Consider the following 118,804-nt stretch of genomic DNA (forward strand, 5'->3'; position numbering starts at 1 on the left):
TAGATGATCACGAAAGAGTCTGTAAAGGGAAGCCTAGTCACGTGACTGACTACCGGCTTGTCTCAAAACTAATTTTCATCTTGTCTATTACATTTTATTTTCAACACAAAATATTTATTCCCCAAAACTGTTCATGTGAGCGCTTTCTCCCCATAATTTTATTTGGCAAAGCAACTATTCTGGTTGTTCAATAACAAGTTTCAGAAATATACATTTGTAAAATAAAAATATTAAGTAGACGAATTGGAGCCACTATAAGCAAAAATGCATCTGGTTATGAAAGCTTACAACCCACAGGAGCAAGTAATATTTTTAATTTTGGCTGCAGGAGCCAGGATGGAAATAAGACTACTGCATAGCAGAGTCACACATTCCAGGTTTTAATACAAGCTTGACAGCCACAGTGTGTATAGGCAACAAGCTCAGGTGTGTATTATTAATTAAACTCACAGTAAAACCAGGACTGGATCCAACTGCTATGCAATAGGAGTCTTATTTCCATCCCTGGCAGGAGCCAATGAAAGTGTTACTCAGCTGAATCCCAGCACCAATCCTTCATGTTCTTCCACTGAAAGATCAATCTTTGACTTGGCTCAAATGAAAGTGGTTCACAAAGGCCTCGACTAACGTGTGGCTGGTCATGTACAAAATGAACACTGCCTTATTTCTGTGTTCAGACACATAAGAATACACCATTTTGTTTGCCTAAGTGGCCCTTCCCCTACATATAATTTGCCTACTTCAGATATTCAATTGCCTACCTTTTCTGTGAACACTATGTCCACAACTGACTGAACCATATTCAGCTAAAAAAAATAATAATAATAATCAATTTGAGTTGGAAAACTAAGATTGAGCAACCACTTTTAATGGCATTAATCGACAATTCATTTCAATTTGGTTCTTCATTATTTTACTAGAATAATAACCCATTAAAGTGTTTCTCAGAGGGAAACGTTTAACGGTAGTACACCAAAAATATGTGCAGTTCAGAATAAAAGCAAAAATTTTAAAGCAGACTTTTGGTTAGAGGGCTTATTTCTTATTTAAATGTTGGTTTTGGCACACAGGCTAGCTTGTGTGGTGATGTCAGGCCAGGAAGTAGACAGGCACAGCTTGTAAGAGAATGTCCCATTGCGCCGGTTTGTAAATAAAAGATGTAAACACAAACCGACACGTTGGCCAAAATAAACTGACAGACAAAAAACACTGAATTAACCCCACAACAAGTATTGTGCTGGTCCTCCAGGACGAATACCAATTGTTATTTTCAGTTTCTGACCCTCTCCTGTTCTTTCTCCCTGAACACACCACCCTGTGTGTGTGAAACACTCACTTTTATGCAGCTGTACCGAGGCTCGATTGCTAATCAATCATTCTATTGAATCTTGGCACGATCTGCAAGTGACTAATTGTGCAATCCCCGTGCCCCCATACAAATACCCACTTTAATCTGCACACAAAGTGATTGTGCAATCCCAGTGCCTAACACAAATGTACATTTTAAAACACTTGTGCTACATAACCCACATTTTGTGCAACTCTACACACATACATATAAACATCCCACATACAACACAGTACACAAAATATGCACAGGGGAGGGGGCACCCCACCACACTGCCCTTTCCAAGTATGAGGCAATGCAAAAGCTTAAAACCCTGAGCCTTTAGCCAATCAACTGTTTGAGAAAATAAGTAAATCTTACGGTTGGGTTCAACATACACACAGTATTGTATAAGAACACATGCCAAACCTCAAGGCCTGCAGCTTATTAATTAAAACTGCATTGTCAACCATCTTATAGGCCTTGAATATGTCAACATAAATGGCAGTAGTAAAGCAATTCGATCCAAGGCCAAGGGAATTAAATTTGAACCGCTAAATAATGAAACATTTTACAAACTAAAGCAATTTGTAGAGCATTTGGTATTTGTTTTCCTGTTATTTCCTAAATCTCAATCGCATATGTTAGAGCCCTTGTTTTTACCTGTAGTGTTTGAATTTGTGTTATCAATGCCATCCGTCTGGGGAATCAATGGTACTGTAGAGAATGCCGAGCCTTTCAAATTTCACAAGAGTGAAATATAAACCCACAAATCACCCGATTGAAAAGGTATATCTGACTAAACTGGATTCAACTTTGAAATACAGCCACAGGAGGGTTTTTTTGCCACAAAGTGAGGCGTTAGCTTTTCATGAACATTGCCCTGATGATGTTTAAAATATTTAAAAATCTTTATAACAAGATGGAAAACAATCATATAGTCCCATCCTTAAGGAATTATATCCATAGTCTTACCCCTCCCACCTCCTCCCTTGCAAGGGATGCGAGTCAGTAAAAAAAATGTAAAAAAAACTTAAAGGGGGAGATTTTGCGGACATTGTATTATTCGGCATTCTCTAGGGACCCCTGTACAGGCACAATCAAAAAGCACTTTTCCTGACGAGAATTGAAGAGCTCAATCACAAAGCAGCTGCAATTTACAACTGGGCTGCCAGCACGCCAGCAAGGTTACAGGGAGTAAAGGGCTGAGATATTGCGCTCATCCAACCCATCAAGATTGTTATAATAATGCCAGTGACCAGTAGGACAAAAAAAAAAGCTATTTTAAAGAATAGGCTCCTTTGCTGTGTAGCTTTTTTTTTGTATGTCCTTTAAAAGAAGTGAGAAGGAGACACATCAATATGAATAGATTTTTTATATCCTTACATAAAAACACAATAATGCCAAAAAAGGTTATTTGTGCGACTACCATAATGCAGTTCGGAAGGCTGAAAAAATAGAAACTATATTGTTCTCACCACCGGTGGTATCTTAGTAGTGCAAACTTAGATATCTGCTGTGAATGTGTCCCTACATGCACAACATATGCATGGCTGTAATACTAAGCTTGTCACTGACTGCATAAAAAAACACTTTTAAACTGTTTACACTCAGAACAAAGCAGCCAGGTGGCGTTTTTTTTTTACTGTTACAATTCATTCCAGTGTAAGAATTGCACTTTTTCAATCAATGGCATGCAGCAAAAAGCATGTGGTATGCAGTTAAAAGCTATGCTATGAAGCCACTCAACTGCCTATAATGCTTCACCATTGGTAATTTTGTACAGCTGTACAAAAAAGATGCATTCAGTATATACTATATTACCAAAAAAAAAAAAAACCTCAAAGAAATCACAGCCTACATTTTGAATCTAATTTTTATTAATTGCCATAAATATCTCTCTTGTAAGGCTGGGGCGATGCCTAATTTTTCACTATCGATACATCGTTCTTCAAAAAAGCCAATGCATCGATTCATCGATGTTATGAAAGCTTAAAATAACCCACAGTAATACATGTGGAGCGGTTGATTACTGTGTAACATTGCTAGTAACGATAAAAAAAAAAGAGTATCCATATTACACTGATTACAGTAGGTGTTTTTTTTTTTTTTTTTTTTTTAAACCTTACTCATGTTGATTTGTACCAGTTAGTGGTCAGAGCAAAATCAAAAAAAAAAAAAAAGTTTTTTAGCCAATCAAGAGAAAATTTACCCTGCATCCTCTTACAAAAAAATAAATAAATAAATAAAAGAGCCACACAGGTCTCAGTATCCCATATAACACTTGTGCATACCCCTGGTAGAGAGTCTATTCACTAATCTGTATTGGAGCATTTTACCTGTTGAAATCTCAGCCAAGTATTTGCACAAGTAAAACATCCTCACAAATCATGGTTTCAAGACCATGGATGAGGCCTGCAGGTTTTGTAATGAGAATTATTCCGACATATTTCCTGCTTTTGCAAAACAGCAATTATGATACCTGTATCTTGTGTCCCAGCAGAACAGAGTTTTAGCTGAGTGTCAGAACAGAGGGCAGACCAGCAAACACTCTCGTTTACGTGAGGATCATCGAAAACATGAAATTTTATGAATTAACAATTTTAAACTGCAAAACTGTAAATAGGTATGATGTTGACAGCTAACCGCAGAGACATTGGTACGTGTTCTAACATTGATTTTAATGATGTGAACAGGGGGATTTTCTAAAAAAAGAAAGGTTTCATGGTAAGCTAAGCTTGTCTTTGTCTATTTCTACCGTCATTATTTATACTGTGTACTGTTTTAACTGTGTTAATCTGAAATAGTTACACTGGAAAATAATATAACTATGTTGAATAATAATATAACTATGTTATATGCAATATGTAAAAACGCAGATGTTATGGTTGAAAACTCAGATTTTGAGATGGTATGCTTTTTACAAATGCATATTTTTAAAGGCTAGCACAACCTCTGCATCTCATTAAATGGTCAGGCAAATTAATATCCCAAACATTACTTTCTTAATACTCACAGGTGGTGGGGCAGGGCAGAGGGGAGAAGCTGAGCTCAATCGCATGCAGAGTCAGACCTGAAGGGAACAGAGAAGCTCTGCGCTTAATGCAAAAAATAATTGCCGATTCCAAATCCAAAAAGTAAAAGCTTTCCTTTTGCTTAAACACTTTACACAAAAAATGATACATGATACACAGGCTTGACTATTGCGATAGTTGTCAAACGATATCGCTTCAGTCTTACTCCCGTGTTGCGAACTACAATTGATCCCTAAGGCACATCAAGCTTTTTTTTGTTTTGTTTTGTTGTTTTTTTTAACAGGAAAAGGGGTCAAGTCAATGTGAATTGGGTAACCCTTTCCAGTATTTTTCCATTGTTTTTTTTTTGGGATATACACAGATTTCATATTTTTGGTATTGGGGTTGTTGTTATGATAGCACCAAATCCATGCACTGCAATCTTCTTTTCTCTTTCCACTTCATTGGAGCTGATGCTGCTCCCTGCAGCTAGAACAATATCACACTGAAAATCCACTTTGGTGCCATAAGTTACAGTGATCAAAGGGACCCTCATACTAATCCTATTACCTGACCTATGAAATTAGAAAACAGTTAATCTAGCAGAGGAGCTAGGGCAGACCCCAGTAATGCCAGGCTTGCTTCTGACAAGTGTAAGACAGGATGTAAGGCCCTTACTGATGCACCTTGGGAACTGTGAGTAAACTTAATTAAAGTGAGTGCACTGTCATGTCTAGGAGCCAGCCTGTCTCAACCGTCAGCAAAAAAATAAATACAAAATCCAGACTAATAAATAGTTGATTCGGCAGTTTAAAAACAGTACAGTCACCCACCACTGTCCAGAAAGACACAAACAAAGCCGCTACATAATAATTCTTCAAGCTGTAAATCATGTAATTTTTCATTTGGATTGGGAGATCCTGTTTTTGATCACTATCTTTGACACGTTTTTATGCATGGGTCATCTTACCAGAAGATAGGTAAATCCTAGCTTGACTTAAAATGCATATATTTATAATGGGTCAGTGGTACAATCCCATTGAAACTCCCAAACTAATCTCAGTGAGTCACTATGTTGCTGAGCAGCATGTGAATAGCGAGAGATTATTATTATTATTGAATATTTTGTTGTTGTTGCACTTGTGGGATTCGTTTTTTTTTTCTCCACTTAACTTGAAAGAGGTCATTTGTCTTTATTTTAAGATTCTTCAGCTGATGAATATTAAGGGTCGGCATGGCTATCATAATCGGCTTGAAGCTGCATTTCATTTTCATTGCTTAATAAATCTGTAATGAATCTCTCCGTTGACTGCTGCACTCATTTCATAGTACAGTGTACAACACAATTAATACCAAGAACACTCTTTTCCCTGTGGTCTGCTGTTGCTACAGGTCCTGCCAAGTTCCATTGCTCAGCTGTGATTGGTTTTCCACAATTGGACAATCACAAGATAAACTGCAGTAATAATTTGCAAAGAAGTCTTTGTTACTGAAATGGACAGCTCATCAAAACTATGCAAAGTGTGTGAAAGCAACATCATGTTTTATGTGTTTTAATCCCTTTGTTATGTGGCTTATGTCTCTTTTTACACAACTAGGTAGGTGCTTGGCAGTTTTGGCTTTTATCGGTGTCCCTGTTATTATATTGCACATGGAGGAGTTGTAAGAAGCATACTGCTTTAAGATTTTTTTTTTTTCTTCTTTTACTTTTATATCTCATTAGACTTCCAGACAGGCTAGAAGACAGGAATATAATTCAGAATGAGCCATGAAGTAGTTTTGCAATGACGAGGTTTTGATTGCTGTCGACCTTTACAGTAAAGGATTATGAGGCTGCACCCGTTAAATTTAACACTACTGGGGCGCAGCCAGAAAACAGCATCCGAGGCACACTGAGAGATAACTTTTGTGCACTTTGTGAAAAACTCCAGTCTTTCAAAACAGTGGTTGAACAAAATGTACACTTCAAAAATCGGTATGTTCTTTTGCATTTCAACCTAAATGAAATGTTCGCTCAGTTATGAGATTTGATTGGATGGTAGTGTATATGTATTAGTAAATACATATGTAAATTATATTTTCTTACACTTTTTTTATTATTTATTCTGAACATGTAGTGGAAATTATCCAACTATCAGATGTTGGGCAACTTTAACCTGGCTTCCTATGAGAATTATTACTGCTTAAAATGACCTTCATTATAGTTCTCCCCTCATTATAAAACATTAAGCGCTTGGATCTCAGGGTCAGTGTTATAATTAGGGTGGAGTGTCTGTAATTGCTTTTTCTTGCTTCACTATACTACTGCTTGCACAGCAGCTCTGAGGTTATCCCAAATACTTGATGTATCTCTGCAATGAAGTAGGATCTTCACCTGGCAGCCACAGCAAAGATTTAAATCCAGGGATTTCTGAATATGTAGAAGAGGACACGATAAACTGTTTTGCTGAGCCCCCAACTCCAGCATACCAGTAGTATACTTAATCACAAACTGCATTTGCTGGTACTATGAAAGACAAAAGGGACACGTTTTCAAAGATTTACAAACACTAAGCTTTGGCTCCCAGGTTGGTTTGCACCTCTTTTAAAATAAAAAAAATAAAAAAATTAAAGATAATTATACTACATTCTAAGGCTGTATACTTAGCTAAGGGATCTATCCACTATAGCTAAGCTAATCAAAGTGCAGTATCTCACGTCCATCTAATCTATCTATCTATCTATCTATCTATATCTATATATTTATATATATATATATATATATATATATATATATATTATTGCATATATATATATATTATTGCATGTATGCAGGGGGGTTAATAAAATGCATATTAAAAAGTTAATGTATAGTTTTCGAAACATATAACTAAGGCATTTAGTTAGTGTGTCTAATTATTCTTTTCCTCCCAGTTTTCTCAGTTTGGAATGTCCAATCGCTTTTCCTCTCACCGTCGCAATTTCCCACACGGCTCAGAAGACCCAAAGGTTCAGTGGGCATCCTCCGATCCCACGACCAAGTTAGCTTCCATTTTTCACCCAGGAACTTGAATGGATGTCAGCGAGCTACCGATCTCTGGAGGAGAAATGCCAGCCCTGCAGGAGTCCGTCCGTGAGCTCACTGGGTGTCTGGCCAGTAAGATTTTTCCACCATAACCCACAGGAGTGCCAGTGCCAATGCAACACTCCCTTCAGCGACCCCAGTGAAGACTGGCCTACTTCGCACAGCCAGGATTCAAACCTGAGCAGTATGAGTCACACTGTGCACCACACGGCTGGTTCCCAAACTTTCTTGGCTCAAAGCTCCCCATGACATCAGGCAACCTGACTGAGGACCCCCACCTGAAATTTTGATTGTGCTACCTTTAGCGAAAATAGGTTGTTCGTTTGTACTGGTAGGACTACTGCTTTCATTATGTTCTGTGTAATTCCTCAGATATTTAAAAAACTGCTTCATAAGTATTGTGCTCTGTTGGACAATCATCTCCTTTTGTTGTATAATGGTACACGAGCTGACAAAAATGTTGCATTTGAAATTACTCCAGTAACCTAACAGCAGTTGTGTAAGTTGATTCCCTGGTCTGGGGAATACTGCTTTGTCAGGGTCATTTGGGAGAGAACATTTTTACATGTGCTGTGGACCCCCCTGAAACTTTCTCATGGCCCCACACGGGGGCCTCGTACCTCAATTTGGGAACCACTGAATTTATTATTATTCTTTGTTAATAGTTGTTTTTTATAAATGGATCATTAATGTAAAGTCTGATCAATATCTATGTATAAAGCAACCCTTAAAAAGACCCAACTCACTTCAGTATAGACAGTGTTTTATTATTTTTCCCAGCTGCAAGTTATCATTATATTCCTTGCTTTAAATCAATATCTATAGGTGGTTACACAACTGGATGAAAATGTACCAGCTGCTGATGCTGTTGTTTTATTGTTTTCACTTGAAATGAATTCATACTGATTTCATTTAAGAGCAAAGTGAAAATGGTGTGATTATTGTATTGTTTTTTTTAACTTGTACTATTAACTCAGTCATACCTTATCATTACAACACACTGGAAAATGTTCCTATTTAATTTCTTAGCTGAATGTGTGACCTGTATGAATCTCTACGGTAGTTTATCTTTTGATCATTGTTTAAGACTCCTCATTATCAATGTTCTGAAACAAGATGAGGAAGCATAGCCTGTACAAGTATTCATGAACAATACATGTTATAAAGCCTTAATTTCTGTTGAAGAAGCACTATGTACTGTACATCACAATATGAGCAAGGTATAGCATACCCAGGTGCAGCTGCTGTTTTAGAAAGTATGTCATTGGTTCTTTAAAAAAAAGGATGTCAATGTACATACATATTGTGGCCACAGCTACAGTCAGAAGGTCAAGGAATCAGTAAAATGGCCTGAACTGTGGTGTATAAAGTCTATACAGGAATGCCTTGGTCAAAAGCAACCATTATTCAAACAATGAACACAGTTCTGAGAAGTAACCTTTTTATTGTGTCCATTGTAAAGAACCTTTTTTTTTTTTAAACTAACCTTAGCACAACCTTTCACGAGAAGCTGAGTGGCAGATTCAATAACAAAAGCATATCTTCTGATGTGTGTTATCATCAATACAAAATGGTTCTTAAAAAAAAAAAAAAAAAAAAAAAAAGCATATCGATGCATCCCGTTCAAAAGCAACTTGAAAGGTCAGATCACATTTACCCTTTGCAAACACTACTCCAGCCCAAATAGCATTTATACTGAATCAGAACTTTGAACTGACACATAATAAGCATCCAATGTTGCCAAACTGACAAAGCAAAACTCTGTCTTCCTATGCTGTAATAGTTGTTCAGTCCTCCCCTCTTTCCAGATATCTATTCCAATTCACATGCAAACTGGCAGTGGATATAGATTTATCAGGTCTCACGAGGCTGAATCTTAGCTGTTGTTATTAATTCTTGTTTTTTTGTTGTTGTTTTTTTTTTTTTTTTTTTCTCAGAAGCGAACTTGCATTCATAATAAATGGGCAAGAGCTCAATGGCCAGTGATTGATTGATTGGCGGTGGAAGCTGCAGGCATGCTATGTGTGTTAATCTAAGGGCTCCTCCATAGGAGTGTGCACAATTGAATAACATGAATCACTAATGTGGGGTGTCTGGTGCATAGCAAACAGCCATCAAGTGTGTTTGCTCTCCCCCTGCATGCCACAGATCCTGTCTTTAGCCAAAGGGGTTATAATTCTGTTCACAGCATCCACAGTCACTGCACAGTGCCTGAATGCTCTCCTGCAGGACACTAACTGGGATGTAATAACTCTCTTCACTCCACTTCTCTTACTCATCCTGTTGGCTCCCTTCCTTGTTTTTTTTTCTTTTGTTCAGAGCAAGCCAAATTATTAATAATTATGGCAATTTATATTTATGATTAAATATAGTAATGAGTGATAAATATACTAATTACAAACCCAACGATGCAATCTGTTCGCATTTTTTTTTTTTTTTTTACTAAAACAAAACACCCATCTCCCCCTCCCAGATTTTGCAGCCATCAACATTAACAAATGAGGATGAGGCTCTTTGGTGATGAAAGGTTACACAAACAGAGTCTGTCTGGGGAGAGATTCTTTAAGGTAATACCTGGTATTACAATGGTATCCCAGTTTTTATATATATCTATATCTATATCTATCCTCAACTTTCATAGCCACTTTCTCTGTTCACTGTAATAATTATTACATTTGAAGGTCTTTTTAAACCTGATCACATTACAAATATATATATATATATATATATATATATATATATATATATATATATATATATATATATATATATATATATATATATATATATATGTGGGTGTGTGTGTGTGTGCCAGTCTTTCAATAATTCAGTGTGTATTCTTTACAAAATAAATATAGGAAATACTGCACAGGATTTTTTTGGGACGGGATATATTGTATGTAGATGGCCCTCTTCACAAAAAAAAATATAGTAGCTGTCTTCCTTCAAAGCAGAAAACAATATTTTTAAGACTGTTGAATAAATGTAGCCAAGGCAGTGGAACAATCAGGGCACAATTCAATTTTACTGGAATGTGGCCAGGACACCCCTGCCTATCCGTGTAATAGTTCTGCCAGGTGGAGGGCAAATCCATAGCTGTGCCATGTCAATTAACTCTGACTTGCAGAAGCACATCTTGAATACCCCAGTAGAACTGTCTATAAAATGACATTATGTGCAAGATGGATTAAAAGGATAACACTACCACCCTACACCAAAGAACTCTGAAATGTATTTGACTAGTACAAAACCCTCTCTTTATCTATTTAAAAAGAAAATTGCTAAGAATGTCAACTTTACTTACCAAGGCCAAAAGGTAATTGGCACACCAATTCCACAAAGCTCACAAGAGACAGATGTTGATAATGATTTATAACTGAGCTGGGTTTGGGGGGAAAAAACCTCTTCTGCGATTTCAAGCACCTGGTAACTTCAAGTCTACAATGCAGTTTCACCTGTCACCACCACTCTGTAACAGGTAAATGAATGTACAGGGAAAGGGGTAGGCTCAGAGCCAGTGGCTAAATAATACATCTTTATCTGCTATCCTGCTGCACTTCTTACGAACCGTATTTGTGAACAATTTACGGCAGTGGATCTCCTTTAAAATATGATATAATTGAATCATTGAGGAGTAGTATTGGACCAAGACTTAAATAAATGGTGGCCTGATTCCAACACATTGTACAAATAATCGTTACTGGCTGCAACTGAAACATACTGTGTGACTTCACAGAACAGGACAACAGCAAATTATAAGAAACTAGAGAATCAAAAATTATTTCATCATGCCTCCTGGCTATCTAGTCTTGACAAGAGTATGGTTGTATGGGGATTTCATATCATGTTTTGTTAATAACAGGTGCATAACAACACAGGCAAGGCAAGTTTTAATTAAGAATGTGAATACAGACTGCTTCCTGTTGCGTCTCTCTCTTATTAGTATCTGTTTTGTGAACAGGAGGAGTGAATCATTTGGTGATAGGGACACAGTAAAAATGTTAATATTTTTGATACCCACTTACCATCTGTTAAGAAAACTCGCCCACTGTAAAACATTGACCTGCAGCAGCAGTGATTCACTTCGAAAAAAAAAAAAAAAAAAAAAAAAAAAAAAAAAAAAAAAAAAAAAAAAAAAAAACACTGACCTACACAAATGTGTTGTGCCAAGCTAGGAAAAGATTTCATTTTGACAGCAAAAAAGTCTACTTTGATATATAATATATACCAACATATATATATATATATTATATATATATATATATATATATATATATATATATATATATATATATATATTATATATATATATATCATATATATATATATATATATATATATATATATATATATATATATATATATATATATATATATATATATATAATATATATATATATATATGATTTGGAATAAGTCATTTTGTGAGTATTTTTATCCATGAAGAAAATCATTTAGAAGTGGTTCCTTGTAATCTGATTGTTTCCTGTGTTTAGTCATCCACATATTAAATGTTGATTTAGATAAAGTATTTTTTAGAAAGGTAGCAACACTGTGGTTATATCACCCCTGTATGGTTTACTAGATGTTACAAAAAAATTGTCATGGACACTTTCTGATGACACGCTACCCTTTATTTATTCACGTCTACATTACTTTTACCGAACAACTACAGAAGAAGTCTTCTTGATTCTCACATTCTCATTTCTCAGCTTGCACCAGGACCAGAAGAATGGTTAAACACAATTTGCCCTCAAACAAATAAAACAATTATACATCTCATCTATTATGCTAGGGGCAAGTACAATGAATAAGACTGAGAAGAAGCCACAATGCATTGTGTGTATTCTCTTTCTAAAAATAATTGTATTTCTCTGGGGTGAATTTCCAGATGGCCAATTGCATAACAACCCGGACACCAGTAACTAATTATTTGAAACATTTTTGTTTTCAACAAATCGTTGGTATTTGAAGGACTCATTTTAAAATCCAATTATTACTATTTTTTATTGATTAACTGCAGATCATTACATGGTATTAAGAGCATACCACTGAATATATGTCCTGTTTATATCCTGAATAATAGTATCACAAAAGAGAACCATTTTCACATGCATAGGCCTCCCTGTGTTGAGGGTTAACACAATACTTCAAGACCAAAACAAGTCTCTGGTGCTCACTGATGATTCACTGAAGATTTGAAAAATTGGCTAATAGGCTGCTCCAGGGTAGCAGATCATTAATCTAATGTGAATTTAAACTTGTATTTCTTCACTTGACATATCTTATGAATAAACAGTGCTAATCTTGTTAGTTACACAACAGTAATGCAGCAGAAGGTGAAGAGACATAAAGTGTAATGTATAATTTCAGCACATTATCTGCTATTATGCATTTGCTCTCTGCTCTTTTTTTTTTTTAATTTAGTTATTGACAATTATTTTATTATTTTCTCCCAATTTGACATATCCTATTATTTTTAGGCTCAACTCCCCGCTACCTCCGCGCTGACTCGGGACAGTCGAAGACAAACACACGCTGTTGTCCCAAGTGCGTGCCGTCAGCCGACCGCTGCTTTACACACTGCAGACTCACCATGCAGCTACCTTAGAGCTATGGAGGACAGGACAGCTCAGGACAGCTTACAGGCAAGCCCGCAGGTGTCCTGTCAAACTACAGGGGTCGCTGGTGCACGGTGAGCAGAGAACACTCTGCCCAACCCCCCCCCCCACCCCCCCGGGAGTGGAATAGCCTGGACTCGAACCGGCAACATCCAGGCTATAGGACGCATCCTGCACTCCACTTGGAGTGCCTTTACCAGATGAACCCTGCTCTCTGCTCTTTTACTACAAAACCAAACCGCCTCAAGTTCTTTGGCTGATTGATTGTTCTTTAAAGCATTGAAAGACAGTGTCCTGCAACACAGCCGTCTTCATATTAGAACACTTTTCTTTTACTTGATACGACTTTCAATGCTAATGTTTGAACAATGTGCACTCTTTGGCAGAATGTAAAATTACAGACCCCTGAATCTAGAGCTATCACATTAACTGTGACTCCAACAATAACAGCTATAATAACATGCAGGCAGGGTATCCAGTAATGACAACTTACCTGATCACTGCATCAATATTCATTGATCTTCATGTTTTTAAACGCATGTGTATTCAACCAAAACAAAAACAGATCTACTTTATAGCCTGTGTTATAAGTTAACAATGTTATATGCAATTGAAAACCAGCAAAAAAGTATCAACTTGTCTGTAAATTACTGCAGTGAAATCCCAGCAAAAATTATCTGAAGGTCATAACTTCTAAGGTACAAACAAGAAACCAAGTTAAAGTAGACCCACAAACTAAGTCAACTACTGCACATTAAGATTGTCACTTATGGAAAGAGAAACATGCAGCGCTGTATGATTTTAATTGAGAGAATTCAAAATACATACAAGTAGCACTTTAGATTAAAGGGCATACACAACCACATAATAACACAGTAATAACCATGTTCAGGGTCTTACATGGTAACTACTGTTGGAATACATGTACAATTACATGAAAATTACTTGTGCCATGGCAAGAGCAACTGTTGTAATTACATGGCTATTCATGCTATATAATCTAAAATATAACCACAATATGCTACAGTATCTGTATTGCCTGATTAACATTTCCTGTGCAGGTCATAACTGAAAATAAATAAACAAGGCCCCATTAGATTAAATGCCAATATAAACCAGTTAAATAAAGTTGCATTGTATTTGTTGATTTACTCCACCCCTGTCAGTTAAAAATTCAAAACAGCTTTTAATGTTGTAAAGTAACTAAAAGATGTTTGGCTAATAAGCATAATTCACTAGGACAAGATATCCAAGTGGAAGTCAACAAAGCTTTTGTGTATATGGGATTTGCTATATATTTTCACTTATGTATCATGTTTAGAAAGCTGTATCCTCGGAAAGAAAACAACTGTTTTAAGTTTTATTACTAAAAGCATGTATACATTTCAGTCTAAACTTTATCGAACTGTTTTATGTATAACACTTTACACCATGCAGTAAGGTTAAGGTTATGAATAGCTTAAATCTTACCTAATACACCAAGCCGGTAGTTAACAGTGATGACTATGACATTCCCATAACTCGCCAAGATGCTTCCGTCAAACATATTTCCAGTGCCTTCCATGTATGACCCTCCGTGGATAAACACCATCACTGGCTTTGGGCTGCCACCTTCACGAATGTCTAAAAGGGAAAGAAAATAATTGAAAAAGCAAATTAAATCTGACAGGCAGAATTGAACTCTGAACTGTGCGCCCTAGCACATTTGTGTAACAGTAGTTAAAGACAAATGTGACTTTAGATGTTAGCTGGTTTCTTAAGCAACATATATGTCATGTTCCTGGTTTTGGTCAGAAACTGATTTGAAGGGAAACATTTGTGTGTCAAGAAATTTGTATCATACTTTTTTATTTAGTCACTTGCAAAATGTATATACAGACAATGGTATTATAATTAACAAAAGGTTGAGAGCATTGGAATATAAGCCTAGTCTTTGATTAAGTGTCATTAATTTAGTGTAGTATTACTATAACTTCGCAGGTTATTATTTAAATACATGAGTTGTAATGGTAATCGGGAACGAAAAGCTTAAGATGTCTGAATAAAAAAAAAAAAAACTTGAATGTTGGTATTTGTACATGTAAATAATGTACGCAGTGACCGAAAAAATAAACTTGGTCATGTGTAATATACAGCAACGATAATAATAATGCTTTTTTTTTAAAAATCAAGTGGCTCATGCCTCTGTGGGGACGAAAAGACAAGCCAAACAACTAGAATGTCCCTTGCAGAAGTGACAGCCTTGCAGAGTCAGGTATTGAGAAATAAATACTGACAACACAACAGAAATCAGAACCTCCAAGATCACTGCTGTTACAGTTCAAAAAACAAGCTCTCTCTCTCTCTCTCTCTCTCTCTCTCTCTCTCTCTCTCTCTATATATATATATATATATATATATATATATATATATATATATATGAAAATAAGCTGTAGTTCGATGTCATACTTAAGCATCTTGCAAGCACTAGTGGAATAACATGGGGCAAATACATTTCCACAGTATAAAAGATCATCTAATAAACTGTGGGTACTATATAGTCTGGCCATTTTGGCTGGTAGAATAGAAGCTTAATTTTACCTTTAAATGCTCATAAAATGTGCATGTGTTTTGCACTACAGTAGGCAGTTGAATCAATAATTTTATTTTTGTTTTAATTTTTTTCTTTTAAAGAGACTTTTATGAGCCATTTTATTGTCCTACTCTGTAGCTCCTACTTCATGATAGGTGCTTTTATATCTGTGGGCTTAGAAAGCATTGCTACACAATGTTATCCTTCAATGTCTAGGGGCATTCCATGAAAACTGTAAATAAGATGCTCTTCAGCATGTACTGTATTGTGTCACACAGCTGAAGGCCCTTCTTTTCAAAATTATACTTTCTCCTTTTAAAAATGTTTTTCGTTTTCCTTCCACAATATCAGAGTGTTACACTGAGCTAGGGGAATTCAATATCCAAGTCAGGAACGTGGCTGAAATTGAAGGGCACTCACCCCTTTAATCTTTATGTCCTACCCTGCCATAAAGACATATAACTAGATTTACAGAGGCACTTTATAAGAAAGGGTATTAGCACCCTAATATACACAAATAAATGTTAAATATAAACCCTAAGCCATGCTTGGTGTCGTCATGGTTACTTTAATATGAATGTGACAACTGGTGTTAAATCATTCATTGATTGTATTTAGCCCTTGTTTGTACGCAGTGTCTTCTAAATTACTTGCTACCTTGTGTTGAGATACTGTAGCAGTAATCTATTACAAATTTAATTTGGTGTAAATGTTTTGTTTAATAATGATTGCATATACAGCAGTGCTGAAACTATTGTGCTTTAAACAAGCCTTTTTCAGATTACTTGTTAAGGGCTTTATTTATTCATGTAGTTATTTTTTTAATTATTCCTGGATAAACAACTATTCAAGACTAAATTGTAAAATCCAAATAAGGCAATTTGCAACAAAGTTCTTGGGATAATGTTGGTTATAGTTTTATTTTAGTTTCCTCTCCCGTTAGAAATAACAATAATTTTGAAATATATATATATATATATATATAATATATATATATAATATATATATATATATATATATGTCATAAGTTTAGCAATGCATAATGTTTGGATTTCTTTGTTTTTTAAGATGAAGGTGGTGGAGGGTACAGGTTTGAATCCAGCTTCTGCCACACATTTATGAACATTTAAAAAGCAAGTGAAACTAATATAAGTATTGCTTATAATCCCCAAATGAAGTGATGTCAAAGTAAGGTAAGTGTCTTTAGGACTTAGGCACCTACAGGAACATGACCATAGTACAATTACTGTTGCTTAAGAAACGTAAAAAAAAAAGGTTTGTATGCATTGTTCATTCACTATGCAAGAGATGAGCTTTATCTTAGTGAAATTTGTTGTGTACTGTGTTTATAAAAGGGGGTTGGAAAACCATGCAAAACAGTGTTAAAAGTTGGGTAGTTAGTCATTGTTATTCATCTAAAAGTTGACATTGTATGTGGAATGCAATGTTTAAAGAAAAAAAAAGTCAAGCAAAAACCTTAGAAAGAGATACGATAAAAGTATTCTATATGACGGGTAACAATAAAACATACTTTAAAAAAAGAAAAGTATAGTTTAACATCAAGCAAAAAAAGACAGAAACATCCATCAAAAATGAAGAAGAAAAAAAAATCTTCACGTTCAAAAAAAGGACAAGAATTTTGTTTTAAAAATAAAAGAAGAAAAAAATTATTTGAAGGGTTCCTTGTCATGCATATCAGTTTGGCATCAAAAAATACCTTCGTCTTCAGTCCCGTCATTATCACCTAAATCATCGTTCTGTTTCTTTGTAAGGGGACCTAGGATTAAGAATGGAGAAGATGGAGGAAACAGAGCATTCAAGAACAAACAAGACTGAAGAACAGTCAAAATAGACAGAAAAGTTTTTTTGCAAGAAAAAAAGAAGGAATTGTGAGATAGTCTTCCTAGTTTGGCTTGATTGAGACATATTTTAGGAAACAGACAATATATTTAATTAAGAGAAAACAACTACAAAAATATTGTGTGTGCTTTTCAAAAGCACACAACACAAAAAAAGATTTAAAAAAAAAACACCTCCTAGAAGAACTCCTACTACCTAATTTCATATGAATTCAACCGTTGTGAGATTTAAGAATTTAAAATGCTGTCAGCTTTTGATTGAAACAGGAAAATGAAAAGTAATGTTGAGTGGTACACCATACCATTTCTCTTTCCAGCAAAGCAATCATAATTTTCTACATTGTCACTCGTCCATTTTCAATTACACTGAGTTATAACTTCCCAATAACCTTTGACTACCTACTGCCATATTAAATCCAGAGAAGTTCAAAACAACAAAATAAGTTTTAAAACTGTACCTGGGAATAAACTACAGACGAGCATATGGATACCTGGTACGTTGTGGCTTCAGTGCATTTTCTCATTCAATTTCATTTCAACTGATTGTTAGAAAGGTAAGCTGAATGCAAATTGGAGAAATCCAGACTTTATTCTCATTGCTTTACAATTATAACAGTAAAACAAATGCACATAACCCCAACACTTTGGTTTTCAAAAGCCAGTGTAATCATCATTCTGCATGTAATTGATAGATAAAATGAATAAATTAATATATATTTTTAAAAAAAGAAAAAAGTTAGCTGTTCGCAGGCTTAGATTCCAACATGCACATGCCAATATGAAGAAAGCAGTTGCATTAGTGACCTATTAGTGGCAGGGGGTTAGGTATTTACATTTTTGTAATAATAATAATAATAATAATAATAATAATAATATAATAATAATAATAATAATAATAATATAGCAGGGAGTAAGTCAAAGGTCATGGCGAATGGTATTGCTAATGAAACAAGATTAACTCTAAAAGATGAAGCTCAACCCATATAGATTAAAGGTAAATGATCTGCATGCAAAGGCTTTGGGGTACATTCCTGGGTAAAAGACCATGAGACAACCAGACACACATATAAATATTGATATATTCGGTACCAGTGTGATACATGTGGTAGTGTAAGGGTCTAAACAGTAATAAACACTAAAAAAGAAACATGCATGCGCCAATAACGAAGCACAAACTTGAAATACTGGGCTCCATTCACAAAGCTTCAACAAAGCATATTTTATGTTATTCCTGAAGTTGTTCTTAATGTTCAAGAAGCCAATAACCTTGTAGACCAGCTTACCGAATATCAACCTGCATTTTATTCTGTAAAACAGGCTTTCAAAATGAAAAACATCCTTTAAAACAACTCAGGAGTCAAACCTTTGAGAACAGGGCCCATTTGAAACACAAAAGGGGGACCAATATGAATGACAAGAAGCTTTTAAAGCAGAAACCATCTGATTTCGTATTCAGGTTTGATTTTTAATCTGTTCCCATTGATTTAACCGCAGGCTTAACGGCCTGTAGGTTGTGCAATTACGTACAATAATTAAGTACAGACAAAACATAATTAAACTGGACATAAAGTAATACATTAGTAATGACCACAACTATAATGCACCAAGAGCAAATTGCATTTTTTTTTCAGGGTAATCAAAAAAGTACATCATTTTGGAAGCTAAAAAGTGTACTGTGCTAAGAAGTTAATTGTATCATTTCCCAAAATTTAGTGTAATTAAAGAGCTTTGAAACATTAAAATATATACAGTACCAGCATAAATTATGGAAACAACAAATGATTTACAGCAAGACTAGGAGTGGGGATTGTATTGCCCATTTTTCCTCGCTCGGGCCCCTTATTTACTAAATACCCTGGTATCTCTGAATAGATAATCGTCTCCTCTTTAAAAATAGGCTACATATTTAAATAAAATGATTTTATCTATGCAGTGATACCAAGATATATAGTGAGCAAGTAGCCTGAGTGAGTTTATCCGGCAACAAACTCCAGTTGCACTACTTTCCTAGAAAAAGATACCATTTCGGGGAACCACTCTGCTTGTCAGATATCTTGCTCATTAAAGTATTTTTCATATGTTTATCTATTCAGAAACATGATGTAATTTGTAGAAAATATATTTTTACAGTCTGTGGAAGACTTTTTAAAACACAGTAGCCCACAGAAATCCACTAGGAAAATCAAGAGCTGGTTTGAAAAACCAATATCATTCATTCAATCATTTCATTTTTTCTTACCACAAGCAATTAAAAAGGCAATCTTGTTCTGGTTCTCCCTATTGAAGAAGGCCCAAATTTAGGCATTGGACAGCCTTTATTAGTTTATTATTATTTTTTCCTCAATTGAAAGCGAGGAAAATGGCGAATTAATTTAAAATCTACAATGTATTGTATGGAAATCAACCCATAGCCTGCCTGGCAACAGATACATCAAGATTAAATCTAATTATGAGTGGTAGATGCTAGCCGCAAACTTGCATTGTGTAGCCAATACCAATACATTCAAAATTGTCAGACAGAGGGTGATTGCAGGTTGAAGACCCATAGAATCCCATCCATTTTGAGGCTACATTAGCCAATTGTAATACAGTAGACCTTGACGCAAGGTAAGCTTTTTTTACTTTTACAAATTACACACAGGCTTAGCCTCCATAGCTTTTTATGATGAGCCTCCACTGATACCAAGATATTTAATAAGTAACGGGTCTGAGAGAGGGCAATAAACTGAACACCTCCAAATTGCTCTGTAAATCATTTGTTGTTTCCAAAATTTGTGGTCGGTACTGTATATTTTACAAAATAAAATAAAGCATCTGTAGCCTGCAAATACAAAACCAGTATTGTTCACATTGGCAAACTGAGCGTCTCTGGTTTTGTATATACAGTACAGCACTACCTACTGTAGCAATGTGCTGAAAACTACAAGTCCTGTAGTATGGTGAAATAACCAAAGACTTAATAAAGAAATGCCTTACCTTCATTATAAACCTTTTTGAAGATCCTTTGCCATTCGTTTGTAATTGTTTTAATTTTCCAACTTTGTTTTCACTTTAAATCCATTGAACCTACCAACACACTGTGCACTAAATTCACTGCCTGTGCAACAGGTATTTTGACCCTACCTGGAACATAAAACTCCCTTTGCTGTGTTGTCAGGTTGGGTCCTAATACCTTCTGCACTGTATTTGAATGGTGTGCTAACAAAGGACAATCCTTGATGGGCCAAACAGCCTTTTCTTGTTCTTATGTTCTTGTGTTCTGTGTTGTGACAATAAATGGCTACACAATTCAAAGTGAAAATAAAGAAAACAGAACATTAAGGTACTGTACTAGCATGGTTCTAATGAGTGGTACAGAAATGTATTTAAAGCCTTCGATATTTCTACTTTAACATTCTATTTATAATCTAAACGGGATTTTTGAATTTTACACACTGCAATCAGGTTACTAAATGTTATATTTGCTGACAGAATCTGCAGGGAAAACATTAAATCCAACTTTTCCACAAGCCCCTACCCGTATTAATCCAATCAATGAATGCAGTAACATAAGCTTTTCAAAATAAGCTTGTACGATTAACTATGATTACAAATCATAGGAAGTAAAAATCTATTTATTTAAACCCTGGCCTTATTTAATCATAAAGTGGCGCTTATTTCACAATATATCATTAATGACAAGGCTTTCCTGCAGTATACATACAGTACAGAATAAAATGTAATCACACGGACGGACAGCTGATACGTCAAGGTGTGAGGCAATTGGGAATAATAAATTGTGAATTAATATCCTGAATTAATTCATCACAGAAAAAAATATATTTCAGAGGGTTTCTTACTATAAAAAACGGTCTAGGGAGAATTTTCTGTAACACTTCATGATTTTGTAAACACCCTTGTTCAATTGCACCAAGACAGATATTACTCTTCCTGACCACACACCGACTTCCACCCAGAGAAGGTAACATGAGCACAATGTCATGATCTGTATATCGCCAGTTACAGGTACATTACTTTTCTGAGTACATCAATCTAAGGATGGATGAGTTTAATATCAGGTAAAACTCCAACATCTCTGCCTTCTGATAAGATTATCTTTTATCATTAGACTGTCTTTATGGAAACGTCAAGCTGCAGTCCAGAGGCCTGAAAACATGTATAAAAGAAATGAAGAGAAAGACAAGGCCATGCATTTTCCACAGCTCTGCTATTATGTGAAAGGACCTGAAGGCCCAGACACGTATAATACAAACTGGGCAATAAAGTAACGTCAATCACCCTGTAATCAAACATATAGCAGTGGAGTAGCAGTTTAATATCAAAGTGTTTGAAAGTCGTTTACCCTTGGGATGTTTGTAAAGACACAGTAGCTACTATACATGTGTGCTTATAGTATAATGATTAACACTTAGCTTACTAGGCTCTTTCAAATTGACATATTAGTTTTTTTTTTCCTCTCACATACCTAAAACTGTACCTCTATGTGTGGGAGAAGGTTTTTCATGCGTGGCAGAAACATCACAACTGTGTGTCTGTCAATGCCACAGTACACAACATGGAGGTCAACACATATATCTGTACTGTGTATCAACAACAGTAGATTATACAGTATTTCCAAGCTGCACCTTTCCAATAAAATGATCTGCATATTACAAGATCAATAGAATAACAGCATAGTACCTCAAGATTAATTTCCTACCATGAAAAATAAGGACTAACTTATATAAAACCAACACATATAAAACACTATTTTGATAATTCCAGGTCTTTTTTATGTTTTATAACTACCTCCCAAAACAGAGTTTAGCTGATGATCAATCCTCAAACAAATATTTAGGTATTTAAATGCTACTCATGTGTACAGTGTACAATGTGCCCTATGGCCTGGAGATTGCAGGTTCAAATGTTATTGCCGACCATGACCGGGAGTTCCTAGGGGGTGGCGCACAAGTGGCTGAGCCCAGGTGGGAGGGATTAGGTCGGCAGGGCAATCCATGGTTCACCGCACACCAGCATCCCCTGTGGCTGACAGGGAGGCTGTGGGTCAGCCATCTGTGTTGTCCTCCGTCACTATAGGACTGGTGGCTTCGCTGTGGATCCGCAGTGCGAGAAATGACTGATTGGTAGGAACACGTTTCGGAAGACATGTTTCCTCCACTTCCTGAGTCGCCGAGGGGTTGCAGCGGTGAACTGGGATAAAAAATTGGGCATACCAAACTGGAGAGAAAACCAGGGCAAAAACCACTGGCGATGTCTAAATTAAGAAATAAATAAAACAAGGGATGAAGAAGTACATTTGGTTCATAACAGCAAGTGGTGCCTTTTCAGACAGAAATGTAACAGCTTTGGAGTATCTACAGAAAGAATAACACAGTAGGGTAACACAGTGAGCCAGAATCAAAACACGAACGCAAACTGACCAACCCCCAGCTTTCATTTTAATTTCAATCAGTACTTATTTTATATAGCGCCTTTCATAGTGGTCCACCATCACAAAACCTTTTACAATGAATACAATAAAATACAAAAATGCATTGAGCATTATAACTAGTTACAGAGTTGTATTAATACAATTTAACACCCCTGCTTTTCCCTTAGAACAAGTTTTTCCTTGGAGGCTCTTCATCCAAGTACTAAACCAACAACATATTGCTGAGATCTGGCCAGATCAATCATCATAGTATGGCTTGCTGTGTTGAGTTTATTAATGATGCTTTTTAAATGACATTGTACATTTCTACTTGATTTTACTTCACATTTCAGTACAGATAATAAAAGGTGATGGCAAAGGTCCCTGCTTGAATAATTCAGCGACATTGGACAGTTACATAAAGTACCCCAAATGGTCGCTATTAAAGGCTTTCTTTCTCATGATAAAATAGGAGTCAGACTTATAAAAAAAAAAAAATATATGTATCTGACATTTTGTAGTTGGGAATCTTGTACAAGGAGGCAGACCAGAACAGCAAGTGAATAATGCTTCAAGCTGTTATCAAATACCAATACTGAATATCATATCAGGAAGGTTACTTTCTGAAAATCCTTTAGGAAAGAAAATGTCATAGCAGCTTCTTATTTTACCTAGGTGCTCATTAGGATGAGGACTGATAGGTTTTGGACAATGTAACATTTCTGGGTCTTTAATTAGAGATTGCTTCCAATCTCATCTGGTAACATAGCTGAAGTGAGAATGTGTCATATGAACGGTTCACTTCTGCTTCAATGGTTCATAAATGATAAGTTGAAAATGTGACGAATATAAAAGTAGATTTTACTGGAACATTCGTAGTCGGCACTGACCTCTGGGGTAGTATTTTTGTTCAAAATGTTACAATGGTAGTTGTGTCTTGTGTTACCATAATACCACAAGTATAACTCTTCTCTTTATATTAAGTGAATCCTATTATTATCCAAACTAGGGAGTATTTACACATTCTGTTTAGTTCATGTTCTACAGATTGTGTATAATTCTCAATAAATTAAGATTCCTGTGGCACATGGATGATTCAACACTGGTGAGCCCACAATTCGTGTACTGTGATCAATTAATAAATCACTACAAAAAAGATATTGTGGCTTTGGAAAGAGTCCAGTGAAGAGCAACTAGACATGTGATATTCCTGGGCAAAAAAAGAGTTATAAAGTCAATCTGAGGGAAACTGAGATTTAGGGGAGACTTTACTGCCCTAGTTATGTTCCAATGCCTATATAATGCCTGTTTTCTTAATGTTAAATATATTGGACACTGGGCAGCAAAGGGTTAAAATCCTTAAAGGAACAAAGTTCAGTGATCAATCGGCTACTAGGAATCGGATGAGCATTGATGGCTCGCATTACCCCCTCTCGTTTTTAACTTTTCTTATGCTTTTACATTACAGGCTGTGGCTAGGTGAAAAGCTGCACTAAAGTTTATTAATATTACATTCTGTTAACAAATGGAAATGCATCTACTTCACTAGAGTTGTTACCGGGTTGCTTATATTGAAAAAGCTATACAGTACCATAGTTATCATTTAACATGCTTTTAGTCTCTTTGTAATGTAATGCTAGCAGATCAGACAGTAAGTTGCATTCATCCATTGCTTGTTCTCTAAAAGTCATTCTCAGCACCATTCTGACATACAACTTTTACGTGCAAGCTGGAATTGGATTATTCAGAATAACAAAACTGCATCACTGAGACAATGACCATTACCTTACCCTTGCCAAAGCATGCATTAGAGTTGCATTTCCCACACGTGGGTTGTTTTTAGAAAGTAAGCCTTTATTTCATTTTGAACAGTACCTTGAGAATTGTTTGATGGAACAGGTACATTTTTGGCCTTATAACAGAGATTTTATTTACAGTAGCAAACTTGGTGGCCAATTTGCTTAATTGAGTTAAGATTTAGATACCTCATTTAAAATGTCTTCATAATCACTATTATGGGTATAGCAAAACAAACATATTTCACGGTGGGTGACACCTTGTTAACTTTTCATTTTGAACAGCAAAATGTGTATGCTATTTCTAGGTTATGTCATGAAAAGTTAGTGACCTGATATTTTTTATTATTGCTATTGTGACATGCTGCACCACAAATACATTCTATTGCTAAGCATACTATGTATCATTTAAAACTAACACTGTTTACAAAACACTGATATTCACAAAATATGAAATATTTTAAGGTGGAAGTAAACTTTGATATACATTTTTTTACTTACATGATGATATTTTAATAAAGAAAGAATGCGTCCTTCACAAAGACAAATCTGCCCGATTCCAGCCTTGCTGAAGCACCCCCAGATGTGTGCAATTTTCAGCTTTGCCCAACACCTGGTCATCTAATGGTTATACAGAGACCTGGAGAGGCCTACAAGCTACAGTGTCTCGCACCCATTGTGAAATATGGTGGAGTATCGGTGATGATCTGGGGGTGCTTCAGCAAGGCTGGAATCGGGCAGCTTTGGCATGAATCAAGCCAAGTACAAGGTTGTCCTGGAAGAAAACTTGCTTCCCTCTGCTCTGACAATGTTCCCCAACTCTGAGGATTGGTTTTTCCAGCAGGACAATGCTCCATGCCACACAGCCAGGTCAATCAAGGTGTGGATGGAGGACCACCAGATCAAGACCCTGTCATGGCCAGCCCAATCTCCAGACCTGAACCCCATTGAAAACCTCTGGAATGTGATCAAGAGGAAGATGGATGGCCATCAAACAAAGCCGAGCTGCTTGAATTTTTGCGCCAGGAGTGGTATAAATTTACCCAACATCAATGTGAAAGACTGATGGAGAGCATGCCAAGACGCATGAAAGCTGTGCTTGAAAATCAGGGTTATTCCACCAAATATTGATTTCTGAACTCTTCCTAAGTTAAAACATTAGTATTGTGTTGTTTAAAAATGAATATTAACTTATTTTCTTTGCATTATTCGAGGTCTGACAACACTGCATCTTTTTTGTTATTTTGACCAGTTGTCATTTTCTGCAAATAAATGCTCTAAATGACAATATTTTTATTTGGAATTTGGGAGAAATGTTGTCAGTAGTTTATAGAATAAAACAAAAATGTTCATTTTACCCAAACACATACCTATAAATAGCAAAACCAGAGAAACTGATAATTTTGCAGTGGTCCCTTAATTTTTTCCAGAGCTGTATGTGTATATATATATATATATATATATATATATATATATATATATATATATATATATATACACACACACACACACACACACACACACACACACACACACACACACACACACACAGTACTGTGCAAAAGTTTTAGGCAGGTGTGAAAAAATGCTGTAAAGTAAGAATGCTTTCAAAAATAGAACAAATTGCCTTCTGCTACAGCCAAATATTTCAAATTTTGACTCATCAGTCCAGAGCACCTGCTGCCATTTTTCTGCACCCCAGTTCCTGTGTTTTTGTGCATAGTTGAGTTGCTTGGCCTTGTTTCCACGTCGGAGGTATGGCTTTTTGGCCGCAAGTCTTGCATGAAGGCCACGTCTGACCAGACTTCTCCGGAGAGTAGATGGGTGTACCAGGGTCCCACTGTTTTCTGCCAATTCTGAGCTGATGGCATTGTGGACATCTTCCGATTGCAAAGGGAAGTAAGCATGGTGTGTCTTTCATCTTCTGCAGTAAGTTTCCTTGGCCGACCACTGCGTCTACGGTCCTCAACATTGCCCGTTTCTTTGTGCTTCTTCAAAGGAGCTTGGACAGCACATCTGGAAACCCATGTCTGCCTTGAAATTTCTGCCTGGGAGAGACCTTGCTGATGCAGTATAACTACCTTGTGTCTTGTTGCTGTGCTCAGTCTTGCCATGATGTATGACTTTTGACAGTAAACTGTCTTCTACAACCTCACCTTAGCTGAGTTTGGCTGTTCCTCACCCAGTTTTATTCCTCCTACAGCTGTTTCTGTTTCAGTTAATGATTGTGTTTCAACCTACATATTGAATTGATGATCATTAGCACCTTGTTTAATCATACACCTGACTATATGCCTACAAAATCCCTGACTTTGTGCAAGTGTACCAAGAAGAATTTATGCTGTTTTGAAGGCAAAGGGTGGTCACACCAAATATGGATTTGATTTAGATTTTTCTTCTGTTCACTCACTTTGCATTTTGTTAATTGATAAATATAATCTATTAACATGTCTATTTTTGAAAGCATTCTTACTTTACGTAAAAAAGTATATACTGCCTATTTTTTGAAACGTAACTGACACACACATATATATAATATATATATATATATAATATATATAATATATATATATATATATATATATATATATATATAGTGCAATTCTAACCATTGTTAGGTTTAACAAACTGCTTTCTCTCGTCTTGAATATATACGGCATAATGTGAAGGCCAAATTTGCCTGCCTTCTTCTACTGTAATATAAAGGAGGTCAGAGGCAGAACAGAACACAAAGGAAAGCTTTAATTCACAAAGGCATAAAGAAAATCTACAGTTTCAAACATCAGCAGAAGTGAAATCTTGGCAACATAAGCACTCTCTTTTATGAAACATGTACACCGGGATGTCGTAACTGGAATTACAATGCGAAGAAAACACACTGCATGCCTGATAAGGACATACAGTAATATGTCAAGAAATGATTGAGTATCGTATTTCATTATCATTTGGAAATATCAAATTTAGTGCTACCATAGAGTGAAACTTGAATTAATTGGTTACCAAAGAACTACAACGAGTGGTTGCTTATTCAAGATGACATATATTGAAAAAATACAATTCTAGTCTGGGATTAACTGGCTGGTAACGGTAGGATACTACTTAGCTCAAGTGGCTGAAAATACAGTTTACTGTATATTTAAGATCAATAACATACTGCTCTTCACTATACGCACAGGTCTGCAATATACTTATCACCATGTTTATGCATTATTATTTATTCCTATTTAACCCTGATGAAATTAGAGCAGAATGCAGCAGCTTAATGCCTTTTGCCGTAACAGGTTTTAATTATATTTGAAATGGATTTGGTGGGCTCACCTTCTCCTCCTCACACAATTTATCACACAAGGCGCTGGCCACCTCAGCAAACAAAAAATGAGGCAAGGGGACTTGGAAAATGAACTCCTCCTTCTAGGTATGCTTAACAATGAAAGAACTTGATTTATGTCTTGAGTACAGTGCATTTTTTCATTTGTTTTTGAAAACACGATCTGTTTATATATTTTTAGTCACGTTAATGATACAGAAGTCACTTCAGTGTAAACACAATGGAATTTTCTCTTTTATAAAAGGTGATCTTATTTTAAACGGAGACATTCAGAAGATTTAAAACAAGGTGTTTTCCAGGTACAGTACATGACTTGAGAAACTAGTTTAATTTTTTTTTTTTAATTTGTTACGTTTCTAAATTTAGCACTACTGAATATTTTCTCATTTTGAATGTACAATATGGGAAACAAAATGTAGCATTCTCCTATCTGATTGGCCAAAGCCATGGGCATAATCAAAACAATCGTGCTGCAATACATAGTAAACAAGAGGCAGGCAATGAGAATATGAGTCAAGGAATGTTCACTCAATATATTTAAATATATGGGAAAGCTCACATTGGTCTGTTCTTAAATTTCAGTGTTATCTTTTGCAAGCTCCTTAGTCCATATTTTATTTTTTTTAATTGCATCTTACAACTTTAATGAATCACAAAGATAAAAATTAATTCCTTTAGCTAACTTAAAAGTTATTTGCCTTAAGCCAAAGAAACCTTAGGGCAACTGAGTACATAAATGAAGCGGGTTAAACTGTAATTTTGTATTCAAAGAAAAAAAATCTAAATAATAGAAAACACTTATAACAATCTGTACTCCTCACAAAATCTCACAGTGTCAGGCAGATCCGGTGATCAAGCAAAAATACAGGGCTGTAAAAACGAATTCTTGGTTTTGGATGCTGTCCAACACACCGCCAGCCTCCTTATCAGAACTAAGAAATGTTTTATGGAATAATTTAACTTCAAAACCTTCCTGATAGGGGAAGCAAGGAGCTGCTTTTTTTATTATGGATTGGATGCCACATGAGTTATGATCGCATACCATCGAATGATTTAGAAAGCGACAGGGAAAAGATTACGTTCTGATTCTTTGGGAGGGGGGATTATATTAAACAAGACGCGCATTCTCAAGACACCGCAGTGATTCTAACAAGCTCTAAGGTACTGTATATTACAGTTATGTGCCCCAGCTTGAAATTCAGGCAAGGCTGGATGAAGTGAAAATCAATCTAAGGCAAAAGGCTTGTAATTGTCACTAATGTCCTGAGTTCTGGAGGTCTCTGCCCAGCTGTTTCTATACAACACAAAGCTACTATGTAAAGGTAATCAATTCTTTATCAGGCCATTCAATTACATTGTCAGCCAAGCCAGGATAATAATTGATTGTCGTCGATGTGAAAGTTAATGAGCATATCTCTACATTTTAAGGTTCGGGTGATTTTTATTTTTAAAAAGCAATTGTTTTTCTTTAACATAGTCATCTCCTAGGGGGCGGCTCACAATTGGCCAAGCACCGCCCGGGTAGGGAGGTCTTAGGTTGGCAGGGGAATCCACAGTTCACCGCGCACCAGTGACACCTGTGGCCAATAGGGCACCTGCACTTCAGCAGTGGAGCCACCAGATCTGTGATGTCCTCCGAGTCGGCAGAGGGTTGCAAGCAGCAAACCAGGATACAAATAATAATTGGGCACTGCAAAATTGGGGAGAAAAACCGGATTAAAAAATCGGCAACGACTAAATTTATAAAATTAAAAAATTTAAAAAAAAAACATTTAAATCCATACCACTTTGTAGTTTTCAATAAACTTAACAAAAAAGCTGAAAAAAATTGAAAGAAGATGACATTTCGAAATCTAACATCAAATATTATACTACTATTATGGCTTTTGCAATATAATTTTGCAGTTTCATGATGTTAAATAAAATATCTAAATTATGTTCATATGTTTTCTGTCTTTTAATTAGGGTATGTCTCAATCTTAAAATTCCAGGTGATGCAAAACTTTTGGCCAGTGCTGTATTATTCTGTTTTATTATGCAAAGATAAGTCACTATGAAAAATGATTCACCCTGTTGAAAGTAAATAATACAATAGTGATGGTAACTGATTTTACTATGTTCTCCAAAAAAATATGTTATTCTGAGAATAATATGCCAACAGAGTACTGGGTATTAGTTCAATCTTTTGTTTAACTTAAAAGAAAGTCGTGACATGTTCAAATATATGGTGGTCTGATCTAAATTCACAGGGCATTTCTCAGTGTAAATTTATAAGCAGACGTGCATTCATATGCATTTAAATGATTTTTTTTTTTTTTTGTGGCACGATTGTGTCGTTTATTTTTGTATGTCGAGATATAGGACATTTTTCTTCTGTGAGGAGGCTCCATTTGAGCAACAAAGATGTGTCAGCTCTGACAAGACTTTGAAACTGCAGTGCGTGTACACTTATCAGAGTTAAAAATATAACATTGCTATACCGTACCAGTGTGTTGCTAGCAGAACCATCAGCACACAATACACTGGAATGACCAGAAATGGTTTTGATAAAAAAAATACTGCAGGCATACTAATTCTGCTATTGTATTGATTCATTTGGGACATGAAAATATGAACAAAATATGAACATACACTTTTTCTCAAAAGTATTCACCCCCCTTGGACTTTTATTGTGTTACAACATGGAATCAAAATCAGGATTTAATTTTTTTTTTTTGCACTGATCAACACAAAAAAAGTCTGCAATGTCAAAGTGAAAAATAAAATCTACAAATTGTTCTAAATTAATTACAAATACAAAACAGAAAATAATTGATTGTGTAAGTATTCACCCCCTTGAGTCAATATTTGGTAGACGCACCTTTGGCAGCATTTTCAGCCGTGAGTCTATTTGGATAAGTCTCTACCAGCTTTGCACATCTGGACACTACAATTTTTGTCCATTCTTCTTTGCAAAATTGCTCAAGCTCCATCACGTTGGATGGGGACCTTTGGTGACCAGCAATTTTCAACTCTTTCCACATATTCTCAATTGGATTGAGGTCCGGGCTTTTTAAGCCACTCCTGTATGTTTGGGGTCATTGTCCTGCTGGAAGATAAATCTTCTCCCAAGTCCCAGGTCTCTTGCAGACTTCAACAGGTCTTCCTCAAGGATTTCTCTATACTTTGCTGCATCCATTTTGCCCTCTATCTTCACTAGCTTTCCAGGCCCTGATGTAGAGAAGCCACCACCATGCTTCACCGTAGGGATGGTGTTCTCGGGATGATGTGCAGTGTTAGGCTTGCACCAAACATTGAGCTTAGCGTTGAGGCCAGGAAGCACTATTTTGGTCTAATCAGACCATAGAATCTTCTTCCACTTGCTCTCAGAGTCTCCCACATGTCTTCTGGCAAACTCTAACTGAGATTTGATGTGCGTTTTTTTCAACAATGGCTTTCTTTTTGCCACTCTTCCATAAAGGCCAGTTTTGTGAAGCACCCAGGCTATTGTTACTGTTTGCACAGTATCTCCCAGCTCAGCCATGGAAGACTGTAACTCCTTTAGAGTTGCCATAGGCCTCTTGGTGGCCTCCCTGACTAGTGCCCTTCTCGCCCGGATACTCAGTTTATGAGGATGGCCTGTTCTAGACAGATTCACAGTTGTGCCATATTCTCTCCAATTCTTAATAATGGACTGTACTGTGCTTTGGGGGATATTCAATGCCTTGGAAATGTTCTTATGTCCTACACCTGATTGGTGCTTTTGAAAAACCTTATTCAGGATTTGCTTTGAATGTTCCTTCGTCTTCATGTTGCAGTTTTTGTTAGGAAATATACTAACCAACTGTGGGACCTCCCAGAGACAGGTGTATTTAACCTGAAATCATGTGAAGCAACTTAATTGCACACAGGTGGACTCCATTCAACTAATTATGTGACTTTTAAAGACAATTGGTTGCATCAGAGCTTATTTAGGTGTGTCATAGCAAAGGGGGTGAATACTTATGCAATCAATTATTTTCTGGTTTGTATTTGTAATTAATTTAGAACAATTTGTAGATTTTATTTTCTACTTTGACATTATGGACTTTTTTTGTGTGGATCAGTGGCAAAAACTCCTAATTAAATCCATTTTGATTCCATGTTGTAACACAATAGAATGTGGAAAAGTCCATGGGGGGTGAATACTTTTGAGAGCCACTGTACACAGTGCCTCATATCACTGCATATGCCTCGTGCTCCATTGCTAATTAAGATGTTTGGTAAGGTTTCATATAGACAGAATGTGCTATCTGTAATTGTTCCTGAAGAGCATTTCATAAGGCTGGACAACTGTTTTCTGCAAATGTAATTGCTGAATATATAAAAGCTGCATCCACTTGATAAGTAATTTATTTTGGCAATACTAAAGGATTAAGACTAAGCTGTATATTTAATGCTCAGACTCACTAATACAGATTATTCCATAACAACTAGCAAATAAAAGCAAAGCTGAGGAAACCCATAAAAATCAGCATACTAAATCCTGTAAACTCATGTAAAAAACTATGGCAAGCTAAATTATCATTTAGAGATATCTCAAATTAATTTATACAGTGTGAGAAAAAGTTTGTGAACCCATTAGGATTTTCAAATATTTCAAACCTAAAATGTTATTGGATCTTAATCTAAGTCCTAAGAATAGATAAATATAACCTGATTAAACAAATGACACAAAAACATGATACTTTTTCAACATTTGTTTATCAACAAATGATTCAACATTCAATATCCATGTGTGAAAAAGTATGTGAACCTTTAGATTCAGTAACTGATGGCACCCCTTGAGCAGCAATGACTTCAACTAAGCGTTTCCTGTAACTGTTGGTCAGTCTCTCACATTGGTTTTGAGGAATTTTGACCCATTCCTCCTTACAGATCTGCTTCAATTCGGTGACATTTGAGGACTTCCTTGCATGGAAGGCTCGCTTTAGGTCCTGCCATAACATTTCGATGGGGTTTAAGGTCCGGACGTTGACTAGGCCATTCTAAAACACGAAATTTCTTCTTCTGCAGCCATTCTTTTGTAGATCTGCTTGTATGTTTAGGATCATTGTCTTGCTGCATGACCCACTTTCGGTTCAACTTCAGCTCATGGACGGATGGCCTGACATTCTCCTCTAGAATCTTCTGATACAATTCAGAATTCATGGTTGTGTTAATGATGGCAAGCCGTCCAGGTCCTGAGGCAGCAAAACAGCCCCAAACCATCACACTCCCACCACCATGCTTGACGGTTGGGATGAGGTTCTTCTGTTTGAATGCAGTGTTTGGTTTTCTCACTGAATCCAAAAAGTTCAACCTTTGACTTGTCTGTCCAGAGGACATTGTTCCAGAAGTCTTATGGATCATCTATGTGCTCTTTGGCGAACTTCAGACGGGGAGCAATGTTCTTTTTAGATGTTCCTCCTGGTTATCCTTCCATCAACACCATTCTTGTTCAGTCTTTTACTGATAGTTGAGTCATGGACACTCACATTAGCCAAGGTCAGAGTGGACTGCAGATCCTTGGATGTTACTCTAGGGTTCTTTGTGACTTCCTTCATGATTTTCCGGTTTGTTCTTAGAGAGATTTTGGTAGGAGGACCGCTCCTGGGTAGAGTAACTGTGGTCTTGAACTTTCTCCATTAGTAGAGTGGATTGGTAGAGCTCCAAATCCTTTGAAATGGTTTTGTAACCCTTTCTAGAATGATGAGCAAAAATAACTGTTTTTCTGAGGTCTTCAGAGATTTCTTTTGATCATGGCATTATGTGTTTCCACACACCTGTATGGTGAAGACCAATATCTTCAAATGATTTAAACATATATTTAAATAAACAGGAAGTTATGTAGAGATCTCTTTAAATGATTTAGCAATATCTTTAAAACCCTCATTTTAAGATATCCCTAAATGACAATCCATATGGTTTGAGAAATCTGTATTTCATTTTTAGATATCTCAAACTTATTTACAGATATCTTTAATTTTAGAAATCTTAAAAAATGCACAAGTAAAGATATCTGGAATTAAAATTGAGATATCTCAAAATGTTTTACAGATATCTCTAAATATTTCAAGATATCTTAAAATACAATTTGAGATATCTCTAAGTGATAATTTGGCTTGCCATTAAAAACGAAGTGCTTCAGTAAACTCTTCCATGTACATACTGTTACAGGGGAAAGGTAATGAACTAGTATAATAGTCACAAAAGCTGTAACTGGTATCAAAGTATGGTTAACTAAAGTAAAACCATGAATCTGTTGCCTTCTGCATTTCATGACTGAAAAATCACATTTGGGCCCAATAAAAGACAAATGGAAAAAATGTTATATATATTTTTTCTTCAGTAATCAACTGAAATGACTGATTGGTTCATCGCGTGAAAATACAGAATTCTTCCTGATAAAGCATTGACCTGTCCCATTGATACATTTAAAGTGTGACATAAAATCATTTAGCTTACAGTACTGTATGTTATAGATTATAATGAAAAACGCAAGGGTGATTGATCATCAATACAGAGAACATGTATACAAAATGATTGCAACTGCAGGCTAACATAAGTCTCTCGAATGGGTGTACTGGACAGTTAGAGTATGGGGAATACTGTAATATGACACTAAACTCTTATTAACCAATAAAATCTAATTGGTATGCAATCTTTAGGGTACAATTGCCTTGATTGGAAATGTCAGACTCCATTCTGCAAGCCTAAGCCAATCAAAAAGGTTTGAAAATTATTATTTCTTTGCCAGTTCACCGAGGTCTGATTGATTTTGCTCTCAACAGCACGCCCTACTGTCTGAACTTAGGTATTTTACCATTTTACCAGTTCCTATATAAAGACCAAGCATTTATCAGACTGCACATTAAATAAGATACAGAAGTCAATCCTAGGGATGAAACGATAGTAAATTTCCACGATACGAACAGTTAAGAGCCCACTCTTTCATGATACACCAATTATCAGGGTAGTGGCCGTTGTTTTTCTATTACTTTTTTTTAATTGAATAACAAGAAAGAAATAACAAGTTATGCCTTTTTTCTCTGTGGGATATGGTCTGCACCATAAGGAAGCTAAAAACTTTAAAAAAGAGCAAAATTCTGGCAAGAATGAAAAAACCTACAAGCACACAGGTGGAAGAAAACTAATCTTAATGAAATTGTCCTTATATTACCATCATTAATAGTTGCAAAGAATGATACCTTTAAGTCTGTCAAAATGGGATTGCAAGCTTTTTCCCTCCTCCTGCTTTATTTACACATTTTATTTATTTAAATGTACTCAGAAACAGTACATAATTACAAAATATAAAGCACCTGTATTTCTTTCAATACACTTATAGTATTTGCTTTACACACATACTGCTAACTATTCAGTTTTTTTTTTTCTCAAAAAGAGTCTGCAAAATAAATCAATTATTTTGTACTATACAACCTGTAAGTAAGGAATAGAGCAGTGTGGGCATGATGTTCTTTATGCATATTCCTTTTTTTATTCCTTTTTGTCGTTATTTATAATTTATAATTATAAGAACAAGGGCTATCAGTTAAGCCTCAAAATAGCAATAAATTAATTGGACACACAAAATATAATTGGTCTAGTAAATATCGATGATTGCACCATACATTTTCGGTGCATTCCTCTAATTCCTTAATATCATTGCAGTTCAGTAAAAGCTTGTGCACAACAATTGAATGTGAGAGGTAATTACGCCTTGGTAGCATCAAGACAAAAAAACAAAAAAAACAACAATAACACAGCATTCGCAACAAGCCTAGCAAGTTTAATATACTACAGGAGTGTTATTAAATGTTTTATTCCAAACAGATTACAGTACTTTGGAATGTAAGCTATATAAACTTTTTTTTTCTTCTTATTTTCATTCAGCAATAGCTGCAGTATTATGCATTGCACCTTGTTAATACTGTACCACCTAACCTTCACTATCTGTGAAACACAATGCGGAAATCCCGGCCTAATAATAATAATAATAATAATAATAATAATAATAATAATAATAATAATAATAAATCGATTTACTTACCACAAATTGCATACCCGCTAGCTGATCCACCTTAATCCAAAATTGCGTTTAACATTACTGATCATTTATTTATTTATTTTTATATCCACGTTCATAACGAGGAATGGAATCGATCGAAAAACAGATTTTTGATGTAACCGTACAAGCCCTAGTACACATCGATGGTTGTACCCATATTTGGAGAGAAAGGCGTCTGTTCTGCTTCCAGCCACGTTTAGTGAGTATGTGACTATTGTTTTCTACGATTATCGAATAATTAAAAAATGTTAACGATACGATTATCACGAATATTTGTAATCACGATATATCGTACTATCGAAAAATCGTTTCATCCCTAGTCAATCCTTTTCTGTACACCATCTACTAAAAATCTATTAAACAAAATAGTTATTTATATTTAAAAAAAGTATATTTCAACCAAATAATTGAATGCAATTACTTGAGATTTTACAATTTCAGATTGAAACAGGGATTTCTGTACCTTATCAATGTTGCTTTACTAAACTGAATTTTAAAAAGGCAGAACAAATGTGTCACACCAATTAGTCATTTCATTTTGTTAAATTCAGATGTCATTTGTTTATTATTCTTGAGTACTGTGCCTCAGGTTTAGAAGACTTGTGTGTAGATGTGTGTCAGGTTGCATTGCAGATACCCTAACCTTTGCGCAAAAGGTTAAAGAATGTAACACTTAAAAAGGGTGACGTTTAAAACGCAACAGAGACATCGATACTACCTATTTGCAGGATGCTGGTCTGACCACTGACTAGGTTTGTTAAATGTATTTTTAAGTTCAGCACTCTGGGGAAGCCAGACTGTCTGACTGAAGGCTAAATAAAATATTTAAACTCCTAAAACAAAATTGACGGAGAAGCAGAGTTAAATATTATGTTTTGTCTAAAAGCTTGTGTAAATGGGTAATGATTTGGAAAAGTCAACTGAGCCCATGAAAGAACCCATAGGAAACTAAAATCACATACTTTGTTCAAATAGTGTGAGACCTTTAAAATCTGTGTGTACTTTTTTCCAACCATATCAAACACTTATTACTTTCACACTCTCCACTCAAAAACAGGTAAGCTCAGCGTTGCCATGGTACCAGTTACTTCAACCCACACATTATTTTGCACAAGGCCTAATGGAATGAACAGATGGACGCTGCATGCAGCTGTCACTCCTAAGCTCTGTGTCCATAACCTTACATTTTATTTAAAATAATGAAAGATTTTGTGAAAATAATGACAAACGAGTACTGCATGAAGACCAGTGGGATCAATGTGAGTCACTGTGGTTGTCCTGGTTCCAGTCATTTCAATTCAGTGTTTTTTAATTACATATTAGGGACTGTAGGCTGTAGTGCCATCCTTTATGCCAGCATGTATATTTGTAACTCTCGACAACAACAAAAAACATATAAGAGGGATATCCCCGCTGAGGAAAAGTACTTTAATGAAACACAATTTTAATGAAACACAAACCATATTGATTACTAGATAGTAGAACTGCAAGTAAATTGTGAGGATGTGGATTTCAACTTTAAACTTTCAAATACTATGGTGATTTATGCTGGATCTACCAACAGCCTCACAGAAGAAGAGCAATCACATTACACCATATGAAATCCACGGCAGTGTCTTAAATATTGTTTTTGTTAATATTTACAGTAATCGTGTATTTTTTACACATTTTAAGCACCCCTGTGACCTGAACAGAGCTCTCAGGATTATATCTAGTCTCCGTGCATCTGGTACTCCAGTGTCTCCATCCGTATCGTGCCACTATAAAACATATTGCGCATCAGTAAGAAATACCTCATAGAACTACTATTACATTGCGATACCAAGTTGCTCTATAATAAAACAGCAATTGTGGGTCGTTATTTATGAGCTTTCTATCTATTGACTGAATCCATGCCAAAAGCAGATACACATTTAAAAAAATAAAGAGCGGTTTTCAGGGTCTCCGAGGGGACTCAATACAGCAGTACCTGCTTGTAATTAATGATAAATGAAGTATTCAGATGCTTGAATCATACTACGAATGCAACAATCTTCTACAACAGTGGCGTCACTGCTGGGCAAAACTAGGTTTCATTTTGACTATTTTACTGGATAGAACTAGAGTAGTAGATGAGGTTCACAGCCCCGACTTAATTCATGTGATTTTAATTAATCTTGTTTTAGTTCCACTCTTGAGAAAATATGAGTTTGGTGTCAGGCCCAGTCAGATAAATGTAGGGCCCTGGGCCAGCTCCATACTACAGGCCCAAAGTATTGATCAAAAGATTAATGTGTACATTATTTCTCAAAGAAATGCCCAACTACAAGTTAATGTCATGACCTATAAATTCAAAAACATTATATATTTTATTATTTATTTATTTGTTATTTCATTAATTCATAAACATTACATTCACAGGACCCTACAAAGTCAGTCCCTGGAATGTTCCTCTTTACTAGCACTGCATGTATCTGGGACAGCTTTTAATATATAAAACCAACCACAACTCTGGGGATCTCCAGGATAGAAAAGGGATTGATGCTAGTCTGTATTTTCAGCTACCTTTATTGCACTCAGAGCACTACTTTTAGCTCTTTTTCAGTATATTACACAGTAATGTCAAAACTAATTTATTTAATAGGCATTGTATTGCAGACTGATAAGGTAATATACACTTAATGTAATAGTGCTATAAAAATGACCATATATAAATAATGCCACATTTTTTTGTAAATATCGAGTGAATATTGTACTTTTTATTAACGTTACAATAATGATGTAACTCACTTTTAAAATAAATATTAGTTAAAATGATCAACCACCAAGGGGTAACTCACGTACACTGGCTTCAGGGATCTATAAAACTATTTCCACATCCTAGTTTCAGCCTTGTGCCCCCTCCAGTTTGTTCTTCTCTCATCCTTAATAAATCATTCATTTACTTTCCAAATTGCAGAGCTTTTTAGTGTGTTTTGGTCAACTTTGTATTTCTGCTATGACGTGTGTGTCTGCTTTAATATTTATCCATGTAATTGGCAATACCCAGAATGTCCACTCCTAACATTACCTTCTATGGTCCTTTTTCACCCAGATAACTGCCATACATTGTCATTAATCCCCATAAGGGGCTTGGTGTAGTGTAAATGTGACTTTCATATATATATACTATATATATATATATATATATATATATATATAATATAGATATATATATATTATAATAAATTTTTTTGTAAAAGCTGCAACAATGGATATTAGAAAACGATTGAGTGTGAACAGCCAATCAGCTTCCAGATCTAGCAGGCTTCTATTTTGCATAGATGCCCACTGGAACATTGATGTGCTTAACTGTGAATTACATTTTAAAATCAATCCGTGCATAAATACTGGCTTTTTCCCTTAACATTCTAATCTACAACTAATCTGATAACATAAAAAGCTACTTAAACATACTTTCTGACACTGGTCTACAGACAAGGGAAATCATGTCTGTGACAGGACACTGTAATGAAAGCTCAATTCGCAGCTACTGGACAGCAAATTAACAGGGAAGACATGATTGGTCCACAATTCTGTCATTGACTGGATCCAAACAACACCCTCCTCAAAACCAGTCAGTCAAACTGCCAACCCTGTTTCAGTTATTTCTGCACCAGCCAATAAACTCCCTGCCTGCTTGAATGACGCCCCGCCTCCAACAACAAGTTTCGAGTCAGACTCAATACTACACGGACTATTCAACAGTTGTACATGTCCAGATAAATTATAATAAGAAAGAGTACGACCCCAATAGATACATGTTAGCAATAATAATAATAATAATAAAAATAATAATAATGTTTTCTCTATATTTATGTCATTTTTCTATTCTAATTATGTTAGGGACTATTTTCCTCAGCGGAATGTTACCTGGAGAAATAACAGAAGTTCAAGGTTTTTTAAGAGAAAATAAATAAATAAATTGTTTTATAATAGCGATAGAGCCCTCTCAATGCGGGCTCTACCGTGTGGTTAGCGCCTTAGCCTACAGCTCAGGACGCATAACTCCAGTCGCGGTCATCTACCACATTGATGGGCTCTATATCTTAATTAGAAAATTGATAAATACAAGCCTGTCTCATACTAGTCAGAAATTCGTATCTGAGACTATCAACAAGGAAGTCAATACTGAGATTTCTGATGAACAGCCATGACCAGCGCACCAGCTTTAAGGATGAGCATTCAACGACCAGCACACCAGCTTTAAGGATGAGCAGTCAGCGACCAGTGCAAACAGCTTTCAGGAAGAATAGCCAGCAACCAGCGCAAACAGCCAACGACCATTAACAACAGGGATTGCTACAATATATCTGTTTAACAAAGCTATTATACTTTAATATTGTAAATTGTGTTTCACCACTTGAGGGAGTGTGCATGTTGTAAAACCTGTAAGTAATGCGGTCCCAAGACTGACATCAATTGCGCAGCCAAGGCAACCAAATAATGGTTAAATCACCACAGTGTTCATCTACAACGTGCTGTGAATGGGAAAAGGGAAAGGTTTAGTTCAGCAGGAAACCCCTTTTAGTTGTTTCACTGTTTGAGCAAGGACGCAGCAAGTATAATAAAGCAGACATGAATAACAGCTTTATAAATGGCTCTGCTTTGTAACCCTGGTATTATGACTCTTCTCTCTGAAACAGATGACGTTAACTATTCCGTTGCTGTGGTAGCTGAAGCAGTTAGCAGAAACCTTGAGGGGAGTGACAAAATGTCGTTTCAACAGCTCTGGAAGTCTTAATTAATGTCATTATTATACTGTGTATTACAGATATTTACTTAGCAGTCAACGACACAATCATTTAGTTTGTAAACCAAAATAATATGCAGGACTGTTGAAGGAAAGCTTTGTATATTTTTTACTAAGGTATTGAACATAACATAGGCTGTAAACATTGAGCACTAAACTTTTAAAAGCGTGCCCTAAAAATGTCTGAAAAATTCATCATAAAAAGATATTTAACATCACATTCCATCACAAAGAAAGCAGCATTTCCATTTGTTTCATTTTAAAGGGTTAAACATAATAATACAAGCTATTTGTATAATTTATTTGATCATGGTTGTGTATCCCTGCGGACTAGCTCAGACTCTGACTAACCATATCACCCGAGGCAATTCACTTCAGCTGGAATGGACCCAGTCCCAGCCAGCTGGAAATGCTACACAAAGGATACTACCTTCACACAAAGGTGCTGCTTCTTACTCCCATTTTCACTTCAGTGAGTAGTATAGGTTATTAAAAGTACATTACTTAGAGATAAGAGAAATTTACAAATAATTCGCCCACCTGGTATCTGATAAAAAAAAAAAAAGACTAAATATTGAGGAATTCTACCTAATGCTAAAACATACTGTAGTAAAGACTGGCAGCAAAGGGTCAGTTGGCTTCTATATGTGGACCAAAGAGAAGAAATTCAGTCTAAGCATAAGTTTTTTTTTTTGTTTTTTTTTTTATAGACGACATCTCCTGTAAATGCCATTTATACCAATCAACCGGTAGGACTCAAATGCACATATAGCTGTGGTCAATAATTTAACAAACCCAAACTGTATAGGCCTACTGTCCCATGGCTGGATTTAGTAGCCATTTTATCATTGCATATCAATTAAGGAGAACTGCCGGTACACTGTGGCTGGATTAACAAATGTACCGTCAGCCATCCGCTTCCTTTCACTCTGCAGGAACAACACGCAGCCACCTCAGAGCTACAGCATCGGAGGACCACGCAGCTCCAGGCAACTTACAGGCAGAGCCACAGGCACACGGCCAGTCTACAGGGGTCGCTGGTGCGCGGTGAGCCGAGGACACCCTGGCCGACCTAAGCTCTCCCCACCTGGGCGGCGCTCGGTCAATTGTGCACCACTCCCTGGGAACTCCTGTCCACAGTTGCCAGTGGAATAGAACCAGCAAACTCCAGACTATGGTGCACATCCCGCACTCCACACGGAGTGCCTTTACTGGATGCACCACTCGGGAACCCACTATAGCAAAAGTTCTGAGCGAGTCAAACTAGTTATTATCTAGTTCAGCAATATGACTCGCTTCACATTTCAAGGTTCTGAATTAAGTTTTAAAACATCTTTACTTCAACAACAGTGCGCATTATTGCCTATGGTGCTGTAACTCACTGTTGTCTGGGTTTGTCTCATAGACTTTTATCCAGTCTGGGTTTCATTAATAGTGTGGTATCTACAAGCATACAGCTGGCATGAGCCTGCAGATCGTTTAAAACAATCTGCTCCTCAGCAGTTGTTTAATAAAAGTAACGTATAATGGTTGCTGGAGGGGAAATCAAATACCAGAAATGAATTCTGGCTCCAACGATCGAAACTGCAGCTTCATTGATTAATGACCTGAGCTAACCACTGGATTGCAGACCCTTCACTCATTGTTACTGCGATACGGTTGCTATGGTGTCTTCCTAAAGATTTGCAGCAATTACTCATCCAAGACGGGCCGACAATAACAGGCCAAGCAGCCTACAGGGGAAAGCAGTCCTAATTAAAAAAAGAGAATGATTTTCTAAATCACGTAAACCAACAAGCAAAAGAAGAAATTAACACAGTCCTGTGTCTTTCCTTTTTTTCAACTAATCTAATTATACAGCCCCATCCTTTGTAAGGTTGTGGCAAAACTGTTAACAATAGCAGGTGCAGGCGATCAATAAACAGACAGACAACAATAATCCAGTAGCAATGGTGGTTTATTTTTAAATCCAACTACCTAATGACAAACAGCAGTAAATACTAAACAATAATAATGATAATGGCATGTATTGCTTTATTGTAATCCACGGGTTTGGTCCTGAAATAATAAAAACAGTCCCATTCTACACCCACACGAAACACAAAACACATATTAAGTCCATACTGAGTGCTAAAGTGCTTGTGGTGTAATTACAGTTCTCTGTGAAATAATGAAATGTTGTCCGGGTTTAGAGCTGGCCTTTGGCGACAGCTTTGGATCATGTTAGCCATCTAAATCACAAACAAGTACAATTCAGACATGACAAACAAAACAGACAAAAAACTCACAGTTCACAACATAGTACTCCTTCCTGTTAGCGTTAATCATTACAAAGGAACAGATCACCTCGCTCCGTGCCCTTTTGTACCGTCTATCATGACCCCTTGGTTAACGAGTGCAACCGCTCCTCCAATCCGCGGCTGCCACACCGTTTCCCTTTGGGGTCGATGATTTAGTGTACTGTAGCTCTGCCCCTCTGTTTCCTTTACACAGCGCCCTCACAGGTTAGGAGGGAGATGTATCACCAAGAATCATTTTGTCTCTGTCACAAAGGCAGAATTTTTTACGTCTCTTGACTGACACACAGAGCAGAATCCTTCTGCAAGTTCACAATACAGAAATACATGAGGTCAAGCTGACTGTTTGCTTTTTATGTTAAATTAAGTGATTTGTTGTTAAAAAATTTTTAAAAAATTTAAAAAATCAAGCAACAAATTCTGGAAAGGCAATTTCCAAATGGAATTACTGGCAAGTCTAGACAATTGTATGATTTAACTTCAGCTTTGAGGAAACACTGAGCCAATTTGTCTTCTAACAACATGTTAAAGACCGTAGACTGCACCATGCTGCTCAGCCCCATCCTTTAGATGAGACATAAATAACATCCAGTCTATTATATGGATGCCAGAGAAAATAATCTAATGCCAGTTCTCAGTCAAATCACATCAGAACATCCAATCCCCATTTTAGCACAGACACAAAGGCTTTGCTACTCTATATTTGGGCATTCAATGTAAACAAATGTCCTTTATTGAAAAGTAATAACTTTTTGTAAAACCTAAAGCTATTGCATGCTAAGTTGTGTTGGGGAATTATTCATTTCCTAGTTCATATCTTGCTGAAGCTAATCCTTAGAGAACCAGCATGGTTTCATGTACAGCAGGTTTCTTGAACATCAAATTACACCAGTGTTAGTTAGTGCTTAGTGCTTAACTTTATATTATTTCCTTAAGTTTTCCATTTTGCACAAGCTATAAAGAAGTATCTTTTAGCACTGCGGGGACCGCATTCGACAGCCCCACTTCTGTGACCACCCCAAGCAAGCAGTCTGAATATAGTAAACACATTCCTGAAGATACCAACCCCTTGTTGCTTTAATGTACTCTTCATGAGTACAGTGGTTCAAGTCTGAGCCGTGGATGTTGTACTGGTTGGTTTGTGGGAATGGTATGATTGTGACAGCCTCTTACCAAGAATTCTGGCAAAAATGCTTTTACCTTTAGCATTTGGTTGAAGCACCATGCTATATTGTTAATGCTTAATTTAAGGTTAAACCAGTGTTAGTGTCACAGCCATCCAATTCAAATAAAATCTTTGCTGAATTTAAGTGTGTGTATGCTTCACAACTGACTTACACCATACAAATTTTTAATCATCACACATAATTACATTCACAAAGTGCTATTTTATTGGTGTCAACGACCTCATAAAATAAGGTAAATCTTTCACAGAAATGTCTTTCACTTGAAGTGAAGTGCTGGCATACCTGGAAACTCAGCTTGTGTCAAAACCACTAGACGAAATTAGCTTTATTCTGTATATTTAGCTGACGGCTCTCAAAAACTGTCAGAATCCATTCCAGTGGTGTTTCTAGGGTTAAATAATATATTGTGCTGTCACAAAGGGTTTTTTTTTTCTTACCCCAGGTATTACATACGCTGTACTGCAAACCAGCATTGCATATAAAATCTTAGCAACGCCACATTTAATAATTACTCTGTGTACATTTCACACGCACACTCCCTAAAGCAAAAATGAATAAATAAATGCAATCAGTTAAACTGAAATATTTTCAGGGTCTCTAGATTATGGAAAACTCAATTTTCTACAACTCTTGCCTGCCAAAGTATATCATTTGTCAAGTTATTTTTTAATTTTTTTTAAATGTTTTTTTTTTTTAATAAATGTTTTATTAAACAGTTGTTTTCCCTGTCATAATTAATTAAAAGCATACTTACTCACCTTCCTATAATCAATGTGTTATAATAAAGTCATTATTTTTACAAACGGCTTACAAATTATAAACAATTATTCCCAAGACTGCTTTATTTGCGGATACAGATGTTGTGTTTAAACTTCAGAAGTGGTGGGGTCAGACATGAAGAACTACCCATACCATTAGCAAGTCCACTGGTTTCGCTATTAGACACACATCTGCTGCAGCAATTGACTGTACCGCCCTGAATACATTTTTCAATTAACAGGTTGAAGCAAAAGAGAAAAGAAAATGGTAAGTTCTTCCAGTCCTTGTATTCAAAATAAAAAAAAGTGACATACAGTGGTGTATTTTAATGACATACACAGTGACGGTTCTAAATTTCACCACACATTAACTCCATATCAATCCTGCTTGCATTTTCCCCTAGGGTTGAATTGCTGACCCATTTGTAATATTACTAAAGGCAATAAAAAATACAAGGAAATTAGATTTGCAGAAAATTAGGTTTATATATTTTAGGACGGAGGTATTCAGATAAGTTTTGGGCATTAAAAGAGAACCTACAGAGGTAATTGCAACATGCTGTATGACGTGCTCCCGCATTATAAGTATATACACACTCCTCTAGTACTGTATATCCCATGGTTGCATATGTATCCTCCGCAAGGGATAATAAACAAGAATGGGCAATGATGTCATAATTTAAAAAAAAAAAAAAAAAACACCAGAACCATGCAATGGTTAAAAGCAATAAAGAAATAAAAAATATGCCTGGATATAGATAGATAGATAGATAGATAGATAGATAGATAGATAGATAGATAGATACACACACACACAATGGTTTGCAGAAGTATTCACCCCCTACCAATAATGTCATATTTTGTTGAATTACAAATAATGTGTGCACAGTTTTTCAAACAAACTTTTTTTTATTCAAAGCCGTAGTGGTTACACTGAACACTGTTATATGAAGAGGAGGTTAAACGTCAGCAAAACTTGCAAAGAAAATGTACAAAATGAAATTTACTGGTTGCACAAGTATTCAGACCCTTAAGGCAGTACTTGGTAGAAGTCTTTTTGGCTAGGTCTCTACTACCTTTGCAAAGTAGGATGGTGACATTCTTGCCCATTCTTCATGGGAAAATTGCTCCAGTTCTGATAAGTTTGTTGGGGATTGTTGATGGACTGTAATCTTCACGTCTCGCCATAAATTTTCGATTGGATTCAAGTCAGGACTTTGACTGGGTCACTCAAGAACATTAATTATCTTCTTGTTCAACCACTCCAGTGTGGCTTTGGCTTTGGCTTTGTGCTTTGGGTCATTGTCCTGCTGAAATGTGAATTTCCTTCCCAGTTTCAGAGTCTTGGCTGACTCAAACAGGTTTTCTTCAAGGATCCGCCTGTACTTTGCACCATCCATTCTCTATCCATTCTATTCTGACAAGCTTCCCAGTCACTGCTGAAGAGAATCATCCCCATAACATGATGCTGCCACCACCATGCTTGACAGTTTGGATGGTGTTGACTGCGTGATGTGCAGTGTTGGACTTGCACCAGACGTAATGCTTGGATTTTAGACAGAAAAGTTCAATTTTTGTCTCGTCTGACCACAAAACCTTTTTTCACAAGTCTGCAGTGTCATCTACATGCTTTAAGATGAGGCTTTTTGAGTAATGGCTTCTTTCTTGCCACCCGTCCATACAGGCCAGCTTTGTGTGGGGACCGGCTTATTGTTGATGCGTGAACGCTGACTCCCATCTCACACACAAAACTATGCAGATCTCTCAAGGTCATTGTTGGCTTCAGAGTGACAGCCCAAACCAGTTTCCTGCTTGCCCGGCTGCTTGGTTTGGGAGGGTGACCTGATCTGGGTAGTGTTGGGGTGATAAGATGCATCTTCCACTTCTTAATGATGGACTTCACTGTGCTGAGAGGAATCAGCACCTTTGAAATTTTCTTGTACCCTTCTCCTGCTCTGTGCCTCCCTACCAGTTTATCCCTGACTTTTTTTCGAAAGCTCCTTGCTCTTCATGGTTGCTTTGTTGGATCACTATGTGAGTTGAGCTTGAAAGTCTTTATATACCTGAGGGAAATTATCTACAAGTCAAACCACTTTGAGTACACACAAGCTGAAACCATTTCACTAATTTTGTAACCTTTCAAACAAACCATTTGTACCTGAGCTGATTTAGGGCTGCAGTAGCAAAGGGGTTGAATACTTATGCAATTTATCTTTCTTTGCCTGCTCCAAAATACCAGAGGCTGTGACATGTGACTTGGTCTGTGCATGTTCCCCTATCTTTTATTCGGAGTGCTTTCTGTTGCTTGGTTTTATTGGCACCAGAGGAAAGGATAGTAGCTTCTATCCACACTTTGGACAATTTAATTCCTGCTGATTTTTCAGGACCCAAGTTACCGACTTGCTGATACACACTGCAATCAAGATATGACCCGTTGAGGAAGTAAATCTTTGTTGTAAGTCGCAACATGTTGAGCTAATTCATCGTCTTCGCTGCCAGTGCACTGCGTTTCAGAGTCACTATTACCATTTCCTCACCACTTTTGCCTGCAGTTTTGTAAACTTGATTTTCTTCTGTAGGGATGACGCCGACACATGTAACAGAAGCAGCTGGTAAATCTTCAATTTTCATCAGTCTTTGCATCCTTTTTCTTTCACTTACTAGCCGGCTCATTCATACTAGCACCCGACCAAATATGACCATATTTTCTTCTGACTTTGGGACATCATCACGAACAATGGTTATGCTTGTCATGTCACCGAAAACAATGGAAAACTGATGAACGCTGTGTTAAGTGCTGACGATCATGTGTGACACGAGCAGCAGCACATCAACGCTACGTCTCCACTCATGTCACTCAGTTGCTGTAAGAATGTGCTTGAATTTCTTTAGTGAATGCAACAACTTGCATATGTGATAAAACTGTGTTGAGAATTTAAAGAAAATGCATTCAGAGCAAAAAACATAGTCTGACATTTTTAACTTTCATAACTGAAGACGCCCAGAGGTGTCATTGTTCCAGCACAAATTAACCACCGCTTATAATGCACAGTTGGGGGTATACAGTATTCCTGTTGTAAATGTTTTGATGTATATCACTATTGAAACTCTCCATCTATAGTGAGATAAATATCCCCGCTGTACCAAAAAGCTACACATTATAATCCAAGAAACATCTTTATTGTTTTAATAATTTTAAAGTCATTGTAACATTAAAGATAATTAAGGATAACAGCATAATAGAAGATTGAACACAACACTGCTTTATTAGGCCCAGCAGTCAGATACCACTTGTCAACCACCATAATTAGTTCTAAGCAATGACTATAATTAATAATCAGGGCAGGAAAGAGTGACCACACAGTCGTCTAAAATTACCTATCTCCAGATCAATATATCAGTAAACAAATCAATTGCTATCTCATTCCATTTTTTAATTTTCACAGATTTAACAGATTTCGATATCACTGATACTTCTGAATTGTTAAAGGTAATTTGCATACACGATCTGAAACCCATTTTACAGAAGGACTCCATATTTATATTCCGTTGTTTTTTTTTGGGTGGTGCTGGGGTTTACTCCCGAGATACAGTGAATCTGCTACAGGCTTGGGTTATACATATTACATCAGAAGCGTCTCCCTGTTTTATTACTATATGTGCAGGCTTCTCTGCCTGCAAAGCTTTTTAAACCAGGTTTTGATACACCAACTGATCTCAACTCTGTTCCTAATAGCACAGGTTTGCCTTTCACATGGAAAACCGGAACTGACCATATCTATGAATGTGAAAAAATGAACAGCCTTTATTATAATAAGGAAGCAAGGGTTTAAAAAGAAACTGTAAATAAAGGAATACAATTTTTGATTTTGATGTTTCCGCCATCACATTGACTAAAATGAGAAATTAAATGGAATATTTTTCTTTCTTTCTTTCTTTTCAAATTTGAATTCTGTAGATGTGCTTTGGGAAACAAAAGCTGCAGTTCAGCTAATTGCCTTCAGAATACCAGCTGGTAAAACTATAAACATAAAAGGCACAGCACAGGTAATGCTATAAAACCCAATTAGGCCTCACAAAAACACATGGTTTAATTTAAAATAAAAGAAACCTTGTGACATGCAGTCTATTCCATTAACAATTAGTCTCCTCTGCACATAATTAGAAGAGGAGATAAAAAGGTTCTAAACGTAATGGTGAATTCCATATCTCTTCTAAAGCTCAATATTCACTGCTAATAACATCTAAAGACCACAAGCTTTTGAGGACCACTTAAACCGCAGAGAAAAAGGGACCATTTGGGTAATTATTCTTCCTACGTTTAATAAATATTAAACTCCCTGGCCAAATCAGATTCAAAATAGGTTACTTACTAGGACTGTAATATAGCTAAGTGCTAATATTGTGAAGCAGTTTTTCAATCTGTGGAATTGCTGGTGCACCAGCCACACTGTAACAGACAAAATGTAAAATGTAGTTCACTGCTGTTTTTTATACATGTTTGCTGCTGTTAAAGCTTAAAAATCACATACAGCATTAAAATGGTTTATATATTCGCTTGTTGAAAAAAAGAAAACAACATCTCTACAGGCCTTTTATTGTAAAATAATATAATTAGTATATAAGTTTGGGGGGAAAAAAAGTGTTACAGTTGTACAAGCAAAATAAAAATGAAAACAAAAGCAAGATTTACAAATATAAATGAACTCTACTGCAGAAGAACATATTTTTAACTCATTGACTGAAGTCTTTATGTGTAGCTGTTTGAGTTAAAATAGATATTTAAACATTTTGCTGTTCCTCTAAAAAAAAAATCTCTACATATGGAGCAATATACTATACATACAGTACCCCCCTGCCCAATAACACTGTATTAAGGAAGCACAGTTAACAGACCTTGTTAATTGTAACTTCTAAACAGAATTTCACATTTTTCTATCAAATTCTCCAGGTATGACTGTGGTTCGCAGCAATATCTTTTTCCTTTTTTTCCCCCCCAAAGCAAGCCTCAACATGGTTAAATGGCTTCATAAAACTGGTTGACAAGAGTCAATTCCACAACTACTGTGAAGTACAGAACTTACAATAATTAATCATTTATGTATTCCATTTTTGTTTTACAACGGAGAATGAACACTACCAGCATTTGTAGCAGACGCCAATCGTGAAATTAAACAAAACCAAAAATGTGAGTAACACCTCACACAAAATAAAAAAGGTCTTATTCTCCAAACTCACTTATCACAAATAAAACCACATATTACAGAAATAATCCCTTCCCAGTGGAATCGTAGTGTCTTGCTGCCAGAGGGGAGAGGGCTACAAGATGGCTACTAAGGGTATCAGGGTGCAGATTAGATTTCGAGTTGAGGTTATTGATGGGTTTATATGGATTTACCTTGAGAGATAAATGCTTCTGATAGACCAAACTGATTGTAGACCTATCAGCCTGCAGCATTACCAATGCAAGCCCTATATCTCCAGCACAGAATACAAAGGGCAATACAAGAACGTTTTAAATTGTGTTCGCATTGCTGTGTATTCTGGGTTTTCTTGTTTCTTCATGTATGCTCCAACAGTAATGCACATGTATGTAAGAAATACAGAACCCCCCAACATGGTTCTAAATACAACATTAGATAGTATTATCATGAATACAAAGTAATTCACCATGACTTACATCCACCTCAACGTAGTGTACAGGTTCCACTATACATCCCAAAACTCTGATACTCTCAATAAATTGTAGTTGCATGGGTGCTTTTTTTAGAGACATATAAAACCATAAAATCTGAAAAAAACGTAAGGGTGTCTTCACTGATCAGGGTCTTGGAACGTCCTTGACAGGAGTCTCCTGAACAACTATATATCCTCCCAGCAAGATAATAATACTCACTCATTCACCATCTGAAAATAATAAAGGGTGGTCATGTTGGGACTTAAATAAACAAACATCCGGGTCAATGAATAGTTTGTAGAGGTTCCACCTCTGTCCAGCATTTAATGGCTTTGTGCGATTTTCTATGATGTCATGCAACCTTTGCCCCAAATTGTCATGTAAATTGTCATGTAAATTGGCAAATGGCAAGCAGAGGCAGTTTATATATTTATTTTAAGTACTTCTACAGCAGATGTGTTTTCTATAGGAGTAGTGTGACATACAGTAACTGAATGTATTTTTATTTGACTGATTTAGACTGTTATGTCCTGAAATGTAGTGGTTTTAAAAAAGGCTTTATGTAAGCAAGTGAACTGTGATATACATCACTTAGTTGAGTATATACAGTATATGGGTTGATGCATCACCTAAAATGTACAAGTAGCTCATAAATGCTACTGTTTTATGCATTGCATATCACCCACCCTGACATTACTCCTGTCAAATAAGCCAACACATTTAGGATAGCTCTGTGCTTATATCTCCATAGGGTTTCAGCTACAGCAGTTAGTATCTGCCAAGAATTCCTTGCTATCTCTGAATCCATTCTCACATTAACAACAACTCATTCTAATTGACTCTTGACTGAGATCATCACTTGAGATCTTCTAATTGTCTTTTAATGTATGCACATGGCAAGCTATTAAAATAGCCTGAGCTACAAAAGTTGGACCCAGAGACAGTTTAATTGCGATGGGCAACATGGCTTTATTAATGATACGTGGCACAGAATCATCTGGGATTGCGTACAGCAAGGCAAAATGGGCATATGCAACAGCAGGTTTCATGGTTCTGTGGATAGGGTCCAGAAGCGGGAGTAGGTTTTAATGATCTGACCAACTGTTACACTAAAAGTTTAAGATCTGATAGTTTTAACTAAATTTTGAGACATGAAAACATTGGAACAATTAACAAACACATGTTCCTTAGACTCCCAAAGTCTATTTTAAAACTTACAAGAAGAAAGTGGTGTCTGTTACTAGATGCCTTTTCAAAGTTTCATTTATATTCATGTTCCCTAATTTATAACCCTCAAATGTATTCAAGTGTTGCCTACTAATTATATATATATACATTTTTTTTTTCTATGATCACAAAAGAAAGACCAATAAAATATACATGCATTTATAACTAGGGTCGGCAACATTTATACCCAGTTGAGGCGACGGTGATTTTCATGCGAATGCAAAGAGAATTTTACACATTAACGGTATCTTTTGTATTGAATAATACATGTTGAGAAAGATATATACTGGTACATTTGAATAATTTTGTAACCTATACAAACAATATAGTGCACAGGTTATACATGTGTTATACCTGAAAACAGCTCTGCCATTTTAAGATTTCGTTATGTGAGGCCATTAAATATAAAACTAGGGTCCTGAATAATGAATTAATAAAGACAGAAAATGGAGCCTGAACATTTGCAGGAGGAACCTAACCATGTTTCATCAACACAGCTCTTTCTAACAATTGAAAGTATATTTTATATGAATCCCCCTGTATGTAGTAAATACTGTAATTAAACTGAATAGAACTGTGGGGCCTTTTATGGCTAGACTAATATACATTTTACTAAATTAAAGCACTCCACACCGCTGCATGATTTAGCGGACATCAAAAATGTACGGCCAAAAAGGACAATGATGTACAAGTAAGTTTATTGTGAACTGTATAATGTAGCATAATGGGATCTTTATTTTTTTCCCCCCCAAACAGTTTGATATACTGTATTGTTGTTTCATGCAGTGTTTCACAAAGCTTAATGTTCATATGTAATTTCCCCAGCTTAAAACAAGTTTCACATAAAACTGAAATAATAACTTTGGTAAGTAGGAGGTAGGTATTTCTAAAGCCATTTCTTTCTAGCAGTCTGATTTAGAAAGACCCTGAGGTAACAGCATTGGAAATTCTTCCTGCCATTTGAAAACAACTTGCTACACTGAAAAGAATGAAAGAAGGTTATAGAGTCAATGTTTGTCCATCAGAACATCAATCTATTTTCATTGTCTTACAGACCAAACATACACGGAAATTTCAGCTTTACTCACCCAGGAGCAACAGTCTGGCAGGTCAGCTGGCAAGCTTCTGGTGGCAAACATGCTTGAAAATTACAAATTCCTTAGAGTTATTTTTCTTTCAACAGAAGGATGCGCTCTCATAAAAAGGTCTGCTTATCACAATGCACTTTAAAAAGACTTACTTCAGAAGCCTTTCTCAAAAAAGTAAAAGGGAAAAAAAAAAAAAAAAAAAAAAACATAAAAAGCCCTCCAGAGTGTCCTACTGTACATATCACTTCAACTTTGGCTGGCTGCACAACTCCTGCTTTCCAATGACATTTGTCCTTAGACAGTTTCTCCCCTTCTAATACATTAATCCTGGTTTTCATTGTAATAGATGATTTATACAACATCTATTTTTTTTATTGTATCCACAATTTAAAGCCGTGTCATCAAGTCTATCAGATCACCTGTGAACTTCAAATAGCCTCTTCTGCACAAAAGCAGAGCAACAGAATGCATACAGTGCACCACTCCCTGCAAACACCACAGGAACTGTGCAAGAAATTAAACAATGGCAATACGGAAATGCATCCACTGCAGAATAATATTTCTTGCCATGTTTAATTTTTTATTTTTTTACACCAAAAGTAAAAACTAACTGTCAGGGCTCCATACATTTGGATAAGATAACAGATATAACGTATAGTGACACAGGGGATTGATTTGTATTCAGACCGACATGACAAACCGAACTGGAGATAAGGAAGCTGTTCAGGAGTGACTGTGTCAATGCAGCTCTGTTGTGCATGTGAATTTGCTTGTGAAGTGACTGATGACACCTAGAGAGTGTGAAGCTCTTTCGGAGTCTACTACTATGAACACACCAATTAACCTGAATTCCTTGTGACTGGCGACTCTAGCATCCTAAATACTGTATATCAAATGTACTGAATCAAATTTAAATGTGTGTCACTACGTAGAAAGATTGATAAGAAATGTGTTCTGTGCAACAAATCTCAGGGTAGACACAAGTGCCAAAATCCAATGACAACAAGTTGTTGAGGACCACTTATTCATGAGTGGGCTTTGGCAGGTTTAGGTCTGCAAAGCTTAATATTTACAGTATGAAAGGAGTACACAGCAAAACGTATTGGAATAATATAACCAAGTGGTTGCCTTTCAGAACAAGAACTGTGGTTTATTAGCATTGATTTAATGCATTGACTTACTTGCAAAATTCAGTTAAAATGGTTGTTTATCTTTAAAAATAATGTATTACACATTCGTAATTGACTGTCTTCCATTCAAATAATGTCAGCAGTTAGATGACATTAACTTCTGCTGGCCCATTGCAAGTGGTTTACTGTATACAACCAGAGATACATTGTATATTTAATCCTTTAAAAGATTAGCAGAGGAAGCAATAAAAAAGCTTTTAATTACATTTATTCTTCTTTTGCCCAACTGAGCCAATTGAACAGATTTTGTGTGTGCATGAAAACAAACAGTGGAGGTTTCTGTTGACAGTGATAACCATCATTCTATTACCTTAATGCAGAGTGTCACCATTAACCTGGACCACAGCAATACTCTGCCTATGTGGATGTAAGCAATTCTATGTGAGGCATTGTGTTATTATTATTATTATCGCAGGAAGTTGTGGGCTTGATCCAGAAAAGAAGTTCAAGTAAAGACCAAATCAAGAAAAGGTCAGATTTTCCGGCAGCCAGAGGCCTGACCAGTTCAGCCTGACTGGAGATTAAAAGGCAGATGTTTGCAGCGCAAAGCTATGTTATTAATTATAAACATCCAGTAACACTTTTCCAGTGGTTGTCATTTCATATTAGTATGGTGGTACACAGTGGTTCACATAGAAATACATCCGAGTCAATGACTAGAATAACTTAGAAAATGTGGCCCCTTGTTTCTTAGTTTTACCTCAGAATGTGTTGGACCCATTATCGAAGTTTACCACAATAAAAGCATAGCTAGGTGTAATACAGCACAGTGAAGGCATTGTAAGAATAGCGAGATATGTTAAAGCACATTAATAAATGTGGAAACCAGGGTAAACTATGGTAAATGCATAATACAACCCACGGGAAAAGCCTAGTAAAATTTTAAAAAATACTGTGGTAAACCCTTATTAGGGATGTTATGGATAAGCACTAAACTAATCTCAGTACAACCAATACAGTTTAGAATAAATGCTGTGTAAAAAAGAATGACTGTATTGTATTCTCATGAAAGAAGTAACAGAGCGATTGTATTTGGCCCATTGAGAGTTAGGTAAAAAAAAAGTTATTTAAATCTTGATGCATTTTTTTTTTTTTTTTTTAAATAAGCAAAAACAGTCCTGACAATAATTTTGCAAGAGCAAAAACCTGTCAACTGCCAATTCTCGTGACATAAAAAAACCTGCTCTTATCAACCATCCCAATTTCCAAGCCAAGTACTTGCAAATAAGAAGTTGGCATGTCAGAGGGAGCTGTTAATGAAAGATTATGTAGCTGTTCTTTATACAATCGTTAGGCAGAGACCAGAGGATGTGAAAGCCTCTAAAAATGGGTTAGGGTGAAACTGAACAGCAGATCAACTGAGATACTTCTCCTGTGGACATTTTATGCTCAGTTGACGCACCTCGGATTTCAGTGGGCTGCTCAGTCGGTCAGAATTTTTAAGAATCTTTAAGAAGTTTAATTGTGAATACAAAAAAAAAAAATGTATTCCTGCCACTTGCCACAAATCATGTATCTTAAATCATGAACACTGATGCAAATCAAATGCATTTAAAAATGTAGGACCATAGAGCCTGTCTTTGCTAGTTATTTTCTGCTACAACATAACATAGTAAGCATCACTGATATTGATCGTGGCATTATTGTTGCAGATGGGGTAGCTCTTGGAACAAGCAATTTTACATCTGCAGAGAAAATAACAAGAATCGCAGAAGAGTGAGCCTGGTGTTTGCTTTACGATCAGAGTCTGACCATCAATAATAACAGGCAGTTGGAAAAAAAAAACACATTGTTTTGTAACCACAAAGGAGGACCACGGGAAGAACAAAGAATTGAAATAATGAAAGCCAACAGAAATAGAAATTCAGAAATCATTCTTCTGAAAACTGATTTAAAAATAACAACAGAAACAAGAGAAACAGAACAGCTCTATAAAATCAAAAATCTTTACTGTCATTACCACAAATTATGAACAGTTTTACATAGAATCCGTTTGATTTCTCATTTTGAAATGACTAGTAAACATTTCTTCAATAAAGGCAGACTAAAAAAAGGACAATGCCCTTTTCACCAGAATATAACAAGATATTCTAAGCAACATATTAGAGCATGAAGATAATGAAACGCCGTAAGATAGTAAATGTTAATTATTGTTACCTGCAGGGGAGTTCTGCAAGGTTGCACTGCTAGAACATTTAGTGATATAAGAACAGCTACATCAGGCTTAATGATGGGGATCATGAGTTATTGGTGGGAATAATATAATTAGAAATTAATAGGCGCTTGGCTACCTCAACAACTGCAAATGTTACAAAGAGAGCTATCGATCTGCTGCCATGGGCAGAATATCTGCACTACAGGTAGGGATGGAAAGTAAGAGGGTCCACTGAGCTCCAGAAAATAAATGAACATTTCAACGACTGTTTTCTGTGACTGGCAGAAACCTTAATTAACAATTAATCATGCTTCAAATGACTGGTTAAACTAATTACTGTAATGAAATGTTATATTCGAAGCAGGGGGTAAAACAGATTGGGTAACAGGGTAATGAGGAGTAAGGATAAAAAGTTAAAAGGATTAGCTCTTGAACGATACAGTATTAAAAAAGGTGACATCATACAATGAGAAGGCCCCTCACAAAATCGTGACAAAAGATCCAAAGCTCTTTCTGTGCTCTATTCTGCTCCTTTCCGGGTGAAACCCCTTTATAACTTTCATTTGTATGTGCAAATCACTGGACATCCCCTAAATGATTAAAATTTTAGCTAACTGCAGTCAGCGAGCCAGCAGCAATCAATCTACAGGCAAATATAATTAATAAAAGCCTGCTCTCGCCTAATAAACAGGAACTCATTGTCTAATGAAATGTTTAAAGGGATAGCTCCTGTTTATTTTTTTTAAATCAAACAATTAGGGGAATAATAAATGCTTTAAAAAATCCATGCTAAATTCTTATACAACTATACTTTAGAAAGAGGAGGACTCCTATCGAGAAATGCATTCAAGTACCATCGCTGTTTACTGGTCCTTAAACAATTTGCACTTCTGTGCTCCTTCACTGCCTGTCAAACGACTGCTGAGATTCTGAGCTAAGCCCTAGCTTAAAGGTTAACTGGAATTTGAAAACAGTGCGATTAATGAAAACCAAGTCAGACAGAGGGTACTCATTAATGTCTCTAGGTGAGGCTGAAGCTTTCTCAAGTTTTTTTAAACAATGACTCTGAAAAAACTTGTCATTATTTGCTGTTTATTTTATGAGAAAATGCCATGTTTGTCTGGGCAGGACGCCAGATGGTACAGCTACAGTATGCTGAATCGAATGGCCTTCTAAATTGTAATCAAAGTGACTTGGTAGACTGTGTAGACCTACATTTCAAACAGAGTCAGAAAGAAGCAGCCCTACAGAAATACACCAACTGACAGATGCAGGCACAAGCAGTCTATTATGACCACCCAGCTGGTCCTAATTAGCAGTACCAACTGTTGGCCAACCATCAACAATCAGCCTAGGTGTAAGTTTTTAAACAATATTTGTATTCCACTTAATAGCTTCAGTGCATTTTCCAACTGAAAAGGGATTTTAATTACCAGTATTACAGACAATTACATACAACAAATGTACGTGAAATGTCTAGTATTATTACATCTCAAGTCAACGTACATTAAATAATTAAAGTATGTTTGCTTCAAAGCCGAGACTGGAGTTATGAACTTCACTGCACAAAGATCTACATCCCTGCTGTTTGTTTTAAACTTGGCTCAGATTCATGCAATTCCAGTCTCCAATTTTGGCAAGGTGGCTTAGAAGTGAATATTCTCACCATTGTAACAGGAATTCTATTCAGCTATGTAATCAGAACTCCAAGACAGAGCCAATCGAAATTCAAACAAATGCAGGGAAGCAGAAAAGAGCATCACAGACCAAAGTCTTATTCAGAAAGATGCCTCAGTCTCCATGCATAATTTAGATATGTACTTGCAATAAACAGCATACTGTGATCATGACAATCTTGATGGAATAAACATTACAGAGCAATAGTGTATTTCTCTCTGGTATTTAGTTATTTCTTTCAGCCAAACCAAGGAGAGGAGAAGACAGAACATGAAAATAAGGTGCATTTCGCTCACTCTTTATATTGTATTGAAGTGGCATTTATAAATGTTTTAGATGTTATTCATAAAGGAGTAATTGGTTGTAATATAAATAGCAAACAACAAACATTACATGCATCCACATATCCTGTATGTACTAATTATTATCTATGAAATATTAATAAAACATTGTTTTTAACAGATGAATACATCAATACACTATAAAAACACTATACATGACTGATAAAATTTAAATGTTCGATTGAGTACTGCCACCCAAGAAAATATTGTGTCGTCTTCGGTCCAAATGCAATCAAATTGTGAGTAAATAAAATATGTTTATTTTCTCCCCATAAAGTAACCCCTTAACAACAGTCTAGTGTTCAAGATTGTTTCAGCACAACGAAATACCGCTTTGTTTTGGAGCCAGTTATTCCTGCACTACCTGTACTGACACTTCAGTACCATCGGTCGGCAAGCATTTCTGATGTGTGGTTAATAATATTACTGAATATGGTAACATGGAAAAGGAGTCAGAAGTCTCAAGAGGTGTTTTGAAAGCTTCTCAAAACTAAAATGCTTAAAAAAAACCATCTTTACGGCAAATGCTTTTTCTGATTAACCTGTTCAATGCCACAGTGAATTTATCATGTAAGTGCTTATTTAAGTGTGGTTTCTCATTGTGAAAAAAAAAAAAAAAACGTTAATTGACACACTCAAGTGAGCATTAAATATGGCTGTAAGTCCTGAGAATTAAAAGCCCAGTTCCAGGTGGTCGATAGCCCTATATTGTGAAACACAGATCACAGACTGTAGACTTAAGTCATCAAGACGCAATTGAATCTCTAACAGACAGTGGTGGAAGAATCCATAAGCAAAATACATGACTGCAGCCCAGTGAGAGCATTAAAAAAAAAAAAAACTACAAACAAATTACATTTTATTTTCATTTAAGAAAGTCCCAACATCCAACCGGTTTTACCTGTCCATTTCCCTAGGGAGGTTCCATCAGTTAATTTACTGAAGCTGTAAAATCTATTTCAACTTTTATGTGCACATCACATGGCACGTCTCAAGGGATCACCTTTAACTGTTAAAAAAGGCCAAAACACACCATTGATTAAATAACCATGCCATAAACTATAACCTTAATATTCACTACATTTTTCTGCTGAAACGTAGTATATAAACAGTTAGACAATGTTGCCATGGGAAATGCACTTGTTGTATATCACTCATTTTTTATAATCTGCTTTACCTCAGGAACTACTTACATTAATTCTATTTTTTTTCTAGAAATAATGATATAAACAAATAATCAAACAAGATTTTCCTAAAATGGGGGCATATTGTAGTAGGTAATATATAAATAGGCAGGGTAGTGGGTCCACAATCCCAGCACTTTGCTGCAGTTGTCAAATGCTGCAGAGAATGATGGAGCAGATTTCTCACTATCATTGTGTTTGTGTTAGTGTTAGTGGTGGGACTTTGCGTGTGGGAGTGGCTGGGGAGGGGTGGGCGGGGAGTCAGCTACTCACCTCTGTGATAGGGTGACGCAGTAAAAACAGGCACTGTCTGAAGAGGCACTGTGCAGCTACTCCAGTCCCAGCCTACCCCTGCATAGTCACTGCTGGCAAAGCTATTTGGAGTACCTAATGGGCAGTCTGGGAAATTACAGGGGATAAAAACCAAGGCAAAATTGTAATTTAAAAGAAATGGTGACATGACCAGTTCAAACATGAAAATGCTGCTATTAATACATGACGTGGCATGGACTCACAGGAGGCACTGTGCCAGAGTGCAGTATTCATTGCAAGCGAGACTGGACCCCTTATTGATATTTTGACCATATGGTAACAGCTTGTTTAAGGTTATTCAATGGGCTTAGCCAATGCTTGGAATGGGAAACTACGATAAATACAATGAGCCATGTACTTCTTTTTCACGGTTAAAAACCAGCTAAAGTAGTTACATTAACAGAATATATCTCACCGGGGTTCCTGTCAATGAGATCCAACTGCACATTACTAGACCGCTACGTTTCTGTGGCTTACTGCCCTGGAAGGACATTATCTTGATGAAATCATGATCAATACAGCTAGTGTAAGCCAATAGAAGAGAGATACCATCCGTTTTAATTGAGGTTAGGCTTTGCAAGCTGCAACGTCCTCAAATCTAATTTAAAGCCTTTCCCCTTCTAACGAACTCTCAGAGACGTCATCAATTACAGGAAATGTTCTGACCTTCAACCTCACAGTATATCAGCATCCCATCTCTTTCTGTCGATATACCAGCTCTTCTGTGGCACAGCTTTTTATTTTGTTTTTATACATACCTCCTTTTCTACATATTTTCTTGCCGGGTTTCCTGGCACATTCCTTGGATATTCTTTTTACTGCAAAATGAATAGAAGACTAAAAAATAACATGGAGCTCCATCACAGACAGTAGGAGCATGCAACAGCACTCTCTAAACAATCTTCTTCTTGATTATTTATTATTAAGCTGTCAGACCTCATGTATTACTCATTGTGCCAGCATACACAATGGACAAATGAGGCACCTTTGCAGTCAGTGTGAGAAGGTAAAAAGGAACCAATTTCCACCTGGATGGACGTGCCGTGGCGGACAAATAAAATGAGCGTGGACAGGAAGTTAGGAAACAGATACACACACATACACACACAGTAAGCAGCGGCATGCACATAGAATACGAAGGGCATGCACAGGGCATGCACGGGTGATGTATATTTTTTAAAGAGGAAAAAAAGTAAAGAAAAGATATCCCTGTTTCTCCAGCTGTTAACTCACCATCCTCTGTTGGAACATACATGTTTAAGAAAAGGCAGTCTTCACTCTGATCTTGAACATACGTCGAAACTATGTCCAAGCTATTAGTGAACCACACTGGGAGCATGACCTCCGGTAGCCTTCCTTCTACGACGGTCTGGGGACAGACTGGTGGAAACTGGGTGGCGTTGCGGATTTCAGACCAAGAGGATGGCGGCTCAGGAGGCTGAAAGCGTCGTTCACCAGTAGGGGGCGCAGCATACGGTACACCAAGAAACTGAATTACAGGACCCAGAATTTCATTGCCGAGTTCCTTTTTAAATCCCCGCACCTTGCCATAAGTGGTGGTTACCATCGGGTCCGAGTCATCCAGTTTTTGAGAGGAGATCACGACTGCTTGTAGTGTAAATCCAAGTATCCAGAGTATAAAGGGGATGTCCACCCCCGAGTGCAGCTGCACCCTCATTACTCTCCACATACAGTTCAATCGTGCAGATTTTTGAAGCGACATGGTCCACTATTATTTCTGTGTAGCTGCACTAAAAGCAATCCTATTTATATCCACTTGTGAGCAGTGCAATCAAAGGAAAGGTATTAAACCTCCTAAACGCAATGCTGTCAAAATCTCAGTGTCTTTTCGCATGCCAAGTGTTTCCCATTGATTTCACACTTATTGAAGCAACATCTTCACTTGGCGCTATTTATCAGGCTGCATCCTATTGACAATTCTGGTTTCCATTCTGGCAATATGAAGAGCATGGCCATTTACTGCAGATTTTCCTCTCGTAAATCAAATCCAGTTAGCTGTGGGTCTATATCCTGCAGGAAATAAAAATAAGTCATTAGAATGAGAGAGAAAATATGGGCAGAGTGGGGTTTCATTAGCTTTTACTATCTTTTCTATTGATGACAAGTTGACCGTTTAGAAATTGCAGCCTGCCCATGACAGTGCATCAATCATTCGAAGGCACTAGGCTGTTTATGCATTTATAGAAAGCACATTTCTTTGGTGCAATGCGAGGGCTGTGCGGGGTGTATTTTAATAAGACAATCAAATGTCATTTACAATGAAACACAGCCTTTGTCTCTGAATTACTTGCACTTGCTTTAGTGGAAGATACATTTATATTTAAACTAGAATTGAGGGTTTTGGTGAACAAAAACAAGCAATCTCAGGGGCATAATTTATAAAGAATGACATACCTGCTTGACTAATTTAAATATGAAATAAAATGTATATCGAAAAGATCATTAATATGGCCCAGGGAATTAATGGCTTAAAGAAAACAGTTGTGTGACAACTCTACCACACTGTATATAGTAGCAAATGATAGCAAATTACTGTCAGGAGCAAAACATTTTGACAGTACAGAGGACCAGGTGTTCCAATACTGTCCCATTACTTTTCCTTGTCTACAGGTTTATGAAGAAATTGTATTTAATGGAAAAAACAATAAAGGTTTGGTTAAGAAGAGCTGCAGAAAAATGTTTTCAAAATTCCAAAGCTACTTGCAGATGAGCATAATGATACTGGTATTATCACCAAACTCTTGTATGGTTCCCAATCTGTTTTATATTGGCTACAACAAAAATGTCCAATTTTATAAGAAATATTATCTCAACATCCAAGCTCTGCAAATACATTAAAACAAAATCAAATCCAAGATAATGAGATAGGGGAGTAGATTTGCAGTATGAAAATCTCCCCAGGGGATTTAAAATGCTTCAAACAGAAACATTATCAAGCAGAATTACCCTTGTGTATACCTTTAAGTTGAACAGGAAAAGATGTGTTTATATACTGTACAAAGACAGGTACTTCAGATTTGATTTCCTGGAAAACGTTACCAGAATAACAAAACCACCATTTGAACCATAAAATGAATTCCCGTCTGTTAATTTCAGTCTTGCATCCTGAGGTTACCATTTTACCTTCCTACCTTTCTAGTCACACGGGCATGTCTATTTATGTGACAGGTTTCATGAGGCGGAAGGAAACAAACAACTACCTTGGGGAATGTAAACAAAACAGCACTGCAAGAACAAGGCCTGTTTTTTGATATTGTGCAGCCCTACACAGAAAGCCAAACAATGGAAGCAAACAGACACCAAGGAATTATGTTTTAGTGTAAAACTAAACATAGCTTTCTTAGCTGCTTTTTTTGTTGCTCTGACTTCTAAATCCCAGACGATTGACTGCGGTGACAGTTAGCAGTTACAAGTCAAAGGAGAGGACACTTAATGAAAGATAAAGACAATTATCTACTGTTACGAATGACCAGTGCGGAGGATATTTATAATATTATAAAATGAGGGAATGTTTTACAGTAGAGGGACCTAGCTGTGGGATAATGATCGCTCAATTCAAAATTGATCTGCAAAGTTTATAATTTTTCATTTTTGTCTCCTGTACATAGTTAATTTGTATTTTTTTACATTTTTAAAAAGAGTACTGTACATAAATGTATTACCATAAGGATAAATCAGGGTAAAAATAAATCATAACTAGCCCAAATTTCAACCTACCTTTATTGTTCAATATCAACTACCAATGACTGGTTTGTAGACATTTAACTTAAAAGGAAACCATACAGAACTACACTGCCCATTATACATCAGGATCCCAGTAAGAAAAAAAACAGGCACTGAAGTGAAATTCAGTCTGCACTGCAGTACTTATACGCTGCACACTGGCAAACTGTATTGCATACAGTGTATGTGCGCCCTGGCCTGTACCATACACCACTTATGTTCTGTAGTGGATATCATTATCTTGTTAATATCAGTAAACCCGAAACGAGTTAATCAATAGCATACTATAGTACTGCATACCACTACCCTCCAACACACTCCCCTTTTAATGAACCTAAGAATACTGCCACAGTGTTTTTACTTTTGACTGCTCCCATAATGCCTTCAGTAACATTTGAGGAATCCTTTGACATTTGAACTTTTTAAAAATTTTTTTTATTCCGCCCCCCCATTCAAATTTTTTTTATTGAATTTTTTTTTTTTTCCGCCCCCCCATTCAGTCAAGGTAAGGTTTTTTTTTTTTTTTTTTTTTTTTTTTTTTTTTTTCCCCGTGTAAACTCTAAGCCTATTATTTTCAGGAACACACGCAGAGACCACACTCCGGAACTGGAAAAACTTTACAATTTCCTACAGCAGGTTTATCCCTGCCAGCACCGGAAAATCAACCATGCAAGGGCTGTATTGTAATAAGCTCAAAGGATAGTCTTAACCTTTATCTGAATCACTATTAGAAAAATTTCAGTTCCCCTGAAATGCAGTTTTTTTGTGGGTTTTTTTTTGTTTTTTTTTAACACTTTAAAGACAAACTCCCAATTAACAAGAACCCATTTGGCTTCATCCCTAAAGAGCTATAATATTATTATTTTAAAATAATTTAAAAGACTCATTATAAAAAGCCCTAGATTTCAAGAATGATTTGCCATTCTTTGTGCAAACCCTATTGTGATGTAGTACAGTACAAAAAATATAATGTAAAGTACAATGAGTTTTGGAATAGTACAGTACTTTTACATATCTTAGGCATGAACACTATGGCCCACAAATGCACACCAGTAATCCTCATTACTCTCTTAAACAGTTCCTGTTCTGCGTTTTTGATAAGACAAAACATATGCAAAATTAAGCTTCCTGTTTAAATCCAGGGATATTAGGTCTGTTGCAAAGAAATATTATAATAATTGCTTAATACAAAAAAATGCTTCAGTATAAAAACAATATATTTTATTCAAAGCTCTGTACACTGGCAATAGTGGGCACTTAAATAGAAGTGGCATGTGTCATTGAAACAAAACCAGAGCATGCACATACTGAGGGTCCTCACAATCCTGTAATAGTCGCTGAAAGGTTAAGATTATTTATATCAAAATCGAGAGTTTATCAGATTATAGCCAAATGTCATCGTGTTCCATGTGTAGTGTGTGACAGGTAGACAGAACAGACACAAATCAGTATATATGAATCCCTATGTTTTGAATGAGGACCCCAATAACAGAAAATGGATATCTGTATATTGGGGTGTTCAGGGGAAAGATTCTTGGATAAACTATGGGATCCAAGGGAGCCATATTTACCAGCAACACCTTTCAGAATATTTTTGCACTGGCAGACATTTTTTAAATGCCATGCAATTTTACTAGCGCATTTTGAAATATAGACCTATATCACCTTTGCTTTAGAAAAAGCTGTCATGACTGCGGAAGCCAGTAGTGCAAACCAGATATATGACCATGGTCAGTCAACAGACTAAACATTCCATCACTATATAGTTTACTTCAATGCAAGCTCTCACTGACCTTAATGATCTCATTTCACCTCCAATAATGCTTTTGCTAAATTTACAGGCCTGCACTTAAAAACATTTCAGACAATATGCTTAGCTTGCACTACTGTACTACACAAGTTCAAGAGAAACTGTCCTGGGAATCCAATGTAGGAGGTTACATTAGAGCAGAACCCTGACATTCAACACAAACTTGTAAAACAGTCATCTTGACTTGCTAAAACAAATCTGTGATATAAAGTGATTTTCTGCTTAAGCTTTTTCATATAATGCTTTCCACTTTCAGATCACTTGGCTGTTAGCCATTTCCCCCATTCCTTTGGAAGTGAGGGATGCCACTTACACTCCAAGCTCGACTTCAGGTCAACTGCAGGCCTTTTAACTCTTGATCAATTGTCTTGTAACTTGTTCTGAAACCTCGCTCATTTCTAGTTTTTGATGTTGTCTTCTTATACAGTTCACAAAGTAGATTACTAAAAATATGTGCACGAGATCTCAGAGGCAGAGCATACAGCGCACTTTGTAATGGATCATCATCCATGAACTTCAGAAATAGCCTGAAACCGGAGGAAAAAATAAATGAACAAAGTCCCAATCGCCACTGAGATGGCAGGAATGAAAAAGACCCACTGAAATGTAACCTCTGGGTAGGTCGTTGCCACTTTAGAAAGTCATTTTAATCTATTCACCAGTGAACGAACGCCAAGATCCAAACCCATTTCTAATAATGTGTGTTTGCCTTTGCTTCTTTTCCTTGTTCCACTTAACATTCATAATTGCCATTTACTTCTGTGCCCTTGACAACGGTTCACTATTTAACAAATGATCCTGAACTGGCTTCCACATTTTTTGACTGCTTCACCATACAGTAAGGTGCATCCAACTAGAACACTGACACGTAATAATTCAAGTATCATCGATCATATAAAAAAAAAAAAGAGTGCAAAACCTCTAGACACATACAGTGAACGAAAAGTTCACTTTTAAAAAATAGCCACGGTCTGAATTATCTGCATGTGTGACCCAGAATAAGATGCATGTGACATGCACAAGTCATTACTTTGCCAGTAAGATGGAATACATGACAAGGTGTTCCCTACAGCTGTAGCTTCATTAATGAGCCAGACAGCCTTACTAATAAACGTTTTCCTGTACATTACTGATTCCAGAATGCTACAAAATGAATTTAATGTTTCACTAATGTAACTCAAACTCCCAATGGCAAACCCAATGTGTTTGGTATTACAATTGATTGCTCCTGTGCATGCTTGTCTGTGAGAACCTGATCTCTGGTAAATATTACATTGGAGCGATGTTAGGGTTATGTCTTCTGCATTATATCAAGCAGCAATTATTTTCTTCTTACAATTTTGAAATATACTTTTTTTTTATAGACTAAATAATGCCACAAAAAGCATACAATATAAAGGGAGCACACACGGCATCCATCAGGCACAGTAAACATTAAGCTTTAGTTATAAACCAACCTTTCAAACCACCTGAAACACTCAACTACTTCAGTTTTATTAAACAAAATGAGCAACAGTTATCAGCACTAAACCCAGAACATACTGTTAACCTCTTAAAAAAAATCAGTTGCTCTCAGCCTGTATTTACAAAGCTTAACTGGCAGAAATGATAAAACCCTTCCGAATAAAATCCTAGCTAACACTTTAAACATACCTTGCCTAAGGGCACAGCTGCCTGGATTCTGAATGGTTCCAGCTAATGCAATGCATTACTTCGGTATCCTGAAAAAGTAGATTTCTCTCATGTTTATCTGTATGTGCTATTGTGAATCAGGGTTGACAAAAAGGAGACGGTGCTTAGATTTGACAGATGAAGGATGACAAAGTCCAAGCCATATTTGCTCCATTACTGGCAATGCAACCTCACAGCTCAACCAGAGGAAGGTACCACTCAGATCTCTTTACCATGGACAGGTGCACAGAGCCCACAAACCATGAAAGACCACAAACCATTACTAATGTCAGAGTGAAGACCCAAGTGGGATTGTTGCATAATGACATCATAACTGACTCTACTGTAAGCAGGCCCAGGTACACTGCTGCTACCACGAATGATGTCAGGTCACCAGGAAAGCATATAGAAATAACACATTTTAAATAGCATTGACTGTCATAGGTGTGAAGTGGAGAGTTTTCTTGCTCTGTGGTGAAATGGGGGTTGTAATATTCAAATTAATTAACGCAGGTCAGACAAGCAATCACATTATCTAGTCTAATCGAACTTTCTGGGATAATACAAGTTTTGGAAACCAGAGATATCTGGACATATTGTATGAAATCCCATTTATATGGTTTTATATGTAATTAACACACAACACAGAGAGCTCCCAAGGCTACTGCAATTAAGAGGGTCCACCACTGTTGAAGGTCATCTTCGGGACTCAATGAGTGAAGAAAGAAGGGAATACAACAGTGACTAGGCTTTGTATGGGGGTGAAATAGCTTACAGAGCACAGTATCCAACAGGAAGCAACCCTACTTTGTAAACAAACCACTAAACTGTCAGCTGATTTGGTTAAACATGAACATGAAAGACCAAGTAAAGGTTGCTCATAAACTACAGTAGAGCAATATCTATCTATCTATCTATCTATATGCACTCTTCTACAATACAGTACATATTAACAAAATATATTAGCATTGGTCTTAAATTTACAAAGTAATCTGTTTCATCTTAAACTATAAATTCGGTAAATTAGTAAGTACCGGTATATTTTCCATGACAAATTGCATAGAAATGCCAATACAGGTCATTTTCTTTGCTATAAATCGATATTTTTGATACAATAACAAATCACTAAATACACTAGATACCGCTATTGCGCTTTATTCATTATTTATGAACCCGTGGCTCCCTCACCTGTGCAGACACTGTAAGGTCTGGAGGCGTGTAACCAGTGTTCTATGTGATAATCCTGGTCCTGTTTACCAAATATAAAATCATTGCCCCACTCTGACGGTCTCTTTCTAAACTGACTGCTATACTAACGGAGAGAAGTTAAAAGTGTTTCACTTATGATTACTAGACAGGCATAATTTCTAGTTGCCTACAGTAGCCTTGCTCTTCGAGAAATTTCAGAGGTTCAGAATATGCCCACGATGAAACTACGCTGATCTCACAGTTAAAGAAAGAAATATATACTTTTTTTTTTTTTTTTTTTTTTTTTTTTTTTTTTTTTTTATAGCATCGTGGTGTATGAGCTCATACAACTCCTGTAGAACCAGCACATACCACGTAAATTATGCTGTATTTCCAAGACATGTACATTTTGATCCGTTCTCTGAAGGTGAAATGCAATCAATTCATATAAGACCACGAGTTACACCATAATTTACGCTGTGTTTTAAAAACTTCAACATGCACACTTTTGTATTTCAATTAAACAATTGAAAAGTGACCATTTAGAAATACAGTATGTGACCTAGTTATGCCAGATATAGGATAGGCTACCCTACTAGAAAAACGGATATATTTAGTTAAAACAATTATAACAACAACAACATATACCAGTAAACAATCAAGCTAAAAGTGTATTTTTTATTTATTTATTTATTTATTTATTTATTAGAATTATTTAATTATATAGTGAAATATTATCATATGGTCACCATCTTGTTATTATGACATGTATTATCTAATACAATTCCGATTTTTTTGTTTTGTTTTGTTTTTTGTTCACTTAACAGTAATGAGACAAAGTCTGCGTATTTAACCTCTAAAATATAAAACATGATTATTTATAGTTAAAGCAGGTCTGTGTACTGTTCACGCCTGCATATAAAAATGGTAATTAGAGCAGTAAGGCTTTGGTGCTGAACTGGAAAAATGCCCAGGTATGCAACAGCAGTACTAACAAAACCCTGATGATTTAATACAGAGGCGATCGTGAATATACAGAACAGTGTCTCCTTTTACATTTAAAGTTGCACAACTCTATTGATTGACTATTCAGTAGGATTATATCGTAATGATATGTCGGTTATATTACAATGTTTAAATTACAGAAGTAACCCAAAACACGTCTGCTTTCACAATAGGGTGTATTCAAAGTTATTCTTCTTGGGAAAATAAAACGCCTATTTCTCTTTTAGCAATAATCACAATCATTAGTAGTTATTTCAAATTATACCAACCTAATACCGCTAATTATTACCTATACGACTTATCAAAATTAAAGATAAAAACTATATATCGTATTTGTATACTGCAATAATGGTATTCGTTAATGTGGTCGCTCGAATAAGTAATTATGCCTGTATAAAACAATCATTTAATTAGATTTCCCACAATTCTTCCAACCCATATGCACCTTCAAATGATACGAGAGCAAGCTACTGCTTCTCTGGCAGCTTCTAGCCTTAATTATAAGTCAATTATTATCAGGTAATTTGTCTGATTAATTTTAATTAAAGCTGCTGAAAATTGATTTTCCTTCACCAAGTGAGGATGATGTTCTATTACAATTTACAGAGGAACGAATAACCGCTTCTTCCTAAAAATAAGATTACTAGTTATGTATCTTCGTTATTGCAAGTGAAATACGGGGTTCATTAAGTCATTCTAGACTTAATTAAGGGAACTAACTCAACAGTACAGAATTACAAATCCATACACAATGATACATCTAAAAGTATAGACATGGAGTTAACACCGAGACACAAACACGGTAAAGTAGCATTTAAGCAGATTTTAATTATAAATTGTTTCGTTGCTTGATAATACCATTTCGAGTAAATAACTAAATAGTTTCCTAGTACCTGTGTATATTAATCCGGGATGCTGTTCGGCATAAACACCAGATTTAACACGAAATGTGGAGTGTACTCTCACTGTGTACTCTCAACTATGAAAAAAAATCACCAGACCTTCCCTTAATTAAAAGCTCTGAAAAAATATAAATACAACCCTACTGGTAAATATTTTTTTATGCAACCACAAACAAAAACCAGTATCCTCATCAGTCTATTTTAACAGCAAAGCAAGAAACTCGCTTAACATGCCATGGTAATTGACTCCTTTAACTGGGAGAACATGATTTGTGCCCATCAGCAAAGATAAACTTTAAAAAAAAAATAAAAAAAAAAAAAAAAATGAGGAGAAAAGCTTTCAATATTTACCATCAACTTGAACAGACAAACTTGATAAAAAAAAAAAAAATGCGATTGCTTTTGTAATAAAAAGATCAAGACCCTTTTCAGGTGGCATTGTAGGCAATTCCAAAAGCACCGTCATTTGTTGTTTTTAACATGAAAAAAAAAAGAACATAACTTCTAGCTAAAGGTTACATCCACTCGTTTTTCAGTTTACCACCATATAGATCCAGCAATCTTGCATAAACCACATAATCAAGCGATTGTATCTATAAAAATGTAATTAAATCAGAGAATAGTGCTAATCCAGTAGGCTTTTTTTCTTCTTCACTAGGAATTGCACGGGCTCAGTTTCTTGCATATTCCACTCCGAGATCTCAGTGCAAGGACTAAATGATGTTCTCTCTCTCTCTCTCTCTCTCTCCGTGATTCTGGGTGCATTGCTTGGTAAAATGCCGATATTTCTTCTTGTCCCAAGCACAGAGGATGAACTCAAGTGGAAAAGCTGAAGAAAAAATGGAGCAAAGGTACACCTAGTGGCCTCTTAGTGGACTACAACAAAACACCCAAACATAGTTTTAAAGAGACAGAGCAGTCACGTTTCTATAAAGCATCCTCTCTCAAATTGATCAATTCAGTTTTAATGTCAAATCTTTCAAAATTGATTAGAGTAGATTGTAATTAAGTAATTGTGTACGACATACAGTGCATACCAGCTTTTAGGATCGTCTCCATTTTTAATAAGATAGTAACTACTTTTCAATTGATCTGCTAGTACTGGTAAAATCAAGGCTTGAAATCAATTACGCTCTGCAAGGTAATTATTTATATCACAAAGCACTTGAGTACACCTCTAGCAAATATTGTAGAACATGTCTTTAACTTCAATATAATTTACAGCAAAACTCAGAAAAATAAAATCTTAAAACCCACACCAATATATTTATACAATTTGTCATACCTGTATTAGGACAGTAAATACACAGTTTAAAAGCAATAACACCATGCACATGTTGGCACATTAGCTGGGCTGTTATTTGTTGTGGCAGGCAAACCATCAGGTATACAGGAGGTCATGTTGCCATAACTAATCTGTCTATAGCTGAATTATGATGAAAATACACCTAAACAATGGATTTAATGGAAGATAATGGCTGGTGATAAGAACAGGTGTCTGCGACTATGTCTGGCCTCGTTAGATGAATATCAGTCTTTGAATTCAGTCACAGTACTGTTTAATATTTCTGGGTCACTCTATCAAGTCCAATATACTGTATTCTTAGTTCACTCTCACACACTTTCATCTTTACCTTAGCTCAGCTGATTTGTCAGCATGCAATACACCCTTAAGGGCTGCATCCAGATAGAGCTTATTGTGTCAAGGTGCCATGTACACATTCTGCAAATCAAAACTGGAAATGGAGGAGTACTTTGATAATTCAAGATAATATGGCAGTGCCACCATCTGGTAATTGCAGTTAAAAAAAAAATAAATAAATACACTTTTTTAGAAAGTACAGTTATTCAGAAGACACTCGATCCCACCCACTGACTGATTTAAAAAAAAAAAAAAAAAAATAGTCTAGTCGATAATGGGGGGTATGAAAGCTGGGAGCTCCAAAAAACTACTGTGCCTATGATCTTCTCTTCACAGTGCAAAATAGCTTTTTATGAATAATTCTGTTTTAAAACTATAAAAAGCATCGTTTGGCACGAAACAGATTCATAAAATAAATTATGGAAATGCAGAGGAATATTATTGGACTAAATAAAAGCATAAATATTAATATAAATGTGTAAATGATTATGTTATTATGCAGTCTTTGAGAAATTGGCTTCATAATCACTGCACAGCTGTATTCTATGATTCTCTAGGACCTAACCTTTTGCCATATCAACGATTTTGCACATATCCTGTTTATTTGACGTTACAAACCATATTATCCCCAGGGAGGCTTGTTTGTGTTCACACTACATTTAGTTTTCAGGACATGGCAGATACTGTTGGAGATATGAATTCCATATGAGGAGGCTGGAACACATGAGGCTGTTGGCTGCTTTGACAACCAGATGGTGGTGTAATAATTGCAGCTTTGCTCTATTCAGCGGGCAATACACACTTGGCTTGGAATTCACTGAAAACACATCGTCTTCTTCAGAAACTAGTGCAGACAGCAAGTAATCTCCAAGAACAATCGATACACATCAAGAATGTTCAAATCTATCCATTCCACTTGCATCTCCTGTATGACAAATGTCAGTGCAGTGTACATGGAGTGAATACAAATAAGAACTGCCCTCCAAATTGTGCTATTTAAGTTGTCCCATTTTCTTTTTTGTTGTTGTTGTTTTTTTTGGTTTTTTTTTATTTAGTCATCTGCAATTATTATTTTTTTATTTTCTCCCCAATTTAGTCTTGTCCAATTATTTTTTAGGCTCAGCTCACCGCTACCACCCCTGTGCTGACTCCGGAGGGGCGAACACGAACACACGCTGTCCTCCGAAGCGTGTGCTGTTAGCATCTTTACACACTGCAGACTCACCACCTTGCAGCATTAGAGGACAATGCAGCTCTGGGCAGGTTACAGGCAAGCATGCAGGCGCCCAGTCAGACCACAGGGGTCGCTGGTGCATGGTGAGCCGAGGACACCCTGGCCAACCTAACCCTCACTATTAGATAAAACATTATCCCAAATATTATCCCACTATTAATTGAACCATTATCCCAAATGTTGATTAGAGCAAACGTTTCTTCATCCCTGCTGCAATCTGGCTCATGGTCTGTCTCAAGCAACAAAACAAATGGCTAAACAGAACAAACATTTCTTGCGGAATTGAAACCTTCATGCAGGTGTGGCTGTTTGTTACTTCGTCCACCGTCACACATTTTGTCTCACTCAACCCAGGTCAAAGCATGTTGACCCACATCCCGAGGTGGGTCGCTGGGACCCAGGTATGTGATTTCACACTACACGGGATTGTGACCCGGGTAGCCAGAACCTGGGTCTGGACCCGGGTAGGAGTGCCAGTGTGAAAGGGGCTTAATTAACGGTGCTTGTCTTCTTTACCATAATTGCACTGTGCTTTGTTACACTTTGTGATGCTTACACTCAACACCCCTGCTCTAGCTAAAAAATCATTGGTCAAAAGAAGTGGAAATCTGCAAGTTAAGTATTATTAGGCCATTTCAAATTTGAGTTTCAAATGCAACTGAGGCCTTAATACTAAGCAGGAAAAGCAGAAAATAGTATAACAGCTGTCAAGAAAAAACAAAATTGTTGTAATGCTGCATATATTAAAGAAAACTGAATAAATGCTTTGTATGATCCACCATAACAGAGGTCTGTATAATACTTAGGGCTTAAATGTATGCAAACCAGCAGAGAGTAATATTAGACCCTATTCACAAAACCTTAAGGATTGTTGTAAGGGGTATTTTATTACAGACACTTTCTTGAAGATCTCTTGAGTTGAGCAGTGCTTTGAAAATGCAGGATCAACTGTTAACCCTTTCTACAACAGCTGGAAAAGGTTTCATGACGTACAAATGTGATTTAATCAATGAAAATGGGCTAAGTGCCTAACAGCAGCATTGCCTTATCAATGTTTAAATGACCATAAACGTGAACTTACCAGTTTGCAATCAAGCAACGGGACAGGGCAATGAAAACACTACTGTTTACAAGTATATAAGATTGTGATACTCATTTCATGTTCTGGCCTTTGCAAAAAAAAAAACATGATGCAGTTGACCGAACTAATGGAATGTAAGCCTATATCAGAACAAAATCCTTTTAGTTTTCATTTCTGTATTTTGTGTAAGAGCTATATCTTCTGACCTGGGATCTCAGTGAAATAAGACTCTGTTGTCTCTGTAATAAGTAAAATAAATAAAAACTATTTCAACTGCTCGGATTTCAATCTTGGAACATCAGAGCAAGTGGAAACCACATTAGCTTTTTGACCTGGAGTCTTAAACTGCCTGATGAGTCTGAGTGCCAGCTACTTCGAGTCTAGCGCACGCAGTCCCTCCGATGCTACAGACAAATCACTGCTCAAGCACAAGAATGGAGTGCCTCTCGGCATCCAAGAGGTGTACTGTAAATTCTACACGCGCAAGAAAGAAAGATTTCATTGTTTCAAATACGTGTTCTCTATTGTTTCAGAGGGTCTCCCAGTTCTGCCTGGAAACAGCCATGGAAATCCCTATCAGATCATATACCTACAATAATGACCAATTATATTTTATTAATAGAATAATATAAAATCCATGTGCTGTTTCCTTATATGTTTATTTATAGATGTCTAACGCATGTTGCCCTGTGCGATTGCTATTTTTCAATTAACAAAAAGACAATCATCTTTCTTTGTGGGTTAGTTAAGCAAGGCCCTTCTCAATGTTCAGTTTCTAAAATGCTGATGCAGTGTAGATACTGATCAACTGACATTATGCACATGATATCACACATAGGGGTGCCACTCATAAAAATGTAACTTACTGTATTCTTCTTTTTTTTTTTTTTTTTAATTCTGTTTGATGTAAGGTATTGTGAACAGGATGGCTGTAAAGGTGACGTCAGACCAGAGAAATGAAATCAAAACACAGGTAACTGCGGGGCAAAACTGAAATGCTACGGTGCTCAGAATTTTATTAAACAAACAAAAGTAAATGTTTTAACAAAACAAAAGACACAAAACAAAAGGGCACATTGGCCAAACAAATAAACAATAACAGCAACACCTATTGCTGTGCTGGTGTAAAGCCAGCCTGTCTAGCAATTGTTATCTCTGTTTAATAATTTTACCTCATAACTCTTCACTTGTTCTCCACTCTCGAACACCTTTCCAATAATGGGCTTGAAGTGGGTCTTTTATATCTGTAGCTGCAGCCATAATTACCAATTAAATAATGACCTTATTAAGGCTCCAATCACATTCCCACGAGTTAAACCAGGATGGGGATTCAACAACATCCCTGCCAGTTACACTTTATGAGACCAGCTTTTCAAATCTTTTCAGCTATATATATATATATATATATATATATATATATATATATATATATATATATATATATTGGGGTGGGGCTCCCAGTCACAGGTACCCATAAAAAAGCTTTCTTAATAGGCCTCACCAGGGGGGGTTGTGTTAGAACTTGACTCAGTGAGGTGAGTTTGGTTATCTCTAGCCAGCCCCCCCAATGAAATCACAAAACCACTACAAAGCTTGCCCATTGGCAATCTGTGTGAGATAGGACTGAGCGACAGGGGATGTTACCGAAAACATAAAATAAGACATTAATAGTTACATAATGTTTTATTGTAGCTTCCTGAAATCTGGATACCACGCAGTACTTTGCAGCACTATTCAATTAAACACAGTGAAAATCTACCACTTCAAGTACTTAATGTATGATAAGTTCATTATGGGTTTCACCTTCAAATGTTCTATTAAGCTTTTAAGATTAATGTATTTGAAACCTTGACATACAGTACATCCAATATATTTCTTCACAATAATGAATCAAGGAGATGCATGCAGTACAACATTTTATATTTTACTATTTATTTTTTTCTGCCTAACAATGGTTAGGCAGAAAAAATATATATTTTTAGGATGCCCTTAAAATTCTTGTGAATACCAGTGCTGTACAAATGATTCAAGTATGGAAAGACTCCCATTGGGTAGAAGTTACAGACAAGCTCAGGTGTCTACAGTAACTAATCTTATAATAAAGCTTTAAACATTCAAACCACTATTCTTCCTTTCATCCCTGTTATTTAAAATGCATTTGGCAAACACTGGTATCAATATAAATCTCAGGCTACCCTAACCTTGATTACATTTTAACTTAGGGAGTGATGTTCTGAATATATTTCAATCCAAGCTTAATTAGACTCAACTTTAATTCCTTAACAAACCCTGATTAGGATTTAAATTAGATGCATTTAAGGATTAGCCTTTCATTCATTTGTATATTATTTCAACATTGGCTTTTAACCGTTTGGTTATTCAATATTAAACACGCATGTCAAAAAAGAGATGACAATGTCCAACTTGACAAGCACTGATATGGCCTATTGTTAAGGAGAATATGTTTGATTAGCTGTAATATGTAACCCCTACTGAACATTAAGAGATGATGACTGAGACTATTAGTTATTTTAAATCCAAAATACAGTAACGTACGGAAATACGATTGGTGTAACAGAATTTGTTATGAAATGAACCCTTCTTGGGTGTTATTGCTTACTTAAAGCTTAATCTTCATTATGTGATATCCATATTTTCTGAAAGTGGACTATATTATTTTTGAGCCTGCCACATGTCTTACAGTGTAGAATTGTTTGGTGCTGTTCTTTTAATTGATATATGCAAGGTTATATCTGTGTTTCTGTCTGCTTATAGGTGGAATCTGAATGATGTTTCAAATATTGGCAATGTTCCCAAAAAAAGGTTTGCAATGTCCTTTGGGTAAACACTATTACAGCAAAGTTACCTGAAAAATCTGAATTATCATAGAAAATGCTATCATCTTCAAATGGATGTGCCAGGCTTGCTGAAAAGGTAATGAGATGCTGAGAGGCACTTCCTGAAACAAGCATAGAATCTTAAGCGCTCCTTTGGTTGATCCAACTTGTAAAATGGCCATGAGATTTTGGTAGTGTTTGGATTTTTAAACAGGTCTTGTCCAGTCAGAGCACTCAGTTTATCCAAGCCATTCTAGGTAATAGTCATAGACTGCTATGTATCGTTTATGAAGGTTACATATGGATTAAATTAAACATGTTTTAATTTTTTTATTTTAAATACTAACAGTTTACCACTTTGTTGGGACTCGTATTCATGCATCCTGTAAAACACTGTATATTTTCTTTAATAATTAAACTGATTTTTTATACAAGTACTTATTTCTCCTCTAATATATATGTCTTAGCAAAAATGGTTATGTCTTTATAGCTACAGACAATAATAATGCATGCTATGTGGACAAATTCACTCAGAGTAGCACACAAAATGAAGCCAGCTGCTTAACCTCAACATTTAAATGTTCATTTAAATTCTTGACTACTGAATAATGCACAAGTAAAAGCTTCTAAAGTGATTATAATGCACAGCGTTGAGAGTAATTTATAACTAGTTTATCTGCAGTGCACTTACACGTGCTATAATTTGACTTAGATAAACTTGTGTTATTTTAAACTGTCTGCTTTTCAAAAAGAAAGGCGACAAGTCAAGAACCGTCTTTAGGATTAAATATACTATATATCATTAGAAATTACTGAAATGTTTTGAGGAGAGATGTTTTAAGGAGATGTTTTTAGTAACGAATGTGCTTGTGACACTTGTGAAAGAAGCTGTACACAGCATTGGAGGCTAAAGACCTCTCGAGTTATTATCTACAGAGCAGGAGGAGCACAGGATAGGTGGCTATGTGATCTGCCCTATAAAGCCACAGACCTCCCCTCAGTATTCATGCACAGTGGTTGTTTTAAAAGTTACTTGACCAGTTCACAGATATGCTGAGGTAACAAGTGTGCTGTAGGGCAATTGACAGTGGGAAGAGAATGGTATGGTTGGCACTCTCATGGCATGTCTAAGGGCTCAGCATACCCATCATTTGGTTCCATAATTGCTGGCATCTGTGCAGAAAACAGCAAATCCAAAGGGACAGGCAGCGTGATGTATTTTATAGCATAGCAGTCTTTAATTCAAATGTGCCAAATGAAATAACATTGCTCTATGAGACAGTGTTCTCTACCAGTTACCTCAGAGAAGAAATCCCAGTGGGCTGAGATTCTGGACAGCCACTCGAACGTTAAAAGTGCCCCTTTGGCTTCTATAGAGCCTTCAAACATGCATTCTCTCTAAGTACAACTGGTATTTTCAGAACTGTGTATGTGACAATGCAGCAGTTCAAGTAGAGCTACTGTTTGGATTATAATTACATTTGTTTTTAATTGCTTTAAATACAGTGTACATGATCATACAGTATTTTATTTATTTTTTTTCTGTATAAGATTTCAATATGTTGGTTCCCAAAGATGGTTTCAGTTGCATTTCTCTCATCAATGTTTACTGAGGTAAATTTGCACAGTGATATTGCGGTTTACTAAGCACATAGGAGCAGTTAATATGTTTTAATAGTTTTGTATCATCAAAATAATTTTACACATTTCAGAAAATCAGCCTCTCTCTCTCAGGTTTGTGGGATTGTGGGAGGGGCTTGTTGGGAGGAGTTTGTGGAAGCTGGAAAAAGTTTTGTATTTTCGAGGAAATTGTTTTTGTGTGGGAGGACTGACTTAGCCCCGGTAATGGGGTCCCAGTCAAGGGGAGTAGCAGGTTTGACTCACCGGCATGGCTGTCGATGTGATCCTAACAATACTGTGTCAGTTGAGGATTGCCTGCTTGCCGTGAGTGCAGTGAGAGGAGAAAATAACAAAAGATCCGCATCACGTATGAATAAAGCATTAGTTATTTTTCTGAGTGAAACTTTGGCCATAGATACATTGGTTCAAGGATGGTTTGTAGTGAAAGGGAACCTGGCAATGGTGTCACCATTAACAACCCCAATAACCAAAAATTACCATGTCTAATGTATCCCCTCTTTTAAAAAATGAATTATTAGAAAAAGATCTTAAAAGATATGGAAAATTAATGTCTCCAATTCATTTTGTTCCATTGTGATGCAAGGATCCCAAATACGAATACAGTTAAGTGCTCTAAAAGTGGAGTTAGTGGGCATCAAAGAAAAAACTGCACGGTAACAGAAAATTAGAGGAGGACAGTAGAGAAGTAGTCATGCGTGATCGGGGAGCACAGGAGGAAGAGCTGCCTGAAGTGGGTGGGTGAGCAGACCGGCCCAGTTGTTCAGGCAACAAAAAACAACAATGGAGATACTGCTGTCAGTCGAGAGTTTATTGTGGTTCAGAAAAAAAAGGAAAAAACTTAGTAAACATGGTGGACAAGGTGAGAGTGTGTCGGAGCACAGCTCTGGGCCGGTCTCCTAGGACCAAGGGCTGACTCAACACACTGCCTCTGAAGCCTCGCCGCTGCGGGAGTTGAACCCAGTGGTGCGGAGGCTCCCGACACAGACCAGGGGGGAATGATGGAAGCTCAGGGTCTCAACCTGGGGCTTGGGTGGCCCCTAGGTTGGTGGGAGAGGAGCACAGCGCAGAGTCTCTACTTGGAGCTGTTGTGAATCCATCTCTGCCTGGCTCGCTGAGATCAATAACAGTTGAATCAGAGGTAAACATTCTGGAAACTGCTGTGGTAGCAGTGGAGACAGGTGGTGAAGAGGAGAGTGAAGGAGTGATGGACGAGGTGGAAGACAACAATGTCTCAGACTTTATGTCGACATTCCTGACAGCCAAACTACCAAGAAAAAATTGTACTCGGCAAATCAGATAAGTGAGTTTCTGGATGTCACTAAAGGTAGGTGAGGAATTGATTTAGATCAAGCGTTTCATGGATTTAAAATTGTTTTTGAATTTTGCAAACGTAGCTCATAGAAAAGCTACGTTAAAAGAAACAGATAAACAGAAACAGTTTAGATTAAAAAAATGAAGTCAAAATGTAAGGAAAACGTCTAAATCAGAATAATGAATATATAATTTTTTCTAATGGATAAGATATATAAAACTGTATATTATTTATTGTTTCTTTTTTCATGGTAATTTTAAACATTTTATCCGTCATGGAAGGAATTAATTTAATCTCTTTTAATATAAATGGTTGTAGACAAAACAAAAAAGTGCACAAGTTTTTGAATTTTTAGTACAGAAGCGTGTGGGAGGGGCTTTGTTACAAGAAACGCACACAAATCAGATAATGAGGCAGGATGGCTGGCTGAATGGAAAGGGAGGCATATGACGAGCCATGGGGAGGTGGGAAGGTAGCGGTGCTCTTTCGACCTGGAATGGACTTTAATATTTTAGAAGTTAAAGATATAATTAGAGCGTGAATGATAAAAGTAAGAGCAGAAATAGTTGGGAGTATTTATGTTTTTATTAACATTTATGCACCTAATATTGGAAGAGAGGATTCTGTTCTTAAACATTTTAAAGGAAAATCTTCTAACAATTGATGGTGATTTTCTAGGGAGTACTTTTAATTGTATATATACAGTACCAGTCAAAAGTTTGAGTACACCTGCTTGAAATCAGGTTTGTCATGATTATCTATGCTTTTAACTGTAAAAAATGGTCTATAAACACTTAGTATTTCATTATATGATACATGTACTTATATAAGCTGATAATCATAAGTGAATTGCATTCAAAAATTTAATTTTTAAATGATAATGTAAATCTTGTCAATTTCAATGAAATGGTCACCCAAAGCAAGGAGATTTCAGTCTGAAGCCCAAGTCAGTTAAAAGTCTGAAATGTGTATAACACGGTGTTAGAACACTGGCCTAAGTATAAAAGTGTCTTTGTTAGATGTTCTCTGACTTAACTAGCATGTTACCTAATTAACCTTTTTTCAACAATTATTGTTAACAGGTGAGGGTCCATGATTACTATAAATATAGGTAGCATAGGCACAAGTTTGTCATTCCTGAATGTAATGGAGCAGAAAATGGAAAAATATGCTCAGTTAAGCAAAGAAAAAAGACAGTCTGTAATTACTTTAAGAAATGAAGGTCAATCTTTAAGACAAATCACAAGAACTTTGCAAGTGTCTGTAATTGCTGTGGCCAAGACCATCAAATGATTTGAAGAAACTGGCACTCATGAGGACCGAACAAGGTCAGGCAGGCCAAGGGTGACCTCAGAATCAGAGAACAAGTTCATTCACGTCACAAGTCTGCAAAACTGGCGATTAACTGCCCCTGAAATACAAGTTCAGCTAAATGCTACCAGAAGTACAGATGTTTCAACGTCAGTTATTCAGAGGAGATTGTGCGAAGCTGTCCTAACTGGAAGAATTGCTGCAAAGAAACCATTGTAAAGAGTGCAGAATAAGAGGAAAAGACTTGCCTTTGCCAAAAAACACAGAAACTGGACGTTTGAGGAGTTGAAATCGGTCTTATGGACCGATGAGTCAACATTTGAAATGTTTGGGTCCAACCGCCGAGTATTTGTAAGAGGGTGAGCGCATGAGTTCTGCATGTGTGGTTCCCACTGTCAAGCATGGACGAGGCAGTGTCATGGTCTGGGGTTGCTTTGCTGGTGACAGAGTTGGTGATCTTTACCAAGTCCATGGCAAGCTCAACCAGCATGGCTATCATAGCATACTTCAGAGGCATTCCATTCCATCAGGATTACGGCTAGTTGGGCAGTCCTTCATTCTTCAGCAAGATAATGATCCGAAACACACCTCAAAGTTGTGCACGAACTATCTAGCAAAGAAGGACAGTGAAGGACAACTCAGTCTAATGACCTGGCATGCCCAGTCTCCAGACATCAATCCCATAGAACTTGTATGGGACGAACTGGACAGAAGAGTCAAAGCAAAGCTACCCACAAGTGCCTTATATCTCTGGGAATTGCTGCAGTATAGCTGGGAAGACATGTCGGGTGATTTCCTGATGAAACTTGTAAACCAAATGCCTCGTATTTGTGAGGCTGTTATCAAGGCAAAGGGTGGCTATTTTGAGGAATCCAAGATTTAGAGACAAGACACGATGTAAAAAAATAAAATATTGTCAATTATGAAAAAAAACTAGTTTCCAGCAAGTATATATATATATATATATATATATATATATATATATATATATTTTATTTTTTTTTTTTTTTTTTTTTTTTTAAAAATGTAGAAAAGCATATAATTAACATAACCTACCAATGACCACTGCACACCTCACCAATAATGTTAGCCACAATTCAGGTACGGTATGACTTGCGGACAACCTGACTTGCTCCTATTTCGCCATACACTCTACACACTCCACTGTCCTCTAATCGATATGTACAAATCCATACGCTCTACACACACCACTGTCCTCTAATCGATATGTACAAATCCATACACTCTACACACTCCACTGTCCTCTAATCGATATGTACTCATTCTGTGTACTGTACCACTAAAAAGTAATTGTAAGCATCTAAGCTTCTGTATGCATTTACTGCTTCTTGGGTGTAACAACATTCCGTATCTACCAAGTAATGACAGACGTCTGGGTACGTTACCTCAGGAAGCCTTTTAAAATCATTTTAAAACAATCTTGTCCTAACATCATTGTCAAATGGAGAAGGTAGTGAGGTTGTATTAATCTTTAATTTTTTCTGGTAACAAGTTCTGTCTGAGTTCGGTAAGTTTAGAAAATAGCTGCTTGTCATTTTCAAAATTCACGCTGATATACAGTCAACCGGAAGTCTCCTGGGGCACACAACAGTAGCGCATGCGCAGTACTCTATTTTTTTTGTCATCCAGAACAGGGTCTATATATATGTGTGTGTGTGTGTGTGTGTGTGTGTGTGTGAGATACAGATTACATTTGTACTGTGTGTGTGTGTGTATGTGTGTGTATCTATATATCCATCCATCCATCCATCCATCCATCCATCCATCTATCTATCTATCTATCTATCTATCTATCTATCTATCTATCTATCTATCTATCTATCTATATATCTATCTATATATATATATATATATATATATATATATATATATATATGAAAAAAAAGCAGGTCGTTAAAAATGAGTTACACTTCAATACTAAAGCCAATCAGGCTGAAAATTACACAGGTTTGGGGAAAAAGCAGTATTTCACTCTGGGGATGCCATTTGTATAAATTAATTAATTTCACTAGCTGAGCTGATAAAAGGTAGGGGCTTCCTTACCGCTTGAACTCCATTCACAGCCTGCAAGAAATTGGATTGTTTTTTTTTTTTTCAAGAGCCAGTTTCGATGATCTGATTAATTTCATCAGAGGGTAGTGTTACTAATGTACAGCCCCCAAGCCCCTCTTTCTGCCAATGTAGAATGCTGGTAAGAGGTATGGGCTCTTATATGCTTATCTTGGTATTTTGTCAAATTATTTGAGGCACTGTTGTGTCACAATAAATGTGTGTTAAAGGCCATTAAATAAACAATATGTTTGTTGTCTCTCAGGCCCAAATGTATAAAGGGGAAAAACTGACCACAAAAAGCCACATAATGTGCGTGTTCAGTACTGCCATCCTCAGCGTCGAAATAACGACCTATTTTATAACACTAATTAAGTGAAGCAGGCGATTCTGCAATCAAACAATTTAAATATCCCTTACCGCAATTAGCGGTAGAGAATAACAAACCTCTCACAATAAATAGCAGGTTTGGGTCAACCCTGCATGTGTGGGCTACACATTCCAAAAGAAAATGAATGGCATGCAAAGACATCAGCCTGGTACTAGCCATGGTGATGAGGATGCTCGGAAGCAAAAACTAAAATTTACCAATATGGAATTGGAGATTTTGGTACAAGCAGTACTTAAAACACATGAAGATGTATTACAAGCTCAAAATACATCACCAGGACAAGGAATAAAATATAGAATGCGTGGTGGCTTCTTAATAAACAAATGTACCACTTTAGAGTTTGTAGTGGGTTTCTTATACATTACGACAGATCATCCAGTTACTGTGCTTCATGTATTAGTTTAACTTCTTATTTCGTATAGAATAATTCCAGGATGTGGCAGGGCAGGGCACTGCCTGTAAATATTGTTTTGTGGTGTTTTGGTGTTGGTTGGCAGGGATGGGGTTAATCTCCTATCCCTGTCAAAATACATGTGAGAATGTGGCTGGAGCTAATTAAATAACTGATGATAATTAAGCTCCAGCCACATGGTATAAAAAGGGGAGAAAACCTCATTAGACATAATATTTAATAGACCTTGTAAAATCTCCTCCCAATTTTAGCGGTTTCATTCAGAAACGCCCCAGAATTACATATGCATCAAGGGCTAAAGCGCAGACATTGCCCCCGCAAATCATGCATTAATAGCGTGTTAATTGCGTGTGTTTTATAAAAGTGTGTTTCATTTTTGTAAAATTCTAATCTATAATGTTAACTATTGTGGTATTATAACGCTGAAGGAATGGTGTTGTACAGTGGCAGCAGATAGCAAGACTGTCTGGTTGTAACTTGTTGGTATAGACCACGAATGTATACAAAAAGCCTCACCACTTTTATTAAAGAGCATATAGTTTCATATGTGACAACGCCACCAGTCATTGTGTTGAAAAGGTAACTGAAGAGAGTTCCTGACACAGCATCTCTTTGAAACATAACACTCTTTGTTCAATGCAATTCCATTTCTTAACATCAGTGCAGGCCAAATCCAAGCTGTCCTTTGTCTAATACAGTCAAAACAGAAAAATACCCTTTTCACCAGTGGCTTTAAACTGACAAGTCATTCATTTGCTACTGGAGCCCAAGACATTTGCAAAGACTATATTGTACCATGCAGAAATATGAAGCAAAATCCAATACCTTGAGATAAAGAATTATTGTATCACAAATTCGATTTGCAACCATTTTGATTAATTCACTACCTCTCTGATTCCTATTAAGCTTGCAATTGGTCTGTAATGGAACGACTGTTGCTATTCCACTTTCAAAACATCTCCTAAACCTAAGGAGGGGAAGTTATTAATATATCAATATATTACCTAATATTTTCAGTTTTTATCAAGTTAGGGATTAGACACTGTCTCACATGTGTCATTAGAGTAAGGTGACCAGACGTCCCAATAAAATCGGGATCGTCCTGATATTAGGGTCTTTGTCCCGCGTCCCGATCAAGGTACTGTTGGAACGCCATCTGTCCCGATTTTTAGAGTAAATGTTGAAAACCCAGGTGCAAAATGTGAAATTTTTATTTTCTCATTATGAAATTTCATATATGTGGCTGCAATACTGTCTCGCGGTGCAACAGCATTGGTTTAGGGCTTGTTGTTTGAGTGAGTTGTTTGCATTGCATCTGTACGGCTATCCAATCGTCATGTGTTTTACTTGGTGTGTCTGGTTTTATTGGCGAAGTGTCGTGGTGGCTGGTGTTGTTGACGAGCCTTTCACTAAAAAGCAAAAAAGACAGAGGGTACCGAACGCAGTGGGAGAAAAAAAAAATCTGGATTCAATCATATCACTGTGTTACAAAGGCATTTTGTAAATTGTGTGAAAAAGAGTGGGGCATCACGATGGTGGAATACAACATCATTATTATTATTATTATTATTATTATTATTATTATATTATTATTAAATGTGACTGTGAATTGAAGCTTGCGCGAGTAATCGAATCTCAAAAGTAAAAATTCAACATGAGCTACAAGGAGTTCTACAGCTATGTCATCGGCAAAAAGGATGTTATGCACATTGCCAAGTCATCCAGTTCGGATTAGGATTATAATTAGGATTTCACTGACATTTTGTGGACCTGTTTAAACATTAAATACACCCAGATAATATTTCATAGCACTATAAAAGCCTAAAAATAGTGGTACTTGCTTCCTTACTAAAACAGAGCGCTGTCATTTGTTAAAAGGCAAGCATGCAACATCCCCAGCAGTTGCTGCCATCACTCTCTGTCTGGTGTGGGCCTGTCCATACATTGAGACCACATCTCCATCAACTGAATTGGTTGGAAGTGTAAGGCAACGCTTTGCCAAGTTATACAGATGTGGAAATCAATTACAAACAGTCCCAAAACTCGGCTACCCAAAGGTATCTGGCATTCTTTAATAAAGTCCATATATGCAGCACATTTGTTGTCAAGTTATTTACCCCATCCAAGAATTTATTTTATCAGTACCAAGTCAACAAAGAAAACGTGCCTATTTGGGTCTAAAATTCTAACTGTGTTTAAAAAGTAAACAGCAAGGGTCGTTTGAACTGAGGCAGCTGTGGTTGATTGTACCTGTAGTGCTGATTTAACTTGGGTACAACCAACACAGGAATACTTTTTTTTGTCTGCTCGGACTTTCCAATTTGTTTTATGAAAGCTGTTGTTTGTTTTCCGTTCTGTTCAGCAGCCTTTTGTTTAATGTGTGATTGAGAATATATAGCCATTGATCGTATTTTCCTTAAATCACATTACAAGGTGTGCAAAACAATGACCTCCTTCCGTACAGTTTCTTCGGGAAATGTCTTGACACGATCCTCAGCCAAAATATACTTTACTTGTTTTGCTTTGTCCATTTTTGGTATTTTACGTCTAATGCTGAAAACTAGATTTTAGCAACCTAAACAATGCAGAACTGACTTTGTCCCACCTGCTAAGTACAATGCAGCAGGTGACAGAAAAACCAGTGCAGATGCACTGATAGGTTGATTAGAAGACCGTTGTCATCTGAACAGTAAATAAGAAAGTTAACAGCTTAACTTTTTTTTTTTAAATCTATTTCTTTACATTTTTGTATTTGCCTAAGTGCAATCTGGTGTATCTGGTCACCCTACATTAGAGGTCAATTGTAATGAAAATTAAAAGCCATAGGTGCTTTCCTACATGTAGTAGCAAGAGCATTCCTGTTTATTGAGTGACCTGAAGTTTACTATGCCTGTAATTGAAGCTGTATTTAGCGGACAGAAACAAACTAGAGAGCCAACATGTCTGTTTTTGATGTAGTGGAGTGAACAGAAGGATGGGTTATGGAAGAACACACATAGACAATCAAGAAGGAATCATTTAAAACTGAACAGGATTGTGGGACACTGCAGCTTTAACTCCTGAACTAGATCTACATCCCAGGCTGTGCCTCAGGGTACAGCTGTCAAACATGGGCCAACCCTGAAACTGTGCCTGCATCCTTACCCTCTTCAAATACAGTATATTACTCTGTCTACTGTAAACATAGCAGACAGTAGCAAGAGGTTTATGTAAGGACGGCATATATCACAAACCATCAATCAGTATATTTAAAAATAAAGCACATGTATACATTTTTTAATATTAAATCAATTAATTCAGGGATTACTTTACCTGATAGATCTTTACTTTTATTTTCAACAAAGTATGCTTTGACGCGGATTAATTTCAAAACCCCATTGTGGTCTCTTTGCAACCGTCTTTTTAGATAGAACCTTGAGCTCAGTCTGCCAATTTCACCAGTACAAATATGGGCGATATAGTAGGAGTTATCATTCTTAAAACAAAACTGTGTTTATTATCAATTCAGCAGTCACATCTATTAGCAGGCCTCTGTTTATACCACTGACACATTTTGACTTTATTAAAGCACACTGTTTCAAGTAGAACTCAGATCTGTTCCATTGTTGTGTTGAGCCAGTTTGAAAACAAGACTCAAAGTAGCATCCTACAACCTCTGTTCCTCCAGCTTGACACTTTTCAGACAGCCATAATTTAACAAGCTAATGAAACTCTCCACCTCCAGTGCATTTGTAGCCTACCTTTGGCAGTAAAATATGTTTTTGCCTAATTTGTCTGTGCTTTCTGTGGAGATGAGTGAAGCAATGCTATTAGCTTTCTTCCATTGCCCTTTCTACAATAAATACAAAGTTAGAAAACCATTTTTAGACAGCTTCCACTCTGAAGAAAAAAGCCTTGTAAACTGTTAAATGATTCCAAATAATTGAGGTCTCCCTCAATCTTCTATTTTTTACTGTGTTTGGAAGCATCTCTTGTAAACCATCCCTAGGTCATGCAACCCACGAACAAGCACATTGTGAACTGCAAATACATCCTTTACTTGTGCCCAGGGACAATTCTTTTGACTTGACACAGCGGCATCTACATCCTTAGACTATCAAAGTAATGTACACACATACTTCTTTCATCACTGTTTCATTGCTCTTTTCTGACAAGAAAGTAATGAGGTTTAGAGTTTATGGACATTCACCTTGGTTTTAGTGACTACAGAAGATCCCTCCAGCTGTCTATGGATTTTATTTCTTGATACAATATGAAGTACTGTAACTCTGCCTTCAATATTGCTGTCAGGGCCAGAATCCTCAATCTGGATAATCTGATAAAGTTTGCCTCTAATATAAATCCAATCTTTTTGTCCTTGACCTCTATTTAATTTGTGGATAACTATACAGTTTTTGAGTTTCCTTTCACCCATAGTCAACAAACATTAAAATGGAAGGGTAATTTGAATGGCTTTTTATTTTAATTTTTTTACACCCCTTACCATTTTAGTGTTTGCAATAATTCCAGGTTCGGTTTCTCTAATATTGAGTTATCATATTTGTTTTTTCTCTATGTCTGCTTTTACTTGGCTTTGAACTTTTGAGCTTGTCTGTTGAAGCATAGTGCTGGGAAAGAACAGCCATCCTTATTCAGTTGAAACCTGCTCTCTGTATACATATCTAACTGTACAGTGGATGGGGCTTTCAGAGTTGAATGCTAAGTTGAGCAACTGATAACTTTTGGTCTTTGGAATCATCAACCCCTTCTCTGCTGATTCCCACTCCCAACTCCGCCAAAGGAATTAAAGGTAGAACACGTTTGAAAAAAAAAATGACTTTGTTATGACAGGTTTTCCAAATTCTAAAACTCATATATAAATATATTCTAAATATTGCTCTGTCAGTTTTATAGCTTGCTGGGTCTGCAGCGCAGATCCAAGGTCACCCTCATTCTGCTTCTGTGATTCGGTGGCAGCAATTATTATTAAAAAAAGTTTGCCTGAATTTCACATCTTAATTTGAGCCCCAGGCTTGTACTGTTTGCAAGTGTGTGTCTCAATATACCAAATACATTAAACAGTTCTAAGGAATAAATCATGACAGGCACATCCCTCTTTTCTGTGCTATTTTTGTAAGTTCAAACAAAACCAAAACAATGTTTTACACTTCACACTCAATCCTCAAGGTTTGTTCTGTGGTTTAAAAGTCTCATATGAGAATCAAAGACTACAGCGTTGTTTTGGATGCTAATTTTTTTTCACTAGATTGCCCTAAACATTACTGCCCAGTTATTTTGCAATACTCATATGGTCGTACAGTTTTTATAACCAAAGCAAACTTTAAATGCCTGTTGAAGCAAACAAATGTACGAATTCAGACGCTCCGCATAGAAACTAACAACCCCAGTGTGCACACTGCTGACTTTGCAATTTTTTTTCAATTGAAATTGATGTCAGTGTTAAGGTGCTTTGACTAGGAGTTCAAGACCTCCTAGTTCCATTTTCCTTCCATGAGCCCCTTTCACACTGGCACTTCTACCCAGGTCTGCATCCGGGTTCTGGTTACCCGGGTCACAATCCTGCTCAGTGTGAAACCACGTACCTGGGTTGTGTCCGAGTTAACTCGGGTTCCAGCGACCCACCTCAGGATGTGGGTTGACACGTTGAACATTCACTTCCACAACATTTTTGTTTATTCTGTTTAGCCATATTTTTGTTGCTTGGACACACCAAATCATTGTGAAATCGCGTAGCTGACCTCCACAACACGGGGACCTGACATGGGTAGGTTCCAACCCGGGTAGAGCATGCCAGTGCGTAAGGGGCTATAGAAAAGTATGCAACGCTGTTGGCATAATTTTAACGAATGCTTTAGAGCCGCAGTTCTTATTTGTGGTTTAGCCCTAAATGAATATGTAATTCTGGGCATTCCTGCAGAAATTCGCAAAAACAGGGTAGAGATAGTGCAAGTGAGGGATCAAAAATATGTAATGAGATGTAATAAATCTGCATGCAATTGCATCAATTTGTTAAGAACTTTTGAAAGCACGTTTTAAAAAGTCGCAATTGTTGCTGGCATTTCCCAGTCCGCTTTTTCTTTCATTTGTGCACAATGTATTTGAGATGAACATCCAAGTACCTAATTTTCACCAAAGTCAGGGTGTACTTACAAGCACTGAAAACAAATTTCTATGACATTTCTGTTTTGTTTTTTTTTAAATATTTTTACATAATGTAATGTTTAGCATACCCAAAACACATTACTGTTATTTCAGCGCAATGATTTATATTTAAAATACATTGAGAACTGTAAATGTATGTGTGTTCGATTTTATTGTATTGTTTTTAAACCCAACACCTCCTTATATCAGACAAACATGTCCGGTTTACCAGGGCTGCTGTATGATTATAACAAGCTTTTTGGGGGTGAAGGTTGGGGCCCCACTATAGAATCTGATAGAATTAAAATGCCTTTAATTCATATATATATATATATATATATATATATATATATATATATATATATATATATATATATATATATATATATATATATATATATATATATATATATATATATATATATATATATATATATATATATATATATATATATATATATATATATATATGCACACACACACACAGTATTAAAATTAATATTGGTAAAATGAAGACGGATCAAAATGCATTGTACAGGTGACATTTACATTTAACAAAAACTGTGTTATTTTGATTCTTGCATGTATAGATGTTATCCTTCAGGAGGGATCCCTCTGCTATAGCAAACCACAACTTCGCTATTTTATTTGAAAAAATGTTGCACAACTCTCAATAGAGATCTCGCTAAGATGACGCAAATAATATTTAAATAAGTATATTGCGGCTCTCTTCATTAACATCTTTTTTCTTAGTACATACAACAAAATGTGCACTTTGCCAAGTGTCGCAACGAATATGCAAGTTGCTGTATGTTTACGCTGCGACTGTCCCATCTCAGGGTGTACTTACAAGCACTGAAAACAAATTTCTATGACATTTCTGTTTTGTTTTTTTTTAAATATTTTTACATAACGTAATGTTTAGCATACCCAAAACACATTACTGTTATTTCAGCGCAATGATTTATATTTAAAATACATTGAGAACTGTAAATGTATGTGTGTTCGATTTTATTGTATTGTTTTTAAACCCAACACCTCCTTATATCAGACAACCGGTTACATCCGCCAAAGGGTCCCAGACCGGCATACTCTGTATTGTTCGAAAACCCCCCCGGGGTGACCCCGGGGCCTATCTATACTATCTTAGATTTAAACGGCCTTTAATTCAGTATATATATATATACACATTATATATATATATATATATATATATATATATATATATATATATATATATATATATATATATATATGCACACACACACACAGTATTAAAATTAATATTGGTAAAATGAAGACGGATCAAAATGCATTGTACAGGTGACATTTACATTTAACAAAAACTGTGTTATTTTGATTCTTGCATGTATAGATGTTATCCTTCAGGAGGGATCCCTCTGCTGTAGCAAACCACAACTTCGCTATTTTATTTGAAAAAATGTTGCACAACTCTCAATAGAGATCTCTCTAAGATGACGCAAATAATATTTAAAATAAGTATATTGCGGCTCTCTTCATTAACATCTTTTTTCTTAGTACATACAACAAAATGTGCACTTTGCCAAGTGTCGCAACGAATATGCAAGTTGCTGTATGTTTGCGCTGCGACTGTCCCATCTCAGTACATCTCCCCCTAAACCGCTTTTTAAAAAATGAATTTTAATTTTTTTTTTGTCATTTTGCTAAATGGTAAAATGTAGAAACCTTTTAAAAAACAATGATAATTTAGAACCTAAACCCCAGCCACAGTCCGGTTTTGAAGATTCTAAACTGAGCAGGCATTTACCATAGTTCTTCCTGGAACCTGATTCACTGTGACAATCCATACGTTTTCTCATAGTATTTTTTATGACACTGATAAGAATTTCCACATTTCTTCTATGTGCTATTTCTTACTGATATATTCCTTCCAAACACTGGAGGCAGAGTGCTGCAGGGGGAAAGGTCAACTCTCTGTGCTACAAGTACTCAGGAGGTTAGCAATGATTCTGGTATTTTTGATAAATAGTAAAAGGTGCTAAAACCTTTTACACCACAAGTGCAAACACTCAAGCATGCCCAAGGTTAGAATTGAACAGAAAGAGTACTATAAACATTGCTACAGCGGTTTCTGTTTTCTTGTGAAAATACAGCAGTAACATTCTAGATATTTTCATAGAATTACACCTTGCTATCTGTTTTTGGCACAATAATTACAGTTAAAGACTATGTTTTAAAGGAAAGTGACATCTTTTAACAAGTGTGCTGCCAGTCGGCAATAGCAAATATAATTCATTTCCAAATCTGCCCAAATTAATACGATTAAGCTAAAAATATGAAATTATATGGCAGTGGTTTTCAATTTGTTTGCTTTTTGAAGTCAAGGCAAGGTCAAGAACGGCTTTCCTCTTGATTGTTGGTGTTGTCTAACCCCTTTGGCTATATTATTATACACACATTGAAGAAACTGTTGATAGGAAGTGCCAGCCAGAAGAATAATTGGTGCAATTTAACTCAAGCTTTTATTGCGGAGATGAAATTCCCTTCAAAGTTTACATTGTATAATAATATTTATGGAGTCATCTCTAGTCGATGGGAGTTTTGAATGACCTGTCAAGTGCCACTTCATATACGTAAAACTTCTCTGCTACCATCCACTGCTAAAAAATCGAAAATCTCTCAACCAGACAATGGGCCTGTACTACACAAAACATCAGTATGCACATACTAACAGCAGCACGTAATCTAGTTATTGTCTAACCATCTTTTTTGGCTCCTTACCAGCTTTACCTACAATTTATCAGTTGCTTTAATGAAGTAAAAACCCAGCTCTGAAAATAATTATGATGTGATATTTTAAGAAGTCATTGCTTAGAATTCAGATTGTGGTATCGAGCTGAATCCTAGAAACGGTTATAATGCCTCTCATAGCGATTACAGTCTATTCTATAAACATACAGTATTCAAAAGCTGGAGATGCTAACATTGGTTAAACTTTGACACACTACTATAAAAAACATAACATGTGGCATAATTCTTCAAAAGTATTTTAGCTAACATGGTTTATTTTTCACAATTTTTCTTAAGGAAGGCTGAGGTATTGGGTCTACAGAAAAGGTGAGTTTGGATTGAAATCGACTTCAGTCATTCAGTGACTAGTGTTTCATTTGCCAATAATTATATAAATCTGCTTTGGTGCCTCAGTGTTTACCCTGACGGTACTGGGAATGTCCTGGTTGGTTTAGTTTCCACAAAGCTCACAGCCTGGTACATGAGATCAATTGACAAACTGAATTCTACAACATTGTCTCATACAGTGTCACACTTATAAATAGCCATATACACCATATAAATAGTCTTTCAAATTTATAAACAAGTATGTTAGTAGAACTGTACACCCCCCACCATGTATAACAAACTGATATTGACTTTACCTGGAAATCAACATTTAGTTTATATTAGGATACTTGCACACTTACTAGGTCTTTTTGATGAGGTTTGTCAGAAAACAGACTTCAGGAGCCCATAACTGACAAAAGATGGATCGTTACCAAGTAGGCACTTGGATTGCGCTGGCTCCCAGTGAGATTCACATGCCCACAACCAATAGCTCACGACCACTGTTGGAATCGTTTTATGTACTGTAGCTGAACAGTCAAAGTAAATCGATATTGTAGGCGCAACAGAAAGTTTAGCATAGGAAGCATACAGCTCTGTTCTTAGTTCCTCTGAAATACTGAGAAATTAGTTCATCATAAGGCAATTAGCTAGTATATTCTCCAAGCCTAGTCCATAATGCTATACCCATACCACGTTAAAACATTTTAGTTTTTCAATGTTATCTTAACTAAACTCTAGGGGTTGGGTATTATAATATATGTATCTCTACATGCCAGCACCCAGTTCATTTGAAAATTAAAAATTACAGTGTTTTGATTTGTTGTGCATATGAAATCAAACCACTGTAACTGTAAAATTGTCCCAAAAGGTACATTAATGATTGTCTAATTTAATGACTTTAATAGACCATACAGGCAATTAATTTAAAATAGTAAGAGAAAATGAAACACATAGGTCATGCTCTAACACATGGTGTAACATTTTCATGCATGAGTGCCTATTGTTTCTATACCACTCGTTACTGACGGCAAATTGAAATTCTCACACCCAGAGGTTTTCATGCAGATAGGTATATAAAGGACATAAATTACAAATCTTGAAGTGTTCTAATACATTTGCACACTATTGTATGACTTGGGATGATGATTAGGGTTGGCTCATATACTGTATATTAATATGTTTATTGTGACCTCATAAAAGTGGGGTTATCTCAAAATAACCCAATAATTGAACCACGCTGCTTCAAAACACTTCTCGGCAATTCCAACAGCACTGTCGTCAGGGCAAAAGTTAACATGTTCTAAAGACACTTGGCTGTTTTCCAGAGTAATTTTCTAAGGAAAAGCCTACTTCTTGGCAGCGTTCAAATGAAGGTATTTTGCATGAGGATATTCAGAAATGAAAGGTTGTAGCAAGCATATCATTAAATAAGCAAAATGCAGGTTCAGTAATTATTGTACTTAAATTAAACAGAATTTTAAAACTGGCAATCAGAAATCAATCAAATTAATAGGAGCAGACCAGCGATGGCAATGCAATTGATGACGAACAAAAACTACATAGTGATCCCAATACAGTAGCTCACTATTCCTGATATTGTCCTATGGTAGTGAGTTACCAGTTCAGTAGAGTCAATTACCCAATCTTTGATCAACCGTACTGTCTAATTGAATTAAATGTGGTATATTTAGCACACAGCTTGTGCTGCTGAAACGGCTATGAGATTTAGCTGCCAAAAAAAGAACCAGGAAACTGAAGCAAATGAAAGTTACAGAATTATTCAGACCACCAAAACCTTAGATGGAGCGTTGTGTGCTTTAAATTGTTGCAGTTAAGCAAATTAAAATAGTCACCTCGTTCTTGATTCTTCTTTTATTTCGTCAATACAGGCTGGACATCCTGTCTATGTTATTAAGAAGCTAAGAACTTTTATTTTATTCATTTCAATTGCATGGTATTACAATGTCTTAACAGCAGGTATCAAAGTATAGAAACATTTTACTGAATTTTGGAAGTTTAGTGATTGCTAAAGTTCTTTAATGGTCAAAGTTATACGCTGATGATTTTCAAAGTTTGGTATATGGTACATTTAATTACAGTATTTCATTACCTTAACTGTAGGAGTAAAGGTTTTATTGAATTGCATTAATTTAATGACTTCTAAAGCTTTGAAATGTTGTAAGCTAAATGTGACAGAATAGGCCACAAGTTATATATCATCAGTAAGTACTTGTGTATGTTATATTCTATACATCATTAAAGGTACAGTAATTATTATTAATACCTGTTCGATTATGCAGACAAATCGATTATACTAACTAGTATCAGTCCCAATTAGTTTGGATAATTGCCTCTCTACTGTATTGGGTCACAACATTGTGATACTAGAGATACACAAAAGAAGACCCTGTATTGTCCCTTTATTGTCATTGAAGAGAGTTACTTAAAGGGTTATAAAAGTGAGTACAAGAACCTCCAGCCTAGTTGTTTATATATTAAACAACAGCAACAATTTAGTGTCCTTTTAAACAAACAATGCCTGGGTACTTTTTTAGGACCTGTCTAGCCGATTGTCTAGCCAAGTGAATGCTGTAGTTTACTTGTACTGTAGTTTACTAGCATTGCTGTGGATCAAGTTCACCCAACAGTGCTGCACTTGTACCCTAATGGAGATAGCTATTTTCAAAATGGTAATGCACACATCCACCAATACCAGAATCCTGTACTTGAGCCTATGCCACGTCATGTCAAGTCGGTGATTATGACAGATGGTAATGGTAGTCCAACCAAATATTTTATACAGGCCTCAGAAAAGCCAGTCAGTGTATATTGCAGATAATACACTTTTGCTCCAGCTTAAAATGTAGTCCATTATTTTTCCAAAATGAAAATAAACCTGTAGCAGACGAAGCAATAAACAACTATAAATGTTGGTTTAAAGCAAACTTGTTTCTTATTAGTTTTGTAACAGCTTTTTTTTGGAAGGAATAAACTTAGTGCTGCAAAAACAGCTTAGTAAATCAGGACCAATTTAGAAGGAGTCCTAAAAAAGTATGTAGCAGAGGCAGATTGTTACGCACTCACTATAATTAACTTTAGCACACACTTCGCTATACACTTCCCTACTGCTGCTTATTTTTTATTGTGAGGGTAGATTGATTTTATTTTAAGACCTTAATTAAACTGGCACAGACAGGTTAAGCGCTTTGCTGAGGTACTGCATGCACCCAGAGAGCCATAAAGGAGAAGAAAACGAATCAGTGGATAGTGTTAAATTGCCCCTGTGAGTCTGTCCAAACCTTGCCCTTAAGGGACCACCCTATTACAGGGGGAAAGAGCATATTCAAAGGTGCCCTGTGTTCTTTGTGCCACATGTTGTGCTAGTATATTTAAAAGTTTAAAAAAGTATTAGGAATTAAAAAAAAAAAAAAAGCAAAACTGTAATAAACAATGGGAATTCCGAATCCAAAATCAAAGCTGAGACCACAGGTAAATACCAGAACTGAATAAATAGATATATATGTGTGTGTGTAGATATATATAATTATTTTTTTTTAAATTTATTTTATAGGCATCTGTTAGTCAGGCACCATTGGGTATTGTTGTACCAGTTTCTTCCAGCAGGAGTCAATGTGTGCCATTTAATTTCATGACGAATGAATTATGAGAGCTTGTTGTTTATGTTAGTAAAGACTTAATGTACATACAATTACAGTAATTATATTCACAACATAGATGATATTACTGAATGCAACTGATAAAGCTACAAATTAAGGTTATTACAGTTCATTTTCTACACTTCGATGGATTAAAGGCTCACTAGACTATACTTATCATTACATATAAACAAAGGACTAAGCGCATTTATCAGCAGATCATAGAAACCCATTTTTTTTATCTCATCAGATCAAATGGGAATATGTATAGGAATAAACACCGCCTGCTGCTGATAATGTTGCTACTGTACTAATCAATACTTTAAAGAGGCTGTGTGGTCCAGTGGTTAAAGAAACGGGCTACAACCAGGAGGACCCGGGTTCAAATCCCAGTTCAACCACTCACTCACTGTGTGACCATGAGCGAGTCACTTAACCTCCTTGTGTTCCATCTTTCGGGTGAGATGTTGTTGTAAGTCTCTGCAGCTGATGCATAGTTCACACACCCTAGTCTCGTATCTTGTAAAGTGCTTGGTGGTGGTGGTCCACTATGAAAGGTGCTATATAAAAAAAAAAAAAAAAAAATATATATATATATATATATATATATATATTATTAGACATTAACCTGTTCCACTGCAAAACCCCTAGTGGATGTACTTAGAGAGAATGAATGTCAGCAATTATGGAACCAAATGATGGGTACGCTGAGCCATTAGACATGCCATGAGAGTGCCTACCATACCATTCTCTTCCCACTGTCAATTGCTCTACAGCGCACATGTTCCGCTCAGCATATCTGTGAACTGGTCAAGTGACTTTTAAAACAACCACTGTGCATGAATACTGAGGGGAGGTCTGAGGCTTATAGGGCAGATCACATAGCCATCTATCCTGTGCTCCTCCTGCTCTGTAGATAATAACTTGTGAGGTCTTTAGCCTCCAGTGCTGTGTACAGCTTCTTTCATGAGCGCCAAGTGTCACAAGCACATTCGTTACTAAAAACATTTGTTACTCCTCGATGTAAAAATATAACCAGATGAAAAGGCAACTGCTGCCACAACTATACTGTTGAATTCTGGGGCATTCAAAACATTTCAGTAATTTCTAATGATATATAATATATTTCTACGTCTGGCATTTTAAATGAACATGAAAAGATTACATGTCTAGCCTTTTTAAAATAAGACTTTCGACAATTAAGACAATTGACTGGAATAAGAAATAATATTGATGCAACCATTTTTGTTTTTTAATCTACTGTGTTCGGCTACACTTACAGTATGACAAAGGTTAAACATATTGAAGTGTTAGAAAAAAAGAGGACTAATAGGGTGATTGGTTGACAGGTGCTTCAGTATCCAAGACTACAGGAATAATCGTTTTCATGAGGAGCAATCTTAGTACTGATGATTATGGGCAATTGTGAAAAACTGGCAGTGCAGTAGATTTATAATTAGGGGCAGTAATCACTGGGGAATTTACAGATCCCTCCAGAACAATGTAATCACCTTGGAGACTCGAGTCTCTGCTGATTTAGCTGCCCGTGGTGTTAGGCAGGTATTGCCATTTCTTTGTCCAATATTAGTACTAATTACAATCCACTGTATGATCAAACTACGATTTTCACATCAATCAGCTTCCTAAAACAAAATGCTCTCAACATGAACTGTCACATCCACAGGGTGAAAAAAAACACAAGATAAAAACATAATATAACCACAGGTACTTTTTATAATGCTAAATGCACTACAGCTTGTACATTTCCTGTCAAATTTATCTACACATTAAAATGTGATTGTAGCATTTAAGGACCTTGGTGGCAATGACTTTTTTAAATGACAAAAGTCAGAAGTATGTCGCCTTTTTATATATATATATATATATATATATATATATATATATATATATATATATATATATATATATATATATATATAGTAACTGTGTAAGTCATAAGCGGAAGCACATTTTCCCATAGGAACAATGTTATAAACTGGGGTTACGTTCCTGACTCTTCAGTCAGATAATATAGTTTTACAAAAATGACCCGTTATATTGTACTCATGGAAATATTTATTTAACTCTTTACACTCAGCCCGGTGATTACGCACATATTGCTCAGACACCTCCCTGGCTTGTTTAAAAGTACAGACTCGGGGCTTTCCAATGACGTGTTTGGTGTGTGTATGTGGTACTCCTAGCAGGAAATATGATCGCCTGAAGTTAAACCTCTCATCATGTGACAGAGTTCACAGCTTAGGTTTCGTTTTGAGTCAATTGCTCTTAACAGACATTATTAACGACAAATAAATTTAAAAAAAAACAGTTTCAGGTATAAAAAAATTAAAAAAAAACCCTAGACTAAGTCAGGGTGACCTCAACAGGTACTGTGGTTCGGACACCGAGCATGCACACGTGATGCATGGCTTGGGTCTCACCATGTCGTAAATGCTGTATCGATATCGTAAAGTCGAAGCAGGGTAATAATGCAAAAGAGTCATAAGTGCCGCGCGTCGTAAGTCGAGGATCGCCTGTACACACACACACACACACACACACATATATATATATATCAAATATCAATCCATATATATCACACATTGATGTATATCTCAAATAGCAATCCATATATCAAACATTGATATGTAAATATTTCTCAAAGTTGATATACCTGTTTGGCACCCCATAATGAATGGGACTTGATTTATATCCTTGGAAAAGATACCATAATCTGAGACAGCATTTATGAATAATCTATTTCAGGTACCAGCACAAGAAATCTAATTGACAGATTAATGCTAACATTTATAACAATCTTTGATAAGACTCAATCAATACTGCACCTGATTGACATACATGAACAATTTTTTTGTGCGCTGAATTCAAAGTAGTATCTAAATTAAATATTGTACATAAATGATTAATGTGACCTACAAACATTATTCCAAAGACTAAAACTTCAATAGAATAATTAAAAGAAGACACTTGTTAGTATTAATCTACAATTACTTCTCTATCAGACCTCTAATCAAGGTCTATTCGATCTGTTGCCGATCATGACAGATACTGAATTGCTACTTGGAGAAACAGCTTTTCTATATTACAGAATGCATGTTATGGATGAGAGTTGTTGCAAATCAGTTTTTTGGGAGGACAGTCCAGTAAGACAAAGTGTGCCCTATATTGCAGGTGTACCTCATAAAAAATTAAGAACTTCTATTTTTTAGGATTTGAGGAACTGAATGAACTCACACTGTAGCTCTCAGCACATTCATGAGAATCACCCCACATGTAAATTAGAAGAATTACCTTGGCACACAAGGTCAACAAAGATCCACCACTGTCACAAAGTCAAAATCCTACAATTCACTCTGTGTAGCAATTTTGATTGCAAAAAATGCCATATTTTTGCTGTATCCATGAATCACCATTTAATCAACAATGGTGGCTGTTGCTTCTGAGAAATTAGATGAGGCATGGAAAATTTAGAAACACAGTTGTTCTTTACAGCCATATATACAGTATGGCAAACACATTATGCAAAAACAAAAGCACATATTAAAATGGAAATCAACCTAGCCAGTAAGGTACTACAGCAGGGGAGGTCTAAAAGATGATCAATTATCTTGACAGCTGAATCCCATTGATTTGCATATATGGAAATTTTGCACATACGGTACAGTAGGTCATTACATTTCAAGGCCTACACACATGAACATGAGACAGCAATCAAATGATCCACCGAGGAACCAAGGTTTCCAAGAATTAATGTGAATGTTTTATGAAAGCTGTCCTTAAATAATGAATGGGTTCCAGCAATATATAGGATCTTTAGGGAAAAATAGGACACCAAACATGAGACCCGTTTTCTTCCCAATGTCACCTCATTGACGTAGCCCCCTTACTGGCCTAGGAGGAATGAAGATCAATGGCATTCTCTGTTCTGACCCCCTGTTTTCATAACCTAAGCATTGCATCACGCCAAGCTACTGAACCACAAGAGTTCAGGCTGGAGGTCTCCATCTGGCTTAGTTTTGCACCAGCTGTGCTGTCTTGTGGTGATCCAACTCTAGCTCTGCCATGCTTATGGGATCTCAAAGCCAATGCAGTGCTCCCTTGGGGGCCCATTCAAATACCTCACTGCTGTGATATTCGACCACAAGGGACAGCCAGAATGGACTGCAGTTCAATTCTTACATAAACATCATGCATAGCTCAGGAATGCACAATCTATTATAAAGCAATGAAGCTAAAACCATCCTGGGTATATTTTATACAACACCACTAACCAAATGATCCAGGAACATACTAAAGAAATGTATGAGCTATGACACCCTCACTAATGGAGTTAGAAATCACTCAATGGCGTGCACTAAAAGCCAGTGGAACTCTAGTGTATATCATAAACCTGAACGAAGAACGTAGCAGCATTGTATCTTAAAACTCTACAAGAACACTTTTGTGGAGTTTGGGAAATGCTGTACAAACCTTCTCCTTAGATTTCTTTAAGAGGTCTGTGGCAATAGTGTGTGCGGGATTGTAAAGTTGGCAGGGATTATAAAAGGGAGGAGAAATCCTTTGTTTTTGGGATGGAGTTAGATGAGTGTGAAACTGTATTTTGTTTGCAGCTGAGTAGTGAAGGTTAATGTCCAGCCTACATTTTATTTTTATTTTGGCCCTCTTGCCCAATTTGTTGTTACTGTGTTTGTTTGTTTAATAAATGTGTACTTTAGCACTTGAACTATGTTCTTTTTATTTCTGTACACAATAAATACTGCATGAAAGTGCTTAAAAAACACATTCTTCTGTCTGGCTCTGGCACTACCTTATTTTAAAAAAACAATTAAACCACACAGGTCTCATTACACTGAGAGCCTTTCCCTTCACAGACTGGAGGCTGCCCTGAACAAACATTCTTATCCTGCTATATATCTGCCTGCTAATCATAGGCAAGTGACACTCAATTATTATAGCCAGGTGAGTCTCATCCTGTCTCCCTCCTGTGACATTCAGGGGGGATGTAGTCCTTAGCCCCTCCTGGACTACATTTTTCTCTCCTCTTCCCCCTAGTCTGCCACACATGCCAATTATTTCCATCTAATTAGTGACTGATCAATTGATTTCTAGGTAAACAGGGAAAGTTTACCAGGAGTGACAGGAAGTTGTCAAAAAGGGTTCTCCAAGCAAATTCCCTAATCAAGGACATACAAAAGAAAATGAAGGTAGAAAATGTGGTTGACTGCTGCAAGACACGCTAATCTCTTGTGTACTGTACACTGTGAAATCAATTGCATTATTGATCTGACACTAATTAGATGAAAATGTAGGTGTATTTTTTTTTTTACACGAACAAACATTAATATATTGGACATCATGCTGGGCAGAATCAATTTTTAGTATTTTCTGGTATTTACGTGTAAGCTCAGAGACAGGATGATCGTTGGAAATGGGGAATGGAATGCTCCCTCATCCCTAGCATGCCAGGAAATGTGGTTATGTTAACTTACAAGGCTGACATGGTTAGAGCATATCCACATGATGTGGCCAATGTAATGTGCAGAATTTTGGTGCAGGTACAGAATTAGACATTGGGAACACAATGACGCAATCAAAAAAATAACTAGAGGTCACTGTGATGACCATCTCCCAGTGATACAATGCAGAATGAATGCGTTACCCCAATCAGAGTAACTTTACACCAACCCTGTATATTGGTACAATTGCAGTATGTGGTATATAAATAAAGCTTCCTTGGATGAACCAGCATTTAATGTGTTTTATGCTATAGATAATTCTTACATTTTATAAATGACTATACTGAGTATTAATTTATCAAATAAGTATGACAAAATAAATTATTTATTACAATTCTGCAATGAAGCTGCTATTACAGTAACGCTGTCATTGGTGTAGCAATTTTAACGACCTGCGTCTGCCGCTGAAACAAATCGAAAATCTGATCTGCACTGCCACCTACAGGCAGTTATAATGTTGGACACCTGTGATTCTAATGGAACCATCATCATTGTGAAAAACTCTACATGTATATTATATTATTTTCAGAAAATGTATATACAACTAACAAATAATTGTACATTAATGGCAATTACTGTATACTGCATTTACTACAGTCCGCAACGATTATGTAAAGCTAGTAATGCGCTGTAAGCAGGTGGAAGTGACCGATTGTTAATAAGTGTATGGTAAACCGTGAAATACATGGTCCAATGGTGACACTTTGTTTATTAACTGACTGAAGAGGAATGATAATGTGAGAACATGACCCTGAACGTGCAATTTATACGCTTTCCCACCTCATCCAAGTACCTACGAAAACTACAGAATATACATATTGCGATATTAGACCTATTAAAGCTAATGAAAGCCTGCATGACATCACAAAATATAACTAGGATGGGCGATAATAATACTTAATATTTAAAATATAATAAAGCGGAGGGAGGTTGGTTTGGTTTTTTGTTTTATTGTTTACTCAGTCAAATTGCCATATATATATATCATTCTTACGCTGGCTGTCAGTGCATACTAAAGTCCGGGTATGTTTTGGGGGCGTAAGCCTTTGCTGGTGGTTTTTCTTTAAAAGCCCATTGCATACCATGTAAATTTCTCTTAAATTACGCGAACTACAAACAACCAGCACTCTGGACAGAAGCACTTTTTCTACGGGGAGATGAAATAAATGTGTTAAAATGTATTGTATTTTATCCGTCTTTAAAGTAAAGCAGGGTGAAAATTACTTTGAATTTATATATATATATATATATATATATATATATATATATATATATATATATATCTATATATATATAATATATATATTCGTAATAACAGAATGATGTATGATGACTAAAAACATTGCTAACTAAAATATAAGTAGAGTTCTAGCATTTGTTTAAATTAAGATCTTAACAAAATTCGTATTGAGAAGTGTGAGAAGTGCTCACAGGAAAATCTTTTTTTGTTGTTGTTTTATTTTTTTCACTAAATTTTACTTGTATTAACTATATATAATCCATTAACTGAAGTTTTTTGCAGCATATAATTGAAAAAGTAAAAAACATATATTATATTTTGCTTACAGCATAAAATTCAAATCAGAATTAGTAAATACAAACACAATACATATTCAGATAGCAATAGTGTTCGTGATGTACTGAACATAGATGGATACAAATACAGTATGCATTAATTTAATTCATTGGGTAAATATTGGCTACAGTTAATGTATTACAATCAGCTCATTCCCACCTCTCAGCTTTTAAAAAGAAAAACACAGTTTTGCATTCTGTGAATATAAAATCTTACCTTCTAAAAACTACTTAACACTTTGGTGTTTGAAATCAGTCGTTACTGAATCTTCTTGTTACGGTTTAGGTGTTGATCAAATCCAAAAGCACACATCTCTGAAAAACATTCGAGCAGTCTAATCCAGTGACTGCAAAAATTCTGGAACCCCCGAAACAACAAACACCTGCTTCTAACCCTTCATTTGTTTTTTACACGATATGCCATCACATTCAGATGTCAAAAGAAAAATTATTGCAGGTTTTAATTGTCAGAAATCCCAGCCGTAGGGTTTTAAAAATAGCGCGGGGAATTATGGCATGGACAAGTTGCAGAGATCATCATATGCTGACCGTTTTTTTTTTGTTTGTTTTTGTTTTTTTGTTTGTTTTGGGTTTTTTTTTTTTTTGTTTAGTTTTTTTGTTTTGTTTTGTTTTTTTCACGATGGTCTCTGAACCATTAAGGACGGCTAGTTTATATCCACCCTATCTAAATAAAAAGTCTGCTACAAAAACAGACAAGTAGACAGCCTCTCTCTTTTTGAGTATACGTCAGAAATGGTGCAGCCGCTTTCCAAGTTAAAAAAAAAAAACAACCAAACAATTACATGATTTTTCCCTCATTCCAGCTCTTGCAGTGAAGTTGAATTGCTCTATGCAGGCAGAGGAGTACTAGCAGTAATGCCGCTGATCAGCAAAAGCGCTGGTGTTCGAAGGGGCTGCACGTCAGATATGACGTTAAAAGGGGAGGACTATTAGTGATGCAATGAAATGCTGTTTGGGTTCGGTAAAAATAAATTCTTGCCAACGTACTTCTGTTCCAAATAGTAAACAATTAAGTCAACAGGCGACAACTCCTGAATGGAACTCTGATTTTCATTTACAGGTTGTTAAACTTGTCTTAACAAGAAACCAAGCTGAGAAAACAATGTAACTAGCAAAACTTAAAGGAAGCTGGGACGTGAATAATGAATAACTGGTCAGTGACAAATCTTTTTTTTATTATTTTCGACGTACTGCAGTCTCACGATGCACTTTCAAATCCAATGCCAGGGTCGAAAGTCGGGCAAATTGATTCCCTGACGTGTAAATTAAAAGAATGGCAACATGGTAATACAATCCGTTATGTACTTCATCGAGCTGTAACGTGTGTTATCTTTAACTTTCCTTTTTAAAAGTGTAACTAGTTATTTAAAAATAAATAAATAAATAAAAAGTGAAAAAGCAATTTCCCTTTTACACTGTTTGCGTTTTTTCGGTATGAAATGATATGGAGGACACAAGCTGTTGCAAGATCTGCCAGTACATAGATACAATATAATACATTGCAATGCAACAGCCATAAAAATAGCAGCAGTATAACAAAATATCTGACTCTCAGTAACAATCAGGGAAACCACTGAGTGCCATTCTTGACAGTGATGGCACTGAAAGAGTTTTCTTCTGAGTTAACAATCATGCCGCATCACTTTGTATTCCTAGGAGAGCAGGGAAGGAAGCTGGCAAACAGTGAGTTGCAGTAGTCAGCCCTGGAGGATTAGGGGCAACGCATCCAAAGCCTTAAACAGAATGTGCAGTGTTGCAAGTTGGGTTGCCTGGAAACATTGGAAAGTTACCATAGCGCTTCAATTGGATTGAGTCCTGGCAAAAGGGCCAGTTGGAGGGAGGGTGGAAATGTAATCACAATCCCAGAAAGCGAAGCGATTTTGTGCAGTGCAACCATGGTAGGTTAGACAGGTAAACGTACAGCACCCGACATAACATTGTCAATAAGGAGTCATTGTCCAGGACACTATATGTTCCCAGGGTTGTGTCATCGTCCCCCCCCCCTCCCCCCACACACACCCACGCCAACACCCACACCCCTTTAGTGTTGATTTTTACTCAGCTGTTGCTTTGTAATGTTTATCAGCCTGTTTAAAACTGTAAACTTACTGATAGCACACTCCACCTCTGTCAACCTTGATTACATTTAAAGTGCAGACTCATGACAACCCTCCAATGAAATGTAGTCTACCATTGTGCACTCAGATGTCACCCAGGGGGGACTGCAGAAGGAATATCTTTCTTAATAGAGGCTTAAGGCTAAGAATACATTCAGGATTGGGATTCAGTAGTGACTTTAATGTTAGGATTAGGTTAAGAAATAACATTAAAAAGAAAAGAGGAATAGAGCAAAAACACCACCACACCCAGACGTATTGAATTTGGTTCAGTGCCCACACTTAAGAAAATAATTCTGACTTGCGGACTTGCTACTGACTTGACATTGCTTCATGTTCACGTTACAGTGTAGGAAAGTGTTTTACTTACATGGCAACGCATTCTGATCCTAATAGTCCTGCTGCATCTCGTTAAACAGAGATGGATAGGCTACTAGAGTTTACTACTGTAAACAACAAGCTACAGTATATGGTACCCTATGTTACTTCCACAAGGAAGTCGAATTAGTTCTCATGAATAGTTAGCTAGCAAATGTCTGCATTTTTGATCAAACACAGTGTATATTCAAGTATAAGCCATGCTTACACAGAACTGTCAGACTTGTGCAATGGTATTAATTTACTTTGTACTGTGTGTCTTTTACCTGAGTTCTCCTTTTTTGTTATTTTGTTAATTTCTGAGATGATTATTTTTTTAAAAACCCTTAGAAGTCTTTAACATTCTTTCTTATCTGTCATTTTTGTTTCCAAGGATTTAATGTTATCATTACACTTTAGATTCCTCTGAACTCCATATCACAGTCACTGTAATGTCTGTTAATTTCTGTTTTTTCTTCGCTCTGTTTATTAACATAATTTTCTTGCCTTTTCTCATTCTTTTTATTTATTACATTTGTCTCTTAATGGCTTTTATCATCCTGTTCAATTGCTATGCTAATCTCATCTCATTTCTAGCAAGACAAAAAGAACTTGCTCATTTTTAATATGCAGTTGTTTTCAGTGAATGTTATAGACAACCAACAAAAAGTTGTCCCCTTTCACAAAACTTTCACTGCTTGTATTAGGAGTGTTTCTAATATTATTAAATTAATCAAAACTGGGTTTTAAAAAACAATCTGTTGATAAATCATGAACTTTCATTGTGTTTGTTTTAAACTCATTAGCACAAACATTGTACTGTATTAGACCAAAGTAAAGGATTTTTTTTAATAACGAGTATATTACACTATTTAGTAAATGCATGTACTGGGCAGAGTCCAGTCATAAAAGATGTGGGTGGCTGTGGAGTGTTGGTAGCAAATCTTTACAACTCCACCCTGGAAGCATATACTTCCATATAGGAGTGAGTGAGTGTTTCCTGTGATTGACTGGTAATACCTTAGAAAACTGTACCACTGAAATTGAAAAGTCTTTCACAAATTCTGCAACTATAGAAATATTTAGCACAGGATTTCATAGGAGTATTTTTAAGCATTATATCATCTTTGTTGACAGAATTGAACATAGCCTTTTACTTTATTTCTAAAGGAATTATAATTTTTTTTTGTAGTTTTGAGAATATTACTTTAACATGCAATGCACTTATCTGCTGCTCTATTGATATGTCTTTTAAGTGTTGTTTACCTGCTATGTAAGTTCTAGAAATACATTTCCACCTGGGAAGTAAATATCACAGTGCTCCGTTAATTTCACCTGACATATACTGTGCAAGCTAAAAGGCTCACAGTATTAGACACTTAAGTGCATGGGCAGGAAATTGTCAATGAAATTGGGTCTCAATTTGAAGGGTTGGTTATATAAAGTATCTTTAGCACACGTTGGTATACAGGAATAATATATGTCTGTCTTTTTTATACACGTCATGTAAAATATATTTGTCTGTTTATCAATACTGCCATATTGGTTAAAAAAAAAAAAAAAAAAAAAAAACAGTTCACAAATATGTGTCTGAAATGACAGAATTCCATGAGTCCAAAAAAACATCTTGTATGGAAGGTTTCAAATATTCTGACAACTGAAGTGAAATTCAAATATAAATGTAAAAGGTTGGCAAATCTATTGGCTAGCATCAGGTCTGTTTAGATGACCCAGGTTTAGTGATGCACCCATAATTACAAAAACACTCTATGGTAGTATTCAAGTAATACGAAAAGAACCGTAGTAAATTATTTGCCAAGCATTTAGACTGGAAGTCTATGTTGAAATGTGTTTTAGGGTCTGTGAAACCCAATGTAGTGTAGATGTTTTAATATGACTGATAAGGAAACACACACATGTCTGTGCAATACTAAATACATTGTTGGGTTTATTGGCAAAATGAGGTGAGGTTTTCAAAAGATTTGTCTCAGGAGAAGCTAATATTTACATTTTTCACAGGAAATCAGTCAGGTAACATTAAATTAGGAAGTGCTGAAATCAAATAGCTGTGAAATGAGTTTTTATAACCATACAAGCTTAGCAGAAATGTCACCTATGCTTCTGAAAGACCTTGAAAGTTAGAACTGGTATTATATTATATATTAAGGTGTTCTGTTGATCCTGTCTCTTATGATATAAGAGCTTCTTTTTGTGAGAGCTTAAAATGTATAATGTATAAATGTGACAGAAATGCAATGATTCTTGGTAGTAAATCTCTCTCCCGACCTTTGAGGGCTCTAATCAGCTAGAACAGAGTTCCCTGGACGGGCTGGCCTGACAGTTCTTTCCCAGGGTTCAAGTCAGCCAGCTAGAAAGGGGGCGGAACTCCATTGCATTAACGCATTGACCCAGAAGGGAAACGACGTGGCAGACACAGATTGGAAGGACGGCTGCACTCGTTTACCAAGGGGTCATGTGCGACGGCATAAAAGATGACAGAGAGACGCAATCTGTTCCCTCGCTTCGGTTTGAGTTTTGAACCTGTAAGGACTGTGAGAGGCCCCATGAGAAATAACAACAGTTTGTTTGTTTGTCTGTAGTTGTCTTGTTTTGTAAATTACTAGACGGCTAACACGATTCCGGATCTGTCAGATATACAGGATATTCCGGATAAACTGTATCACCCACCACGAGCACTACTGCACACACCCAGGACTGGTGACCGTGCTGGTATTATTGTGGGGTGGATATTTGTGTTTATTGTTTGGTATTGTGACCCATTGTTATTTACTCTGTGCAATACACATTGTTGTGTATTGCCGGGGTCCTTATTATTTGGTCACCAGACCTGGATACAATAAAATCCCTTTTCAACTGGATTGCCTGTTTAATCACTCACTGCATCACTCCTGCACCTGTACCCACGTAGCCCCTTTACCACAATACACCACACTATTCTTCATGCATTGGGACTATATAAACAAATGTCAAGGAAGCACATTGAGGTTTCTTTGCTCTAAGAAATCCTGCTTTTCACAATAAGTGTTGCAATATGGTGGGATCTGAATGCACTGACAAAAACAGCATAATTATTTGTATAGTAGCATATCCCTCTCTATACCATAGGATTACTCCAGGGATAGTCATTCTAGGAATCTGGGACTTCTACAGATAGGTAGACTGTTCATTAACATATATTATGTTCTGGCACTAGGATTGCCTTACTATCTGCGGTACAAGAGCCCAGCTGGTTTTGAGCATGTGTTTGCATAATGGCACTGCATTTTTTTGTATGCTGGTACTTCTGTTCTCCACGCCTACTGTAATATTCCAGCTTTCAAAGTCTGTTGGAAAACATGGGAAAAGGATTGAGTAGCAGTTTGCAATACATGCAGAATTAGGAGTTGTACACTGTGCTTCTTTCTATAAAGAGATTAACAGAAAGGGTAGAAAACTGCTTGTTCAAAATGCACATACTACTAGTAACAACTGACAAAAGCCAGAACCACATAGTCTGGGCATACGCTAAACTCGCTATGCAAGGCTGTTGCAGGCGATAGATAGCAAAGCAGAGTGGGGCTGAAGGCTCCCAAGCACAACAGGGGATAATAAAGCACTGTGGAGCTAAAGGGGCCCCAGCACTCTATGGAGAAAGGTAGGGAGAACAAATATGATAAGAATCCAGTTCAAACCAACTAGATGTCATACACTCAACACTGCACACAGGACCATGAAATGGGCATAAATCAGCAGAGTGTAGGATCCAGGTGATTGGCCCACGGCCAGGATTAGGGAGGAGAAACCTAGTCTGGTTTCTGTATAAAAATGTAATGTGCCATTTGGTCAGTGGATTTTCCATGTGCTCTGCTTGGAAAGGAGATCCCACTGCATGTTTTGAATAAACAACCAACTTTTTGAGAAGAAAAAACCCTTGTTCTTTTTTTGATGTACGCTCAGCATAGAAGAAACATTTAGTCAGAATTACTCACAACAAAGAGATTTTAAACACTCTAAAATCTCTCTTCAGTCTCCTATTAGGCAAATAACGTGTCTTCAAAAAATAAGTTATGGCATTGCATTTGTAAACTAAACATATCGTGATTTGAAATTACTGGGCAGTTTGACAGAATTCATTTTACTATTTAAATTTATGGGAGAAACTCAGGAACGTTTTTTTGAATTACAGTTTGACTGTTTATTGTGTTGTCTTCTCATAGCCCATTTATCATGGCATACTAAATGAACACCTCCAAATCTAACAAGAAAAATTGTATCCACAGATCAAGTAACTTCAGCTTTAAAATTAATTTAATTACTTTAAATAGGTACAAATACACAAGCACACACACACGTATATATATACACACACACACACACACAAACACACACAGTATATATATATATATATATATATATATATATACACAAGTGCCGTGAAAAAGTATTTGCCCCCTGTCTGTTTTCTGCATTTTTGCAGAAATTTTGATACTTATTTCATTTATTTATTAAAGAAAGTTATGCAACACCCAATGCCCCCCTGTGAAAAAGTAATCGCCCCCTTAGACTCAGTAACTGGTTACGCCACCTTTAGCAGCAATATCTGCAACCAAACACTTCCTGTAGTTATTGATCAGTCTCTTACAGCACCATGAAGGAATTTTGGCCCACTCCTTCATGCAGAACTTTTTCAACTCTGTGACATTTGTGGGTTTTCAAGCATAAACTACTTGTTTCAGGTCCTGCCACAACATCTCAATGGGGTTTAGGTCTTGACTTTGACTAGGCCATTCCAAAACATTAAATTTCTTGTTCTTCAACCATTCTGATGTAGACTTCTTTGTTTGCTTCGGATCATTGTCTTGCTGCATGACCCAGCTGTGCTTCAGCTTCAGCTCACAGACCAATGGCCTGACATTCTCCTGTAGAAATCTTTGATACAGAGCAGAATTCATGGTTCCTTCAATGATGGCAAGTCGTCCAGGTCCTGATGCAGCAAAGCATCCCCAAATCATGACAGTACCACCACCATGCCGTTGGTATGAGTTTCTTTCTGTGGAATGTAGTGTTTGGTTTTCGCCAGACATTACGGGGCCCATGTTGGCCAAAAAGTTCCACTTTTGACTCATTTGTCCATAGAACATTGTTCCAGAACTCTTGAGGATCATCCAGGTGCTTTTTGGCAAACTTGAGACGAGCATTCATGTTCTTCTTAGTGAGCAGTGGTTTCCGCCTTGCTACTCTGCCATGAATCCCATTTTTGCCCAGTGTCTTTCTGATGGTGGAGTCATGAACACTGACCTTAACCGAGGAGAGATTTTGGCAGGACGGCCACTCCTGAGAAGATTCATTACTGTCCCAAGCTTTCTCCATTTGGACAATATGGCTCTGACTGTGGTTTGCTGGAGCCCCCCTTAGAAATGGCTTTGTAACCCTTTCTAGACTGATAGGCATCAACAACTTTTTTCCGGAGGTCTTCAGGAATTTCTTTTGATCGTGGCATGATGTGCCTCTAGAACTTGTGTGCTAACAACTTCACTCTGATGGTAAGGGCCAAAGTTAGTCAGTTTTATATTGGGCAGGGCTGGCCCAAATCAAGCCTGATTGTAAACCAAAGTTGTAAACCACTAATTGTAAACCACTAATTATCCCTTTAATTGGGTTGAGTTAACTAAAGGGGCAATAACTTTTTCACAACTGAAGATTGCACACCAAACAAATGAAAGAAGCACCAAACTATGGTGTCATTTTTTTCTCTCAGACTCCCTCTATATACTACTACAACCCAGAAAAAGATCAGACCAAGTTCAATGTGAAAAATGTGCAAAAATGCAGAAAATCAGACAGGGAGGAAATACTTTTTCACAATAATATATATTGAACTTTTTGTTCTACAAAAGGGATGATAGAGCAGGCAGTACAAAGAATTTAGTCTGGACACATTAGTACTGGGGCTGGCCACCAGGGAGCAGCTTGAATCGTTTTGTTAAATTTTAACAGAAATATCAGAACTTAGGATCATTAACACAAATATACAGTTCATAAACCAATAAACCAATTCTTCAGTGTCACCACCAGCGTAACAAAACACAGTCCTTCTTTGGAACTTTTCAAGAACTGGGTAAGTGTCACACCATGTACAAGTTTTTATATTACAGAGTCCTGTTTTTTTATTGCAGGTGTTTACTGCTTTCTCCTTTGTTTTGCAACACTCTTTTCCTGCCGGTGTCATTGTGGAACCACAGCAAGTGCAGGTGAACTTAAAGACTGCCCATGGACAGTCATGGAAACACACTTGGGTGATGGTACACTGTCTCTTTAAGGACAGGTATGGCAGTGTACAAAGTCCTTGTGGTTGCTAATGGAATTACGACGATCCCACTGTGGTCACTTCAGGTAAGTACACCGAACAATGAGGATACTGATCTATTGCTTTCTCTTTAACAGGTTGTGGCACCATCTGCTGGATAGAAACATCGACTTCTTATCAAACCCAGGGTAGAATCTACACCTTGCTGGCCATGGTTATTGTGCAGATGCTCCACACATCCTTAATCAATGCAGTGGGCAAGAGTAAGTAATAAATAAAAAAAAAACCTGCATACATAGTAGGGTTGACACCTTTGAAATGCAAACTGCCACTGACGACGTAACTGCCCCACCCCTCACAGTGACTTACAGGACTACATACATGTCTGATATGTATGTTAATAAACAATATTTACTTATTATGCCAATTATATATATTATAACAGCGACTTACAGTAGCACATACGCATGTATAGGTAAACAGGTAGTAATATATTGATATAGAAGATAAATAGATACCAGTAGATAAAAATCTGACATTTTTCTTACCTTGGGAGTTTTTTCATCAATTCAGAGATTCAGAGATTTTTTTGGTTTTCAACAGCACAGAGAACTTGAATGTGAACCGATGTTTCAGAACGTTGTAACCTACATAATATCCTTTGAGTCTATTTTTTTAATTTGTATTGTGTTTTTGACTAAAAAGATGACAATGGAGTCGCAGTCCTTGTTGTGCTGCCAGTGTCATTAACCTTTAGTGGTCCTATGTCGGACCAGGCCCGACATTACAATTTTCCGTTTCCAGTCCGATGTCAACCCTGTCCGACATCATCAAAAAGACATAAAACACAGGTCTCTATTAATTTTTTCTCTGGAAAAAGCAGAGAAATCCTTTCAATGGCCGAATGAGACCAATAGGAGCCGAATGAAGTCGAAAAAAAGGGCGTATCTGATAGCTTCATTCACCACAGAGATAACACGGACATAAACAAAGGAGATAGATGCTTCTGCATCCAGCGCTCAAAGAATATCATTGACATTTGCAGAGCTTTTTGAGATGTTATAGTAATAAAATAATGACTTGGATCGCATTATTGAGGAGTTTGGTGATAAAATGAGTGATCAGGAGAGGATTTATCAGTATGCATGTCTATAAAGAGGTACATGAAAATACAGCAAACAAGGGGTGGGGCATGGCTGGAGATACAGTATTGTGTGTCCTTTTGCAATTCAGTGCCTTTTAAACCTGTTTTACTCAGAAAAAAATATTTTAAACAGCGCGTATAAAATAAGCAGCACGTGTGAAAATAAATTGGACCTGACAAGCACTGAATACACTCAGCTAAAATTGTAGAGTATAAAAGCCCAAACTTGGCAGCAGACTGTCTCACTTTTTCTCTTTAACGTGTATGCAAGAACTGTGTTGAAAATTAAATAAATGCATTTGAGAGCAAAAGTTTGTATGAGATTTTTAACTTTCATAACTGAAGAGGTTCCGGGGCTGAGCCCTGGCAAGCCCCAGCACAAATTAAGCACTGTGTCCCCTCCTATCATTGAACTCATCACGAGAAAGGGGGTCAGTTTCCCGACACCTCCTCTATATTAGTCTGTGTCGGCCTACTAACCACTCCTGGTTGTCTAGGAACTTGAGCCTGTTGCAACACGTTCATTACTCCACAATTTCAAGGTATATGCCCCGGCTCTCTGCATCTAAAACAAATAGGCTGACCACCAAGATCATATGCTGCTGAACACCTTTACCCACCCTGCTGGAAACCAAAACTGCCTATCTTTTTAATAACCTCATTAAGCTGCTCCTGCTGTCCTTTTACAAGTTCCAGCAGTTTACTCAACATTGGGTCTCCCTCACGTCTAGCAATCATAGTTTCACAGCCACTGATACATTCTGACAGCCTCACATGAACTAACCCTTCTCATGGCCCGAACCCCATACTGGTCTCCTTCCTCAGCCCCTGTATTGCTTCCTCACATAGCCAGAGGAAAAATAGCCCGGAATCCTGGCAAATTGTTTTGTGTTTTTTTTAGCTCTCCACGCAACACGTTATCTCTGACATTCTCACCAAACTGGTCCCTTAAAACCAAATCTTTATCGGGAACTCTCCTGGGATAATTCTTAACAATGCTCTCTAGAAGGGCCATAAGGGCATGAGAATACTCCAGCATGGTTTCTCCTTCTATCATAGAATTGCTTTTACAATTTTGGGAACATCCATAAACATCCTGCAAAATCTGAACACCTTCGGGATTCCCCCTCTCAGTCCTGGAATCTTGTACCTGGCTTCACCCTCAAGATATTCATATATCAAATCTGCTTGCTGCAGGGGAGACATTTGTCAAGACCTGAACACACTCCATACTTCTACCCAGTCATCGAACATCTAGGACCCATCAGACAGAGCACGGCCAGAAAACCCCTTACACTTCCACTCCCTTGGCATATAAACAACATGCTCAGCACCAGAAGGTACACTACTCCAAGTTCACGAACTACACCCAGACACACTTTCAAACGGGCAGGCAGGCATACGGCTCTGACGTACATCTCCCAATGCAAATATCTCCTCTAACTCCAAATGCAAATCAGATACAGACATAATTATAACTACAAACTGTCCACAGGGATTGCTTTAACAAACAAATCAAGACAAATCCCAAATGAACACGATCTATTATGACAAACACAGGATATAACACAATCCAAAGTCCAATTTATCCCCAGCCCTGTCTTTATCTTCATGCCAACCGATTCCTCCTGACTTTTCGCACTCCCGCAATCTTCTCGCACTTGTCACTGTTTTTTTCTCTTTTTTTATTAACAACATTCACTGCTACTCTTAAACTGTAGATAGCCAGCACAAAACTAAATTAGTATATCTGTATCCTGCCGACTATGCCAAAACTGCAAGGTCTGCTTAGACACACCATCACACTAAGGGTTTAGCATGGCAAGACCAGCTTTGTTTACAATTATCCTACTTAAAGGAAAAAGGGCCAGAGACATGATTTATTATTGTACAGACATACAAATGCCACTTTGATTTAAAACCACCAGGCCACAGAACCACAGATGGGCCTGCACTGCACTAACCACTAACAGGTAACAGTGGAAGTCACAATCAGCACAACACACTACCAAGACAAAGTGCATAATGCAAAGCCTAAAAACATTTATACAAAATAATTTCTTGATACCAACGCTTACCTATACACAGATAATTAGTACAATTCTAGCACACAAAATAGCCCAGCAACAGCACAGGCCACCACACTTAGAGAGAACAAAGTAAATACTTAAGCACGGTCATAACCTAAATCCAGCAAGCACAAAGTTAGAATAAGTTGCAATTACTTCAGGTCTGCTTCTCTTGCTACTGAACACTTACACTAGCTCAGTTCCCATGAATATGTATACCCTAACAGTGTTACTTGGAAACCCGTCCCCGACAAACCAGCTAAAACTCAGTTCTGGCTTCACAGGAAATGAATTACCTGTCCTTGCTACATATATTTTACACAGAGGCATGGCAGTTTATACAAGCGAAATACAGCCAGAGAGAATTACCCCAACACTCTCTAGTGGTGCATTTTATAGAGAAACTGCCTTTCAGCCACAATATATATTAATTTGACATGACAAATATAAAGCCCTGAAAATCAGGTCAGTGGTTTAGCTGAAGGTCACTGGACTTTAAAGCATTTGAGAATACCGTGTACAAGATTCTCATCACTTACCTTTGTTGTCACCACTGCAAGTAAAGTACATGTTTTCACAAGGTATCTTTTTTTTGTTAAGTGGCTTAAATGGTAGGCTTAGACCTGGTTTCGCAAAGATATCAACACACTGGACATTTTCTCTGCCGAATGCAACATTTTACAGGTACCTCCAAAGCAATATGAATTCCTGATCCCTCTTTCACACCAGCAGAGGCCTGTGTCCGGATAGAGGTTTATACAACCTTCAGTACAATCTGGTTCATTTAATTCATGGTGCTTTTCTATCTAGCCAAAAAAAGATTACATAGGGGCTAAGAGGTCTAAATCCAAAATAAGTTTGGACATTAGACAAAAAAACATCACGCAATTCAGGAGAATGTTTTGTCTGCTTACAAGGGACCCAGGACTGGTGCTCTCGGTGTCTGGCCAGGGTTAAACTGAGTTTGAGTTTGCTTAATAAAGCTTTAATTGGTAGACATGGCGACCTCTTAATCATTGAATGGCCTTTATAGATTTAGTTTTTGTTTTATTGATGTTTTGTTTGTATTCTGAAAATATAATTTAAAAAAAAACTGGAGATCAAATTAATTCTGTAAATTATCTTTTGTAGCCAAACCTGTGCACTATGCATGGCCTTAAATGCATTAGGAAACAAAGGAATGTCATTGCAGTCCTGTTTGATTTGATTTTGCTGCTGGGCAGTCAATGGAAAACCAAGATGCTTTCTGTCTTTACAATCGAAGCAGTCAGCTTTACATGATAAATGTAAATCACTGATTCATGACACAATTGGATCAAATATATCTTCAATGTATAATGTATAACTTAAACTCCAGACCTTTAAATCTAATATTGAGAGGAACAGGAGTTCCTTGTGCCAAGTTATGAGCGAGAACTGCCAGACACTCTATACAGCTAGGATTGTTTACCTGTTTTCACAGTATTGGCGCAGCAAAAGTAAATCAGCCAAAAGCACTACTTCACTTTTAATTTGTAGTTCCCAACACTCTTAGGTGAAATGTAAGGAAAAGAAAAAGTCAAAACCTGTCATACAGTAAGAGAAATAAGTCACGAAAGTAATGTAAAATTGTCCTTCTCCTTCTTTTCCTCCTGTTTTTTTGTTTTTTTGTTTTTTTGCAGATTTTTACAGAAGCCAGGCACTTTTATCCACACATATGTATCTTACAGGACACCCGAGTTTAATGACAATGATCTTGTTTTGTCAACATGGACATATACTAGGGAACGCACTTATTGTGATGTAGTATAATAAAAATATCAAAAAGGTCTGGCATGCATGGGATTTGAAACTATAACCTTCAGTTTGCAAGCATGTTGTGTTATACTGTCATCAGTGCTAGATGATTAGTTGAGAAAAATTTGTATTTTGAAAGATGAGAATTCTCTGGACTTATTTTTTGCATTTGGGATATATTTTATATATATATAATATATATATATATATATATACGTTCGTCCTAAAGCAGGATTTGAACCATAGCTAGTCATATTTTAATTCCAATAATCGTCGCTCTACACAGATTCACATCTTAACCCTTTCAACAGCCTAGGCTGCTATTTACATTTACCCTATTCAAACAGCAATACATTGCTTCAATACAGGTTGAACAATTTTTCTATTTCCGTAATGTGTGTGTGTGTGTTATTATCCATTAAGTGAAAAAATAAATGATACCTGAAACAAAAACACATTGGAAATTTGACAAAAACGCCAAGTTATCAAAAGTGCCCAGCCATTTACAGTGGAGACATCAAAAACACAAGCCAAGTTTCAAGAAACCATTCGGGCAACCTTGCCCAGCACAAAGCAAACAGGCACAACTTTAAAACCGATGGGATCAAAGGTTGGATCCCCAATTGCTTCTTCTAACTTGTATAAAAAACACAAGCTAAGTTAAAAGAAACAATTGTGGCAACATTGGCCCCCATCAGTTTTACAGTTGTGCTTTGAGCTGGGCTTGTGTTTTTCATGCACAATAAAAGCGGATCGAACTTGCATCAAAAACACAATCTAAGGGGATCCCGAGTGGCACATCCCATAAAGGTGCTCCGTGTGGAGTGT

The 118,804-nt window shown here is 36.5% G+C and overlaps 1 protein-coding gene across 1 annotated transcript; it reads right to left on the minus strand.

The window, feature by feature from the left end:
- Positions 1-4,726: 4,726 nt before the first annotated feature.
- Positions 4,727-105,041, minus strand: LOC121326587 (neuroligin-1-like). Its single transcript, XM_041269920.1, has 4 exons — positions 104,403-105,041; positions 61,157-61,954; positions 14,497-14,649; positions 4,727-4,830 (listed from the first exon to the last, which is right to left on the minus strand). Exons 2-4 carry the CDS (start codon positions 61,644-61,646, stop codon positions 4,727-4,729), a joined length of 747 nt encoding a protein of 248 aa, XP_041125854.1. The 5' UTR covers positions 61,647-61,954; positions 104,403-105,041.
- Between the last annotated feature and the right edge of the window lie 13,763 nt (positions 105,042-118,804).

The sequence above is a fragment of the Polyodon spathula genome, chromosome 14 (genome assembly GCF_017654505.1).
Source record: "Polyodon spathula isolate WHYD16114869_AA chromosome 14, ASM1765450v1, whole genome shotgun sequence".
Lineage (NCBI taxonomy): Eukaryota > Metazoa > Chordata > Actinopteri > Acipenseriformes > Polyodontidae > Polyodon > Polyodon spathula.

Excerpts from the sequence above, each read along its gene's own strand:
- LOC121326587 (XM_041269920.1), bottom strand. The coding sequence starts at position 61,646 with ATGTCGCTTCAAAAATCTGCACGATTGAACTGTATGTGGAGAGTAATG. Across the intron at positions 14,650-61,156 it reads GTATGTTCCAACAGAGGATG|ACATTCGTGAAGGTGGCAGC; the intron begins GTGAGTTAACAG and ends TTTCCCTTTTAG. Across the intron at positions 4,831-14,496 it reads CTACCGGCTTGGTGTATTAG|CTGCAGGGAGCAGCATCAGC; the intron begins GTAAGATTTAAG and ends ATATTGTTCTAG.